This window comes from Panthera uncia (assembly GCF_023721935.1).
Source record: "Panthera uncia isolate 11264 chromosome A3 unlocalized genomic scaffold, Puncia_PCG_1.0 HiC_scaffold_11, whole genome shotgun sequence".
NCBI classification, from domain to species: Eukaryota; Metazoa; Chordata; class Mammalia; order Carnivora; family Felidae; genus Panthera; species Panthera uncia.
The window spans coordinates 54,397,099-54,515,885 of record NW_026057578.1 but is presented as its reverse complement, the minus strand read 5'-3'; the positions used below and the strand labels follow the sequence as shown (position 1 = coordinate 54,515,885).

General features: G+C 44.9%; 2 long non-coding RNA genes across 2 annotated transcripts; both read right to left on the bottom strand.

Moving 5' to 3' along the window:
- Positions 1 to 8,846: 8,846 nt before the first annotated feature.
- On the bottom strand, positions 8,847 to 12,275 carry LOC125936316 (uncharacterized). The gene is made up of 3 exons (XR_007461999.1): positions 12,174 to 12,275; positions 10,400 to 10,566; positions 8,847 to 9,327 (listed from the first exon to the last, which is right to left on the bottom strand). It is a non-coding gene; the product is annotated as an uncharacterized LOC125936316 (long non-coding RNA).
- A 4,615-nt stretch (positions 12,276 to 16,890) lies between these two features.
- LOC125936894 (uncharacterized) lies at positions 16,891 to 70,666 on the bottom strand. Its single transcript, XR_007462167.1, has 6 exons — positions 70,341 to 70,666; positions 68,490 to 68,577; positions 66,336 to 66,470; positions 31,312 to 31,457; positions 18,322 to 18,428; positions 16,891 to 17,254 (listed from the first exon to the last, which is right to left on the bottom strand). It is a non-coding gene; the product is annotated as an uncharacterized LOC125936894 (long non-coding RNA).
- Positions 70,667 to 118,787: the final 48,121 nt, after the last annotated feature.

Genomic DNA, 118,787 nt, shown 5'->3' with positions numbered 1-118,787 from the left:
TATATGTATATATATGTATATGTATATATACACATATATATGTATATATGTATGTATGTACATGTACATATATATACACATATATATGTATATATGTATATATGTATATATATGTATGTATGTACATATATATGTATATATGTGTGTATATATATATATATATATATATAAAATGGGATATTAGTCAGCCTTAAAAAAGAAGGAGATCCTGCCATTTGCAACAACATGGGTGAACCTGGAAACCATAATGCTAATTGAAATACACCAGAAACAGAAAGGAAAGAAACCACATGATCTCATTTATTGGTGGAATCTAAAAAAGTCGAAAACGTAGAGACAGAGAGTAGAACAGTGGCTACCAGGGGCAAGAAGGTGGGGGAAATGGGGAGACATTGGCCAAAAAGTGCAAATCTGCAGTTATGTAGGATGAACACGTCTAGAGATCTAATGGACAGTGTGGTGGCTATTGTTACTAATGCTTTATTGAATTCTGGAAATTCGCTACAAGAGTAGATTTCAGGTGACCTCACACACACACACACACATAATGATCACTGTGTAAGAAGATAATATGTTAATTAGCTTAATTCCAGTATTCATTTCACTAGGGTATATGTATATCAAATCATCACGTCGTACACCTTAAATATATATAATCTTTATTTTAGGAAATGCACATATATATTTAAAAAGAAATGACTGCTGAATTTAACCGAAGCGAATATAATGATACAAATTACTTTTATTGGTTTCACTGCATACCTCACAATTAAAGACAGACATAGCCTTAACTGGAGATAAAGGTAATCTTCAGTAGACAGAAAATCAGCAATGACCGAGTGGTAAGTTAACAATATTTGCTTCTTCTTAAGTGTTTGTTTTTAAATTCTCTTACCTTTATGTCTATATATTTCTGGGCTTTTTGATTTAGGTGTTTTGATTCACCAATAATTAGAAAAATTCTGAAACGTTATTCACAAAGCACAAATATGTCTTCAACTTAACTGAAAAGTATCTGAAATGCATTAACTGTTGATTTCCTAAAAACTGTTTGGGCTGTGACTAAGCATGGAAATTTCAGTTAAGTGGCCGAATTTTTTAAAAGTTACCAATAAGTGAAAACAGGAGTTCTGCGGCATATTACTTTAAATTTTAAATATTAACCGAGCTCGAGCTGTTCTAAAAATTACCCTAGGTACCAAAAGGGCAAGTATCACTGAAAACCCAACTCTAATTAAGCTGTATGAGGGGGAAAAAAAAAAAAAAGGACAGAGACAACAGGCAGTGCTGTGATTGGCCAGAATTAGAATTAATAATTAGAACAATAATTGGAATTAAGATCCGTATTCCCCAAAGTACCAAAAAATTGTGCCGTTTCCATAGAGCGACCACACAAAGACAGTGATAAAGAGCTAGTGGTGTTATCGCTCGTTATAGCCTGAGTGATTTGTGATCTAAATTGTTCCGTAGTGACAACATTACGTGTGATGGGAGTTCTCTGACTTTGTTTTATTGGGGTGTGGTCGCTGTATATTTTTTATCCATTCTCCACCCTCCCTCCTCCTTCCTCGTTGTACGGCTATTATGTTCTCTCACTCCTTACCCTCTCTCTTATTAATTATTGAAGTGGGGGTCCCGGCAGGATCAGGAGAATCCAGTTAGATGGAGAAGAGCGTTTGCAGGGCTCAGTGACCCCAGGTGGCCATGTGTCTACACTGGTCCTAACTCACCATCATTCCAAGACAGCCCTGGGCCATGAAATCACCATGCATCCTGGTGCTCGAAGCTGCACGTCTATCTATCATTCACATAGTAACATGTGTTGATCATCTACTTTTTCCCAGGTGATGGACTCTACCCTCAAGGGTACACTGGGGAGAAAGACACATAACAGATCAGTATTGTAATTCAAGGTGCTGTGACATATGCCAATTAGCGCAGAGGCACGAAGCAGGTTCATGAGGCATCTTGGAGGGTCCCCAAAAGATTCCTGACAGGTGACATCTAAGTCGAGACCCGGAGGATGAGGAGGAGTTAGCAAGGTTAGGAGGGTTTGGGAGCAGAGGAAGATAAGGATGGGAGACAGGAAGGAGACAACCAGCAAAAATCAAAGAAATGAGATGGGAAACATTGATGGGGATGAATTATGAACTCCTAAGGTGTGTGGAGAGGTTCAGACTTCATCATTCATTGAAGGATGACATGCAGGGACGTGGCATGCTTAGAGGTGCTTTAAAATGTTGTGCAAGATGATACGTAGATATAAGAGCAAGGCCAAAGACGGAGAGTGTGATCAGGCTATAGCAAGAAGCTAGACTGATTCAATTATTCATTCAACAAATACCAAATGTGAACTAAGCTCCTACCATGCGCTAAGTAACCAGACAATGAGAACCAAAACGGGTCCAGTCCCTGCGCTCGTGGAGCTTGCATTTACAGACAGAGACGAGCATCATGCATCGTCACTCAAGTAGACGATCGCAAACCGAGGTAAATGCTACGAAGGAAAAGCATGAGCAGGGGGATTGCAAGGATCCGGCAGCAGGAGGAAATGGGAAATTTGAAGGAAAAGCCGGGTGGGAAACGACGGCGACCTGGAATAAAGGGATGCCCGGGAACATGGAGATTTGACTGCCATGTGATGGGGTGATGTGTTGATTGTGGAGAGGAGTTGAGGGAAGGGGAATCTTGGGCAACTAGATAGAGAGGGAGAGCCAGGGCAGACAGAAGGTTAGAAGGAAGATGTGAAGACGAAGTGATAAAGTCAAATGCAGCCATTTTGAATTTGAAGGGCCGTGAGACGGTCAAACGGGCATGTTAATAATTGAACCTGAAAATGGATCTGAAGTTCAGTAGAAAGCTCTGCACCGGAGGGGGCAGGTATGGAGTAAAAATGAAATGGAAACCATAGGGATGGACGAGATTTCCCAGGACAGGAGTCAAGTGAAAACATTGCGATGATCCATAAGATGCTGTGAAGAAACCCCCACTTAAGAGACCAAGAGCCCCAGAAGGGGCAGTTGGAGATGTAGGAGGAAAACAGAGAGATGTCATCTTCAAAAGGCCCGTGGTATTCTTTTTTTTATTGAAGTGTAACTAACATACAGCAATATATTAGTTTCAGGTGCACAACACAGGGATTCGACAATTCTAGACATTACTCAGGGCTCACCGTAAGTGTAGTCACCATCTGTCACCATACAATGTTATTACAATACCATTGCCTGTATTTCCTTTTTTTTCGAGCTCGTTACCATACAGTGGCGTCTTGGCTTCAGGAGTAGAACAGTGACTCATCTCTTACATGTGACACCCAGTGCTCGTCACAAAACATGCTCTCCTTACGGTCCATCCTCCCAAACCTCAGTTTGTTCCCTGTATTTAAGAGTCTCTTATGCTTTGCCTCCTTCTCTGTTTTTAACTTACTTTTCTTTCCCTTCCCCTATGTTTAGCCAAATTATGCAAAGAGCCCAAATGTCCATCTACTGATGAATGGATAAAAAAGATGTAGTGCACACACACACACACACACACACACACACACACACACTGGAATACTACTCAGCAATGAAAAAGAATGAAACCTTGCCATTTGCAACAACGTGGATGGATCTAGATGGTATGATGCTAAGCAAGATAAGTCAGCCAGAGAAAGGCACATATACGATTTCACTTATAGGTGGAATTTGAGAAACACAACAGATCTTGTCTGTATTTTTTATGCTCTACTTCCCATCTCCGTGACTTATTTATTTTGTAACTGGAAGTTTGTACCTCTTCCTCAGAAAGGCTATATAGAGTGGCCTCACCTGGAATGATAACAGTAACCCACCAGTCTACACCTCTCTCGCATGCCTGTTCTTCCTTGCAGCCCAGTGACAGCATGTGCAAGATGTCTGGTCAGGTGTTGGGTACAGGTGTTGGGTACAGGGCCAAAGAACCCAACTGTTCCACAGACGGTAGACCTACAACGTTTGCCTTAGTCTTATCAATGAATAAATCAGTCACTGATTGTACAGTGTGACCTTATAGGTTTATAAATCCATATGTGTTTGTTTCTGTACTCAGACCTTGTGGCGCTCAGTTGCTATTTAATATTCTAAATATTTAATATATATTACTCAAGTGACTGGTAAAAAGTGGCAATTTGGATTCTCTGAAACACTGCTTCGACCATCTACTTTATTTTCTGTATACAAACACAACGATTTCACATATAAATTCACGAGAACAATCAGCCACAGAAGTAGGAGTATCTACATACGACCAACAACCCGGGCCCTGCTGTTCATTCATATTGTTCAACTCTTTAATGAACCGATCACTGTAGTAAATCAATCACGAACTTTCCTACCTTGATCATTTCACGGCCAAAATCAATCACTGAGCTCACTTTGTTCTGAGGATGCTCGTTGCAGCCATAACTAAATCTTCTCAATCAACAGATTTTCTACAAGCAAGCACACCTGACATCATTCCAGGCCAAACGTGTGATTGCCGGATTCTCAGGCGGGCTGGAGGCTGTCACAGAAAGCCACTCCTAACGCAGCTTTACAACAGACGGAAGCCTGGTCATGAAGATTTGTCTTCAGAATCAAAGTACGTGGAAGACTGAATAGAAATTGCATCACGGCCCTCACTGTCTTTACATCAGAGCTCACACTGTTGTTTGTTACTATTTGTTTGTTACTATTTGTTTGTTACCAACACGTGGTAAACGTGTTGCATAAAGCCGTCCTCTGTACCATCTGATTAAACTATACAATGCAAAAAAAAAAAAAAAGGAACATGGCATCTGTCCACAAAACACCCAGACAATGCTTTTGGTTTTTTTAATACTCAATACCATTGTAAACATCACACAAGCCCTACTGAAAGTCCCACTGAACGATGTGTACGTGTATTCAAACATTGCCTCAGATTACACTCTGTCAACCAAATACGACGCATCGAGTCAAATACAAATCCTGAAACACTACGATAAATGCTTTTCATTTTTAAAAACATCTTAATTTGGAAGGGGGGGCGCCTGGGTGGCTCAGTTGGTTAGGCAACCGACTCCGGCTCAGGTCATGATCTCACAGTTTGTGGTTTCGAGCCCCACGTCTGGCTCTGTGCTGACACCTCAGAACCTAGAGCCTGCTTCGGATTCTGTGTCTCCCCCTCTCTCTACCCCTCCCCGGCTCACGCTCTGGGTCTCTCTGTCTCTCAATAATAAATGTTAGAAATATTTTTTTAATTAAAAAAAAAAATCTTAATTTTTTTTGAGATCTCTAAAAAAGGCTTGGTGCATCTTGAAATCTTAAATCAGAAGGAAGCAAAGCTGGAAGTCTAGCCCCTCTGTGTTCACTCTCATAGAAACATGGATCTCTGTCCTTGTCTCCACACCCCGTACCAGGTAACCGCCAGCAGCAGTGGGAGGCTGTGAGGAGTTGCCCTCGACCTCAGAACATTGTTTATTGAACACTTGCCATGGGTCCGATACCATAAGAGATACCTACCAAACCTAAAAGTGAACGAGCTGGGTCGTTTAGGGAGTTGAGGTTAAGTCGGGTAAACTCATAGATGGAGGTCCTGCCGGATTTCACCTGGCGAAGCCCAGGAGCTGCCCACCAAAGCCTGCCCCTGGGGAGGTGATCTACGGAGAGAAAGCTACCCGACTCTCTTCCCTAAGGAAAATCTTGGGCACTTTGCACTGCATTCTCACGTCTGCACACGGTCACTAAAAAGATGCTGTGAAGCAACATTCACCCCGTCATTAACTCGATTTTTTAAAATTGCATGAGTAGGGGCACTTGGGTGGCTCAGTTAAGTGTTTGACTTTAGCTCAGGTCATGATCTCACAGTTCGTGGGTTTAAGCCCCGCGTCGGGCTCTGTGCTGACAGCTCAGAGCCTGGAGCTTCGGATTCTGGGTCTCCCTCTCTCTCTGCCCCTTCCCTGCTTGCACTCTGTCTCTCTCTCAAAAATAAACAAACATTAAAAAGGTGAAGAAGAAAAATGAGTTCCTATGTTGAATAAAGAATTCTTCTAACTCTAAATACTGTCAGGGTAAATAACCAGACTGGCTACTTTTTCCCAAATGGATCTATTCATTTTTTGTCCAGAAAATCTATTTCCTGTTGAATTCATGTCCCCACAGCCTAAGAATCTCTCTTGGTTCTATGTAGAAAAGGAATTCTTTTCCTTTAATTAAGATGCATGAACCCCAAGGTCTACACATAATTTTAAGGTAAAAGCTAATTTTAAGGACAAAGAAGATTTAATTTTTTTTATTTTTAAAGAATTTATTTATTGTGAAAGAGACAGAGACAGCACAAGTAGCAGAGGGAGGGGGACAGGGCAGAAAGAGAGGGAGAGAGAGAAAATCCCAATCAGGCTCCACGCTGCCAGCACAGAGCCCAATGAGGGGCTTGAACTCACAAAGCTACAAGATCATGACCTGAGCCAAAACCAAGAGTCGGATGCTTAATCGACTGAGCCACCCAGGCCCCTGGACAAAGAAGCTTTTTATCTCCTAATCCAGCAGTAGGATGGGTCAGCAGGTGACTCTTATCCTTGCAGACATTAGAAGACTTCGGTTCTTTCCATTCTGCTTCTCCATCATTGCCCAGGATGTTGCTATCATCTGCATTCAAAGCTGGTTTTAGAATATTCTATATTTTAGTACCAACCAAGGGGAAGGCTATGTATTAGGATATAGGCCTTGAAATGTCTCCTATCCTTACTTCTCACATTTCATCAACACACACCTACAACTGAGGCTTCAAAGATAGTCCCTAGCTGAGAGGCCACATGGCCAGCTACAACTAGCTTATTACCTCGAAAGAATGGGGGAAAAGATTTGGGGGTCAGCCAGCCATCTTGAAGCTGGGCTATGTCCATAATCCTTGGGTACGTGTGCAGCAGAAATAGAAGTCCACACTACACAAAAGAAACAAGGAATCAAGGAAAAAAGAAGCCCTAATGAATTTCAGTAGACAATAAACAAAATACTTTGTCACCCAATACAAGACTGTGAACTTGATTTTGCCAGGTATTTGCTTCAATTCTGTGTTTTCCTTAGAATGATCTTTTGAGAATGAAAGGCCACAACACCTATCTAAGCATATGGAAATGGGAATCATCGAAGAAGAAGAAGAAAAGAAGAAGAAGAAGAAGAAGAAGAAGAAGAAGAAGAAGAAGAAGAAGGGAAAACAAAAATGTTGCCACATGACACAGAGGGTCAAGGACATACCCAGATGCCTCCAAATCTGAAAATGATGCGGAGTTGGAAATCAAAACAAAATCTAAGACTCTCCAAGCCCTAACATATGGGCCTTAGACACACATATGGTTTCCATCTCTAGCTGAAAGAGTTGGATCTAAATGGAGTTTCAAAGCACATATGCAGTTTCATAAATAGAATTAGGTAGATCAGGATACCTTCCAACCCAGAAGTTTAGCAATGTCCTTTGCACAACTAAAGATCTGCTGTTCTAAAATTTAGTCTTTGTTAAAATTTCCTGGCTGGTCTCGGATCCTCATAAAGTTTGGTTTTTACACGTGTTGGGGAAGCTTTAAAGGTTTGCTTTGGGAGAAGGCTAATGAGAATCCCAGAATTTTCATTTTGGGGTAAAAGGATATGAACTAAACCACCCACAGTTTGAACCTCTGAAAAGTATACCTCAAGAACGTGCATTGGGGGGATTGACCTAATGTATATCCCATCCAAAGAGCTTGACCAATGAGACAGCTCTCAAAGTTAAAACTAAGGCATTTCTTTTTTTTAATTTTTTTAATGTTTATTTATTTTTGAGAGAGAGAGGGAGACAGAGCATGAGTGGAGGAGGAGCAGAGCAAGAGGGAGACACAGAATCCAAATCAGGGTCCAGGCTCTGAGCTGTCATCACAGAGCCCGATGTGGGGCTTGAACCCACAAACCGTGCGATCATGACCTGAGCTGAAGTCAGGCACTTAACAGACTGAGCCACCCAGGCGCCCCGAAAACTAAGGCGTTTCTATGATCAAGAAGTATTTACAGAATCTAGAATTGTAGCTCTTTCAGATTCCACTGTCAAAATGTAGTATTCAGCCTCCTCCAAGGACCATAAACATAAAAATATAAATGAAAACTCCAAAATAATGGCTATGCAGTGAATGAAGAAGATGAGGGTATACCCTGAGGACCTAATTGTCACTATTTGCTTTAAATTCATAGAGCCACTGGTCAACTCCCAATCTTATCAGGGTAATGGCAATATATGTAGGAAAAGTCCTTGTTGCGGGATTGAGGATATGGAAATTTTATATCCTGTCTATTTCATTTCATAAGCTTTCCTCTATTTATACATTGCTTCCCAATAGGCTTCTGTCTGGGAGAGGATTTTAATGGTTTGCTTTTCCACTACTTTTGGGCTGATTGGGTTTGGCTATATTTGTCCAATATCATCATATAATTTCTCTAAATGCTATGGTTTCTAGAAAGAGGGGGGGGGGAAACCTAGAATGGTGCTGTCCTTTCCATTGGTAAATTGACCCAAACTTTATAACATTAATAGATTTCTACCCAGCCAGCACTATCTAACTCTAATAGCAACCGAAATAATGAAAGTGTTCCATACGAGGTCTTGCAAATTAACCCTATCATCTGTACAACCATCAGATTTCTCAGAGAATCTCCAACCTTGCCCCTTCACTCTGTGGTGACTCTAATTGTCACCACAGTAATTGTCTGGATTAATTCATCTACTTTGTTAGGGAAAGGATGGAAGTCAGCCAGGGTACGAGTTTTATGGTTAAGCTGTGGAACCTGTGTCCTTCCATATGAAATTAAGCTAATGTTATTACTGGGTGAATTCAGAACTCTCTCAAACCGGTCTGCAAACGCATGGCGGAAGAGTGAATAAATCCACATTTGCCAATGTGTGTTTTCTCCTCTGGAGCACAGTTCTTAGGACTTCTAGGATTTGGTAGTAAGAAGACTTTAACCCACCCTCTTGTTGACAAGACTGAGGTTCAGAGAGATGAAGTACCCCGCCCCAGTTTACAACACCTTTGGACTCCCATCCCAGGCCTCCTTCCTCATCATACAACATGCCAACAAACTCTTCTCAATATTCATAACGAGGAAAACTAGTTGTGAGAATCCTAAGACCACATAATCAAGGCTAGAATAACTTGAGTTTCTAAATCAACCATTTGAAAAGCTAACAGGAAGTCGAAGAAAGGGAACGCACGGCCACCAAAAGGTATTGTGGAAGGAAGAGCAAAGTCTTGAGGGTAACGGGTTCACACACAGGCTGTTACTCTTCTGAGGTAGGCTAACCGGAATGTTCCTGGAGAGCATCCTGGAAAGAAAAAATCAGAAAGGTTTCACCTGCTCAGCCCCTCCTTTCCCGACAAGACAAGTGAATGTTGGCATCCCACCCACCTAGAGAGTAGGAGCTCTTGAGAATTCACCATCAGAGACAAGGTCACCAAACACATGGACAGTGTCCAAAGCTCCTCATTGAGGGGGTCAAGACAAATCTTTCTCTCTCTGAGAGCTATTAGACTCAAGAGACCTTTTTCCACCTTCTAAGGTGAAACCCCAAAAGTCAGATTGGAAAGGAAGTGTTTAGTGAGCCAGAACCTCACCTCTGGCTCTGTCTGGGAGTTAGAAGCAGGTTTCCTTTATAGCGCAGTACATCCTCTTGCAGCCCTGCATTAGTTCAGCACCTCCTTCTACCAAAAGGGGTTTTCTAGAAGCTGCACAGCTAGTACACATGAGCAGAACTGCTCGCAAGCCCTTATGCCAACAGTTTGGTTTCCATACTAGACGGAAGGATTGCTGATATTGCCAGCTGTGACTGTGCGGCTGGAGTGTCCCTGTCCCCAGGAATAGCATCAGAGAATAGAGGGCGGAGAGTTAAACTTGGCTTATCACAGGGAGTCACGCACACCGTACGTAGGTTGAGCTGTGCCAGTCCTTTCTCTGTGCTGGAGAAGATAATATGGACAAGGAGTCACATGGTATTTCTGCACAGCAGAATGCGTTTTTCAACAATCTCTACTACTAATTAACACAGTCATTCTCCACTGAGAGTCACCACCGAGTGAATGAACACTCGCTTTGTGCCGTACCGGGCACCATATCCGGCACTCCAGGAGTTGACTGTGCAAATTCTCTGCTACCTTAATCATCTTCGGGGGTGTCTTCCCCTCGAGCCGCTGGTGCCACTAGGCCAATATGCACAACGGGTTTCGGACTTGAATGGAACGGACACGGAGCGCCCTCCTGGGGTTTTCTCATCTGGTGTGATAGGGGTTTAATCGTGATGCTGGGTGATTACTAATGGAGACAGAGCCTGGATTCTCAGCTGCTGTGAAAGGGGGGATGGCAACAGATGGATTCGGCATCACGTCCTCCTTTGTACTAACCTGCGGGAGCACCGCGTCAGGCAGAACTGTTCCGGAACAGCATACCGATGAAGCAAAGCAGGGTTTTTAGGAAGCGTCCTACCAAGTGCTCCTCTCCAATTCTGTCTGTTGGCGTTTCCATTCAGCACCTGCCACCTTCTCACCCGGTCTCTTTGAGATGATGGCCACTTAAGGGAAGGGGAAAAAAACAAAAACCCAGAAATAATAAGGAATGCAGAAAAATCCTTCCTTTCTTCTAATCCTGAAACATCCCCTGATCATCAAAACTTTGGAATCTATTAGACGTCCAGGAATATCTCAGTGGTAGGGTGGAGTGCAGTCTATAGAAAGTCCATATTACCTGTGTTGGGGACGTACCATGCCATGCTATGGTGACAAAGGCCAAAAGAGCAGGAGCTTTTCTCTCTGTTGGTGTTTCTCTCAAGACTCATCACCTGAGAGAAGTTTATATCTGGTGCATGCCAGGTCCAAGGATGGTCAGGAGGGCCCTCATCCACCTACTGTCTCAGGCATCCAGGCTCCTCCCATCTGGCCAGGCTATCATTTCAACACATGGCTCCCAGGGAAGAGAGAGTATGGAAAACTCTTAACTGGCTCAGCCCGAAAATGACACGTCGCTTCACTCAGAACGAGCCCGTTGGGCAGCTGTAGTCCTACGGTCTCCAGCCACTTTCAGGGCAGCAGAGCCTTCCCGTGTGCACAGGGTTGAAGGAAGACTAGATATGGAAAGCACCAGGCATCTCTGGTCGCTTCCACCAGTGGCCAAACCCATCCACTAAGGAGCAGATGTTTTCATGACAATCATCCTCAAAATTGTCAGTGGCCGCCACCTCTGAAGACTGCAGCAAGTCCCACTGCTTTGGGGACAATGAACTCCCCATGATCTGAAGCCCTGCCTTCCAAGCTGCCATGATGGGCCAAGGCTCTTTCATCACCACCATCCAGGAGCACTGGGTCACCTACTTCTTACCTGAAGATACGGACTAATTCCTGCTGTATCAATCTAGCCACCAAAACACCAAGAGCAACAAGAGAAGGAGACTTGAATTCTCCAGAATCTCTCGTAGCATAAGGAATCAGCTTTTGGTGAGGAACATACTTGAGTCAGCGATTGGATATCAACTCACAAAGGCCAGGGAATCATGTGTCCCACAAATAAAACTGAAGTTGTTCCGGAGGCGGGAGAGAGAAGGCAGGAGGAGATGCCAGAGAAGATCCCAACCCAGAATAACATCTGTCTAGAAATCTAGAGAGGAGGACTGGGTGTTGTATGTAAGTGATGAATCACTGAATTCTACTGCGGAGACCAATACTGCACTGTATATTAACCAACTAACATTCAAATTAAAAAAAAAGGGGGGGGGGAGAGAGAATAATCTGTTTCTAGAAATCCTTCTAGTCTCTGAAAAATCTACCAAACTCAGGAACAGTGCGTGTAAGAGTGACCTTTGATGAAAAAAACACTTGGAATAAGGATTCCAGTCAAGTCTGACCAGATCCCCAAGGGCAGGAGCCCCACTGACAGCTGGCTCACACAGGGACATGACCTTAACTGTGCTGGAATGTGTGCTGGTGAGGGCCTCCAGCTACTCCATAGGGGAAGGAAATGCAGGGGAGTAAAGCAATTAACTCGTTTTATAGCGTCCCTGCTAGGGCCTTAGCGTTACGTCTCCTGAATACCTACAGCAAAAGTACACCTGCTTTCACCTCTTAGGGAACTTTCCAAACGGCCTTACATTCATTTGGGTATTTCGCGTGGCTTCCCCCACCTCACCTCCACTCCTTGCACGTGCACACTCAGAGCCAGGACCCAGAAAAATGTGCCTCTTCTGCTAGAATCGACACAGTGCCGGGGTCTACCTGGAAATCAGACAGGATAAAGGAGAAGCCATGTGGCATCACGGTTAGCACCAGGGCTAAGTGGTACAATTGTGCCCGTAGTGGGTATCCTGGCTTTAAGTCCACACTTCTATTAAGAGCCCTTATCTAGCTGGTAGTTAAATGAGCAAAAGATTCTCTAACCGTGAGTGTAAGAGCCGGAAGGGTGTAAGCCTCAGTGAGCATTGGCTGCTGTAATCGCTACTGCCCTCTATGAATACGGACACAGCAGAAAAACACGGTATTATCACGACACCAGCTCAGCTGGGCTGGGGGATTGCTGGGGGACGGGGCGGGGGGGGGGGGAAGGAAGGAACTAGCGCCGGGAACTCTACAAATGACCTGGAAGTCACAGCGTAAGAAAGTCCACTTTGTTTTAATGAAAGACTCAATGCTGTTGAGAAACTTGAGGCATCAGCTAAGTGGAAGGGAAGGCAAAGGTCACCTTCCGGAAGCTTTGAAATTACATGATTGGCAGAGACCATGAGTGCCCCCCAGCCCCCCTTATGTTCTCCACTTCTTCCATAGCACCTGGTCTTTGCAATGGGACAGAGATAGTTAGGTGTGGCCATGAGACTATGGCTGGGCAGGGGGATGTAGGTGAAGGTGTTACGTCGGAGCTTCTGGGAAACTTCCACAGGTAACAGCAGGCGTCTGCCCCTTGCCACACCTTCCCCATCCCTCTTTCTTGCTGGCAGGAAAGCAGGTGTGATGGAGCAGCTCTGGAGCAGTTATCTTGGACCAAAAGATGTCCTTGGGAACGGAAGCCCATGCAAGCCCAAGAAAGAAGCAGCAAGGGGCGGCAATAGGCATCGCTGAAGGGTAGCGTGTTAGACAAGCGAAGCAATCGTCACTCCAGAGGAGAGACACAAAGCAGAGGAGGGCAAGGCTAGCAGAACCCTTGACCATCTACGTGCAGACTTCCGTGCAAAAGAAAAGTAAACTCTATCCTGCCGAAGCTACAGTCACACCGGATCCCATTTTGCACGCAGTCCAACTTCATCCTCAGTGGTGGTGACTTTCGCTACCTATGCGGCCACTGATGACATTTCCACGTAACCCACCTTGGCCATTCATTCTATTTCTCTTCAATGGTCAGGGATGTTAGCACTGATGATGCCTTTAATCCTATTTTACCAGTGTTATCATCTCACACCCATCTAAATGCTCTTCAAAGTGAAGCTGGAGTGTCAGTCTGACTATTGTCCATCGTGCCTGGACGTTGTCACAATTTTCACAGAGACTTCATTAACACAACAACGACAACAACAACGATGGGAACCATGACAAAGCTTTGCAATTTTGCCTAGAGGTGGCCCGAGGAAGCATGGGAGCCATGGGAGGCTATAGGAAAACGATTATTGTTCCAAAAGGGCTTCTGGCCTCCCTCCATACAGAAGTGTCATCCCAATCATGAATTCGGCATCCTCTAGGACTCCCCCAGCGTACGGCCGTATTCACATTGAGTGGTCGCGGAATGTAGGTAGGCAGCACCCAGCCCGCACATTCCGGCGACTTCTCCGCAACAGACGCCACGTCCTGGAGACACCAGCTGCTGGCCCGGTGAACGGTGATGCCAACTGGGGCCAGAAGGGGAGAACGGAAGTGGCAGGAAGCAGCTCCAGCCAGGTGCACCAGGCACCCTGGACATCCCACACACCACTGTCCTCCATGACTGATGGGAAGTCACGTGACCAGGTCAAGCCGCCACCCTGCCTCCTTGACTACCACTGCCAGGCACGCAGAGTTTGGCCCTGGGGTCCCAACGCACCCGTTATTCAGTTGGCAGGGATTTTTTTTTTTTAAACCCCTGAGTATTTGTGCTGTTTTGCTCTTGTATTAACATCATTGGGTATTATTCCACTTAATCCTGGTAACAAATTTTGCTACGTAGGCATGGGCAACCCCGATCTTGGTATCTCGAATCGAGGAAACAAGGCCCTGAGAGTTGCCAACCGCCCCTATGCACCCCAAGACCCGCCATGGAGCAGGGAGATTCCAGCTACCTCTGAGACCCGTCCAGGGCGGGGGTTGAGGGGACCATCCAGGAGGGTGGGCTTTGGGTACTGCCATGAATACAGGGAGGGAAGGGGCTGGAGAAAGGCTTCCCCAGGCTGCACCCTCCACTCTGCCTTCCTCCCACCTAGGTCCCTGCTGACTTCCCCCCAGGAGCTTGGAGCTTCTCCCCAGCAGGCAGCCACTCAACCCTATGCAAGACAGAGACAGAGGCTTTGACGCACCAACCCCCTGTGGGAGCCGGGACATTACTTGAGAACCAAGTGAGGTCTGTCTTCCACGATTTGTCACTTTTTCACTGAAGATGGGAAATGGATGCATTTTGTTGTTGCTGCTGTTCTTTACTGCAGTCGGAGTGCTAACAGGACCCGGTTCTCTCTCTCTCTCTCTCTCTCTCTCTCTCTCTCTCTTTCTGTCTCTTTTGGAGGAAGGGGACATTTGAACTGAAACACGAAGTGTGGAGTTTAGAACTGATGAGTCAAGGGGGTGCCAAAGGAGCCTGACGAGAAAAGGGGAAGTCAAGATTTTAATGTTCTCAAGCACAAGCCTCTCCATCAAGCAGTCCAGTGTGCGCGCGGCTAACGAACGGGCGTACTAGATCGGTCGCTCTCAGATTGATCGGGGGCTGTATAAACCCTGCGGCAGGAAGGGCGTGGGTGTCCAGGGCATCTTCGCCCTTCTTTTCACACGGGCGGAAATGAGCAATGTGCATCGAGCTGCGCGTTCTGTGTTGTGATTTCCCCACTGAAGCGCCGGGGGTTAGGCTGTGATGAAATTAACACAGCAGAGTGACCTGTGATAGGGGTTAACCCGCAGGGGCAGCGGCAGCCAGAAATCCGCATCCTGGCGTCCCGTGCTCGCCAGCAGAAGGGAAGCGTGCAAGGGCGCTGCGAGTCAGCCAAATGACACAGCACTACTCTATCTAGACAGTGTTTTCTTTTCTGGAAACTAGAAAGGTCTCAGAGACAGATGGACTTTTGGTTTCCGAAAACTGTAAAACAGGGAGACGAGACACAATATGCACCGAGAATTGATGTCAGTTGTATTTATGCTTTTTTTTTTTTTGCCAAAAAAAAAAAAAAAAAACAGTAGATTCGGTTTTATTATGTGGTGAAGGATGTGCTCTGTTTTGTGTAAAGTCTAGTGATCCTTTTGGTGACAAAATAGAAAAATCCGAACTTTCCTTCTTTTTCTTGAGAGATGATCAGAGCTCGTTTATGAACCGACATTAATTTATCAGGGTTAAGAAAGCAAAATCAGGGGTGGCTCCGTCGGTTAAGCACCTGACTCTTGATGTCGTCTCAGGTCATGATCTCACAGTTCGTCAGTTCAAGCCCCGGGTCGGGTTCCATGCTGGCAGCACAGAGCCTGCTTGGGATTCTCTGTGTCCCTCTCTCTCTCTGCCCCACCTCCAACTTGCCTGTGCACACATGCTGTGTCTCTCTCTCTGTCTCAAATAAGTAAATAAACTTAAAAAAAATGAAAGAAAGCAAAATCATCAGTTGGATGCTTACTGTGTGCTGAGTGTTTACATCTTTAGCGTTGCATTTTTTCACAGTGTCCCCTCTAAGGTAGGTTGAATTTGGGACCATTCTGCAGATGATGAAGGTGAGGTTGGGGAAGATTAAATCATTTTTCCAACATCACACAACTAACAAGTGTTAGAACCGGAATTCAAAAGTCCGGAGAACAGACCCCAGGTTTCCAACTCCGAGAACAGGTTGTTTTGCAATGCGGTTCTCCCACTACCGGATGTTGGTATGGGTAAGAATTTTGCCTGGGGTAAAGGCAACCCCACAATAAACTGCCTAACTGTTCTTGAAGGTTGATTCCGTGCCAACCATTTTATTTGCACTGTTTGAGAAGGTCAAGATTAAACCCTTAGGGCACCATCTCCCTCACGGTCCACACTCAAGGTGCATTCTCAGTGTCCGTCTGTGCATTCCTCTTAACCCCCCTGCCACTTCTGTATCTCTTCACACCCATTGTAGAGGTAAAGAAAGTGAGACCCAGACAGATGACCTAACTTACCAGGTGTCCCATACAAATAAGCAGGTAAGTGCCAGAGCCAGGGGAGACACCCCAAATTCTCTTGGGTTCTAAAGCCCATGTCCCTCTATTACTTCTCATAGATTCCATCACCATTTAAAAATAGTGGAGACCTTGAGACGGCGCACTCCAAATCCCTGTATTGACTTATTAAAAACTGGAGCTCCCACAAAGGGGAATTGATCAAGGTCAGGAGTAGGCAGAGAGGGGGAGCCCCACAGGCGAATCTGCCCCCTTCGCCGAATATCCAGGTATACCGCCACAAAGAAGAGGCACCAATACATGGGTGCCGGGGGCTCAAAAGGAATATGTAGCATTTCATTTCGAAAACTACACAAGGATTCAGGGAAAGAAGATTTGGATAAAAAAGGAATGGACCTTTTACGTGAAATGGGAGCTCAGAAATGCTCACAAGTGACCAGAGTCACTAAATAATTAATCAAGAGCAGGCGGGAGGTGGTTTGAAATGTAAATGGACGGATGAAGGTGCGATGCTGTCATCCAGGAGAGGGTGATGTGACCAGAATTGTGAACCAGCCTCACCTGCCCCCACTAAGGGCACAGCCACAGAGGAAGAGAGGCTATCAGACCAAACCACCCCAGAACCCCGAACTCCTGACTTTGACCTGCCGTTCACTTTCATGTCCTGCGCCCCAAAGAGATGTTTAAAAAATGATGAAGAGCCAGCTGGGCACGAGGGAGGGGAAGAGAAGCCATCTAAAGAAATGTTACCTCACAAGGCTGCAGGCGACACACTTGAGAACAGCTTCTTTTCCTTACGTCTTCCGGCTTCTCGGAAAACAACGCACCTTTTGTCTCTCCTTCCCAGCCACCCCCCCCCCCCCCCCCACTTCCCAAATTCTCTACAGCTCTTCCTGCAAGTGGTTCGCGTGACTCAAAGACAGACAACAGCTGCAAGCAAAGGAACAAAAAAGATTGACAATGAGGAAGGAGGCAGACAGAGAAACTCCTTTACCTTATCACGCCAGATGAAAAACAAACCAACAAAGTCTGCGGAAGACAGGCTGTCTCTCCTCTAACTAAACACAGATCAAAAGTCTCTGTTCTAGAAAAATGCGACAGCTGGGCGCTCGAGTCACAGCATCTTCGATCGGGACATGTATCCACGCCTAGCATGGCCCCTGGTACACAGTAGGTACTAAATGTGTGCCAGTTCTCTCTCTATCTTTCTCTCTCTCTCTCTCTCTCTCTCTCTGTCTCTCTCCTTATCTACTACATTGTTCCAAAAAGGCAAGAGGACCCTGACTCTGTGAACCTCTCTAAGCTTCAGTTTCTTTCCCTGGAAAACGGATACAATCCCAGTGCCCACCTCAGAGGGAGAAAGGCTAGTGCCTGCCTGGCGCTCGCATGAGCTCCTATAGTGCTGGTCGTTTCTTGGTTGGCCTGGGGGACCCGCCACTACTCCCAGGTGGCAGGACCACCGGGTTCAAAGTCAGGTGGTGGGAGAGACAGCGGACGAGGGGGGCGCAGGCCAGAAGCATGAATGTTTGGAGCACTGCTGTGCCCCGGAGGGGCTGTTGGGTCTCAGGGAAAGGGGCCAGACATGGAATGCAGCCAGATGGAGGCAAGGCCAGCGAGGTCCTGAGCTGGTCCGGTCCAGGCGGGAATGGAAAGAGAACAGCTCCAGAAGCTGTTAAGGACACAGGGAAGTGGAGCTTCCCTGGGTGACCCCAACACCGCCCCCGGTGGCCAGGAGGAGAGCGAGGTGTCAGCATGGGGGTGGGGGCCCGAGTCGACAGCTGGTTCAGGGGCTGAATCCAATGAGCAAGTTCTTAGCAGCCCTGAGGCTGCTGCGCCTTGAGATGTCACTGTTACTTTCTGCTTCTCTTCCCAGAAACTGACAGCTGTGTGCCCGCCTCTCCCTGCACTTCCCCAGGCACCTTCCCTTCCCCTCTGCTCCTCCCCCTTCTCTCCACTGCACTTCACCTTCCTGCTCTCCTTCTCTTTATCATTCTTACCTCCTGTCCTTTGCGGCAAAAGCAGGAGCGATCCCCTCCCCCACAAGAATTCCGCACCCACCGTGGGTCTTCAGGGTTTCCTCTCGCTTCTGCGTTTTGCTGGGGGGCTGTGATCGTAAAGGACAGTGTCAGGAGTGGAAAGGAGGGAAGGCAAGGTCTTGTTTCCTTCCTGAGACTCCCACTGCCTTCCCGGCACCTCTCTTCACCCCCCGCCCATCCCGCACCCATTGCTTCCGGCATGGTCCAAGGGGAAGCCAACTCTTTACCTACACAGTCCTGGTTCCTCAACCCATAATGGAAATAAAAATAGAGCAGAGCCAAGCACTGAGGCTTATCCTCTGATACAGCACAAGCTGCTATGGTGCATACATTTTTCCAAATTTAAAAACCTACTTCCTGATGCCTTAAGATTCAGGGAGACAATATTACACACACCCTTAAGTTCATGGACACTTTCTTTTCAAGAGTTTATTATTTACGACATGGTTTTCCATAGAAGACTTCTCGTCTGTATTTTCAAAAAGTTTATTGGCGGGGTGCCTGGGTGGCTCAGTCGGTTAAGCACCCAGCTCTTAATTTGGGTTCAGGTCATGATCTCAGGGTTCTGGAGATCAATCCCCACATCGAGCTCTGGGCTGACAGCACAGAGCCTGCTTGGGATTCTCTCTCGCCTCTCTCTGACCCTCCCCTGCTCATGCACACGCATTCTCTCTCTCTCTCTCTCTCTCTCTCAAAATAAATAAACTCAAGAAAGAAAAAGTTAATTGGCAAGACTTCTAAAACTCCACAACTTAAGGATCCACTCTTTTCCTGTAAAATATATGTAAAGAAATGACATCAGCTAGGCAATCCTATTTTTGAGAAATTGAAAGTTAATTTATATCTCATCTGGGAAATATTTTCCAGAGGGGGAAAAAATAATCCTAAAGGTAGAAATCTGAGCTTTTGGGGGTATGTGTGTGTGTGTGTGTGTGTGTGTGTGTGTTCATTTCTCCAAGAACTGTGGATTTACACACAGAAGATTGTAACCAGCTGTCCCTCACCCCCCATCTAGTAGGGAACAAGAAGCTCGTGGCTTGGACTTGAGTGAGAAGCATTTAAGCTCAATAGGAAGAAAGGATCCCTGACAATGACGATTGTTAAGACATCCATCCTAGGCTTCAGGTGAGGGCAAAAGTAGGAATGAAAATGGAGCCAAGGGTGGAGCCTCCTGCGAGTGTTGGCCCTTACAAGATGCCGCAATGGGGCATGTAGACTGAAGGTCTGATCCCTGACCCCGAGGGGGTGATAACCTGCAGAGGGGCTAATATTAAAGTGTCCAGGTCTTTGAGTCTAAATTACAGTTTTTCCCACATACAGGAAATGTGCTACCTCGTACAAATAAGCAATGCAGAGGCCAAAGCACCACACAAGCCCGTTGTGAGTGACCATGAGTCATGGCAATTCCCTCAGCCCATGCTCTTATTAAGGAAAGGCCACGGCGTCCATTTGAGCAGTGACCCCCAATCAGCCATAGACTCGGGGTCTGTCATGCAAGAAGCCAAGGACCCTGGAGTGTCGTTCACCCTACCCACATCAATGAGCTGCACTTGCCCAACCCCCCGGGTTGAATGCCTCAGCAGCATTTCTTCAAGAAGAAAGCCACGCACACAGTGAAAACAGTATCTGGCTGTCTCTCATCATCTTTGACTTGCCTTTGAATTTGACTTGACAATATCAGGCCTGTATAATTAACCTAAGGTTGCCAGAAATGGTAGAAAGTGGCAGGGGTTTGTTCTCCAACAGTAATTTTCAGGATATAATCTTAGAGCGAAGATTGTATCTAGAAGAGGTACTGATGAAGGGGGGTGAAGAAACCTGCTTCTGCCCTCTTGGGGATGGAACCAAGGAAGAAGCCTGTCCCACCACCAGGGACCCACCCCCCCAACTGGTGCCTTCCAACCACACGAAGTCAGGACCCTGAGATGACAAAGAACCTCCTCCCATTGGCAAGAGGCGCGGGACACACCCCCAAACTTTGGGTGGAGGGAGAAGCCCTCCCAAAACCTCCTAAGCCCGTGGACATAGGCAGGTGTTGGTTTCTGGAATCCACGTGCAACCTACCAACTTCTGCAGGAACCGATGACCACTTGAAGTGACTTTCTTCACCAGTAGCTCTTCTTACACCTGTGCTCTTTGCATGAAATACAATTCGGAGGCAGGGAGGGACCATGGACAGTCTCCATATATTTGTGAATTACATATATAAATACACACCTATCAAATACTTCTCAGTGTGTACAAATATGCCCAAGCTTCACACGCTCCTTTACCATTGCCCCATTCCTGAAGGACGTGTGGGCTGCTTTGCTGGGGGAGGGGATGGCAGGCCAGAGGACAGGAAACTTGGTTCAAAGGAGCGCGAAATGCAGAATCTGAACATTTTTGTGCACTGGAAACTGGTAAAGAAGGAGCAGAGACAGGAGGACTTGAGAGAAGAATGCCCTCTCGCTCAATCACCATTGAGGGACAAACAAGTCCGAGAGAAATAACCACTAAAGTCCAACCCCAGAGCAGGAACACAAGACAGAGATCCACGGTTGACTTCTGGTTGCTAGGGAAGTGGAGGAGACACAACGGACCTGTCCTTTGGGTGAGGATTTAAGAGCATCCCAAGAAACCTTCACAGCACAGGGAAGGAAAACCAACAATGTTTTTTCTAGCCGGGATCCCCTCCTCCACTACTTCTCAAACAGCGAAAAGGGAACGAAATCGCTGGACCCTTCCGCGAGGATGTGTGTGGGAAGGAGAGAAGTCTGTGTGTGTCTCTTGACTCTTTCCTGGGGCACTGGCTGCAGGTGCGAGGCCTCAGGTGTCACAGTGCTGGGGTGAGCCTCTGTCTACAGCTGCCAGGGTCGGCCACAGCTGGAGGGCCAGCTCACCCCGGAATGAGCGCGTGTGCGTTCAATAGGGCTCAACAACCCGAACGCAAGTTTTCGTGCCCGAAATTACTAGATCAAGGGTTGTCTTGCTGAAGCTTGAGGACTGCGTGCCACTCATCACTGTTTTTTAGAGGAACGATAATCCAGGTGCAGGGCACGTGGAGAATGCTACTTGAAGGCGAGAAGAGGGCTCATTTGATTAACAAATAGCCCGTGAAGTTAGCACTAGCCTCTCCCTCCCCCCAGGACCTCTTCCTTGAACTTCCCCCCTCCCACCCCGAAGTCTGCTGAAGCGCCCAAGGAGAGCGGAAAATGAAATCATTGCAAATCAAGAAATATGGAAGAGGCGATAGGCGATAATACAATGAGTTCTGTTCTCAGACTCCAGAGATCACAGTTCAAAAGTCACCTCCAGCCGTGACCAGCCGTGTGACCGGGAACCAGTTATTTAACCTCTCTGAACTCCAGTGGCCCCTGCCTAGACCACAGAGACTCTCAAACACAGCTGAGCCTTGAACCGTGCCAGGGTGAGGGCCACCGACCCCCAAGGAGTGGAAAATCCGTGTGTGAACTCTGACTCCCCCAAACCTTAACTACTAAAAGCCTACTGTTGCCAGGAAGCCTTACTGATCATATAACGAGTCGATTGGCACAGATTTTGTGTATCACGTGCTGCGTTCTTACAATAATAACACCTTTTTCTCTCTTTCCTGCTTTCTTTATTTATTTCTTTATTTATTTCTAGCCGTATTTCTAGGCTACACGGTTTGTCTGTGAGTTTTTTCAAATTGTTGCGGGTCTCCAGAAGATTTCCAATCCATGTATTTGAAAAAAACCCACGTGCCAGGTCAAACCCGTGTTATTCAAGGGTCCACCTGTCCTCCCGCCCTCACAGGCCTTGGCGGTGGAGCTTAGATGAGATGTGGTGCACTTGACTGACAGCCCGGGCCCTGCCCCCGCACAGAGTGCTCTGTGAGTGTTTTTGGAAAAAGCACTGGAGAACATCGGCTAAGGCCACACCAGTCATTATGGAAATCGTTGGTTTAGGGGCGCCTGGGTGGCTCAGTCAGTTGAGCATCTGACCCTTGATTTCGGCTCAGGTCATGATCTCAAGGTTCGTGAGTCAAAGCCCGGTGTAGGGCTCTGAGCTGACAGCACTGAGCCTGCTTGGGATTCTCTTTCTCTCTCTCTCCCTCTCTGCCCCTCCCTGCACCACCCCCCCCCCCCCCGCCCCGCCACACACACACACACACACACACGCATACTCACTCTAAATAAATAAATAAACTTAAAAAGAAAAGGAAATCGTTGGTTTAGACTGCTAAAGAGTCTGCACCAGTCTGCAGAAGAAAAGGCAATATCCTCATTTCTTCTTTGAGGCCACCCTCTTCGCATTTCCCCAGGAACATGTTTTTTGTGGGAGAACCCGGAGCTGCTCCCCTAAAAACAGCTCTGTGGGGCCTTTGAAGCCAAGGCCCAAGGGAAGCGCTAGCAGAAGGCAGAGCAGCTGTGGTTTCAAAGCGGGAGGATGAGCCCCTTGTTTTCCAATCACAACCTGCCTGGAATTTCTCTAGCCAGAGATCCAACCCGGCGGGCCACGGGTGGCAAAAAGGATTGGAGCACCAAACTCCTCTCCCGGCTGGAGGCGCAGAGAGGACGGGGACCCTGTCTGCCTGGATCACCGTGGGGTCCTGGACTGAGCCCGCCCGGCAGGAGGAGGCGCTCCTTGGGGTGCTGATGAATGTGTGAACGTGTGAACGTGGTGACGCCTGCAAGCCCCGAAGCAGGTGCGTTGGGGGGGGGGGGGGGGTGGTGGAAGGGGGCACATGGAGCCTGAGGATGCGGCTGTGCCCAAACAGACCTGCAGTCTGAATGCCTGGAGAAGCACCTGCTTCTCAGCTCTGATCCCCTGACTCAGTTCAGCCCCAAACCACACAGCGTTCCTCCTCGGCTCCACGGATGGCAGCGTGCTCTCACCCTCCGGAGCCTCGCCCCGATCTGGGCACACAGCTGGGGCACAAGCTGAAAATACATGAACAGGCACACGGGCACCCCCCCGGCAGTGACTTTCTGGACTGGGGGTAAGCCGAGTGCCTTCCACCCACTCGGGCACCATCAGGGGGCAGTTTCTGCTCTGGATGAAAGGGTGGCTCTCCTCCCCACACCCTTTCTACTCAGTTCCTCCCTGCTGTACTCTTGTTCTTTTTTTTTTTTAATTTTTATGTATTTATTATTTTTTAGATGTTTTTATTTATTTTTGAGAGAGAGAGAGAGACAGTGTGAGTGGGGGAGGGGCAGAGAAAGAGCAGAGGAGCCACAGCGGGCTCTGTGCTGACAGCAGAGAACCCATAGCGGGGCTCTAACTCATGAACCAAGAGATCACCACCTGAGCCGAAGTCAGACACTTAACCGACTGAGCCACCCAGGCGCCCCTAAGTTTTCTTTATTTTTTAAGGAATCTGTACACCCAACATGGACTCAAACTCATAACCCCAAGAGATCAAGAGTGGCCTGCTCTACCGACCGAGCCAGCCAGGCACCCCCTCCCTGCTGTATTCTTAGCCTCAGTCGGTGTCGTGAACCCCAACTCCATCACGAAAATCCCCCCATGTCCCCCTTGCTGTCTCTCTCTCTCTCTCCATTTCTTTCTCTGTCTCGCTTTCCCCACCTCTCTCCCTGTGTTTCTCTATCTCTCGGACTCTGACTCTGTCCCTGTACCTGTCTCTTTCTTGGCCCCCCTCCCGTACCACCCCCCATTTTCCCATCTCCTTTCCTCTCTCCTTCTTTCTCTCTGTCTCCCCCTCTGTTTCTCTATCTCTCTATGTCTCTCTGTATATCTCTGTATATCTCTCTGTATATCTCTGTATATCTCTCTGGATATCTCTCTGGATATCTCTCTGGATATCTCTGTATATCTCTCCTTCTCTCTCTGTCTCCCCCTCTGTTTCTCTATCTCTCTATATCTCTCTGTATATCTCTGTATATCTCTCTGTATATGTCTCTGTCTCTGTCTCTCTCATTCCCCCCACCCCCGACCGCCTCCTCCCATCTCTCCCTCTCTGTCTCATTCCTCTGTCCCTCCTATTTTACTTTCCAAGTAGTCCCCAGTCGGGTCCTCTCCTCCCCCCACCCCACCAGGAGGGGCTTTCACAAAGCCTCTCCACCCTCCATACTGATCTTTGGGGCACAGCTCAACACCCTCCACCCTTCCCTTTCCTAACCCACGCACCAAAATGTCTTCAAAGCATTCCTCACGAAACACACTGCTAAGAGCATCTTCCCTGAAGTCACCCAGAGGGACCCCCACCCCTCTCCAAACCCGGCTCCCACACCCCCAGCTACACAGTGCTACCACCATTGAGCACTCCCTACCGCCAGGGTCCTGCAAAGCTCTCTCCATACAACTCCTCACTGAAGCCTCATTACGTCTCGGAGGCAGGAGGCTTTGCTTCTCTGTCTTGTGAGTGAGGAAGCCAAGGTTTGGGGATATCCATCGGGCGTAGGTGGCTAGGAAGCAGCCGAGCAGGACTCTCAGCCCAATGGGCCGACCCCAGCGGCCCTGCCCTCCCCACCTGCCTTCAGCAATCGGGGTCACACAGAAGGCTTAGTCCCTCCCAGCCCCACCCCCAGGGCCAAGGGGAAGGGGTTTCCCACCCGCTTCAAGTATCCTCATAACTGAAGCCTGAATTAGTCGGTAGCTTTCTTGTGAGTTGCTGCCCTTCTCACGGGAGTGGATACCCTGCAGATCAAGAGTTGGCACTCACAGAGGCTTAACTGAATCAGGTCATGGGCACATCGGTGAGGGAGCGGGTGAACGAACGCCATGCTCTCAGGGGGTCATATTTCTCCGTCTCTCCTATAACAGAACTCAATTTCTTTGCCGGGCCATGTTAGACATTTTGGAAGGAACCACGCTGCTTATAGAATAACAGCAGAAAGAGTCTACATTCCCATCGCTGAAGGATAGAGTCGCCATTACAATAAAAGCGTCGGTGTGTTTCTTACCATTGTTCTTGGCCATCGTTGTTTACTGTGGGAGGTCCCCCTGCCTGAATTTTAAGCAGATGGGCCTGGGCTCCATTCACAATTTCCCTGATTTAGGAAGAATCATTTTCACAGACAGGGACGGTGGCACCTGCCAACCGCCAGAGCCCAACAGCAGCTTTGGTCGTGGTGCACCTGGATGTGGTTTTTCTTCACCGGCGACGTCTCCACAGGCTGCCTGTGCTGTTGGTCCCGATGACAACGGGGCCGAGGATGAGGCCGGGGCTCACCCTTCTTGGGGCGGCGGGGCGGGGGGGGACACTGAGATTCCTGGGCATCGTACCAACTCAGCCATATGTCACCACAGAAAGTAACTGCTTTTTCCATATATGATCATAACTAATGTTGCAAAGCCTGTTTTGCCTGGATCCTTTTACAGGACCTATGTAAAATATGCTGTGAGCTTTCACTCCAGATTTCCTCCTTAGGATGAATGGCTCTGCACACACACGGGAACAAGTTCTTACTCTGTTCATCAGGAGTGATAATTATTCCATAGGCTAATTCCCCAAGTGTTAGTTATACGGGGTGAAGTTCTGGCTCGTAAACAGGAGCTGATGGAAACGGGGATCCTAATGGCCAAATACATCCTAATGTTGTTCTCCTTTTAATTCTTTCTTTTTTTTTTCTGCCTTTACCTTTTAGAAAATGTTAATGTATTCCTGATGAATTCAGCGTGAAAAAAAATATGTTTATCAGCTCGGGTTTAAAATTTTTATTCATAATAAGAATATAGTAGCACCGCCAACCCTTTCCAGAGTCAATCCTGGAAACTTTGCCAGCTTTCCGGGGCATCCTCAACAAGATGACCACACAGAAGAGTTACAAGTCAGGACTGCGGATGTCAGAGTGAGACGCAAGTGTATCTTAATCAGGTATCGGCGCTTTGTTCTTGCCAGGCGTGGTGTCTAGGAAAGCGTGCTCTGGTGGCAGATAACCCTGCAAGATGTCATTTGGTAATTGCATAAGTTGTGCCTTTAGCCAGGGCCAAATGGATGATAAGGTTGTCACTGTTAACAGGTGCTCGCTGTTTGGAGCAGACCAGACTTCCTCTTGCGAAACCAGGCTAGTGAATTTCTTGATCACATCTCCCCGCCTATCAGTGGCAGTGAGGGACGGTGAGCCCTGTGGCCCTTCCCTGCTCAGCCTCTGATCCTCCGTACCTGGATATCCATCAGGCCCTGGGTTTCCTCCGAGGGCCCAGTTCCACTCGGATGTCCCCCTCCCACATGGGCCGGCTGGCACTGTATTGGACATGGAGCCCACCTTAGCAGCGGAACTGCTCTCCCCATCAACGACTGCATGCAGAACCCTGCGGCTTCCAGGGATGTATCCAGCGCCACAGCTGGGTTCTTTAGTTTGTTGTGAAAAGAATTCCAGTATGATACAGCTCCTCTCAGCACAAAGAAGTGCTGGAACACCAGGAAAAAAAAAAAAAAAAAAAAAAGGAAAGAAAAAAAAAATAATAATGCCCCTGAAGGCAACACGGCCCTGGTCTGCTCCTCTCCACGGTAAACAGACCGTGCGGGAACCACGGGGCCCAGAACGCAGGTCCTGGCCACAGGGGCGCCTCGCACGCCTCCCGGGCGTCTGGAGCAAACAGTGCCACTCGCTCTGTGGTCGGATCGGGGACAGCCAGTCCTCCCGTTGTTTGATTTCTAAACTTGCCTCCACCTCCCGGAGGCCTCTGAGAGCTCAGGGCTTGCAAATCAACACAACATTTAATTAACTGCACATTAAAGTTTCCATCTTTCAAGGAAGGGAATTAGGGACAGTACACTTTCTGAAGCATTCATTAATGAAAATATAAATTCTAAAGCCTCCCCGAGTTCCGGGTGGTCCCTCCCCCACTCCCCCCGACCCTAGGTGGTTGCCCTCCCTAATTCTCAGGGCTGGGGTTGGGCCGGTCCCTCCACATAAGCTGCCGGTGTCTGGGGTCGCCTTCTAGGGGGGCATTGTTAACCCTCTGAGATCCAGCCTTGGTTCCGCCACACCCCAGAGGCCTCTGAATTATCCCCAAGAGTTCTCAGGAAATACTCAAAACTGTCTCTATTGATACTGAATGGTGAGCGCTTTCTCATTAAAATGAAAGGTGCAGAGAAGCACTGTTAAGAGATGCCTGGATAATATGATTAAATATTGTCTGCCGCCCACGGAATGGGTGTAAGTTACCGGCACCCCCTGAGGGTGACAGAGACACCTGGACCACCCCAGAGGAGGGACAGGGGAGACAGCGATGGAAGTACAATGAGACAAACCAGAAGGTATCTAGGGCAAGTCCCCTTGGACAGGCTGGACCCTCCATGACACCAAAACTACCTGATGATTCAGGCTGAGGACACAGACATGCACACGCGCACACACACGCTGACCGGAGGTCAAAATTCACCGTGAGCGCAAAGCGCATTGGTCAGGAGCCAGGGGATGCCGGTCGCGTTCCTACCACAAACCCACTCTGCCCCGCTCCCGCTCCTCAGCCGAAGACCTCACACCATTGCCAAGATCACCGGCAGCGCTTTCTATCAGAGTTCATTGCCGTGTCTCTCTAAAAAGGGACTGTCTTGCAAGGCCTTGTTTTGTTACTTCTCTGGGTCTGTGTCTCCTCCCGATATCGCAAAGCCTTTGAGAAAAAGGAGTGGATCGTATTTAGTTTCATACTACACGTTCTGTGCATTTACTTAGTCATGCTCATCTGTCATTTCCAAGACGTGCCAGCGGCGGGGCGTCAGGATCTAGATGCTGGCCTTGCCCTCCTCGAGGAGGCAGACAAACAGCTAAACAGGTACGCGGACTAATTATAAATTCTAATCCTCGTTGGGCAGGGGAAACAACCAGGGCCTAAGGTAGGAAATGATGGAGAAGTGCAACGTCGAACTGGGTGTTTAAGGACGGCTTCTGCGGAGGGGACGTTCAAGGTGAGTCACAGAAGGAAGGGAAGGAGTTAGCTCTGTAGCCAGCGGTCGCTTGCACACCGCAGACACGCAACCAGAGATTCCTGATTTCTTGATCACTGTTTATCCACTAGATCCAAAACATTCAAATTAGGAAGAAAACCTGGTCGAAATATACTTGTGCAGAGGCAAAGCAACCAGGAAGTGAGTTCTCCACTCTCCCGGAGGAGGCAGGGCGTGGTGTGGCCCACGGGCTCCTGTTCCCTCGCGGGCTCATCCAAGCCAGCGAAGCACACTCTGGGCTCGGCCCTTGCTCATCCTCTGCCTCTACCTCTTATTTCAGATCTTGGGTCCGTACCGGGACAGCAACCAATCCACCAGAGAATTCTAGGTTCTCACCCACAGTGCCTTTACGCCCGTCACTTCTCTCTGGTCTTTGGATTTGCTCACTGATGTGGCATCATGCAGAAGACAGCATCTCAGTGCCTTGGGTTCTGGTCCTTGAAGTCTCTCGTGGCATCATCCCCTATCACAAGATGGCGAGGGAGGCGCCTGTAGTCATCAGACCCCACAGCTGGTGCGGCAGGCTCTGGGTCACCGAAGTGAGTCACATCTTGTGATGGAAGAGTGATCTGGACCCCCCCCAGACGGCCCAGCCACTTGGCCCTCGCCGTGCCTGTCACCGAGCCCCCGCTCTTCTTTCTCTGCGTTATGGCTGTGAGGCTGGGACACATTCTCTTGCCCCCTCTAGGCTCTGTCCAAAGGAAAACTTACTGAGCGAGGCAGATTCTCCTGACTGGACCGTGACTGATACGCTCATCCCAGGGATAAGTGCTTTCTCTGATTATTTAATCAACAATTACTGCCCACGGGCCCAGGGACCTGTGAGGTACACCTAGTGGGGGGAGGAGACGAGGCGAAAACATCTGTATCTCTGTGGCCTGATGGGCACCAACAACATCTGGCTGCAAGATGTGCCTCCCCACTCCTTGAATCTGTCTGATGCTACTGACTGCCTTCCTCCCTTCTTTCCTCTCTCCTGCCTTTCACCTTCCGGGGGGGGGGGGGGGCAACCCTGCATTACACCATTAGGGCCACACATATGATGATAAATCCAGTCCTTACTCTCAAAATCCCAGTCTAGTGGAGATCTGTGAGCAGACAGTGCCATGGCAGGGACAGAGTGGTCACTGCAATGATCAAAATAGAGGAGGGAGCTTCGTAAACACCAGGAAAGTTTAGGAGATGCTACGTCAAGAAGCACATTACTGAGCGGAGAGTCATTTTGCGGGTCCGTGTGTGGGCGAAACGGCTTCCGATGAGTGAGCCAAAGTCAAGGAAGGCCCTCACCTCCATTCTGAGAGTCTAATCAGCAGGTTTGCGTCACGGGTCCAGAATCCACTTGTCTCCTCTAATAGGGTATGTAGGAGGCACCCAATTATTTCATTCTGCTAGCATCTCTTCAAGAATCAGGGAACTACCGTGCCCCATTAAAACCATCAGCAGGGATCAGCCACTCCAATGGGAATGCCCTCCAGGGCATTCGGACCCAGGAGTAATACAACGGAACCCCAGTGGTTGGCCAAATGCTTTCTGCTGCAAAATTTTGATGGCTGGTGCTTCTTTAGCCTGGCCCAAGATTTAATTTGTGTTGCGACAGAACACTTCCAATTGTCACCGACAAAAGGCAATATTTCCAATATTCCTTGAGAATAGGCTTCAAAGGTTTCAGCTCTTTTTTAAAAAAGCTTTTCAGCTTTATTTTGACGTGGCAGAAAAGTTTTGCATGCATCCTCGCATCCACTGTTGTGACAGCTGCATTTAATGAGTGCAAAATGATCAGAAAAACATCCTTTGCTGTGGGTTGCCAGTTGGTGACAGGGGAGAGGTGATGCTGTAATCAGAGCAGTGAAGTCACGCACACATCTGCTGAGGCAGAATCTCTGCCTGTCTGGTCTATACCAGGCAGCTCAGTGCATGGTCTCGAAGCCAAATGAGACTTGCACACCGATATCCAACGGACCCCCTTCTTCAAACAGCAGGGCAAGACTCACTTGGGTCACATCCGGCCACTGTTGCTGGAGGTTCATTCACATCTCTTTCTGAATCTTCCATATAGTTATCTTTCTGAGAGGTCTTTCTGGCTAATCTAACATATTTTTAATTAACAAACTCATGGGGGGGGGGGGCGGGGAAAGGCAAACTTTAAATAATTCATGTGTGAAGGCCCAAATCAGACAATGAAGGTCTTCCCTTAAATACAGAGAGATATAGTAGATTAAACTATTGTTCGGCATATGTTCATTTCCCTGCCCCCCCACACACACACACGCACACACATGCACACACTGACCTCCATGGGAAGAATTTACTCTATCGCACCGATGTGGAGCTTGACAGTGGGACTTCCTTTGGCCAATGAAAGGTGGGCAGACACGACCATAAGCCAGTTTGGAGTCTAGGTGGCAAGGCACTGCATGTTTACGCTCACTCCCCTGAGAGCTTCCCCTTCTACCTTGAAAAGATCAGGAGCCGGATAATTTCCGGATGACCCTTACAGAAGGAGAGTCCGGTGAGACAGAACTGAATTGGACCTGAAGCATGGAACAATCGTCGCGACTGGCCCGTGCACCTGCAGAGCACAGTGGAGGGGAGCTGCCTACCCGAACCCAGCCTAGTCCAGCCAAGCCACAGATGACCCACAGCCCTGGAAGCGTGGGCAAAAATGGCGGTTGATGGAAGTCGCCGAGACTTGGAGCTGTTTGTTATTCAACATCATTGTGTTGTTTCATAAGCTTTTCAGAGAGATCACCAACAATGTATGCCTGATTGTGTGAGAGAAAAAATATTCCAGCTGTGCTAGATGCCTATAGCTCCACTGACATGGTGTAAGGGAAAGCAGATGGAGCAGATACTCAAGCCAATCAATCCTATTTATGCAAGGCACGATGAATGACAACGCCACGCTTAACTGCATTTTTCACCTTTTGGTTTCATGTTGGGGTCATGGAGTTGCACTTAATGTGGACGGAGGAGCAGCTTCAGTAAGGTTTCCAAAGCGTATCTTTGGCCCCAACATTCTTTCTCGCTTGTTACCTTCTCACACCTTACAGGGGAAAATTAAAATGACCTACCTGTGTCTGTCTCTTCACCTGGAGTCCCGGTTTCATTTCCACGCGGCCCCATTTCCAATCTTCTCTCTTTTCTCCATCGTGGAAAGACAGCAAAAATAAACCGTCATGGGGAGCCCTTATGACAATTTACTCTTGAGGGGAGAATCCTGTGGGTGTCCAAAAGCTTACTGTAAGTTATATTTGCTTAATTTATGCTTCTACTGACAAATAATTAGGGCAGCAATTAATTTGAAAATGCAAATGTGCAATGGATCTCACTGTTTTCTTTTGTTTTGTTTTAAGGAGTCTTGGTCCTCGGTTCTACTTGTGTTAGGGTCTTAATGGATTTAGTTTAGCAAAGGAATGAAATTATTTTTTCTAATGCTTTATTTACCTGATTGAATCGGACTTTTTATCAAATATTGACTATAAATGTTTGCTCAAGATCATATGCCATACAATTTAATAGAAATAAAAACCTGTGGTACAGACCATCATTTTTTACGTGTCTTGCGTGTAATCTATCTGAATGCCTACCACAGGGGAGGCCCTCACTAAATAAATATCTGGGGGGTGTTGTAAGAAGAAAAAGTGATATTTTGGAACCACGAGGAGGAGGACACGGGACCCCAAAGGAGAGATGCCTTTCTCAGCGTACAATATGGTAGGAAGGTGGATTGCTCAGAAAGGTATCGAGGAGGAAGTAAGGATGGAAACAGGGGCTTTCCAAGAGAAGATAGGCAGGAGGTTGCCCAAAGGGCAAAGTTAGGAGTACACGGCAGGTGTAAACGAGTCACGGAGGAAGAAGTGATCTGGACAGCTTGGGGAACACCAAGATTTCCCGGGAACATGGGATCCCCTGGGAAGTAGCAGGGACTGGGGCGAGACAGGAAGGGAGGCCCCAAGCAGATGTCATGCTACGCCCAGATGAGGAACCTTCAGCTTTCTCTGCAATCAGTGTTGATTGCTGATTGATTGAAACTTTTAGGTGCCAAATTACTAATTAGTGTGAGTCGTCCACCCTGGGCAGAAAGCTGAGCCCTCTTTGATGACAAATCTGTAAGGCTTCTCCACTGTTATGCGACGTGGCTCAAGGATACAGCCAAGACCTAATCAACTAACTCAAAAAGAGTAGTTGGTCACTAACCACACAAGGCAGATGTAGCTACATTTTTCTTCCATTATCTAAATGTTTAAAGGGAAATCAGCACTTTGGTCTGAATCACCTAGTAATCCCACAATGCTTTTGGTACACATTCAAGGTAAACTTAAAAATGAATATCTTTTTTTTTTTAACGTTATATTTATTTCTGAGAGAGAGAGAGAGAGAGAGAGAGAGAGAGAGAGAGAAAGCATGAGGAGGGGAAGGGCACAGAGAGAGGGAGACACAGAATCCAAAGCAGGCTCCAGACTCTGAGCTGTCAGCAGAGAGCCTGATGCGGGGCTCAAACCCATGGACAGTGAGATCATGGCCTGAGCTGAAGTCAGACGCTCAACCGATGGAGCCACCCAGGTGCCCCCAAAATAAATATCTTCAAGACTAAACCTTATTCAAGTAAAAAGTCTATCTTATAACAACGTTAAAGTTGTTTGCCTCTCTTTTTACCCGTATAAGAAAATATTTCATGCACCAAAAACTAGTGAAAGACTATCACACAGGCTGGTTTTCTGAATTGCGTTCTTTTGTTTCATGGACTTTTCTGTTTTATTAGGGGAAAACCCATTAAACGGAGCCCGTATGCAGGCACAATCACTTGCCTTCTGCCTGCGTAGGTTGAGGTCATCAGTAAGTGGTAGCAGGCCACTTCTAATCTAATTGTGAATTCCTGTCATGTATACAGACTTCAGCCCAGGGATGACAAGGATTTTTGAACAAAAAAAAAAAAAAAAAAAAAAAAGGAGGAATCACAATAAATATTTCATTGTCTAGTCAACCCAATTTGCTAAGCCTGATTATCTCGTTCAGCCTCCAGAGATTGCCACAGGAAGCTCCCCAGATGTTCTCCTTCTAGCCAAAATTACCACTGTGTGTCAAAAAGGTGGCCCCACATCTGCATTCTGGAAGCCCAGCTGTCAGGGAAAGAGAGAGGAGAGAGAAGGTCGCACCCACTGTGGGAGATGCCTGGACGTCACTTGCCACCCTGCCAGGCCACTTAACCGGTTCCTGAATTGGGTTAATTGACCAATGATTGATCAAGCCTTTTTTCTCAGGCTTATACTCTGTTCCAAATTGTGATGGTCAGAGAACACGTGGACGGAGAGTTCCTGAAGCAGCAGGGAGCTAATTACCCCCACTTCCCTAAGTCAACAGAAATCCTGAAAGGACGGTGCTGAGTGAACAAAAATTGGGCAAGAGCCTGACGAGCTCTTGGGGGGTCCTTTCTGTGGGCCAAGACTCTCCCCTTTCTCTTTCTGAGCAACACAGCCCAGTGGTTTTCAGTAACAAGGGGACCCAACATACTTGTGTTATTTGTTGTCAAAATAATCTTTTAAATTCATATGACTTATGATAATTCTTCAGATACTGGCACTTGTAGTAGGACAAAATTAGGACTTTACTTTGTCCTTTTTCCTACCACTGTTAAACCCCATCCGTTTCTTGGAGGTGATCACCGTGGCTGTACCCACACAAAATCTGTTCCCAGCAAAGAGCTTGGATGTAACAGGAAATAAGACAGAACCTAACACCCTTACAAGAGATTATCCCGCCACAGACCAGCCCCTGGGAGTTGGACCAGCCAAGCAAAAATTCTTGAAGGAGCTCTTCCCGAAGAATTCTTGTTTGGGGTTTGGGGAAGCCACAAAGCCAGGTTTTGAAGGTAAATTCAACACTCCTGTAGCTCGGCTGCATTCAATGAGTACAATCACCCCATGACAAAGAGCATCATGCTTGCGGCAACCCCATCGGAGGGGCAGAAAACCCGAGTTCACACCGGAGATTAGAACGAGTTCAACCTAACACCTCGGAGAACTCAGGCGATTCCCACTTGCTTGGCAATTTCAGGAAAGAATTCTGAATTTGGGGTTCCCTGCCTGTTTCAGTTTTCCAGCCCAGGTTTCAAGGGATGAAGAGTTTCTAGTGCTGTAGGCAATGATAAATCATCTACTGCAAGCTGACTGGGATGTCTGTATGGGTTTCTCATAGGAAATTCTATGTAGGCCCTATAACTGAATTATTGACACCAGAATTTTATAATAGTGGTATAAAGACTGAACTATTTTACCCATAAAATAACAGGGTTAGGCAGGCACCTATTTCTTTGACATCAATGAGAGAGGAAAGGCTTTTGGTCTTTAAAAACAACACACAAAACTCTCAAAAAGGTGAAATGAGACCCAACTGCCAATTACCTAATTAAAAAATGTCCTAGCTGAAGTTATGAAAATTTTTTTAGCTGGCTTTCATGGGCCTCCGATAGAAAACTTGATGTAAACTGTCCCGTTTAGATATGCCATTTTCATCAGTATCGCTGTGATCGACTAGCAGGTAAGTGTGATTATAACAGTATTTAGAAAATAATTATAAGACGGCATTTTGGGAATGAGCTTGTGCTACTCCCCTTCTGTTTTACCCTCATCGCTACCTACTTCCAGCCTCTCAAAGCACACAAGCAAACAAAAAGCACATACACACACGCCCCCCCCAACACACACACACACACACACACACACACACACACAGAGCTTGGGGATCACAAATATCAGTGAGGACAAGACAGTTCTCCTGATTCATGTTCTTATATTATGTTCCATGCTCTTCTTCCTCCATGCATGACCTAATTCTCTAGGCATGTCTTTCTGAATGGAACGGATTACATCTATAAATAAAGCATGGATAAAGTGATCTTAAGTTTGAAAGTATAGTCTGATTTTAAAAATAAAATTCCCATCTTACCAAATATCTGCTAGGTCCATGTATTATCCTTTTGTTTTATTGTTTGTTTGTTTTCTTTTGCACCAGTCACCAGAGATGTGCTTAACACCTGCATTTAAGCTGCATAGACTCAGAAAATACCCAAAATAAGAAGGTAGTATTGGCATCCAGGGGAATGTCAAGTTCCAGTTACTACTGTTTTAATATTATCTCAGTGATGAGTCACCGTACTGAGCAGTTTCACAAAAAAGGAAAAGATTTCAGAATGATATTTTGAGGGGATACATAGGAGGTTACTTAGGGAACTGAGAAGAGATGAAAGGTAGTGAAGAATCCAAAGAAAAATCAGAGAGAAATTTTGTAAATAGAGGGCTGGGTGATCATTTCTGAACAGAGTCACGCTCTCTTAAACAAAACTCAGAATAGTGAGTGCTAGAGGAATCAAATATGTCTTTAAAATTACTGTATCACAACATATAACATTGACAAAAATCTTTACCCACGGTGTTATTGAAGATTTGGAGTATTGTCAGAGAGCTGAAGATTGAGAAGAGATATTTAACAGGATCCAGAACTACGTTAAGAAGGGCATAAATACACCACATTAACAAAATAAAGGACAAAAATTACATGATATTATCAATTGATGCAGAGAAAGCATTTGAAAAAAAAATCAACATCCTTTCACGATCAAAAAATTAAATAAAGTAGGAAAGAAGGAAACTGCCTCAACATGGTAAAGACTGTCTATGAAAAGCTCACATCTCTCAATGGTTAAAGACCGAAAGCATTTCATCTAAAATCAAGAACAAGAGAAGGATACCCCATCTTACCACTTCTATTCACATAGTACTGGAAGTGCCAGCCAGAGCAATCAGACAAGAAAAAAATTAAAAGCATATAAATTAGAAAGGGAACAGTAAAATTATCTCTGTTCACAGATGATATGATCTCATATGTGGAAAACCTTAAAGACTGCATACACACACACACACACACACACACACACAGACTGTTAGAGCTGATGAACAAAATTCAGCAAAGTAGTGGGATACAAAATCAATGCACAAAAATCAGTTGTGTTTCTATACACTAACAATGAAGAACCAAAAAGTAAATTAAGAAGACAACCCCCTTTATAATAGCATCAGAAAGAATAAAATACTTAGAAATTAGACCAACCAAGGAGGTGAAAGACTCGTACACTGAAAACTACAAAACATTCCTGAAAGAAATTAAGGACACACAAAAAAAATGGAAAAACATCCCATGTTCATGAATTGGAGGATAACATTGGTAAGAGGTCAATATTATTCAAAACAACCTACCAATTCAACCCAATTCCTACCTAATCCCAAAGGCAGTATATAAAAAATGTTTTGAAATCCTAAAATCCAGATGGAAACTTAATGGATCTCAAATAGCCAAAACCATTTTGAAAAAGAACAGAGCTGGTGGGTTGAGACTTCCTAATTTCATAACTATTACAAAAGCTATTACAAACTATTACAAAGCTACAGTAATAGTGTGATTCTGGCATAAAGACAGACATATAGACAAATGGAATGGAATAAAAAGCCCAGAAATAAACTCTGTGTACACGGTCAAATGATTTTTGACAAGGGTGCCAAGATCACTCAGTGCAGAAAAGAGTTTCTTCAATAAATTGTGATGAGAAAACTAAATATCCATATGCAAAATTACAAAGTCAGACCCTTGTTTTACAGCATATACAAAAATTAGCTCAAGACGGATCACAGACCTCAATTTAAGACCTCAAACCATAAACCTACCAGAAGAAAACATAGAGGATAAACTTTACAACATGGAATTTGGCAATGATTTCTTGGCATGACTCTAAAAACACACGTAACAAAAACAAAAATAGACAATTGGGACTACATTAAACATTGGGACGACATCAAACTTTATTGTTTTTAAAGTTTTTTTTTTAACGTTTATTTATTTTTGAGACAGAGAGAGACAGAGCATGAACAGGGGAGGGGCAGAGAGAGAGAGGGAAACACAGAATCTGAAACAAGCTCCAGGCTCTGAGCGGTCAGCACAGAGCCCGATGCGGGGCTCGAACTCACGGACCATGAGATCATGACCTGAGCGGAAGTCAGACGCTTAACCGACCGAGCCACCCAGGCGCCCCATGGGACTACATCAAACTTTAAAACTTCTGCACATTAAAGGAAACAATCGACAGAGTGAAAAGGAAATCTACAGAATAGAAAAAAATATTCATTAATCATATATCTGATAAGGGGTTAATAGGCGAAATACGTAAAGAACTCCTACAACTCTACTGCACATCTGAAATTAATATTGCACTGTAAGTTAACTAACTGGATTTTAAATAAAAACTCTTTTAAATTGTTTTAAAAATTAAAAAAATAAATAACCCAAGTAAAAAGTGAACAAAGGACTTGGATAAGCATTTCTCCAAAGAAGACAAGCAAATGGCCTATAAGCATATGAAAAGGTGCTCAACATCACAAATCATCAGAGTAATGTGAACCAAAACCACAATGGGATATCTCACCTCATGCCCCTTAGGATGGCTACCATCAAGACAAAACAACAAAATCAAAAGAAAAACAAATACAGAAAACAGCAAGGATTGGTGAGGATGTGGAGAAGTTGAAACCCTTGTACACTCTTAGTGGGATTGTAGAACAGAGCGATCACTGTGGAGAACAGTATGGAGGTGCCACAAAAAATGAAAAATACGATGAGCTATCCCCTCACACCCATCAGGCAGGCTACTATCAAAAAAAGAGAAAATAACAAATGTTAGCAAAGAACACTCTTTTTTTTTTTTAATTTTTTTGTTTAACGTTTTTATTTATTTTTGAGACAGAGAGAGACAGAGCATGAATGGGGAGGGGCAGGGAGAGAGGGAGACACAGAATCGGAAGCAGGCTCCAGGCTCTGAGCCATCAGCCCAGAGCCCGACGCGGGGCTCGAACTCACGGACCACGAGATCGTGACCTGAGCCGAAGTCGGACGCTTAACCGACTGAGCCACCCAGGCGCCCCTAGCAAAGAACACTCTTGTGCTCTTGGTGGGACTGTAAAATGGGCCAGACATGACAGAAGAAAACAACATGGAAGTTCCTCAAAAAATTAAAAACCGAACTACCATATGATCTAACAATCAATCCCACTTCTAGGTATAAATTCGAAAGGCTGTAAACAGGGTCTCAAAGAAATACATGCACACCCGTGTTCACGGCACCATTATTCACAATAGCCAAGAGGTGGAAGAAACCCAAATGTCTATTGAAAGATGGATGGATAAAGGAAATATCATTTGTACATACAATGAAGTATTATTATTCAACCTTAAAAAAGGAAAAAAATCCTGTCACAGGCTACAACAGAGATAAACCTGAGGACACGACTCTAAGTGAAATAAGCCAGTCACAAAAATACAGATACTGTATGATTCCACTTACATGAGGTACCTAAAATAATCAAATTCATGGACCCAGAAATTAAAATGGCAGTTACCAAGGATTGGGTAAGGGGAAAGTGGAGTTATCATTTCATGGGTATAGAGTTTCAGATTTGCAAGTTCTGGAAGTCTGTTTCACAACGATGTAAATTTACTTAAAGCTACCGAGATATATGATTACAAATGGTTAAGATGGTAAATTTCACGTTACATTTTCCACCACAATAAAAAGTACTTGGGGTGCCTGGGTAGCTCAGTTAAGTAAGTGTCCAACTCTTGGTTTCTGCTCAGGTCATGATCTCGCAGTGGTGAGTTTGAACCCCATATCGGGCTCTGCGCTGACAGCGTGGAGCCTGCTTAGGATTCTGTCTCCCATTTTCTCTCTGCCCCTCCCCCATTTGCTCTCTATCTCTCTCAAAATAAATTAAAAAAAATAAACTTTAAAAACCTTACTTAAGTTTTAATTCCTTTAGAATGAGGAGGGGGGTGCAATAGAAAGGAAGCCCAGAGCAAAAGTTCATCTGTGACAGGGGGTGGGGGGCAGAATAAGGGGGGAGCTAAGAGATTTTTGAGGCAGAGGGGCACAAGTCAGCAGGGAAAAAAATGTGTCCAGAGATACAAGGGGAAAAAGCATAATGATGAAATCAAGTCTCAGAGGAAGCAAGGAGTCTCAATGGGGACTAGCACAGCTGGATACAGAAACTGCTGGAAATGACATTAAAGCCTTTCTTACCCAATAGTCTAGTTGCCTACTCGATTACACCCAAAAGCTGAACCTTGGCTTCCCTGCATCCCTTTTCCGAGTCTGGAAGAAGAACAACCTGCGTGCGAATTGAGCTGTTTTTTCAGACCCCAAACTGAAGCAACCAATGGAAGAGCTTTCCTGATTGGTACCACTCCAGGATAAAAATGTGTATCATTTATTCACTCAACGAGGCTTTCCTCTGTGCCGGGCACTGCTCTAGCTGCTAAGGATAGAGGACTTTCAGGAAAACTCTCTGCTCCCATGGGACTTGCATCTCAGAGGCACCCATCAGTTGGCTCCGTTCTGTCACACAGGTCCAGCCCATGTTGTACGTCTCTGCATCCTTGCTTTTCAAACTCCTCAAGACCTTGGACCAGTTCTGTAAGACCATCCACCCATAGCAACATCGAGCCAGCGTTGGTACAGATGGAGGTAAACAAGTCCCAGTTCGAGAAGGCTGAGGAAGCAAGGTACTTCCAAATAGGGGCTCTGCCCACGAGGCAGAGGAGGGCAGGGCTGGAATTGCCTGCTTGGCTTAGGAGTGGGTTGGCCAAGTATGAGTTAACCGAGAAACCGAGCACACGAAAGAGAATACAGTGTGGCTTAAAGAGCAGGGGAAAACCTGCAAGGGGGGGGGGGGGGGGGGGGGGGGGGGGCAGAGCATGAAAGAAACTCCGAGAGACAAAATCGTTCAAGTCACTTGCAACAGCACCTTGTGTCCTGTGCTCTGCAGCAGCCCAGTGGGCAGCTTAGACCAGGCAGATCACTAGGGAAGGAAGCCTCGCCCTGGATGAGAGGCCAAGAGTTTGCAGTGCCCTTGAGGCCCCTAAAGTTAGACTTGCAAAGCCATTTCCCCCTCGGGTCTACTGGTCACGGGACATAGCGAGAAAATATCAGAACGTCTATACTTTATTAATGGCATCGTTTTGAATTTTCACTCTTATGTATATTTTGTAGTGTATACAATCTATGAGGACAATAGTAGAGGTGCACAATCAATCAATCAATCAATAGGCATGTATTAGAAGTTTACGCTCAAAATATTTTAGTGATAAGGATGAGCAACTGGAAAGATTGGCGGTCACTGCTCTCAAGCAACCTCTCCTGGGTCTGTAAGTAGGACCGAGAACCCCACGCAGCTGGAAATACCGTTGCCTTTTACACCAGACCGACTGGATGGAAGGAGCAGGGAGACAAAATGGAGAGTGATGTAGTCACCAGGTGGAATTCCAAAGGACCGGAAGAGGTGGCCAAGACCCCAGAAGAACTCAAAAAGGAAGGCAAGAATTTTCCAAGGACTGAGTGACGATTACGGACCTTCATGCCAAATGGCAAATTTTATCAGACTCATCTGTGCTTTCCCTTGGCTTGCACATCCCATGCTGCTCCACTCAGCAGATAAAAGAGTCCTACAGGTAGAAAGGTTCGATCCTCAGAGAGACAGCTGATGTTTTTACTTGGTTTATTAATGCCCTAAATCTGTCTTCAAAAGGAACACAACTTCTCCAGGTAGCTGGGGTGTGGCAGCATCCTCAGCTAGGCGACAGGCTATCCAAGGACTGGACACTCATAGGCACAAAGACATGCATGCACACATGTACCTGCGTACAAACATACATGTCTGTGCACACACAGGTGTGAACACACACACACAAACTTAAGTCCATGGTTCGAAACCATGGAGTTATATGTTTCAGGTCTTCTATGTTAGATGTAATATCTCTGGTAAAAATAAATAAGTACAACTTGTAAAGGCACGGAACAGCCATCATTTGTACAAGGCTGGCAGTGAGGTGAGTTATCGTGCACCTTCACGGAGCTAGGAGATGGGTTTGTTAATAAAAGAGGAAAACAAACATAATTACAAGCTTGCTTAAAAAAAAACAAAGCACTTAGAATCTATATCAATGTTGAAAACTCTACCTCTCTTGCAATGGCTCCTTGGAAAACCATCATATGGATACATCACAACTTATTTTATCAAGTCCTACTGGGGGAGGGGTGCGGGGGGGGGTGGGGAACGGGGAGGTGATGGTTAAGCGTGCAAAGTTTCAGTTTCTCAAGATACATAAATTCTGGAGATCTACTGTATAAGACAGTACCTATAGCTAACAATTCTTTTTTTTATACATAATTTGTTGTCAAATTGGCTTTCATACAACACCCAGTGCTCATCCCAACAGGTGCCCTCCTCAATGCCCATCACCCACCCTCCCCTCCCTCCCACCCCCCATCAACCCTCAGTTTGCTGTCTGTATTTAAGAGTCTCTTATGGTTTGCCTCCCTCCCTCTCTGTTTGTAACTTTTTTTTACCCCTTCCCTTCCCCCATGGTCTTCTGTTAAGCTCCTCAAGATCCACATGAGTGAAAACATATGGTATCTGTCTTTCTCTGCCTGACTCGTTTCACTTAGCATAATACCCTCCAGTTCCATCCACATTGCTGCAAACGGCGGGATTTCATTCTTTCTCATTGCCAAGTAGTATTCCATTGTATATATAAACCACAATTTCTTTATCCATTCATCAGTTGATGGACATGTAGGCTCTTTCCAGAATTTGGCTATTATACACTGAAAACTTGCTAAGAGGGTAGATATCGTGCTAAGTGATCTTACCACAAAAAAAATAAAATAATAGTGGTAATAATGCAGGAAGAAACTTTGGGAGGTGGTGGCTGTGGCTATGATCCTGTCAGTGATGGTCTCATGGGTCTACATTTATCCTCAAACTCACCAAGTTGTATACATTAAATATGCACAGATTTTACGTGTCAACTTCCATAAAATGGGCTAAAAAAACCTACTTGATAAGCACAGGATGATGTATGGAAGTGTTGAATCACTATATTGTGCACCTGAAGCTAGTATTACTCGATATGTTAACTGAGTGGAATTAATATAAAAATCTTTAAAAATTTTTAATAAAATAAATAAAATTAAAACCTGCTGATGAGAACTGAGACGGTTTCCAGCTCTTCACTGCAGTGGGGACCATCTTTTTTTTTTTCTATTTCTGTTGTTTACGGCGCTAATTTTTACTCATGGGGTCCACAAGGAACATCTTTATGTTGGTTTTCTATAAACTAAATGCCCAAGATGTCAGGTTGATGACAGTATTTACAAAAGGTATTTGCATCTATAAATGTGATCTGTACCACCAGCTTCCCTCCAAAAATACTGAACCCAAGAATGTATTGCAAAGCCTTTTTCCCCCATACCCTTACCATCACGGTGGAATCTTGATTTTTTTTCATCTCCGTCAATGAAAGAAACAACAAAAAAGATATCTTATTTAAACTAACATTGCATTGACATTAATCATTTGCAAAGGTGAATAGTATCATGCTCACTGGCCATTTGCATTCACTACATTATTACTAGTTTGTATATTTCCCCCTTATTTATTTTGTCCTTTTCAGCTTCTCATCCATTTTTTTAGCTTAGAGATATTAACCATTTGTCTATAACAAAAAGTACTTTTCTGAGGTTAATTCCGGTCTATCTTTAAAGCTTTTCTTGCATTACTTTTCTAGTATAAAAATTTTACATTTTAGCCAAGTTAATCAATTTTTTGCTTTCTATTGCCTCTTTTCTGTTAAGCTTAGAAGAAGTGTTCTACTACACACTTACTAAGGTAGTCACCAATGTGTTTTTTTTCTGATACTTTTCTATTTTTTCTATACATTTAAATATTTTATTCCTCTGGAATGTATTTCAAAGGAGTAGAAGGAGATCCAGCTTCATGATTTCTTTTTTTAATGTTTATTTTTGATAGAGAGAGAGAGACACCAAGTACGAGTGGGGGTGAGACTGAGAGAGAGGGAGACACAGAATTCGAAGCAGGCTCCAGGCTCTGAGCTGTCAACACAGAACCCGACACGGGTCTCGAACTCACAAGCGGTGAGATCATGACCTGAGCCGAAGTCGGACGCTCAACCAACTGAGCCACCCAGGTGCCCCCAGCTTCCTGATTTCTACACGGCCAGTCTCAATGAAATGTGTCTAACGCCTTCTGCGGACGAATCTATCTCCTCCTGAGCGGCCTGAAATGCCACCTCGATCTCAACTTCTGGTCTTTTCCATTGACCTGCTTATATTTCTGCACCCACACCACATCCTTTAGTTAATACAGCTCCATGACATATGTACTATCTCCCTCACTAGGGGAAAGGCAAGTGTCCCCTCACTACTCTTATGTTTCCAAATTTTCATAGCTTTTCCATCCTATGCGTTCATCTAGCTGAACTTATAAGTTACGTCATGAAAAAAATAATAATAAACTATGTTGAAACTTCAGAATTTCCATACAAGAGGTTGTAACAAAGATTCCCCAAAATATCGTGAGTGTTTTAGTCCTTGCAGGCTTTTGGTTCTGTCATGACGACTCTCGGCGTTAGAATGCCAAAGCAGGCATAGATACTAGGTAAATCAACTAAAGTGGCTGTGCCCGTGAAAACTTACCACGTCATGTGAATTTCACCCTAATTCAGCAGCACACTGTATACTAAGAAAAGTCCCTCTCCTAGGTCAGTAGGTGGTTGTCTACAGGAGAGGAAGAAATGCTACACGCTTAGGCAGAGGCTCCTCCTGCTTGGTGCTAACGGGGTCCGCTGCTAGGAAGTCCCTGTGAAGCTGGTACAGAACTCCCCAGCAGATTTCGGGGTGCTTCAAGACCACGGGGGAAAGGCAGCCTATCCTCAGTAGCAGCGAAGCTGAAGGCCTGGGCCACATGGCTCATCACCAAAACTTGCATCCACATAGAATCTGGGCTCTGCTGCACAGGGGGATCACCCGGGATCTTTAAAACATCCTGATGCCAGGCTCCCACCCCCAGACATTCTGACTTGATTGGTATAAAGTGTGACCTAGGCATCAGGAGTTTCAAAAGGTGCCTGCACGGTTCTAATGTGTGGTCACGTCAGGGAATCACTGGCCTACAAACGAGGTGATGGGCTCCCCCAACTTCTTCCTTGGGCTATGTGAGTCAGTCAGAAATGGAGCCAGAGCTTCTGAACCCAGACTTCACCTGGGAATGCCCTGGGGGGATATTAAACATTACTGATGCAGGGTCCTATCCCCAGCCTTTCTGATCTGGAGTGTCACCCAGACATCAGGACTTTTCCCAGGTGACCCAAAATGCAGCCACACCAGGAACCTTGCACCAAACACTCTTTCCTAAACCTCTCTGAAAATAAGAACCAATTGGAAGTCTTTGAAAAGACAGAGAAAAGGAGAACAGGACGGGAGGATTGATTCTCACTGCCCCTGCCCCCTCCGGGACCTGCTGACTCGGGGAAACTGCCTGGAAATGGTGGAGTTTCTCAAGAGCCCAAGTTGATTCTTATCAGTAAAGTTCGGGGAATTTGTGTGCTCAGAATAGATTACATGCAAAAAACAAACATTTCCAGGGCGCCTGGGTGGCTCAGTCAGTTAAGCATCTGACTTTGGCTCAGATCATGATCTCACGGTCCGTGAGATCGAGCCCCACATCAGGCTCTGCACTGACAGTGCAGAGTCCACTTGGGATTCTCTTTCTTCTTTCTCTCTGTCCCTCCCCCACTCATGACCTCTCTCTCTCTCAAAATAAATCAATAAACTTAAAAAAAAAAAAAAAGCAGAAAGAGAGGGAGGGAGGCAGGGAGGGAGACAGAAAGGGAAGCGGGAGAGAACTTGCTTCTCTAAGTTCATACCCAAGAGAGGCCAGGGTGGCAAGAGAAGCCTGGGGCAGGATCTCTGGCCCCCAGAGAGGACTACCCCTGGGACAGCAGAGTAAAAACTCAAACTCACATTAACCTACATGTGGAGTAAGACCTTCACAAACATTATGTCCTGTGAACAGTTAGGCTGGAAGGGTCCTTCCTACTTCAGATCTCAGGGCATTTGATGGATCCTCATTCACTGCCCTAGTCAGTGGGCCAGCCAGAATATCACCCATATATTTTGCCTCCCAGCCCAGCGCTCCCTCCACAAAACGGTGATGTTTTGAGCCACAGTCACGCTGTGCAGAACCCTGCACTCCCTCTAAATAATTGGCTGTGGTTGAAATGGACATGAAAGAGGAACCAACAGGGGGAGGAAAGAAAGCATGAAAGAGTATGTGCTTGAGAGCTATGGTCTCCAAATGATGAATCAGGAGCCAGACGTGAAGCAGAGATACCTGCTTCTTCCCACCCCGTGCCTGCCCTAAGTCTCTGCCTCCCTCCTGCTTCCTGGCTGGCTCAGTGTAGAGCGTGCGACTCTTGATCTCAGGGTTGTGAGTTCGACCCCCGCGCTGGATGTAGAGACTGCTTAAAAACAAAAAAAATCTTTAAAAAGAAAAAAAAAGGACAAAAATGAAGTAATATGGGAGATGGTGACGATGAGACCTGAGCACAGGATCAGCTGTCCATGGCTTACCCTGCTCTCCAGTGCTCCCCCACCCATCCCGGCATGAATTTGTTCAAACACCAAACAGCAATGCACTCGGGCTGCGTGGACACCCAGCGCTGAGGAAACACCAACCCTGGGGCTCCACTTAGCCTACTGCCCGAGGCCTTACTGTTCCAAGTTGCTACCTCATCTGACAGCTGTCAGAAAAGCAAATGTCTCAGCCCCTGCCTCAGACTTACTGAACCAGAGTCTCCATTGTAAATGTGATTCCAGGCCACCTGATGGCCATGTCCATGCATGAGACCCCAGACCAAGGACTCCAAAGAAAGGCAGCATGGGCTCTCTTCCCTTGGCTTCCACGGGCGTTGGTACCGGAGAAAATAGTTCTTCAGCTGTTATATCCCCAAGGGATGTTAGAGTCCACCTAGTCCGACCCCCTCTTTCTGCAGGTGATGAAATCGAAACCCAGAAAGGTCACACGTCTTCTAAACGAGCCGCCAGGACCGGAACCTTGCTCTCAGGTCATATTTGACAGTCTCAGGGCTGCAGAAAGCCAGGCAACTGTGTCTGTAGGAGGAAGGGTGGTAAAAATGACACAGGGAGGGTGGGGAACCACATCACGGCAGATTCCGAGGGGTCCCTCAAAACAGTTGGGGGGTAGATCGCTTCCGCCGCCCATTTTCAAGTCTGCTCTTTCTCTCTCAACACTGATCCAAATAAAGAAACGCTGATCTCTGGCTTCCCGGCACAGATGCACTTTTATTTTAAGGGTGATGTTCTGGTCCGTGACACCTACCAAGGCACAGGAAGATGGCCATCAGATGTCACCCTGTCTGCATGCTTCCAGCAGGGCTCGATTGGTGAAGCCCCGGACTCTAAGTCACCCTCATAACGCCTGCACCGAGGTCCTCAAAACTTCTGGCTAGATTGCTAGAAACGAAGCCATATACTCTCTGTCAGGATGCGTGTAAATGACAGCACCCGACATGGAGACACGCTACCCCAACAAGCTTACCCACCAGAAGTCCCTCTTTATATCTAAGCAATTGAACAAAGATCGTTAAGGAAGCTGACACCTCTCTACTCCCCACCCCACCCCTACTCCATTGGAAGCATCCAACCCTGGACCACTCTGAAAGTCAAACTTAAATCAACCTGAAAGACTCCCCGCCTAAGAACCAGCGCATTTTGTCAAAAACTAGACTAAAAACATAGACTAGAAACGAACTCACATGGACACCACACTTCAAGTATCAGCGCGGTTTTCTGAGCTGAGGGAGCTGGAGACTGGCAGATCTGAGCCAGGGGCGTGTGACGGTCCTGTGGCTTCCTTTTCTTCCCACCCCAGCAATAAAGAATGATTCAAGAGAGTTGATACAAAGGGACAAGAATGAAAAGTGGCCCTGACACATTTATGAGGATTTTTCCTGGGCTTCTTATGTACAGTTCCTCGAGGTTTTTTTCAGCCATATTAAAAGTAGAAGGGAACACCTGTTTCCGGTTACCCGGCCACAGCCCGATGTAGGATGGGGTGAATCACACACTCAGGAGAAGCAACAACAACAAAAAGTATATCATGGGAGAGAATGGCTTGACAAATTAACAAAAATTTCATATCATGTCCAATTGAGGAAGAGAAAGAGAAAGAGAAGGAGAAAGAGAAAGAAAGAGAAATAAAAAGAAAGAGAAAGAGAAAGAGAAGAAAGAAAGAGAAAGAGAAAGAGAGAGAAAGAGAAAGAAAGAGACAGACACCAAATGATAGGAGGATAGAAACACTTTGCTTCTAGTTGAATTCTCAGCAAAAGGCAGTTTTTGACATTGGAACAGAAAGTACCTCTGGGATGGATTTTTTAACCCTTTCCCTGAAAGGTGAGACCTTTCGGATTCACAACAGACCCCGTGCGTGTCAATCGTGACCACGTAAGTAGAAATAGTATTTGCTGGTTCCATGAGCTAGTGCTTCCACTGAAGCAAATGGAGTTGAGGTTTGTGATTTGATCTAATGGCAATGGCTTTCCAATAGACATGCACGGAATCATTGATCAGCGTGCCCTCTCCTTGTTTGCACTGGAACACCGTTCAATTTACACCAATTAAAGAATGCTTGGTTTGGGTATTGAAGAATAATTAAGCGATGCAAATCCCCAAGGGCTTCTAAAGATGACATCTGACCAGAATGTTGATTACGGCATGAAGGCGGCGTTAGTATTTGAATAGTTTGACTGATATACAAAATCATTACAACGTCTCCCTAGGAAGAGTGACATTAGGTCAATGTATGTACTTGCCTGGTCACCCTAAACAAATTTGACAAGTCTAATTTTAAGTAATTGCTCAGAGTTGAGTGGCCGCCTCTGTCCCCACAAGGGCAGCTGTCTGGACCACATCTTGTAATTGAGATGTGTCTTTAAGCTCTATGTGTCAACCCAACATGCAAATGTGCTCTCACAAAAGGTTAGGGGTTGGTGACGCTCCGGTGAATCCTTTTCCGGTCAAATTTCAACATGAAAGCTTTACTGCAGCTCTTAGGCAACTCCTCGACTAATTCTACCCCGTTCCCTATAGGAAAGATTAAATTTCTCAGCTGCATCAGACTCTAGAGTTCACCTGGAGACCAGCTCAGAATGTGATCCTTGGACCAGAAGCATCAACATCGCCAGGCAACTTGTTAGTAATCCAAAGTCTTGGGCCCACTCCCAGGCCGGCTGAATCAGAGACGGTGGGGGGTGAGGTCCCATCACGAATGCTTTAATAAGACCCTGGTGATCTAAAGCTCACTCAGGTTGGAGAACCAGAGATCAAACCCACCCATTCACTTTATCAGTGATGGAATGGAGGGCGGCCTGGTAAGTTAGGTAATCTGCCTGAGGTCACACAGCTCAAAGGACAGTAGAGGCTAGGGCTAATCATATTGTGGTCAAAACGTGTGCCATTCGGTTTTTTGCCATTCGGTTAAAGTTTTGAAAATGGCTTGCTGTCCTTCTTTGTTTTTCTTTCTTGCTTTCTTTCTTGCTTTCTTTCTTGCTTTCTTTTATGCAGCCCTCTGCTTATTCCCAAGAACGTGTTCTGGCAGATGGCTGGTTCTCCACCTTCTCCTGCACCCCAGCGAGGGAGCCTCCTGGCCCCAGCAACAGGGTGCAGCCATTGGACTTAGTTGTCAGGGAAAGCACCATCTGGGTCAGACGTTTAATTGCCGGTGTGAGAGCCTTGAGAGGTACCTTCTTCTGTCCACGGAGATCATGGATGCACAAGCAGAGACTGACCCTCTATTGCACCACATGCCTGAACAGCCGTGATGACCAGAGCTCCCTGCTGCCCCCTGCTGGATGTGTACAGAGATCAACAAAACTAATGTGGTAAGCTACTGTGGTATTCGGCGGATGTTTGTTACTAATTTATAACCCAGCCTATCACGGGACCCTTTGGGACTTTTGAGCAGCCCTCTTGCACTTAAAAGGAAGTGATGCGGGTGCGGGGGCTGGGTGGCTCAGTCAGTGAAACGTCCGGACTTTGGCTCAGGTCGTGATCTCACAGTTCATGGGTTCGAGCCCCGTGTCTGTGCTGACAGCTCAGAGCCTGGAGCCTGCTTTGGATTCTGTGTCTCCCTCTCTCTCTGCCCCTCCCTGCTCGTGCTCTGTCTCCCTCTGTCTCTCAAACATAAACGTTGGGAAAAATTTTTTTAAAAAAGTAAGTGATGCAGGGCACCTAGGTGGTTCAGTCCATTAAGCATCAGACTCTTGATCTCAGCTCAGGTCGTGATCTCGCAGCGGTCACTCAGAGCAGAAAGCGCAGGGACTGCTTGGGATTCTCTCTCACCCTCTCCCTCTGCCCACCCCCCTCAAAATAAATAAAAATAAACTTTAAAAAAAAATCTCCTTAAAAAAGCTAGTGATGTGTAGGACAGAGAAGTAAAAAAGAAGCATCTTCCCTATTTAGAATATAATTGAAAACCAATTATATTTCCAAGAGGACACGAGGATGGCAACCACATCTGAGTCACTCCCCAAACAACAAATTTCAGATGTAATGGTCTGCTTTACAAACCATTGTATCGTTTGTCATTTTATTCCAGTCCGACCACACCCGAGCTCCAGGGAGCTCATGTATGTAACTGCAGGTACGTTAACCGATTCAAAACTGAAAATTAAGGGCGGGGTTTCATTCGCAGGCTATGCGGCGCCCCCATTCCTGGTGCCCGTGCCGCACCCAAGCAGCTCAGCCCTTCAGCTCAAGTGTAAGCAAGGAAAGGTTTTTTCCAAGGTGCTCAGCCTCCCGGCAGGCAGAGGATAAAGCCCGTGCACGTTGCGTTGCGCGCTCCCCCTCCCTCCCCCTCCCCCACCCAGCTCCCTGTCCTTTTTCTTGACACCCTAACCACCCAGGTGAGTCTCTGCACCCAGCACCCCACCCACCGGCTCCTTCCCCGCCCCCACCCCTGGCCTCTCGGGCCTCGGTCCCTCTCTCCACAGCAGCAATGCTGAGCCTTTCAGCCACTTGTCCCCGGACTCCCCTTGCGGGGCAGGGGGTAAAGGTACCTCTGAACGGGGAGGAGCAGACAGGGCGGATTCATGGCAGCAGCAGAAGAGTGATACAGCCCAAGCAGAACAAAACGAGGGCAACCCGGACAAAACAAAGCGTCACAATAGATCATTTCTGAAAAGTCATCCGGGCAGCTTTGAAACCCCGGGCTGTGTGTTGGCAGGGCAGTTTCACATCCACGGGCTTTCAAGACACATGAATGGAAAAGGAACAGTAACTCTTTTTCATACCTCTTTTTAGGGGTCTTGTCGCCACAGAAGGATTTACCATTCAATTCCCATACTTTTATGTGGGAAATTAGGAATTTGCCCCTTAAAAAGAAATTGCCTTTTAAACTCTCATAAATTGTGGGGACTTTATAGATTTACCAAAATTTCTTCCTCCTTCTCCGCCTTTCGCTTCTAGTTCGTGTTTAAAAATACTCATAAACACACACACACACACACACACACACACACACACAAACATTTCCATCTTCTCCACCTTTCTCGGGAACATTTTATTCAGAAAATCTCCAACCACAGAGAGAGTTCCTCTTTCTGCCCCATACAGGGTTTGGGGTTTGTCCTTGACTCTTTCTTCGTTTTACCACATTTCATCACAGACCCAACGGCTCTTCTGAATAAAAGGACCTATCCTAGAAAATAATCACTGTATATTTGGAAAGGTGGCCAGGGATGGGCCAAGTTGGTGAAAAGGTCAGAAGCGAAATACAATAAAATAAGGCACTCACTCATGCGTGGACCCAGCAGGCATTTACTGAGTAGCCACTGGTGTGACTAGCCCTGAATACACGCTACTTTTGAATTGTCTGATAAAAACAATCAAGTTTTACTAGAGGAGAGTCCAGTAAAATGTCCCCAAGAAGAATGGCCCCGCCAGTATTTTCCGCAGCGGCCGGCGCGTATCTGGCTCCTTCTCAGAAGCCTACAGTGTTTGGCCATGTTAATCTCATTAACCTTCCCTATCAGTTTCAACGGGACAGAAATGAAGACTTGAGAACGTGGAGTCCCTGGTCGGAGACTCAGGCTGGGACAAGTCAAGCTTTGGCTCTGGGCCAGTACATTTGATCTGACTCCCCAGGCCTCTTCCAGGGGCTTTTTTTTTTTTTTTTTTTTTTTTTTTTTGGAGCAGAGGAAGAAAGAGCATGCAAGGAAGCCTGGCCATAGGAAATCCAGCTATGTTTGACCCCGCTTCCCTCCTCCTGCCCCCAGGAGAGCCCTGTTCCAAGGCTGATTCCCGGGAGCAGCTGTACAGAGGGCGGCCATTCTCCAGGGGCAGTCAAGCGTACCCCGGTTCCCTCGGAGAATCCTTTGGGGTAAGAGATGGAAAGAGATGGGGGGAAGGGAAGAGAAAGGTTTTCCTCCCCAGCAGGTCTGTAAGGCGAGACTGGGCCACACTAACCATTTCCTGATGTGCAGAAGCTGAAACTTGGACTTCTTTTCTTGTTAGATTTCTTAGATATGCAAAAAAAAAAAAAAAATCACCAACAAATTAGCATCTCACAATATCCTTAATTTGGTCTACCTCAGACCCTGATATCACTCATCTGTCCAAAAAAAAAAAAAAAAAGATAAACAACAATGTCCTATTTCTGAAGACAACGGTTAAAAAATTAGAAATGTGCAATATGTAAGTGTGTCTAATCCAGGCCCTGGACACCTGAATTTATACAACGTTAGATGTCAGTTACATCTCAGCAAGGCTGGGGAAACACAAAACCTTAGAAAGAACACCCCAATAATAACTGCATTGACATCTGCAAGTCTGGGAACTGTATCATTTCCTTCCTGAAAGAACTTGCCTGTGAATAGCTATTTCAAAAGGAGTCAGGATATTGCTCTTTAAGAGGCAAAATCTCACTCAGAAAAATTAATACTTGAAGGAAACGATGGTTCTTAAATACAGCCCTCACTTGCTTGAGAAAAAAACAGGTAGCTTTAATAGTCTGAGAAGTTTTATAAATGAAAATGTGCCCATTTCCTTCTTCACTGTCTCCAAACCAGGAGTAGAAATTCCAAAGGCCAGGGCCCTGAGAAGCTTCCAGAAGCCCCACCACGGCAACAACCCCTACAAGCCCCAGAAATGGCAGTGCACAGTGTCTCTGGGGAGACCCCTTTTTCAACAACCTCAGCCACACCCCTAAACTACACATGTCAACAAGATGCCGACACCTCTAAAGTCTGAACCAGCATTTCACAGCCTGTGTGAAATTGACAACACGTTGCTTACAAAACCCTCTTCCAAATTCCTGTTTAAAACTACCGGCTTGTACTTACTTTGTTTTTTAAACAGGCTCCACACCTAACGTGGGGCTGCAACTCATGACCCCGAAATCAAGACGCACATGCTCTACCGGCTGAGCCAGCCAGGCGCCCCTGTATTTATTTTAACTGAATTCAAATATTATATGGATAGAGAAAATCTGTGATTTTTAAAATATCCCCTATGCTGCATTTTTCATCTACGTGAATGTAACATTTTTTTTAAGTTTATTTATTTTGAGAGAGAGAGAGGGAGAGAGTAGGGGAGGGGCAGAGAGAGGGGGAAAGAGAGAATCCCAAGCAGGCTTTACACTGTCAGCACAGAGCCCTATGCGGGGCTTGAACCCGCGAACTGGGAGATCGTGACCTGAGCCGAAACCAAAAGTTGGACATTTAACTGACTGATCCTCCCAGGTGCCCCTGCGACTTTTATGACCCATCTCATCCTTCACTGCTAGCACCACTAGAGGTTATGCCAGCTGCAGAAATTCTTACCTTTCCACAGTACTTTGTCTATAAAGTAGTAAAAGCGATCTTAATAACAGAGTGAGTGCACTCTCTCTCTCCCGCAACACACTCTTGTTGAAACCCTTCAAAAGCCACTGGTATACCAGCCCCCAGCCATATTGCCAGTTGGAATGTGTCTCTCTCCACTCTTCATTCCTGTCTCCAGTTCCCTGTGCTCAATAAGTTCTTCCTCGTGTGGGGCCTTGGCACATGCTCTCTTCCGCTTGGAAGGGTTGTCCCCACTTTCTGCACACCTATCTCTTGTCTTCCTTTGGGGCTAGGCTGAAACATCACCTCCTCGTGGAGGCTTCCTCTGACCATGCTGGCTACAGCGGCTTTCTCTCGCCCATGCATCTGGACATTTATGTTCTTCGCAACGTTCTACCGACGTTCCAGTCGTTAGGTGCTTTAATTTCATGTCTGTCTACTTGCTGTGTCTCTCTTCCCTGCTAGAAGGGAGGCGCCGGCAGGATAGGAACATGACTCTTTTGTTACTTTAGCATGGCTGGTACAGAGTTGGTGCTCGGTAATATTTTTGGGATGAAGGAAAGAAGGAAAAAAAATGAGGGAAGACAAGATAATGACCTGAAATCAATTCTCTGCTTCCCAGCCCAGAAATGTTCTGCATTATTCAGGGTAAAAACCTCAGCTCTTCTGTGAAACAGACAACAAAACACAGTGGCTCCCAGGATCGAATTGCTTTCCCTTTCACACTCTCGAGTTGGACAGTGCAGGCTGGCGGAATGTTCTGTTTCACACAGTGATGGAGAGATCCAGATCCTTCCCTCTTGTTGCCCCCCATCCTGCAGGGCACTGTGCTTGGTTTAATGGGGTGGCCAGCACATCCGGGTTCCAGCCCACCGGAAGGGAGGAAGAAAGGAAGCCTAGGAAGAATGAGTTCCAATTAGGAGCTGAAAACAGAAGTTGCACACATCACTTCTGTTCACATTTCATAGGCAACAACTTCGTCTTACGTCCAGAAAGGGAGGGTGGGAAGTAGGGTCTCTAGCTGAATGACTTCACGTCCAGGGAGAAAAGGAGGACAGATTTAGGGAAAATTTGCCATCTGCCACATGTTTTTCAACTCCTTTCCGAGTAGAAAACTTTCTGAGGCCTGTCCCAGGGCAGCAGAACCTATGTGCAGACTCTGTCTTTGAGTGGAGGAAGAAGACCTCCCTCCTCCCCACCCCCAGCTCCCCCACTACATGGGAGCTGTTGGGGGGGGTGGGTCGCATGATGTCCAGGGTGGCCACCACTGCAGCTACCTCCAGCCTGCGCAATCCTCCCCCTTCCTCTTGGGCTCCGAAGCTCAGCAAACATCCAGATGTGTTTTGTTTTCACCCCTAAGTTTTCCCATCCATGTCTTCACTCGTTGTGCCAGGACGTGCAAAACGCAATTGACCAGAGTGCCTCCTGCTCTAATCTGAAGCCAGGGAAATAGACAGGCAGACCTCTTTGCTGTACCCAAGACAATCCTAGGTTAGCAGCTTCCTTCAAGGTGATCTTGAGCAAATTTTTTAGTATCTTTAAAAGTCATCCTGGGGCGCCTGGGTGGCTCAGTCGGTTGAGCGCCGACTTCGGCTCAGGTCACGATCTCGCGGTCCGTGAGTTTGAGCCCCACATCGGGCCCCTGTGCTGACAGCTCAGAGCCCGGAGCCTGTTTCAGATTCTGTGTCTCCCTCTCTCTGACCCTCCCCCATTCATGCTCTGTCTCTCTCTGTCTCAAAAATAAATAAAAACGTTAAAAAAAAATTAAAAAAAAAAAGTCATCCTGCTCATGCCCAAAATCGGGGCTAAAATACCTTGTCTTGCGGTTATTATTAGAATTAGCTCGTGAACGTTAAGATCTTAGTTCTTTTTAAGAAATACCTGGCATGTGGATGTTCAATTTATTTTTCTTGCAAGCAGTGGCTTTTCTCTTGCTAAATCCCAGCCCAATAAACCATCTCTCCCCCTCAACCTATACAAATCCCTCCAGCCTATCCCCTGTGGCCTCCAGCCTTCCGGAAACAGTCTAGTCCACTCTGTCTCACTCTCTCCTCTCGATTCCTGTCCCATACTTGTTCACACTTTTTATTTAATGCCTTGTGCTACCCACTGATTGTTTCATAAGAATTGTCTGGTCTCGCCGGCTGGGTTGCAAGCTCCCCCAGAAGCAGCAGATATCACGTCAAGTCCCAGCTCACAACGTCTAACACAACAGGACTTTGTCACATCCACTCAATGGATACTCTACCGATTTGCCGAAGTAAAGACACCAGCAGATTGAAGCCTGATCTACATGACCTTAGAAAAATAAATTAATTCAGCCATATTAGTCCCAAACGCTGGTTGATTTCGGATTTCTTTTTCAAATAGTAAAACATTCTGCTTATGCGAACTGAATGACTAACTTAACTATCCCCTCTGTAGAAGAAGCTGAAAATGTTGCCTAAAATTATATTGCACGCTGGAACTTCTGGTAACTCAGGATTGCTGCCTTCTGGGTGGTGTTTATTCTATGCCACAAACACCTGAATTACTGAAATTGAAATGAATCCAGATTCTGTGTTTGGGGTTCCAGCATTTTGTGGACTGGTACATGTGCCTGACAAAAATCTGGGGAATGCTTGGGCTTTGGTCCCTCTGAGAATTATGCCATTTTCCAAGAAAAGCTAAATAGCTCATTCATGTTTCACCCTCTGTTCTTCCAGGCTGGTTTCCTGAGGATATTTTTTAGCCAGACTGCTGCGTGTGTGTGTGTGTGTGTGTGTGTGTATGTGTGTGTGTGTGTATTGAATAGGCTGCTGGAAACTGGGAATTTTAAACTAAAACTTATATTGAATGATTCTTGAGTGCACTATCCTATTTCAGACTAAAAACAAAACAAAACAAAACAAAAACGGAACATATGAATGGCATTCAGTCAGTGGCTTGAGTTGACAAATTCCCCCAGAGTATAACTTTTAAATCCACATGAAATCTGTCAGTACTCTTTCTGAGGAAAGCTAATAAGTGCCATCAGGTAACAAAGCTGTTACGCTTTTCGTCTTTCCACCTCACTTTTATCAAGAGAAATGGGGAACTTCAGGTTTCAAGGGCGTTTTGCACAGGAAGCCCTAATGTGGCCTTAACACACACTGAAGTCTCTAGCCGGGGGGGAGGTTACAGAGGAGCAAAAGCTCCTTGACCGGACAGCATCCTTCAGGGGTTTCCAGAAGGAAGGTGATAAGTATATAAACCACCCACAAGCGTGGGGAGCGCTCCAGGCCATCTGAAACCTTGGACCCTGTTTTGAAGAAGAAGGGGATGCCATGAACTACCAAGCACGGAGCCTGGATTCGCTCCCCAAACCTAAGCAATAAGCTTCAATGCAGACAAGGAAAATACTTAGTTTGGCTTAAGTGGGCAGTTCAGGCCAGCGTGAACCGGGCAGGCAAAAGAGTCCAAGAATCTATAAAAGTTTTTAGAAAACAAGAAGGCGTCGGTCAACAGGGATGGCCTGGCAACGGATAAGTGTGTTCCCCTCAAAGCTAGAGTTGGAGCCTCTTGAATATATCCAAAACGTCTGTGGTACCTACACGTGATAGGAAGATGAATTTTTCTAACTTGTATTTTATGTTCTCTATGGTCAGCATGAAACTTTTTCATAATTAGGAAATTTAATTAAATTACAACTTTTAAATATCTATCTATCTATCTATCTATCATCTATCTGTCTAACCTATCTATCATCTCCCTTTCCGTAAAATGATGAAACCAGCAAATCATCTCCCTTTCCGTAAAATGATGAAACCAGCAAAGTCTTCTTTTTTTTTTTTCAACGTTTTTTTTTTGGGGGGGGGGGGGGGGACAGAGAGAGACAGAGCATGAACGGGGGGGGGGCAGAGAGAGAGGGAGACACAGAATCGGAAACAGGCTCCAGGCTCCGAGCCATCAGCCCAGAGCCTGACGCGGGGCTCGAACTCACAGACCGCGAGATCATGACCTGGCTGAAGTCGGACGCTTAACCGAATGCGCCACCCAGGCGCCCCACCAGCAAAGTCTTCTAAGAGGACTCCTGAATCGGGTCTCTATCACAGAGGAATAAAAGTACATGGTGAGCTAGAAATGCACGAGTTGCCCCCACAGGCACAGAGCAGGGGGTAGGGCTGTGGGGGCAGGAAGCAAGGCTGGGAAGGGTCTCGAAGACCACATCTCAGGCACCCGCACTTTCCTGTTGGTTAGCGGGGGCTTGCTGAACCCGTCTAGGAATGAGCAAGTCTGTGTGGCCCCCTCACACTTCACGAGGTGCTGAGGGCTGGCCAAGGGTCGCAGAACACAATCGCCATCTTCAGAGCCTGTAGAGGAGGTGCCCTTGTTTTGCAACGTATAATGAGGACGAATCACGTGGCCTCCATCGATGAGAAACTGAGTCCTAGGGGAGCACTGCAGCCTGAAGTCGGATGACATTTAGTCCAAAAGTGTGCACAGGACAGCAAGCGATGTAGCTGACGAACAGGGTCGGGGGAAGGGGGGGGAACGCCTGGGAGAAATGGCATTGTTCCATGGCATTGCCTTTTAACCTACTGTGCCAGTCAGGGTCCCGGTGAGAAACAGAGGGCTCATTCAAATGGGTGACTCAGGAGAGGCCAGCAAAGGGTCTGTTTACAGAGGCGTCACTGGGGTTAAGAAAACCAAAACTGTGGCGACCAGATATCACCCCTAGGCTTGAAGCAGCACTGGGGAGGGGGTGACTCCTGCCACACAGAAAAGCAATTGTGTCCCCTTAGGGCCAGCGGGAGGGACTAACCGGTCAGCAGCACCCTGACCTCACTCTCCTGTGCCTCAGTTTCCAGCTCCTGATCCAGCCAGACCCTATTGGCAAAGAAGCCATTGATGTCACCCCTAGGGACCTACTTTCCCAGGATTCTCCACAGAGCAGGGTGGAAAAGGGGAAAGAGGGGGTCTGGAGGGACAAACGGAAAATGTCCAGCCCACATACTGCGTACTGTACTTTTAAACACTCAGTTCCTATTCTCTGCCTTTCTCCACTGGAACATTAGCTCCCAGAGGACGGGGATTTCACCAGTCTGTTCTCCGCTGTATTCCAAGTACCTGCACCCAACAGGCATGCAGAGAATATCAGTTAGATGGTAGAACCGAAGCAAAGAAGAAAACCATTTGCCCAGTATTTAGTAGCAAGTAAGTAATAAGACAAGCAGCATTTTCTATAAGGTAAAAATAGTTCTTAACAGGGTGTTTCCCTACGGTAAACTGGGTCTTATTTTGGCCATTCCGCCCAAAGCAAAATATAGCCAACATACATAAGAAGGAAAATACGGTGGGGTATAAGATTTGCTGAAAAGATTATATTTATGCTTTGCTTGGAGTGAAGAAAAGTTTTGGGAAGCGGACCGAAGAATTTTAAATCGCCTTAAAGAAACACAAGAAATACATCTTTCCCCTAACTCTCAGACCTGTGGTCTAGGAAAGAGGGGACAGTTGCCAGGATTCTTAAAGCAACTCAGTGTTAAATAGTGAAAAGATGTCAGGTTGTGGGTTTGTGTGCCACGGGAGGTTTGAGAGACCAACATTGTCTGGATTTGATGACAGGTAATGACATTAACTAATTACAAAACTAATCACATTTGGAGCGGTGGAAGCTGAGATCATGATAAGCATAATCAAATCCCTGACTTCAGGGCTTCGGGAATCGGAGGATAAGTTTTCTCCCCTCGCAAAGCTTGACCAGATGCCTTTTGGAGTTCTTTGTCTGAATATTTTGGAAGATACCAAAGAGAGTCAGAACAGCATTCTGAATTGCAAAGCCCAGTGGCAGGACTGGCACTAAGTGAGGGCACTATAGGGACACCGTGTGGGTCCCTAGTGGCTGACGATGAGCCTTGTCTACCCCGGCATCGGGAGCTCCATCAAGGTAAGTGCCTGGGCCTTGACCCCCTACCTCTTCCCCTAAAAGCCGAAAGACCTGAGTCCCCCTCGCTGGTTGGGTCATCTTGGACAAATTCCAATCCACTGGAGTCTCAGTGTCTTCCTGCACAAAGTAGAGATTAAAATACCAGTTGTGTTTGCCTCCCCAAATGGGCATGCGAATCCAGCGAAGGAGTTTACTTTGCAGATTATCAGCTGCTTTAAATATAACACGTATTGCTGGCATTAAGCCAAATCACAGGCCTGAATCCCTATGATATGAATACCTCACTCATCAGAAAGGTGGAGAATCTTTAGAATAAAGAAGCTGACCTCCTTCTGGTGGTAGGAAGTCCTCCACTGCTCTCTTTTGCCCCTCATGCTCTCTCTGGCCCCGTGGGAGGAAAGGGAAGAGGCCGGTCTCCTTCAAAGCATTTCCAGCCCTTGAAGGAGACAACGGAGCAGCGGCCCTGGTCATTCTTCGCATCTGGTAACATTCCTTAGGCCCCAGTGTAAAACTTGAAAGGAAAGGAAATCCTAAATGCAAACACTATCTTTCAGTCTCTTGGAAAATTTTCTACCTCCACTTTCTCTCTCCTACCAATTCACTCATCTGCAATTAAAGCCATCTTTTGACTTAAACCTCACTTTTCAGAAGGCAAGCCATCACTTAGGAAAGAGAAAAACATTAAGAGATCCGGATTTCAATTAACTTTGCCGTCGATTTTTGCGTAATTCTGGGGGAAGCGTTATTCTTTTGGTAAAGTGGGGGGCACAGAACTCAAAGATGAACGGAGGTTTTGATGATGCCGGTGGGCAAGGACTAAACTATACTCAGTCCTGATCCCCAGGCCCTGCTGAACAGCAAAAACATTTGGAAAACGGCCTAGAAGAGAGACCTGCCGAATTGCCCATAACAATGGGTCACTCCATTACTGCCACTTGGGTAAAAAGCCTTTGGTAAATAGTGTTTCCTTGTACTTTTTCATTTTAATGTAATTTTTATATTTGGTGTTTACACAACTGTGCGATTTTTCTAGCCAATCAATAAAAAATATAACCCAATCTTGCTTTTTTCAAAGCGGCAACTGTTTCAGAATTGTCCGATACATTCCACTCGGAACAGGGGACCCCTGGGTTAGCGCCGCTCGCTTCTATCCAAGCACATGCGCACAGGCCACAGTCACGACAACAGAGGAAACCACTGATACAGATATAATTTTTAATGTGTTGTGTCGCTGAATGTCCATCAGAGGGGAAAAGTCTGTGAGAATAGATTTAAAACAACAGGCATTTTCATCAGATAAGTACAAGGCATTCATCTCTGTCCTCTAGAAATATGATTTCAGCATAACGAATGAAGGGAAGGAGCTCATTGGAATACAGCCCTTCCGAGCAACAGAGTGAAACCAACTTTCATGGAGAACCCTCTCCCCCGGTGGGGGCGGGGAGGGGTGCTTCTGCGATGAGGAATCAGGGATCGTCATCCAAACTCGAGCAACCATTAGGATCGAGCAAAGGAAAGAAGATGTAACCATAAATGATGCAAGCAGGGATTTCATTTTAAAAGATTTATTCCGACCATACTTGACTTCCTGATGGGAAGTTCAACCCCGCGATAGAACCGGGCAATCTTCGGAAGCCCCTACGGGGGTGGAGCAGAAGGGTCCCTTCGGTGATCAAGCCACCACCTTTCCAGGAAGCACAAGGGAGCAAATTGAAGCCAATGACTTCCTCTCCAACAAAACGCAAAAAGCAATGCTACTCAGTAGACACCTAGGCAAAGCTATAAACGTGAACTTGTAGCTCGCCGCTCTTGTCGGAAGGCAAGCATTAGACTTGCACCGAATGATGTAGCTTTTTCATAGTGATGCCAGTGCCCCCTGTCGCCTAGGGAATGATGGGGCTTCAGGTGAGGGAGCCTGAGCCCGATGAGTAGCCCACAGCATGCTCTGTGTGCTGCGTGTCAGTCCCGTTCCCAGGGCTTTACCCCTCACCCAACCCTGTGAGGGGGTCCAGTCGTCCACTCCGTTTTACAGATGACATGGCGACACATGAAAGTGACTTGCCCCAGGTCACACGGTTACTAGGGGCTGGAAAAGCGCCCACAGCCAGACAGACAGCCAACTCTGAGAGGACCAAATAACCCCAGTGCTGTGGCTGAACCGAACTGAACGGAAAGTTGGAAAAGTGGTAGCCTTGAAAGAAGGCAGGAAACGATTTGGCTTAATTATAATCATCTCCAAAATCAAAACCAATTTGCTGAATTCTCCCCCCTTTCACCTCAGCAGTCTTGAGCAACGTTTCTGTGAGGACAGAGAGACAAACATCCTCTCTCGGCCCACCCTCCCTGAACCTCCATCCTGAATCTCTGAATCTACCCGCTGAACGGAAACAAGTCCTGACACTGAGGAGCACCTCAGGGATCGCAAGAGAGAACAAGGAGCCCGTCACAGAGGTCAGCTCGAGACCCCCAAAACACTCGGAACCCCAGCAGCCCCGTGCCACCGCTCAGGGGTATGGTGTCACACCCCCCCCCCCCCCCCCCCCCCCCCCCGGGGGCCGGGGCCCCCCCCCCCCCCCCCCCCCGCGCAGGAGTGGAGGCAGGCAGACCCCTGGGTTCATCCAGTGTGACTCATCCATTTCGACCTTGCGAAGAGGGTTTCTACGTGTTCTGCCCATTCTAACACAGAGCCGGTGCTAATCTCAGTCCTCAGCTCAGGTATTAAAAATATGTAAGTTCTGGGGGCGCCTGAGTGGCTCAGTCGGTTAAGCATCCAACTCTTGATTTCAACTCAGGTCATGATCTCACGGTCATGAAATTGAGCCCATGCTCAGCATGGAGCCTGCTTGGAATTCTCTCTCTACATCTCCCTCAGCCCCTCCCCTGTGTTCGCTCATGCTCCCTCTCTCTGTCTCTCAAAATAAATATTATATATATCAGAATTGGGGCCTCCCTTGTGCCTAAGCCATGGCCAAGTTCTGGGGATTCTTTAGCTCTAAGACACGGTAAGGGAGAGGCCATCAGTGTTTGATGTCATGTGTCTATTCAGGCAACCTTTGATATGTCACTGAGTCCTCCCCCCCACCGCCCTTGGTCCTCACAAGCCTTCTGCCCAAGCTTCTGGACACCCTTGTGCTCCACCCTTACAGCTCCTACCAGATGTCAAGAGACCAAGGATAGATCTCCTTCTCCCTGCCCTTTCCCCCACCATCAAGACTGTGAAATGTACCCACAGACTTCGTAATCTCCACTCTTTAGCTGGGCCCTAAAGGCTTTCTGTTCCCCCAAGAATGTAACAAAACAGTAAGGCTTGCGTCTGGAAGGATATCACAGAAACCCAACAACAGAGGCTTGACCAAATAGAAATTTAATGTGAGACACAAAAAAGTCGGGCACGGGGGCACCTGGGTGGCTCATTCAGTTAAGCATCCAACTCTTGGTTTCGGTTTCGGCTCAGGTCATGATCTCACGGTTCGTGGGTCCAAGCCCCGTGTTGGGCTCTGCGCTGACAGCACGGAACCTGCTTGGGATTCTCTCTCTTTCCCTCTCTCCCTGTCCCCCACTCTCAAAAATAAATAAAATAAAACTTTTTAAAAAAATTGGGCACAGGGCGAAACAAAGACGCAGTCAAAGAACCAGGCTCTTCCTAGCCTCCAGCCTGTTTAGTGCTGTTTAACAATGGCAGCTGTCCCCTGGGCATCCCATATCATGTGAGCAGGACAAAGCTGGCTGGGAAAGAAGTGGCTACGATGGACCATGGCCTACGTTTCCCGCCAGCACTGGAGGCATCCGCCTACTCCAATCTGAAGGGTGGTGGGAAGGTGAGCTGTTGGTTTTCTAACCTCTGTTACAGGAAATAGCCAGTAGGGAGGGGATTGAGAGTGTCAACCTAAAGAATCTGCCACCACCAGGGAAGACGTATTTTTCACTGTCACTTCCCTCCCTGAAAAAAAAATGGGCACTGGCCTAGTTGCTTGAATGAGGTAAAAGTGAAAAGAAAACACTAGAGGTAAAAGGTTGGATAATGCTTCACACAATATTATCCAACCTCATGGGTTCAAGAACACCTCGGTCTGGGTAGATGCCCAGAGGAAGTTCTAATGTTACTGGCTTCTCTGCAGGATTGGAATCAATGACCTAGACAGTTGAGACCTTCATCCAAACTCCTGCACTCTCAGCCTGCATGACCTAAACCAAGGGCCCCTGTTCTTCCGTCCCTATCTTGGCTTGGTGCAAAAGACCCAGAAGGCACTTAGCGAATGGGTGTTGGGCCAAAGAAAGTCCCGAATTTGTGAACGGTGGAGGTTGGGCCAGAATGTGGCGGAGATGTTTCCTAACGTGTATGACACTAGAAGACCCAGTCACTGAGGGAGAACTTACAAAGACTAGCCATTTAATGCCAACCGTGTTCTACCCAGCTCCTTTGGGGAGGCCTGGAAGGGTCAGCTCAAGGCTCAGTGCACCTACAGAGATCCAAAGACCCCCCCACCCTTCCCTCTCCTACAGCTTCAAAATCATTTTAGCCACCACACGGTGTAGCAGAAAGACTGACCCACCTGAATCCCAACCCTAGGTCTGCTATGCTCAAACCTTGGGAAAGTTCCTTTGAACTGAGCCTTAATTTCTCTATCTGTAACCTGAAGACTGCAATATCTACCTTGCAGGGTTACTGTGAACATGGCAGATAATGGATGTAGAACACCTGTCCACTGGCTTTCTTAGTCCATTGTAATCTTCCTGCAAGAAGGTGCTGGGGTCTTGGATTAGACCACGAGTAGAATGCTGCCTGTTCTGTCAGGGTAGATTTCCTCCCTCTCCAGAACTGGATTTGGTTGGTTGGCTCCTTGTTCTGAGGAGGGAGGCCGGTAACAGGGCAGGTTGGCTGAGAGAGCCCTTCAATCTCACCTGGCCAATTGGTGCTGACCTGTAGGGATCCCCAACTGACTGACCTCAACGCTGCACAAAACTGTGCCTGTTTATATGCCTTGACGTGGGGTGGCACTCTGATCTCCACGATTTGATCATACAGTAACACCACTTGCAAAGTGATTCATTCTTTGGAGCCCTTGGGGCACCTTTGGTACTAACCTACACTTCCAGGGTCATCCGTACACAAACAAGTGTCAGAAGCGCTGTGATCAACACTATGCTCAGTACAACCAAAAAAAAAAAAACCGTCGTGCTTGGCAAAAAAATGAAATAACAAGAATCTCTGGCTACATTAAACGATGTAAGAACCAAGGAGGGAAGAACCCCATATGCCCGAGAAGACCATACCTGAAGTTCTGGGGCATTCTGTGAGCTTCCCTAAGGGGGCACAAACTGAAACCTGGCCCGAGGAGGGGTGGGCGTGGCCACCAGCCACAAAGAGAAAGCTCCTCCCCTATGCCCGAGTTGAAGAAGTGGGGCGAGCTCTGCGTGGTAGGGGGGAAAAGGATAAAAAACTGTCTTCAAATATTTGCAGAGAGCTATCACGTGCAGAGGCTCATTCATAAGAATGAGCCTTATTTTAATGTGCATCAAGAAGTAAATCTAGAGCCACTCGTGGAGTAGTCCGCAAAGGCGGCTTTTGACCCAACTGACGGAAAGGACTTCCGTGACCGCATCTGAAGGTGACACGTGCAGCCCTGAGTGACAGTGAGCTCCAGAAGCTAATGCTATTCAAGACCGGAGAATGAGTGCATGCTGACGAGATCATACCACCCGTGCCTCGTGCGCCTGTGAGGAGGGCCAAGGAGAACACTGCTTCAAATCCCCTTGTGTGCCACCTTTCAGGTGGCGACTTGCCCACACTGCTCTGGACTGTCAGCTGTTTGCTTCCCCCTGCCTCCACTCCACAGACTTCGTCATGTGCAACCCAATGGAGCCTCTTCTTCTGTCCCCTTGGCTGGCCTCTGCCCTCCCTTCCCGGAGCTTCCCTATCACCCATGAAGCATGAGACACTCCAGCGAAACTCCGCTCCCAGCCATGCTCAGCCCAGAGGTGAGAGGGGGTAGTAACGGGGTGTTAATGTCCCACGAGGAAAACCGTTCACCAATCGGTGGTTGGCACTAGCCAACAAATTCTTTTGCCATCTTCCTTCTATTAGTCCATCCTGAGACCTAATGGTTTATGCTCTGGGAGGACAGTGCCTGTATTGGGTTCCCGTGGCTGCTATAACAAATTGCCACAAATGTGATGGCTCAGAACAACAGACGTGGATTATTGCAGAAGTCTGCGGTCAGTACTGCCGAGGGGCCAGTAGGGGCTGTGCTGCTTCCAGAGGCCCCACCGGAGGGTCCCTTCCTCATGGATTCCAGCTTCCAGTGACCGCCCACATGCGATCGTTTGGGACTCCATCACTCTAACTCCTGCCTCCCTGATCACACTGCCCTCTCCTCTGTGTGTCAGATCTACCTCTGCCTGTGCCGCCATCTTATAAAGACATTTACAATCGGATTTAGGACCTACCCAGATAACCCAAGGTGATCGCTCCACCTCAGGACCCTTAGTCACATCTGCAAAGCCTTTGGCACGGTCGGTAACATTCACAGGTTCTAGGAATTAGGATACAAGACATTTCTCTGGAGGCCGATATTTAGCCTACCACCTTCCCAAGGACTGAGCAATCAGTTATGCCACACACCAAGTTGGGACCACATCAATTACACACCCTTGTATTTGCTCCTTTCATCTCAGCCTCATCACCACTCTCCCAAACCCGTCCCATTCTGGGACTGACCTCTCCACTAAAGAGACAGCACGTGAAATTCTTCCTCAAGTTCTCCTTCCTGGGGAACTCAAAGTAATACATGTAAACCATCAGGAACATGGCACACATTAGTGGTAGTGACGGCGGCTACAGTAATATGAGAACGGTTCCTATGGTTTTCAAGGAAATGTGACTTTTTTCCAGAGTATTGTTTAATGACTTAAAAATAGGCTATACAGAGGAAACGGAGGTCATCTATTCTGGTGGGATTTTACACTGTGTTGAAAGATTTATTTCCCCTCTACAAAACATTTCCACCCTAATGACAATTATTCAGGAGAACACCTGCTAAAAGATTAGAATTAGAAAAGGAAGGGCTTTCCCACCACAAATGGAAGAAAATTCACTCAATTACAGGGAAGTTAAATAAATTAGTTAATGCTTACAAATTTCTCACAGTTATCTGAAAAGTGTCACTTGTATCACTACTAAGACCTGCTATGAATATGTTTTTTGTGTGCTGAACCAAATTACGTTTCTTAAAAGGGCAGCAGCCTGGGTCCTGGGACCATCTGAGAAGTAACATGGTTTCGTTAATGAATTACAGAAGCAAATACCACCCCTCCCCAAACTCAGTTGTCAGGGCTGTGACTGACTTATGCGATGGGAGGGGGAGGAGAATAAGGCAGAATTTTCTACTGTACCTCTCAGAGGTCTTTGCAGGTGACAATTCTCCAATGGAAGATTCTGGAAGGTTTTTTTTTGTTTTTTTTTTTTATGAAGCAACTTCACTGGCACCTTCGCTTCAGAGAACCATAGACTTAGGCTCGCAGATCAACCTGGAAAAAAAAAAACAAAATACAAGTAGCCCACAACACTGGATATTAAGAAAATATTGGCAAATTTCCCTGTTAAAATAGCAAGTATCAAAAACAGAAACTTTCAAGAATTTCACTTCTCTGACCATGACAAGGCAAACTTAGTATTTTGGTGGAAGCTGCTTCCTCTGGGCACGTTTGATAATCATCATTTCAAAAATTACAGGACACATCATTGAATGAATACAATCTGAATGAAGGCTGTATTTAAACAGTGTGGTAAAATAAGTCCACATCTGGCATGTTTAATTTATGTCACTTAATTGGACAATTCGTATTTGAAAATTCCTCTGATCTGGAGGCCCTTGGACTTTATATACAAAATCTTAACTTGCAAATCTTCCAAACCTAGATGGTCTGCATCCTTTAGTTGCTGGTACAATCTGCTATCAACATTTCAGCATCTCTCTCTTTGCTTTCATGGTATATACACACACATAAATAGTACACACACACGCACACACGCACACACACCATAAAAGAACATGTCAGGCTGTTGAATGACAGGATTGCTCTTCCTTTTCCAACCCATCTACTCTTTTGTTCTCCATATCACAACTAAGGGCCAGCCCGTTGGGCAGGACAGAGGAAATCGAGAGAAGAATCTGTATCCTTCTGGAGGATTCTCATCACAACGATTTAGGAACAAAATCATTCTAAGAGTCTTCCAACTTTTCTTTACATAGTCCTCACTCTCCCTGAAAAATTCAGCTCCTTTTCCATTCATAGCAGGCTTTTAAATAATATTCAGTAGTGAGTGAATGAATGAATGAATGAATGAACAAAAGAACTGAGCCTTTCTGAAGCCATGAAAAGAAACATGCTGTAAAGAAGCATATGGTAGGGGCGTCTGGGAGGCTCAGTCAGTTAAGCGTCCAACTTCGGCTCAGGTCATGATCTCACAGTTCGTGGGTTCAAGCTCTGAGTTGGGCTCCGCACTGATTTGAGGAACCTGCCTGGGGTTCTCTCTCTCTCTCCCTCTCTCTCCACCCCTCCCCGACTTGCACTTTCTCCGTCTCTCAAATAAAGTAAACTTTTTAAAAATAGCATATGGTATGCTGTAAAGAACGGTGACTTAAATCAGGAAACCTAGCTTCCAGCTCCTCTAATGGCTTAGCACTTGACCTGGGGTAGGCTATCTGTCTTGTGTCTTCACAAGCCAAACAGAAATAACACTTACCCTGATGTTTTCATATGTCATAAATACAGCATCTTACGGTTTAGAGACTCACATTCTCTCACTTGACCCACTCAATGACCCATTAGTGGCAAAGGGTGCCCAACTTTTGGCCTGGAGGCAGACCTCCATAATGTTGACCTCCATAAGGTCTTGAAGTAGTTAATAAAAGTGAACTCCAAGCCAGAAGTTTCAGCACCTTCTCCTCCATGTAGCAGACAAAGGAAGAGCCCAGCCGTGATCAGTGACTTGCCACTGAGACAATAATGACAGAGTCTTTTCTCAACCATGACTTCCGGCCCCGAATCTGTGTCACTTCCTGCTGTCCATACGCCCAGTACTGAACACCCATTACATCAGCACATTCCCAAAGGCCCTCAGCATTTCATCAGACGAGAGCTGCTATCCGAATGCCTATGAATACATTTGTCAGCATGGAGTAGCTATTTAGAAGATACTCAGCGAATTGGATAGACTACATCAAGAGCCAGCACCCTTTTTCTGTAAAGAACCACAGTCAATCCTTTCGGTTCTGTAGGCCATGTGGTCACTGTCGCTACTACTCCGTGTTCTAGTGCAAAAGCAGCAGCAGGCAATCCGTCAACAAATGGGCGTGCCTGTGTTTCAATAAATCTTTATTTACAAAAAACAGGCAACACGTCAGCTTTAGCCCGCAGGCCTCCTTCCTTCGTTTGCCAAACTGTTGGACGACATCAACTTCCAGAGCCATCTCGATGTCAAAAACGTTATTTTAAAACCTCCTTTTAGAAACAGGGTCCTGACAACCCTTGATGAACACATACATCCAGGCCACCTTTGTCCCTCTTCTTCCAGTGTCCTCTGAACAAACACCAACTGGCATGGAGCATTTATCCTTCAATTGCAGCTACTCTGTAAGACAAAGCAGGGGCAGAGATTAAAACCAGACCCCCAGTCTTTGTGCCATACCCGGCATATCAAGTGCCCCTCTTCAAATTGTACTGAGTTCACTGTCTACCTAATAGAGAAAATAGAAGCATTCTTTCACTTAATAGTCTTTTAGTAAGGGTCTGGGGGGGTGGGGGACAAGGTTTACTAAAGGCCCTTATAAGATGCCGGCTGAAAGGAATAATACTCCTTGGCACCACAGAATCTTTTTCATGTGAAGCTACATGATCACTTTTCATTTTGTTTCTCAAGCACCCCATGGCACCCATCCATGTATTAGGCTAATAACTGCATGAATCTAGTTAAAAGGAACCAAGCAATTATTTTAATTAGAAGAGAACAAAAATAACACTCCTGGATTCTGTTTTAAGGGGCAAGAAGGAAGTAGTCAGGGTTCAAAAAGATCCTACAAAATATTTTTGTGAAAGGAAAAATAATTAAGGCCAAATTTAGAATGTACTTGCAATAAATGGGCCAAATAAAATGAATGGCCCCACTGTGCAACTAAAACCCATTCATATATAAGAGCCCCAGAAAGTCCATTTTTACGTGATACCATTTTGAGGGTATAGCCAATTTTACAAAGTGAAAGTGAATGTCTAGTAGAGACTTTAATGATCCTTGTGAATCTCTTACACAATTTCTTATAGAGTTTCTGTGTAAACTCTTTTATTAATAAGAGAAAAGGGGAAGGACATTGGTCAATTTGCCTTTCAAGTAAGATTTTTTTTTTTTCATTTAAATTCTTGGAGGAAAGTGTTCAAATTTGTTTCTCTGGAAAAATCTATCTTTATAGAAAATCCTTGTTACCAATCCATTCTAGAAAAAGCGAATTCCATCATAAGAGTCTCAATCAGATGAACCGCAATCAGTCGTTCAGGAAGAGATTGATATCTGCAGATTTTCCATAACCTTTGCCTTCCTGCCTCCCTTCTACTCATGGCATTTGGACCATTTCATTCCATCTGGGGCTTCCAAAAAAAAAAGAAGAAATGAAACTCAAACCAGTCAACTAGTAAGTGTTGTTCCTCCTGTTTAAGTCTATATGTGTTTATTGAACACCTGCTATCATCCAACACATAGTGAGTTATAGATGTAGGAATAACTAAAATCTGGACCCAGGCTTCAGGAAGTTCAGAGTCTAATCAGAGACAGAGGCATGGATGAAAAGGAGACCATGCAGCTCCAGCTGGGTGGGATCCCTAGGGTCTCTGGCTTGGGTTGATTGTTAAAGAATGGACTGCCTGGGCAAAAGACACGGACAGTCCATCCCCTGGGGCAAGATCAGCATACACAAAAGCTGGGACACAAAGAACCCTGGGGAAACACTGGGAACTGCAGCAGACAGAGCTGCCGGAGTGTGAGGCAAAGACTGAAGAGGAGAAGAGAGCTGCTGGAGAGGCAAGCAAGAGCCAGGTCATAGGAGAAGTCGTGTGCCATGTTCATGAGCCTAGACTTCCCCTCATAGAGCAATGGAAAGCCACGGAGCAGTTTTCAACATGGACTTAGAGGCCAGCTGCCCATTTTAGAGTGAGCACTTGGACGGCTGGAAAGGGGATGAAATGGACACTAGGTGCCCCACAAGTGCCATAGTCCAAGCAAGAGGTGATAAGGCCTTGAACTTGGACAATAGCAAGTATGAATGGAGAGATGGGGTCAGGTATGAGATATACAGTTTTGAAGGAGATTAAAATTTAAAAAAAAAAAAACCCTCCATGGAACAGTACCTGAAGGGGCCAAAAGCAGATGAAATTGGCTTTGAAGGTTCTTGGTGGGAGCAGGTGTTTTATCTGAATGTTGGTCATATGTCCAAAAAGCTTCTCATCTCATAGGCCCTCCTTTAAACCCAGGATGAGCTGTGATCGTGGGTTCTAAGATTGAGATGGAATAACAGATTTTGGCCCTGGGCACACGAGCAGGTTGTCAGTGCCCACGGAAAACTCCCAGAAGACAGTGGAACCTCCATTTTCTTCCCCAGGCAAACTCACACAAAACCAGTCTCCTGCCGCAAGTCTAAGTTAACATCTACAGAAGCCTGGAATGAAAGAACATTGTGGTGAATACTTACTGTGCTGGTTATTTTTATGCATCAACTTGACATGGCTAAGAGATGCCCAGATACCTGGTAAAACATTACTTCTGGATGTGTCTGTGAGGATGTTTCTGGAAGAGACCAGCGTTTCAACCAGTAGATGAGTAAAGAAGGTCACCCTCACCAGTAGGCATCATCCAATCCACTGAGGGCCTGAATAGAACAGAAAGGCAGAGGAAGGGTGAATTTTCTCCTTGCCTCAGCTGGGACATCCACCTTCTCCTGCCCTTGGGCATCAGAGCTTCTGGTTCTTAAGCCTTCAGAATCCAACTAGAACTTACACAATTGCCCTCCACACACATCCCTGTGATTCTCAGGCCTTCAGACTTGGGCTGAGTTACATGATCAGCTTTCCTGGTTCTCCAGCTTGCAGACAGTAGATTGTGGGACTTCTTGGCCTCTGTAACTGTGCTGTCAATTCCTATAATAAACACACACACACACACACACACACACACACGCACACACTCACTGGCTCTGTTTCTCTGGAGAACCTAATGATATACTTAAGACAAACTACATATATTGTAAATAACTATATTAGATTAGACTTATTTATGTTTTAATTTTTTTAAAGAATATACAGAGGACGCCTCTCCAACTCGTTTTATGAGCCCGCTAAACCTCGATAATGCACCTGACAAGGGTATTACAGTAAAGGAAAATTACAGGTAAATTTCAGCCATACTCATTGTTGGAAAAATTATCAAAACATGCTGCAATACTTCAAATAAATAATATATCATAAGTACATTGGGTTTAGTCCAGAAATGCAAAATGGGATTAACATTCAAAAATTTATTAAATAATTCACATTCTAAAAGAATAAAGGGGGGAGGAGGAAGTCATATGATCATTCTATAAATAAGTGAGTACTTAATTTATGACAAACAGATTGCTTCAGAGTACCGGGCAACGAAGTCTTTTTCATTAATGGTACAGAGTAAGTAGATATCATGGAGGAAAAAACAAATTTGATCCCAACCTCACACCATAGGCAAAAATCAATGCCATGTGGATTATAAATCTAAACGTGGAAGGTAAAACAATAAAGCTTCCAGAAGACAATATAAAAGGATATTTTCATGGCCTTCAGATAAACAAAACTCTCTTAAATAAGACATAGACAGCACTAACTATAAAGGAAAATATTGCAAAAATTAAACTACATTAAAATTAAAATCTTCTATCCATCCAAAGATACCATAAAAAGAGTGAAAAATCAAACTCAGGGTGGTATAAGATATTTGCAATATATATGAATAAAAAAGGATCACATCCAGAATATATAAGTATCTCCTACAAAACAGTAAGAAAAGATGAAAAACACAGGACACGTGGGTGGCTCAGTCGGTTAAGTGTCTGACTTTGGCTCAGGTTATTATCTTTTGGTTCATGAGTTCTAGCCCAGCGTCTCTGGCTCTGTGCTGACAGCTCGGAGTCTGGAGTCTGCTTCAGATTCTGTGTTTCCCTCTCTCCCTGCACCCCCCCACAACTCACACTCTGTGTCTCTCTCTCAAAAATAAACACTGAAAAAAAAAAGAAAAGATGAACATTGCAATGGAAAAATTACCAAGACCCTTGAAAAGCCCATTCACAAAATATCCAAATGGCCAGTGTACATGAAAAGATACTCAACTTATTAATAATCTGGGAAATCAAATTAAAACCATAATGAGATTCAAGTACATACCACCAGAATGACCAAAATCAAAAAGAGGAAGAATACCAAATGTTAATAAGGATTAGAGCAGCGGATCTCTCGCCCACCGCTGGTGGGAGTGGAAACTGATACAACCTCTTTGGAAAACGGACATCATTAAAGCTGAGCACAGTCATGCCCTACTACTTAGTAACTTCCCCCTTGGTCTCTCTACCCAAAGAAAACGCACGCACACCCATCAAAGACGTGCATGAAGAAGCTTACAGTAGCACTCTCTGAGAGAGCCAAAAACGGAAAACAACCAAAATGATCATCAAGGCTGAAATGGGTATTGATACAATCGAAGGGAATGAAACAAGGAAAATAGGATTGCACCCAGCAACACAGATACAGCCCATAAATACACCTGAAGTTGAAAAACAAAACACAAATCTGTGGTGTTAGACATCAGAAGAGTGGTTATCTTTAAGGAGGAAAGGGGAGTCCCATCCTAGGGGCCATCGGACACGGTGGCTATATATTCTCTTTCTTGTCCTGCAAGGTGATTACGGGATGTGTTCTCTCCAGGATAGCATATTGGGTCCCATGTTCCTGCTCTGTGTAATCTTCCATACATGGAACCCCAAGAAAACTTCCCCAAAACATTTCAAATATTGATTTCCATTCCTTCGGTGAAGTAAATGGAAGCCCTAAATATTATCGAACATCTTTATTAAAATCAATCAGTGGCTTGTTCTTACCTATGGTCAGTGTATTCTCCAGATGTCAGTTACAGAGCAGAAAATAAGAATCACACCTAGCCGGACTAGGAAGGAGAGAATGCCTTCTCCTTGAGGGAAAATGAATAAAACTGGGTCCCTTTGCAGTTTAGCTAAGAGGTAAGTGATGTGTAAGAAGAAAAAGAAAAAAAAAGTTAAAGGTCCAACGTAGAAAATAAAGACTTAATGAAGGTGCTCCTGGAGGCTCATACAATTCTAGCCTTATATAAAGCGGGATTAAAAGGTAACAAATTTAGGCTGGCTACAAGGAAATGTGTTCTTATGAAATGTGTAATTAACCTGCAGCCAATGGTTTTAAGAAAATCCCACTCCTCCTTCAAAAAAAAAGAAAAAAAAAACGCAAAGATTAGCTATTTATAGCAGCCAAACCAGCATCCGCAGTTACACTGCCTAATATTGTATTACAAAGACTCCCCTGCTTCCAGGCAAAAAACGATAGCCAGCTGAGGTCAGGAAGAAAATTTCCCCTTTGGTGTAGTATTTCACAGCTCTGTTATCGAATATTGGACAATTCGCGGGCCTGCGAAGGTATTCACACCCCCGTTTGGGGCGCCTGGCCCTGGGATCCACGATACTGCATGGAAACAGCCTATTGTTTTAATTCTGGATGGCAACACCTGTAGAGCTGTATTTAGGCAACACCTTGTGTTTCCAAAAGGTAAACACAATGAACATAATCAAAATTGGCCCAACACTACTGTTTTCACATCAACAATCTATAAATATATGGAAGAACTCAATATACGTGTGAAATAAACAGAACAGGCATACCTACACCGAGGTAATTCAGAAGACAGCTCTATAATTTAGCAGCTTGGATTTCAATTGTTGCATTTTTAAGTACGAAAAACACAGATATTATTCATCAAAGTGATTGTCCTGCGCACTTGTATACCTTATATAATTTATTTTTTCAGGGCTTTTTACTTCAAAGAAATCACTAGCTAATGACATTTCAGACTTAAGAAATTTTTCTGATAGCATGTTGGAATTCCCTCAGGGACAGGATTGTGAATAAGTGGATTTTTTTAAAGATCATTAACAGATATTACAAACCAATTCAAACGGAGCATTTTCTTTGCAAATTACCTTTAACTTTTAAAGCCATTGGAAAAAAAAAAGACAGTGAGTGATTTAATTTACTTAACCTGTCTGCGAATTGCAGCTTGGTGCTGTACCGGCGACTGCATTTGCAACCAAAAAATATCTCTAACTATCTCTAATAGAGATATTTTTCTAAATTATCGCACTCGATGAGTGATATCTCAAAAGACGGTAATGTTTATTTTTTTTTCATTTAGCAAGTTTCCCTGGAATTGGGAATTTTATTTTATTGATATGCCTAAAGTAAAAACAGAGCCCTGCACTGTCTATATCTGTTGCTTAATTAAAACTCTCTGGTAATTAGCAGGTTTATCGTTTCCTGAGTGAGTGGATGGTGGTGCTTTGGTGGTAGATTGTGGGTTTTGGCGGGGAGGGGGTGGCCTTTTTATTTAATGATCAAACCATAGTTTCTGGGCTAAAGAGCTAATATTTGGGGTGAGAAGCACCTTTATTCTCCACGTATATCAGGTCTGATGCTTACTTGCATCAACACCCCGTTGTGTATGTTTTCCATTCAAAGAGCTCCCGGGGACTTCAAAGGGAGTTGCCTGCAAGGACGGTCTACGTGGGAGTCCTGAAAGGCTCCAGAACAGGCCAAGAGCAGGGAGAAACCTTGCCAAGACTAGCTCACGCTGGAGCCCCCAAACCATGTCACAAAATTAAAGGATCTCCCCTGCCTACGCCATCCCACAGCGCACATGGGAAATGTCCCCAGGCTTGCCAAGCACTGTGCTGGCTTCTCGGGCTACTACTTATAAATATTTGATGAGCAGCGCTCCATTTATAAGAAAGTATGTTAATAAGAATATTCTTTGAAATTGGAGTCCAATGCAGGCTTTAAAAAGGCTCATTGTTGGAGGTACTACAGATTTCCTTCTTTTCCCTTTTAAAGTGCAAAGTCAGCTTACCACAAACCAAACAAACAAACAAGAAAAAAAAAAAACCCTCACATCCTTTGGGATGTCCCATCAACGACAACAAAAAATGGGTAAGACTCTAAAGGATGTTCTATTTGGGGAAGGCTTGGTCAAATGTGGGGGGATGAAGGAACATAGAAACCAGTATTTCTTGAGTGTCTTTTGTGTGCCAGATGTTTAAATTCTCCCCTTTGAGTCCACACCGCTATATTAGGAGGTAAATGGTATTATGCCCATTTTAAAGATGGAAAATGGGCCTCACAGAGAACCTACAGGGTGTCTGTTCCAAAGCCCCACATCGGTAAGTGCAGAGCTGGTCTGGAAACCAGATCTACCTGACCTCAAAGCCCGTGTTTGTTCTCTCCCTCCTGCTAGCTCCCAGGTGCCTGCTGGTTTCACAGGGATATGGCCCCATCTTTTCTCACTTCGCTGGGATGGTTTCCTCATCTGGAGGAAATAAATCTAAATGGGAGTGATTTTTCATGTAACAGAAGTCAAAACCATAGCTTAAAAATAAAATAAAATAGAAAAAAAATAGAATATAAAATAGAATAGAATAGAATAGAATAGAATAGAATAGAATAGAAAAAATAAAAATAAAATAAAATAAAATAAAATAAAGTAAAAGACATTTTCTGACCCTGGAGCATCAATCCATTTATTTATTTTGCAGTCACTCAGCAAATCTTTACACATGCCGAGTTGAAACTTAATGCTGCATTATTATGTCAGATTTCCAAGCACGCTTGACCTTGCCTTTGTACTGAGGATAAAATCAAACATCCAGATATGGCCCACATATAGGACCAGGCGTGACCCGATACCTGCTGGCCTCTCAAACCTCATCCTGACCAGCTCCCCACACTTGCTGCTCTCCAGACACACAGCCAACAGGCTGAGCTGGAGTCCCACCTCCTGGATCCCCCTTCTGTGAGCTACTACTCACCTGCGGGCCCCTTCTCTTCATTCCCGACTCGGTTTAAAGCATCCTTTCCTCAGGAAGACGTCCCATTACCTCCGGATCCAAAACAGGCCAGTCCTGATCTTCCCACCCTTTTTGGTTTCCTTCAGAGCAATCTTTCTCTCTGTTCGGTCCATGGTGTACCATCCGTCCATCTCCCCAACTCCAGTGTAGCTCCAGAAAGTCCGAGATCAGCTCAATCTTGTTCCCCTACTCTGTCCCCAGATCACAGGACAGTGGAACATGAAAGACCTAGGAAACAGGATTGCCTTAAAGCAGCTTTCCCTGATGTAAAAACAAAAAGTCCCAGTCAGATATTTCATTTCATGGCGGCAGTGGCAGCCCTTGAACTCAAGTTCTCATTTTTCCTCCTGCCCCAAGCTCAAGTTCTTTCTCCTGCAACGAATCCGTGCCTCCTCCCTGCCAGGTGGCGATGCTCACCTGATCTGGAAAGGCGGCCTATGTTTACTCCCAGCCTGGAAAGGTCTTACCTGTTGGCTAGAGTCCTGCCTGCCAAGAAGGCACGGCTACCCCTGTCATCTAAGTGTGACGTGCCAATGAGCCCAGCACTCTGCGGGGCCCAGGTGTGACGGTCAGGGACTTCCAGGGGTTCCTCTGTCCGAGTTAGCAGGGACTCCGGTGACAGCCCGCTCCGCTGCCTAACAAATCCCCACCCATGCTGCAGTGACAGGGCCAGGCCACACACACAGCAGACGTCTTTTTAGTCTCAACAATTTTTTTTCTTTACTCGATCATTTACAGATTAGAGAATTAATACGTATTTGTTGGAACAAGTGAAGCAACACCTAAAAACGTGAATAAAAGCAAAGATAATTCATCCTCCCTGTCTCCCCTCATTACTACTCTCTGGAGATGACCATGGGCATGCATGTATATGCCTATAACTATGTATTTTATATATGCGGTAAAATATACATATATCATACGTATAGTAATATGCATACTATATGTATAGTATATGTATTGCATATTACTCTATACACACACACACTATATATAGTTATACATACCAGGTATATAACATATTAACATATTTATAATTATATATATGATATATTTATTTTAATTAATTTATTGTTTAGTGTTTTATTTATTCTTGAGAGAGAGAGAGAGACAGAGCATGAGCGAGGGAGGGGCAGAGAGAGAGCGGGACACAGAATCCGAAGCAGGCTCCAGGCTCTGAGCTGTCAGCACAGAGTCCGACGCGGGGCTGGAACTCACAAACGGTGAGATCATGACCTGAGCAGACGTCGGTCGCCCAACCGACTGAGCCACCCAGGCACCCCATAGGACATATATTTATATATATTATTTTACATAACTGGGGTAATATACATGCTGGGCAATTTTAGTGCAGTATTTTACCTTTAACTAATTACCACTTATTTCTGTCGTTCCCTTTCCCAGATGTGGTTACTCCCGGGACTTACAGGAAAGCACAGGTGTGCACCTGCCAGAAGATCACACCTGTGGGCAGTGGCACTGGCTGCCCTTTGTGTTCTAAACACACCTGGCCTGGTCACACTGGACTGGAGATGAGCCTTCAGAAAAGTGTCACTGCTGATGTTTTCTCTCTTCCGTGGCTGGTTTAGGGACATCTGAGGAGATGCCTGCACCCCAGCCCCCAGGGAGACGGCGGAGCACCCCCGGGGCACGATCTCTATCGTCTCCTATAGCTCCCGGGCCCATCTTGCTCCCTTTTGTTTCTAATTGGCTCCCATGTGGAGCTGCCAGTCCCTGTCTTATCTCTGACCTTGTCTATTCCCAGTGACCTTCTCAAGGTAACAGATCTTCAGGCCAGGTCTTCTTTCCCTTTCTTCACAGGTGTCCCTCCCTGCCCTCTCCTCTGGCAGAGCTCACGCAGGCCTTCACTGGTACCCATTTACTCAGCCCATTTGTCGGCAGGTACCATTCCCTCTGACCCTCACCCTTCCGGGTCACAAACCTGATCAACATATCTCTGTATCGCTTTGTAGGTTTTAAGCTTATTCGAATAGATTGCTTCAACTAATTCTTCTCAACAATAACCCGATGAAACAGAGAGCAGTAAGTCCACTGGCCCCCAAAATACATAGCTCTTCAAAGATGTCAACAGTCAACTTGCAAAGCAGGCATTAAAATGGCCACATGAAAAAATACTCGGTTCCACTACTAATAAAGGAGATGCCAAGTATACGAACATGGATATCTTTTGCCTGTGAATCAGCAAATATATAAAAGAAAGATAATACCGTTCAAGTTCAAGGGAGCAAAGTGGCTGTTCTCTAGATTGTTGCAGGCGGGAGTTCATATCAGTGCTACCTCTCTGACCCATAACTTGCCAACACATAGTGAATTAGAAAACCACGGAACCGTGCAATTCCTCCTGTAGGAATTCGTCCCAAGGAAATAAACAAAACTGTGTAGAAAGTTTAAGCGACAAGGAGATTTTAATATGTGACTGATTAAGCTGAAGTCCAGTCATGCAATAAAGTGCTCCAAAAAAAATTAAAGATAACAAGCGGAAGAGTGTATAATATCAATATATAATATCATGCAAAGATTTTTATAGGAGTAAAAACAAGATTACACAATAATATGTATTGTCTGAGTCCCGTATAGATGATAGGTATACATACAGATGTAAATATCATGTACCCCAAAATGTCAAGAAAGGCTACTGATATTTATTCTCTGTTTTCTAATTTCTTTCCCGTCAGCACGTATAATTTTGTAAAGAGAAAAATAAAATGATAACATTTAAGAAACTGCCCCTGTTCAAGTGGAACCCATTGCATAACTGAATATTCAACAAATATTTATTGAACTTCTAAATACAAAGCAATCTGCTAGGTGATAAGAGTGCAGTGGTTAAAAATCTTTTTTAATTAAAAAGAAAAAAAAAAAAAGGAGGTGGTCCCTTGCCTAGAGAAGCATATTCTTGGAAAATGGGAGAAAGCCAGTAAAGCCTGCTGGTTTCAACCGGGGAATGCCACCAGGCACAGCTGGAGCTCATTACTCGTTATTCTTCCCTAAACCCAAGAAATGGCCTCGGAGGATATCAATGCACCCAGTCAGGCTTGGGAGAGATTTAGCCTTGGAAATGGACCTGGATCTGAAAAAGTGGTTTCTGGGAGTGGAAAATGGAGAGAAAGCAAGAGAGTGAGAGCCACCCCTGCTCTTCAAGCTCTTAGCTACTGTGTCTCCTGCCAGCCTGAGACAAAAGGTTAGAGTGGCCTGGCTGTGGAAGAAATGGTCCCATGGGTTGCATGACTACAGACCTTAATGGGGAGGCCCAGAATGATCCGTCTTTTAAAGAAATGATTAGTGAAAACTCAACAAAATTCCCCTCAAGTGTCCCTCGAAGTCTGCTCCTCTCAGTCTGTCCCCACAGACGCCCCTTGGCATCCAGCTTCCTACTGTTCCTAGATGACACTCCCCCTTTAACTTTGTAGGATTGGAGCCACCTACACATACCAAACCTGTTTCCCAGCCCGAAAGCCTTCCATAGTCTGCAAAAAATCTTTGCAGCCTCTAGGGTGCCATTTTGTTACCCCATGGGATCACTGTCATACTCAAGGCATCTGCTTTGAGTTGTTGTTTTTCCCACAAATGATGAAAAATCTGTGTTGATTCTTCCCCAGAAGGCCACTTGTAAGCAGTGTTCATTTAGAGACCTGGCTGGGGTTCAGAGGGGGACCATGGTGAAGAGAACCAGCCCTCCTGAGGACTAAACTCGTGATCTCATTAGCACAGGGTTCTAATCAACCGAGCCACTAGGCACATACCTCATTGAAGGCAGTAATTTGCTAAATGTTAATTCTTAGATTAACTACAGATGAGTAGAGTTCCATGGGGGGAAAAATGAGAGAGAATTTGTTAATTCGTGAAAGGAAATTTGGGTCATCAGTAAATGATTCCTTTGGTTAGTTTTAAGATACAATCCCAACGTCAGAAGATGGTACTCATTGGGATCTACACCGCCATGATTTTTTTTTTATCAATATCTTGATCAGGAGAACTTCAAGGAAAAAGCAAATGGAGTCACTTCTGCACTTGCAAAAAAACGCACACTGCGATTTCCACATAGATCTCTCCATTGTTCCTTTTTCAAACTCAGGCACAAATGTTAGGTGGAAACATGAAGGAAAGGTTTCCATATATCCGAGGCAGAGATCGTCCTCCTGGAAAGGCTGGAACCCACTACCTTTGCCCCCCTAGAACTCTAATTCCTGTGGAGAAAAGACCCTCCCTCTGTGGGGAAGAGAGCCCCCAACCCAACCCACAGCCCTGTGTCAAGGCATGCTGTAATCCACCCCATTTTGCCCTCTCATCCCCCAGCCTCCTCCCTGAGGAGCCAGTTTTACAAATAGCAAATATGGTTTGGAACAAAGTTTTGACACTGACTCGGTATCCTGTGCTCATATTACATTTCTATGAATATTCCACCGACTTTTCAACTCTGAAGAACAAAGTTTCCGCTCTCAGGCTACATTTAGCATTCAGGCCATTTCAACTTCAGCTGCTCCCACCCTGACAGCGATCTTTGAAACTGATATGGCCCTGAAAGAAGCCAGAATAACTTTTAAAAATTATTAATAATAATAGGCTAGGTTCCCAGTCTTTGTAATCTTGTGGAAGAACCTCTGTGAGAAAGCACAGTGGGAATTGAATTGAATGTGTGCCCACGCTAGCTTTTCCATGGAAAAGCCTGCTTGCAAATGCATGGTTGTTTTGCAGGAGAATTTCTATGAACTGGAAGGGGATGGGAAAAACGCAGCCCGGCTTTTGCATTTATCACCTTTTGCCCCAGGAGCTTTAGGACCATCTTTAAACACCCGGGTCTCTGTCATTGTAAGAGAAGCCCCACAACGTCTGGTGGAGAAAGCAAGCCGGCACGTACCAGGAGAACCCCACCTCTGCCTCATGCCAGCTAGGGGCTGGTGGGAAAGTTAGGTATCCGCTCTGAGAGGTCAATTTCCTCACCTGTAAAATGATGATAATTATGGTTACTACAAAACGGTAACTGTCTCCACAAGAAATAAGGGACATAAAATTCTTTAGTCTATTGCCTGGAACACAGTAACTACTGATGGAAGCTTACCTATTGCAGCTACTATCTTGCCTCTTGAGCAAACATGACTATCTCAATGTGATATGTCTGCATTCCAGATACCCCTTCCCTTATAAATCCAAAGTAAAAAGTACTACGGTTGTCCATCCATGAAGAAGACACTGATGACTGAAACGACCACAACGAAGCTTGAATAGCAAACGCTCAGATCCAATAGCTAAGAGGGAGCAGCCCAAAATGAAAGCAGAGAGCCCCGATTCCTAAATAACGCCTTCAAAAATGTTTTTCTTTGAAAGCCATTATAAAATGGCATCAGAAACTTTCCCGACTAGCACGATCATGAAATCATAATTCTCTACGCCACAGCAAAATTTTAGTCAAACTTAAGAGTCCCAGGAATTTCAAAGTCTGTGCGTATTAAAAAAAAAAAATTCACCAGCTCAAAGAAAATCAAACTCCACATATTTTTATCCGAAAATATAATCAGAGATGACCCCATTTTATATACAAGGAACACACCTATAAGCACTTAAGATGTTTATAATTGAAAACTTCCACTCAAGTTCAAGTTGACAGCTAGGAACTAAGTAAATAGAAACTAAATGGCCGAATAGCATCCACCTTACAGTTGTGGGCTCCATTTGCTACTTTAATCTCCACCTGGGAATATTAGTTCAATAAAATAAATATTTTTAATTTCCTCTATGCATTTCCTCAAACCATGCCAATGCACTTATCTATGGCTCACTTGAAAGATTTGTTAAGCAACTCCCCACTTCCTTAAAAGAGGATGTTTGATTTTCTTATGAAAATGAAGGAATGGACGTGAGTGCTCATTGTTTTAATGCTCTGAGCCCTTAATCACTTCCAGCTCTGATTCATCAGAAAAAATAGTGCTCTTGAGGGATTTTTTTTTTTTGGTCACTAAATATTGTTTTTCATTTTGAGATATTTATTCCTTACCAGAAAATGATACCGTATTTTCCCCCTAATGATGAAGGATGAAAGATGGAGAGAATTCCATTTGGTGATTATTGGACCACGAAGAAGTAAACTGACTCAGAAAACAAATCCCCAAAAGAAAAATAAAACGTATTATGGGAGGGGGAAGCGTGGAATTCTTGGCAAACATTCAATTGCACCCAGGATTGGTAATGTGATAACGTCCTTGTTTTGTTAATATTTGGGGGGGGGGGAGTGAGGGAGGAGTAAAGCTCTAGGGTGTTAGCTTTGGGCCAGAATCTCTACTCTCCATCATTAGTTCAGCCAGCAAGAGTATTTACAGACACAAATGCCCAGAGGCCTCACAGAAGGTTGTAACACTACCCAGGCCACACGCAAGGGTCTAAGATGCCATCCTTTCCTGCAAGGAGGAAGACGGAACCTTGATCTCCACAGTTCAGTGGTCAATGGGAATCACCTCCAAAAAAAGTCCACTCTGAACACCATCCGCACGGGCCTGGAGCATCACATCCAAATCAGAGCAGACAGGTGAATTCGCGAAGTGAGACCTGCCGATTGATTCTGCCAGATCCCCCTGATTCACTGGGCAATTGTCCCACTTCACTTCGGACTGGTGCTTCCCGTTTCCCAGTGCTGGTGTCTAAGCAGACTTTGACAGGAAAAACGTAGCCCCAACTTTGGAAATCGTGGCCACATCTGCATTCTTCAAAGGGCTATACCTAAGTGGTGTATGTGATAAAAGAGTTCAAGTCAATGCTACAGTAATACACCACCCCTTTCTAGAACCTGAAAGTCAGGGAGTATGGAATTTTTTAGCGCCAGTTCTCTTTTGAGTTTAAAGGAGGAGAAAAAGTACCCCAGGAGGAAAATTGAAAGGGAAACAAACCAAAAAAAAAGACAAACTGAAGGGGAGGAAAGATAAGTTTAGTCCAAACCCGGCCCCCAAGGCAGTTTTGAGTCTCTAATTCTCTTACGTGACCTTTTTTTAATCCCTAGATTGTGAAATATATAGGAAAAAAAAAACTCAATTGCTCAAAATCTTACCTAATTCTGAAAAGTCTCCTCTATCTTCTCGGAGCCTTATCTTCCCTCCCCATCAAATGTTGATTAAGTTGATCATGAAGATGTTGTCTTTTGATTACGACTTGCAAGGCACTTTCAAAGGGAAGAAATAGAGCTAAAGCACAGCTTAAGGGGTGCAGTTCTCTCTGTGGGTACGTTTCCATTCTTCACTATTATTTTCATCATAATCATTGTCACTGAAATGTTTCAAGGTATCAATAGTCCTTGAAGCTGCTGTACTATAAGCTCCCAAGGATGCAGAACATTCGCTTCCTGGGGACTACTGTGGAACATACGCGACACTTTTTTACCAATGCTCAGAAATGTCTGGGGCGGAGAAATTAGCCCTGGCAGTGCTAATTAGCAGAAACACAGACGAATTCCTTCCCTGTGTGATTACGCTCAGTGGATGATGAGGTGGTCATAGGCAGTTTGTTAATTTCTCTCCTCTTCCTAGGCTCAGAGTAGGGTTGGACGTCCCTTCCAGGGCTTTGAAGTTCGGCATGGTCATGTGACTTTTTTGGCCCCTGACACGTGAGAAATGGCAGGTGTCACCTCGGGCTGAAGCTCCAGCCAGGGCGATCTTCCCCATGTCCCCTTCCTCCTGGTGCGGTTGAGTGCAGAAACAGGTGCAGAGAGGAGCTGCCATCATTCTGAGACCCTAATTGTCTACAGCTGGTGGACACCTCTCCTTGACCCATGCTGGACACTCAATGGGATCAAGAAGTAAACTTCCAGGCAGGTGGGGGGATGGGTGAAGTAGGTAATGGGGGTTAAGGGGTATATGGGCCACCTGGGTGGCCCAGACAAGCTGAGCTTCTGACTCTTGACCTCAGCTCAGGTCATGATCCCAGAGTCATGGGATCAAGCCCCGCCTTGGGCTCCACATTGAGTGTGGAGCCTGCTTAAGATATTCTCTCTCTCTCTCAATTAAAAAAGTATATAAATAAATTTTTTAAAAAGAGTACATGCGATGAGCACCAAGTAATGTATAGAAGTGTCAGATCACTACACTGTACACCTGAAACTGTGAGTTCATGAGAACTGAACTGTAGTTCATGAGATTGAGCCCCTCATCAGGCTCCACACTGACAGCACATGGAGCCCACTTGGGATTCTGTCTCTCCCTCTCTGTCTACACCCCTACACTGCTCATGCTCACCCTCTCTCAAAATAAATAAATAAACTTTAAAAAAAAAACTTAAAAAAGAAAAAAAAAAAAGAAGAAATACACTCTCGTAGTTTTAAGCCACTGAGGTTTTGATGGGTATTTTCTACTATCAGGTAACCTTCGCTATCCTAACCAACATCGATGGCAAATAGCCAAACCTGGAGAGTTTAAAGTTACTGGTGGTCACATCAGAAAGAAGGAATGTAGGTCTTTCTGAGCATCAACCAAACTCTCCAGGTTTTCTGTTATTGAATCACTAACTCGGAGACATTCAATCGTCCCCCTAGTGAAGATCCAATTGAGACAGAAAGTGCTAGGAAAAAAGGCATGACATGCCCTGTAAGCAACCGAAAGTCACCAGTCTAGTCCACACAAATTGCAACATAATTTGGAGCTCTCATCCGACCGACTGAGTTCTGTTTCAAACAATGCACCACCTTCTTACCGCTGTCCGGGCAGACAGGCGCGGATTCCTGATCATTTTCGGAACTGTTCATTTAAAGACTACACTGCTCCAGATAGAAGCCTGCTTCAAGAGCGCTTACTTTTAAGAAAACCAAATCTCACAAAATTAGTACATTTACACATTCAAAGTGAGGTGGCAAATGTGAAAAACCCATCTGTGCCCACCCTCCCCTCCACCCCACAAGTTCTACCACCACCCAGAGCTGTAGCTATGCATGAAAAATCTCACACATGCAAAGTATAGAGGCTCTTTGAAAAGTTGGCCCAGCATGTCTTATATGTGAGTTGCAGTCTTACAGAGTCTTGCCAGCAACAACAAAGAGGAAAAGAAAAGGAAAGGTTTTCTTTTCTCTGAACTTGGGAATGAAACATAAAACTCCTCTTTTCTACAAGGCTGAATGGCTCCAATTTTCCACCCCCAGGATGATCTCTTACTGGCCATTACCTTCCTGATATCCACGTGGCTTTTTCGGGGGCATTTCTTCCCTCCCAAATTAATCACACAGCGGCGGCAGTGCCCTAAAGAGACGCTCCAGTTCCCTGCTGAGGGGCCAGGGGTCATCACCGGACCTCAGGGTCATTGTAAAGATTAAGTGAAATGGACAACACGCCTGCTCTGAAATGTTCAAAGTGCCATGGCGATGGCATTATTTCTACCACCCCCAGCTTCTGTCACGTCCACCGTGTCTGCCGTGTCTAACGGTTGTAAGTTTTCTGACGTCTCGACCACAGGTAAGTACAGAGGGAATTAAAACCTGCTGGAAACGCTCCAAGTACAAAATGCACACTGAAACCCTGCGAATTGGGTGTTATTGTCTCCAAGAATGCAGAAGGGTGCACAGAACTCAGCGGCTGACACAGGGGAACACACACAGTGTAAGCGGAGAGCCCCTGTCAGAACCCTGTCTGTCTGTCGGTTGACTCAACATGCACACGGTGCCGCCTCCCATCTAAGGGGTCTTTTTCCTTCCAGACAAGTCTCTTCCCGAAAGGATGGGTGTGGAAGTGCCACCTGGATAGCTGATGAGAAGAATGCATAAAATGCCTGCTTATTGTACACCTGAAACTAATATAACATTCTATGTTAACTGGAATTAAAACAAAAACTTAAAACAAAAGAGTGATCTAAAAAATAAAATAAAATAAAATACCCATGTTAAGTTGGCTAGGCAGAATTCTCAGCCTAAAGTTTCTTAGATGCAACCAAAGCCGGCCAGACATAGGAGGGTCCAAACATGCAAGTAAAAAAGACAGGGCGCAGGGTTTGCGCCCATTACGAAGACAGAGGGCAAGGCTGAGCGACTGTGGACAAGAAATTAGAGGGGCACCTAAGTGGCTCAGTCAGTTAAGCATCTGACTCTTGGTTTCCACTCAGGTCCTGATCTCACGGTTCGTGAGTTTGAGCCTCGTATGGGGCTCTGTGCAGGGCGCTGAGCCTGCTTGGGATTCTCTCCCTGTCTCCCTCTCTCTCTGCCCCTCCACCTTCCCCAGCTTGTGTATGCCCTCTCATCTCTCTCTCTCTCTCTCTCTCTCTCTCTCTCTCTCTGTCTCCCAAACATAAATAAATAAACATTTAAAAAAGGAAATTAGGGAGGAAGGTCGATTAGAAATTCAATGAAAACTGCATGAAAAATTAGTTGTCCATCAACATATATTGGTTTGAAATTTCCACTAGCTTGGCAAATCCCCATAGAAAGGAGACAGCATGGCTATCTCTATAAAAGAAAACAAAAAAGGGAAAGATAAGGATACTATAGCTAAAGAATTGTCAATAGATGCATAAAAGAAAATTGAAACTCGATGGTGGGACAGAGAAGAAATCCCAGCAATATCACTGGGAGAGAAGTGACCCACAGCGGGAAGCAAAACAAAAACAAAAACAAATATGAGAATGGGAGACTAATTTTATTTTTTTTAATTTTTTTAATGTCTATTTATTTTTGAGAGAGAGTCAGAGGGTAAGCGGGGGAGGGTCAGAGAGCGAGGGAGACACACAGAACCCGAAGCAGGCTCCAGGCTCCGAGACGTCAGTGCAGAGCCCGATGCGGGGCTTGAACTCACAAACCCGCGAAATCATGACCTGAACGGAACCCGGACACAACCAACTGAGCCACCCAGGTGCCCCTGGGAGACTAATTTTAAACTTTTAAGAGGGGCAGGGGAGGCAAAAGAGAAGAAAATCCAAGAAACAAAACGAAAAATACTAAAACTCAGGAGTTTGAAAGGCTCCAAATTTATTTCTACAAAAAGTGAATACATACTGTCTCCTTAGAAAACAAGCTGAAAAAGGTATCAGAGGCACTAGAAAAATCACCAGGGGCCAAATCATCCGATCCAGGTTAAGAATGCCGATTAATCTGGGGTGAGTGGGTGGCATAGTCTGTGAAGTGTCCAACTCTTTTTTTTTTTTTAATGTTTATTTATTTAGAGAGATAGACAGACAGAGTGTGAGCAGGGGAAGGGCAGAGAGAGAGGGAGACACAGAATCAGAAGCAGGCTCCAGGCTCTGAGCTGTCAGCACAGAGCCAGTCGCGGGGATGAAACTCACAGACTGTGAGATCATGACCTGAGCCAGAGTCCGACGCTCAACCAGCTGAGCCACCCAGGCGCCCCAAGTGTCCAACTCTTGATCTCCACTCAGGTCATGATCTCACAATTCGTGGGTTCGAGCCCCTCATTGGGCTCTGCACTGATGGTGCAGAGCCTGCTTGGGATTCTGTCTCTACTTCTCTCTGACCCTCCCCTTCTTGTGCTCTCTCTCTCTCTTTCTCAAAATAAATAAACTTTAAAAAACATTAAAAACAAAAAGAATGCTGATAAATCCATTAGCTATTTGAGAAGGCATAACAAAAATAAGAGAAAGGAAAATCTTGTAATACTCAAAACACAGGCAGATTTTTAAAAAATAAACAAAAGCATCTTAATTAAAAAATATATATGAAGGGGTGGTGGTGCCTGGGTGGCTCAGTCAGTTGGGCGTCCAACTTCAGCTCCAGTCATGATCTCATAGCTTGTGGGTTCGAGCCCCACATTGGGCTCTGTGCTGACAGCTCAGAGCCTGGAGCCTGCTTCAGATTCTGTGTCTCCCTCTCTCTCTGCCCCTTCTCCAGCTCACGCTCTGTCTCTCTCCTTCAAAAATAAACATTAAAAAATATATTTTGTTGTTGTTGTAAACCTCCAGATTTTTATTCAAGTACTTTTCTCCACTTATTTTCCTACTTTACATACCCAAAAAGTTACACATTCATCTCAAATAATTTAAAAATACGTAATCTCTTGCTTCATTTCTTTGGGAGTGGTAGCACAAGAAATTTCTCATTTTGGAGGAAATGAGAATATTCCTTTATGGTATTCTCTAATTTTGATCTATCTATTTTAATCATCCAATCTATTTTTTTTTAATTTAGCCCACTTAATTTGTTTACTGAGTTAACTGGTTCACCAACTTAACTGGAATTTATAGCGAAATTATCACTCATTTCAGTCCAAACAGGCCAGCCATTTAAGGATATAGACACATGATGTGCTTTCCTCAATTTTAATGAATTTACACTGCTTCCTCACAGCAGATTATTTGCAAAATGGCTTTTTAAACAATTCTGGATCTACAATATGAACATTCAGTATTGCAGAGTGAATGTTCACTCATAAATTCCTAACATTGAAGGGATAATTTAATAGCCCATGCTACTTTATTTGGATAATTTAGTAGTCTATGCCTTTTCTTATGGAGAATTATACCTCGAAAAAGCACATTTCCTGATCTCTTTTAGCAATCTTTTGCATCAGAAAAATCTTCCTGGTTGATAATATAAGAGTGAGGGGAAAGTTAAGACACTGTATAGTATTCTTAAAACAAATAGTAAAAAAAAAAAAAAAAAAACGCTTCTATACTTAAAATGATAATGCTTTCCAGCCTAGAGCATAAAAATATAGTTTACAAAACTGTCCTGGGTCATTTCTGCAATGTCATGGTCATATTTTCTACATAACGTCTATGAAAGAATCATTTAGATTTCTGGTTTCAGTGCTTTCACTGGGGACAACAGGACATCTATCAGTGTGCTGCTTTTTTTTTTTTTTTCACTCAGATGCCTATTTCATATTTACTTAGCAAAATGGCCCTGGCAAAGCCAACTGTTTGCAGTGACCCTGTTCGGTCAGGAAATTTGGGGTGCAGGCTGGCTTGAGTTGAAACAATAATGAGCTTTAAAGGCGTTAGGGTGCTGCTCCTGCTGCCCCGGGGAAGAGAATCCAATCTGTGGCCCCACTCATCACTGAATACAACCTCCAACCAAGGAGCCTAACCAGAACCAACCAGAAGCCTCAGAGCCCGTGCAACACCCCTACCAAAAGTATCACTTGAACAGAAAGCACAGTCTTGGCCTCCCCTCTCAGCAGAGCAAAACTGGTGGTCTCCTCTTCCCAGGGAATCCAGAGAACACTCTAACCTGCTTTGGATGCCCAATCAATGAATTAGACAGGCTCTGGGTCTGGTCCTGCTTCCCTGCCAGTGCAGGGCTATGAATCAGCCTCAACAGTTGCCTCACCCAAAAACAGACCATAATTAGCATGCCCCACCTTCCCAAGGACATTACAAGCACACACACCCAAAAAGCCATCCTGAGCTGATTGGTGAAGAACCATCTGTGCCAAAACCTGTAAACTCCGAAAGAAGAGCACAATTACTCAAATGTGAAAATACCAACATAAGGATCAAGGACTATGAGGAATCACATAAATAATCCCACCAAAGAAAACTAATAAAGTTCCAATAACGGACCCTAAAGAAATGGAGATCTACGAACCACCAGACAAAGAATTCAGAATAATCCTCTTAAAGAAGTTTAGTGGACCACAATAAACCACAGACATAGTTAAACTAAGTTAGGAACACAAAGCATGAACAAAATAAGTAGTTCCTAAGGAAAAGGCAGCTATCAAAAGGGAGTGAGAGAGAGAAAGAAATCCTAGAGTTGAAAGAAATAATAACTGAACTAAAGAATTTAATAGAGAGTTTCAAAAGTAGATCTGACTTTGCAGAAGAAAGAATCAGTGATCTGGAGGATAGAACATTGGGTAGCATCCATGAGAGAGAAAAAAGATAAAAGAATAAAAAAAGAATGAAGAAAGCCTACATGAACTATGGAACATAATGAAAAAAACAAACAAACAAACAAACAATAGTCCCATTGTGGGAATTCCAGAAGGATTAGTGAAAGAGAAAGGGAAAGAATGAATAATTTAGCCAATAATGGTTAAAAGCTTCCTAAACCTGGGCAAAGAAATGGACATCCAGATCCATGAGGCCCAAAGAATCCCAAGTAGGTTGAACCTAAATAGGATTACACCAAGACACATTATAAGTAAATTGTCAAAATCAAAGATGAACAATGAATTTTAGGAACAATAAAGAAGAGAGAGAAAGAGGTTACATACAAGGAAACTCCCAGTAGTTTCTCACCAGAAATTTTTTGGACCAGGACAGAATGGGATGACATATCCAACATACTGAAATAAAGTAATTGTCAACCAAGAATTCTATGCCAGGCAAAGCCATCAAAACAAAAGAGAGAAAAAGCCTTTTCCAAACAAACAAAAGCTGAAGGGATTCATCACCGCCAAACCTCCCTTAAAATAAATACTAAAGGGAGTTCTTTGGGTGGAAGTAAAAGAACACTAATTAACAACATAAAATCATAAAATGGTATTGTAAATATCATGGTAATGGGATATATATATATATATATAGTCATAGATTCTGCAATATGGTAATAATGGTCATTATTCACTGACACATTCACTTCCAACTGCAGTTTAAAAGTTAAAAAAAAAATGTAGTAAAAGTTACCATAACTACAATAATCCGTTATTGCTATACAATATGAAAAAACATGTAGATTTTATGCACCCAACATGGGAGCAAAAACGAACAGAAATAAAGGTAAAGATAAACAGTAATACAATAATAGTTGGGGACTTTCATACCCCATTCTCAACAATAGATAGAACATCTAGACAGAGAATCAATAAGGAAACAGAGGATTTGAACAATGCTATAGACCAGATGGACCTAACAAACATGTACAGAATATTCTATCCAACAACAACAGCACAATACCCATTTTTTCTCAACCTCACGTGAAACATTTTCTAGAATAGACCATGTGTTAGGCCACAAAACAAGTCTTAGTAAATGTGTAAAGACTGAAATCATACAAAGTATCTCCTCTGACCACAATGGCATGAAACTAGAAACCAAGAACAAGAGGTGAACTAGAAAATACATGAACAGATGGACATTAAACAACACCCCTTGATAGGCCAATGGATCAAAAAAAGAATTAAAGGGGAAATAAAAAAGCTGCTTGAGGCAAATGAAAATGGAATCACAACATATCAGAACAGGGATGCAGCAAAAGCAATTCTAAGAGGGAAATTCATAGCAATAAACGCCTACAGTGAGAAACAAGAAAAACCCCAAATACGTAACCTAACTCTATGCCTTAAGGAACTAGAAAAAGAAAAACAAACTGAAACCAAAGTTAGCAGAAGACAGGAAATAATAAAGATTATAGCAGAAATAAATAACATAGAGAATGGGAAAATAATAGAAAAGATTAACCAAACTAAGACTTTGTTCTTTGAAAAGATAAGCAAAATTGGCAAGTCCTTAGCTAAATTAACCAAAAAAAGAACGAGAGAGAAAAGATCCAAATCAACAAAATCATAAATGAAAAAGGAGACAACACAATTGATACCACAGAAATTCAAAGGATCATAAAAGGCTGCTATGAACAATTATATGCCAACAAACTTGACAACATAGAAGAAATGGAAAAGGTCTTAGAAACGCATAACTTACCAAGATTGAATCAAAAGAAATAGGAAATCTGAATAGACCCATTACTAGTAATGAGAATGAATCAGTAATCAAAAATATCCCAGGACCAAGACCAGGTCGGGGCTTCACTGGTGAATTTTACCAAACATTTAAAGAAGAATTAACACCAATATTTCTCAGTCTTTTCCCAAAAAATCAAAAAGGATGGAACACTCCCAAAGTCATTTTATAGGCCAGTATGATCCTAATTCCAAAACCAGAAAAGGACACTACTACAAAAGAAAATTAGTGGTCAATATTCCTGATGCATATAAATGCAAAATTCTCAGTAAAATACTAGGAAACAGAATTCACCAGCACATTCACTATGATCAAGTAGAATTTATCCCTTGGGTGCAAGGATAACTCAACATCCACAAATCAATTAATGCAACCCATCACATTAATAAAATGAAAGAAAAGAATCATATCATCATCTGAATAGGTGCAAAAAAAAAACAGTTGACGAAATTCAACATCCATTCATGATAAAAAAAAAAAAAAAAAAAAAACCTCTTAACAAATTCAGTATGAAAGAAATATCTCTCAAGTACCAAAGGCCATATATGGCAAGCCCACAGTTAATATCATACTCAATGGTGAAACATTGAAAGCTGTTCCTCTAAGATGAGAAACAACACAAGAATGCCCATTCCCTCCACTCCTATTCAAGTGCCTAGAGCACTTATGCAAGAAAAAGAAATAAAAGGTATATCGTAATTGGAAAGGAAGAAGTAAACTTGCCTGTATTTACAGATGACATAATTTTATAGAGAGAAAATCCTAGAGTCAGGGAAAAAACTGTTAGGTTGAATCAATGAATTCAGTAAAGTTGCAGGATATAAAATTAACATACAAAAATCTGTAGTGTTTCTATACACTAGCAATGAATTTTCTGAAAGAGAAATAAAGAAACCAATCCCGTTTACGTTAACATTGAAAACAACAAAATACTTCAGAGTAAATTTAACTGACAAGGTGAAATATTTCTACTCTGAAAACTCTAAAGACATTGAGGAAAGAAATCAAAGACACAAATAAATAAAACGCGTATCTCTTTTTTAAATTTTTTTAATGTTTATTTATTTTTGAGACAATGCGAAGAGACAGAGTGCAAGCAGTGGAGGGGAAGAGAGAGGGAGACACAGAATCCGAAGCAGGCTTCAGGCTCTGAGCTGTCAGCACAAAGCCCGACACAGGGCTCGAACTCCCGAGCTGTGAGATCATGACCTGAGCCAAAGTCGGATGCTTAACCAACTGAGCCACTCAGGCACCCCAAATAAAAAGCATATCTTATATTCATGGATTGGAAGAATTAATATTGTTAAAATGTCACTAATATCAAAAGCCATCTATGAATTCAATGCAATCTCTATCAAGATACTAATGGCATTTTTTACAGAAGTAGAAAAAATACTCCTAAAATCTATATGGAACCATGAATGATCCCAGATAGCAAATAAAATTCTGAGAAAGAAAAACAAAGCAGGAGGCATAACACTTCCTGATTTCAAGCTATACTATAGAGCTATAGTCATCAAAACAGTATGATCCTGGCATAAAACCAAATAGACCAATAGAACAGAATCGAGAGCCCAGAAATAAACCCAAGCATATACAGTCAACTAAAATTTGACAAGCAAGCCAAGAATGCTCAATGGGAACAAAAAAAGACAGTCTCTTCAATAAATGGGGCCAGAGAAGTGAATATTCACATGTAATGAAACTGGACCCATATTTTACACCACCCACAAAAATTTACTCAAAATGGGTTAAAAACATAAATTTAAGTCCTGAAATTCCTAAGAGAAAACATAGGAATAAAGCTCCTTGACTTGGGTCTTGGTAATGACTTAGGGGATAAAACACCAAAAGCACAAGCAAAAAATCAAAAATAAACAAGTGGGACTACATCCAACTAAAAAGCATCTGCACAGCAAAAGAAACTATAACAAAGCAAAAAGACAAATTATGGAATAGGAAAAAATATTGATAAACCATATATCTGATAAAAGGTTAATATCCACAATATGTAAAGAACTCATACAACTCAATAGCAAAAAAAAGAAAAACAAAAACAAAACCAATTATTAAAACGGGCAAAGGACTATTTTCAGATCTTCTCCCAACAAGATATATAAAAGCCCAACAAGTACATTAAAAATGTTCAATATTGGGGCGCCTGGGTGGCTCAGTCGGTTAAGCGTCCGACTTCAACTCAGGTCACGATCTCACTGTCCGTGAGTTCGAGCCCCGCGTCGGGCTCTGGGCTGATGGCTCAGAGCCTGGAGCCTGCTTCCGATTCTGTGTCTCCCTCTCTCTCTGCCCCTCCCCCGTTCATGCTCTGTCTCTCTCCGTCTCAAAAATAAATAAACGTTAAAAAAAATTAAAAAAAAATAATAAAAATGTTCAATATCACTAGTCATGACAGAAATGCAAATTAAAACCACAATGAGATATCACCTCATACTCACAGAATGGCCATCACCTAAAAGACACAAGATGACAAATGCTAGCATTGATGTGGAAAAAAGGAAACCCCTGTGCACTGCTGGTGTGATTATAAATTGGTGCAGCCACGACGGAAGACAGTATGGAGCCTCCTCCAAAAGTTAAAAACAGAACTACCGTATGATCCAGCAATTTCACTTCCGAGAATATATCCAAAGTAAACAAAAACACTAACTCTAAAAGATACCTGCACCCCCATGTTCATAGCAGCATTATTTACAATAGTCAAGACACGGACACAAACTAGGTCCATTGAGGGATGAATGGATAAAGAAGTCCTGGGATATATATAGCAATGGAATATTATTCAGCCATAAAAATCGAGGAAATCCTACCACTTGTGACAACAAGGATGGACCCTGGGGACATTATGCTAAGTGAAGTAGGTCAGAGAAAGACAAATACTCTAAGATCTCAATTAAGTGTGAAATCTAAAAGGAAAAGAAAAAATGCCCTCATAGAAAAAGAGATCGGACTTGTGGTTACTGGAGGTGGGGACCAGGGGAAGGGAGAATTGCAGGAAGATGGTTAAAGGGCACCAACTTTCACCGGGGGTCCAATGCACAACATGATAACTGTATGATGTATAAAAAAGTTGTTGGGGTGCCTGGGTGGCTCAGTCGATTAAGCATTCCACTCGGTATCAGTTCAGGTCATGATCTCAGAGTTCATGAGACTGAACCCCCTCATCGGGCTCTCCGCTGACAGTGCAGAGCCTACTTTACAATCTCTCTCTCACTCTCTCTGCCTCTCCCCTGCTCACACTCTCGTGCTCTCTCTCAAAAATAAATAAACTTTAAAAAAAAAAAAAAAAAGGTTGTTAAGGGAGTAGATCCTAAGAGTTCTCATTGCACGGAGGAAGAAACATATTTTTTTTTCCTTTTCTCTCTTCTTTCTTTTCTTTTTACTGTATCTATATGATAAGACGGATGTTAGCTGAATCTATGTGGTAATCATTTTACAATATACGTAAATCAAACCATCATGCTATACGCCTTAAACTTAGAGAAGGATGCATGTCAATTATTTCTTAATAAAACCAAGGAGGAGGGGAGAAGAAAAACACTGTCCTGTGATTCACATAAATAAATAATTACATGAATATAAAAATTCAAAAGACATAAGAAAATATTCTCTAGGTAGACACCAGTCTAAGAAATCTGAGTTGAAGGATTTCAATTCTCACCTCTGCAAACCATAAGCTCTCCAAGATGAAATTCCATCCCCCTGAAAATGCTATCCAACTGAAAAAAAAATTATCATGATAAACCAATCGTGTTTCCAAATCAAAATAATGTATGTTAATTACAGCAGGAATACTGGGACCTCAGGGAAGGGACTTGAAAGAGTCCGTGGCAAAAGAGTGCCAGAGTTCTCTTTTTTTGTTTGTTTCTCTGTCACTTTCCATTTCATGGGATGTCTTATGACCTCCCGCTGCACAGCAACACTGAATCACGGTGAAGGTAACAGTACTTTCGACCTGTAAGGCATCTTTTTTCCTTAGGTACTTCTGACACACTTTATTTCATCTTCCAAGGTCCTTACGATACTGAAGTAAAATACCATTTACCCCGTGTATATGCAGGGGAATAAACACATACATTGTTGACTGAATGGGCTACAGTTAAACCTAAAACAGCTAATGTTACCAATGGCATGTCATTCAATCTTATTGTGGTAGCTTTACCAATATGCTCAAAGAGGTTCCCGGGAGAACATTCCTAGGTAGAAAGCTCAAGGGTCAAAGCGCAGAATTGCTGCTGCATGGGGCTAGGGGTGGGTGGGGCAGGGGAGGACTCGGGAAAAGCAGAGCAGACAGAACACAGAGTTCTCACAGGACAGCTTCGGTCATTCAGATCTCTTCCAGTAGAGACAAAATGGCATCGATAGTAAGCATCGGTCTTTTATTTCCCTTCATTCCAAAGATGAAAATGCCACATCATTAGCCAAATTTACTCTGACCTCCTTCCCACCTCCTGGGGTGGCCTCGTACTCAGATGGAATCAACGCACCTTTCCACAAAGGTAAATAAATAACCGTAAGCGGTAGATCAATGACTTAACTGCTTAAGGAAACATTCAGTGCAGGATGTATTTCTGGTTTTGACAAGTTTCGGGGCATTAGAGTTATGGTCTTTTGGGAAAAAAGCATATTTCCGTTTCCTTCCCCATCAAAATTTGGTCTGTGATATTTCAATCCTTAACTGTGCCCTTTTTTGTCATTCCAGTTGGTCGTGAAAAGTTCTGTCACCCATTAGAAATATGAATTAACAATAAATAAATCTCAGGTTTCCTAGTGTCATCAGGATACATCATCACGTATCGTATATGAGCCAAGTCAGACTTCCTATGAACTTCACGACAGCCTCCATCTCGGCTCTACTGGACCCCTTCAAAGCCATCCTCCCGGAAAAATAGTCTCCGTGGGGCTTTGAACTCAGAAAAAGTTACCACTTCTTACTCTAGTGGAAGAGTTTTAACAGATCTACGACAGAGAAAACTATCTGGGGAGAGAGAGAAGGAAAGGTGGGAGCAAGCACTTGCCTGAGGTTGGAATCTGGTTTGTAGCTTGCGTGGAGTTAGCCCCTACACCCAGCTGCCACGCTGACATGATTGATCTTATGGGCTCAAAAAAAAGTAGCAATAATAATAATAATGTGGGAGAATCTGTCCAGTCAATACCTCTCAAATTAAGAAATTCTGCGTAACAGATCAGATCCGCTTTGGAGGTTTTGTCTGTCAAACACCAGAAAAACGAAAATTTTAGAAAGCCTTCTAGATGTTGGAGGTCCACTGAGTCAACTATGTGAAAATGTAGAGGGCCTGCTGAGGCGCTCTTCTCCCAAGGGCGCCAACAGCAGATTCCCAGCCACATTTGCTACTCTTCACCGGCCCACTCCACGCATTCTCTCTGACCTCTGGGGTTGAAATATCAAGCCGAACCTTTTGGAATGTATCATCAGGCTGGCATCTGTGCTCAGCAGTAGAGCCTCTGAATTCAAAACAGGACTGTTTCCTGGCTCAGTACTCCAGCTCCAAATTCCTTAGGCTCAAAACTGATGGGAAAACAGATCTTCAGCATTCTTCTGATTTAGAAATCATTCAAACTGACAACAGATAAGAAATTGACAAGGAGATACGAAATCCTTAATTTACATAGCTGTCTCTTTTTCCCTTCTACATAGTAAAGAACAGAGCGTCCTTAACCTTGATTTTCTCACTTCTCTCCGTTTAAAGCACAGCCCATAACATTAATTAAAGTGTGTGTGAGCTGCAGGGTACAAGTTATATTTCATATGCTGTACCACATGGCACTCTAGAAAAGCTGTACAATTTAGGTGTTCTTTTTTCCCAACTCAATATGTATGCAGCCCTGCACGCTATTCAGCATAACTCACCTTTACTCCACTCAGAAACTGCACAGTAACAACCTAAAAATAAATGCACAGGATACGGCAAATGCTGACGGCACTGGTGGCCTGAGGATTTAGGTGAATGGAGGTGAATTTCCCACCTGGAACTTCGGAATGTGGTTGCTGAAAAGGGCATCTGAGATGATCCGGCACGACCCTTTTATTTCACAGATAAGACCTGTAGCAGACAAGTGGCTACAGAAGGTAGGTTAAACCAGTAGTAGGCAGTAACCCCAAGTATTTTTTATCATTTAAAGTCTTTCCACTACACCACAGTCATAAAGCTCTTTGAGATACTGTGGTAAGTTAGGCTTTTACCAGGAAAAAAAAAAAAAATCATGTGCATATACACACACACAAATGTTTGTGTATAAACTCGGGAGTTTCAGAGAGCCTTTGAAGTTGATCTTTGGATGTTGAACTTGTCCATGATCCCCAGATTAGGAACTCTGGTGCCAGAAGAAGCAACTTTTCTAAGTAGAAAGTGCTACTTTTAACCCCTTTCAAAACTTATCTCCTCTAGAATGTAAACTAGATTTAATGATGTGGTCTACAATATTCAAGGGAAATGCAGTTCCAACAATTCAAATAGATGAATTAAGCCCTAATCAATATTTCCATATTTTTAGCATGCGTCAAGTAAAAAAAAATGCATAAGAGAAATTTAAACCTATATGTATTTTACTACTGATTTCACATATGGACGGAATATCTTTTCTCCTAATATGGAGATAGCTCAGCAGTATTTAAATGATTCCTTATTCCAAGTCATATAAATATGCACCAGATGTATCTTTTGTAAATGTTATGTTTTTCAACTTCTCAGCATTTGCAAGTAGTTGAAAGCTATGTCAAGCATGCTTTAATGGGGCATAAAAGTGTATTGTATTCAAAGACGGCACAGCTCTGTAACAGGTGAAAATACAAACGTTGTCAATGGATACATTTTCATTTTATTGATTTACACGGCATAATAGAATGTCCTGTATTCTTCTTGACATGCAGGTTCTATAGCAATTGAAATATAACTTGATATTTAAAAAATCATGCTTACACTAATGGGTTCTCTAGATGACAAAAAATTCAAAACAACAGAATTTTATGACGAGAAGGCAGCCAGAGACCAACTAAATCCCTCACCCTAGTTTAACAGATGAAAAATCAGAAAGCAAGAGTTACATGAGGCAACCAAATCTCTAAACTAGTTGTGGCTTAGTGCATGAATTTATATACCCCTAAATCTAAGGAACTTCACTGAGCTCTTTATACTGTCTGCCTCTTGACTATCTAAACAAACAACAACAAAAAAAAAAAACAGAAAAAAATGTAAAACATATTATCATTTATTGATTTCCTGAGACTCACTGGAAAGAAGTTGATATGATCTATATTTTGCAAACTGTCAAATTATCTTATGGGAAGTAAATATAGAAGTAAAATGCCAATTGCCAACATTAAAAATTGCCAAAGAGTACCATAGTGCTATTTCTTCAATATAAATTTTGAATGGACTCAAGATGTGCTTTTTTTGTTTTGAATACAAAAGCTATCGTAGTAAATTCCTTTCGGAACATTTTCTTTGAGGTGAAATATATCAAAGTTGTTTAGGAAATATATTCTAGTCATATGTAATTGATAGTTCATCTTGAAAGCAGTGTCTCTTCAAATAAAAGTTAACATAGATTGATAGCTTATTGTAAAACTTTTTTCATTTTTCTTTTTTTTTTTTTTTTTTTTTGCGCTATGGAAAAAGTAAACCTTATCTCGTGTCATTTTATGTGACTTTTCTAGCATCTCTAAGCAGAGCACAGCATTTGAAGGTATACATTAGTTTATGCTGACTTTCCCCTGGCTCATTTTTCCAACTTTAGTTCCCTCCTGTCACGTGTTTTTATAAATCGCATCAAATTCCTTCTTGGAATGAGGTAGAATATTAACTAATTAATAGCTAATTAATTAATTGGTGAAAGTCATTTTCCAGAAGCCAAGTAACCTTTTCACTTTGACCTTTACAAATAGCATTTTACCCTTTGGGGGGCCAGTGGCAGAAATGAAGATTTCATTTAGAATGCAATTATTATTGAGGGTTTTTTTCCAACCTTTATGTCACTGTTACTGTGAGTAGAGCACCAGTGTTTCTCCAAGTTCCACAGCTAACTGTATTTCCTCTTAGACCCCGAATGAAAGCACTCATTTCCCTCCAGCCAGGAAACGGCATTTGCACACTCTGATCCCTAGTCAGCGTAATGAGGAGCAGTGCCCAGATTCACAGCTCTCCCTTGAGGGGGGCACGGAGTCCAGTCTCACTGATTTATCCGGGGCTCCCTGAAACAGCTCCACTGTCTCCCAAACGATGCCAAGGGTAGTGAGCAGGCTTAAGACAGAAGCTCTGCCTGTGGCTTCGAGGCATACACTCAGTCCCTGCGAAGGTGTTCCTGAGCTGTGCACAATGAGAAAAAGACCAGCCCAAACAGCCCATGGGCTCTTCCATCAGCCTGGAAGCAGGGGTAATCTCCAAAGTCTTAGTCAACATCGTGTTTGGGTACAGGGCTTCCCATCAATGGGTTATTTTCTTCCCGGGGGTGCTCACACACAGAGAAACTGACACATTGCTCTATGTGTTATCTAGCTCAGGAATTTACAGATGCACACACATGCACTTTCTGAGATCCTTACGACTTGCTGTACTGCAGTGTAAATGGACCATCCAAACCAAATTGTGATAATCATTCCAGGTTAATATCTTGAGCCGTATTCTGGGCCCATACCACGCAGGGCTGGGAGACGTGGCTGATGGCCGGTCGCAGTGTTGTGCAAGGAGGCCCTGGAGGCTTCACCAGCCTTGTTTTAACATGAGCCTGCCGTTGGGGGGGGGGGGGGGGGGCTGCATTCACAAATGTCACAGGACTGCTTTGCCAGCGGGGACATCTGGGGAACTCTGAGAAGGGGAGAAAGCAGCAAGGTCTCCCCAGAATTTGGAAAGCAGTAAAGCACTGCTGTTAAAAACACATTGTCTCTGAGATATAGGTCCAAAACCAGGTACCACCAGCACTTGACTTTGGGCAGGTGATTCAGCCCCTAGGTGCCTCTGCGAGCTCATCTGTCAAACCCCGAATACAAGCAGTATTTCAAAGGGCCTTTAGAGCCTTAAATGGAACAATGCACATTCGGTGAGTGTTAAGTCCTTACTAAAATGTGCTCGTTATTATTATTGCTGTCACTGTTGTTGTTGCTGTGGAAAATCTCTTTTGAGTCATTATGCTTGGAAATGAGAACAAATTTGCTTGGAGGAGCTCATCTTTTCTCATCTCCCTTTACTCGGAAATTGAGCACAGGCTGCTGAATTCTTGTGGACCATTCGCCCTCCAGCCCATTTAGAGGAGCTGAAGATAGAAGAGAGAGGACACAGTGCCCAGCCCCTCCTGTCAGCTTTGGAGTCCAGCTCAGTGCATCCCTGAGCGTGGCGACTTTGCTCCCACGACAAAAGTCCAGGAGGCTAAGGTTGGCAAGAACATTCTCAGTAGGAGGCAGAGGAAAATCTCATAGGTTGACACTCTCCCTGGTTCCCCAAGCCAGTTTATTGTAAGGACAGAGGAATCCCTTCAGTTTCCTGAGGGCATGAGGGGAAAATCCCACCAAACAGGAAGTGATGATAAAGAAGTGTCTGTTGGGAGGCTGAGGGAGAGGAGAGTCCATACAAAACAATCTCACTCACCTCCAGCCGGTTAGCGCCCCATCCCACTATACAGTCTCAATAAATAACATGCTCACAGCAATGGTGGCCAACAGCAATGGCGGCCAAACATGTTGCTTCTTCACAACATCACCCGCCCCACAGCCACTCCACTCTCCTCAAAGTTTCTCCAGTACCGTGGGAAAACAGTTCAGTGCTTTCTCAACCCCTGCTGTACAGACCTATGGCATCTTTAAAGCATAGGGCATGGCACAGGAACACTTAAAAATAGACAATAAATCTGTATTCAATCCTTAATGCACCTACCCCTTAGGAAAATGTATATGGAACTTTTTTTCCCTTCTCCCCAAAAACCAATTTAGCTGTTACCCAGTGTCATTGGATTTAGTAAGACTGCAAGCTGAAATCAGCTCGTTGGCACAGCTAAAGCTGGTCCTGCATGGGCTTCTAGGACCCAGAGTGCAGAATGAATGTATGGCAAGGGGCCTGTGTGGAGTTTTCTGTGAGCGTGAGAAATTTGCTTTCACTTGTACTGCTGCAGCTCCCCCCCACCCCCACCCAACACACACACACACACACACACACACACACACACACAGAGCAGAGTGCTGGAGCTAGGCCTGGTACGCTGGTCCCATTTAACACAGAAGAGTGAGGGAACGAGCTCTGTGTAACCTGAGGAAGGGAAAAAAGAGAACCATGGCTATGCCTGTGTGCTTTGATGGCTTGTTCGTGTCGCTGCAATTTATTTTTTGTTGGCCACTGATTTTACTTCAAGGGCACCTCATCACGCGGGGTCTAGAGCCGCACAAATGAGACCTTTACTTCCGGCTAACACAATGGTTGCTAATGCACCCCATTCACCAGAGTCGGTATTGGAAAACAGCATTATTTTCAAGATGCGTTTATATTCATTATAAAAGGGCATTTAAAAAAAATCATGACAAAACTGTTTGGATGTCTTGAGGTTTTTTGGGTTTTTGTTTTTTGGGTTTTTTTTTTTTTTTCCTTATTTAAGGACTCTGCATTTTGGGCTAAGGGCCGTTAATAGTAGCCAGTCCTGATTGGCCAACATCTGTTTCTTTATAGGAACCTTTCTTGCCAAGTAGCTGGACAGCAAAACCCATTTGGTATTCATGGGAAGTACTTGCTGAACAATAATGACAATAATTGCCTCTGATTCTTGTGTTTACAACACTGCCAAAGTATCATTAGGGCCTTATTTATAGATAATAATGCTTATTAATCACAAGTATTTGAATTTTGGAATGTATTAGATTAATATTCTTTTGTACCTCAGTTCTGTACTAATGCTGTGAAAGACATTTACTGAATGCAACTCATTGGGAATGCTTATTTTGAGCTGCAAAATAATGTGTGTAATTTGCAGGTGAAAGATAAAGAAATTACATGGCTACCTCACAACAACCTCCACCGTGATCCACGGCCAACATGGAGAACTGGGCCCCAGCTCCAAAATGGGAGAGGAAAGCAGCCAAGGAAATGGCCCTAGAGGTGCTAGTCCCAAAAAATCTTGTAAATTCTCATGACAGGAGAGCTCCCTAAGAATAAGTTCATTATTCTGTTTGGCCATAAATCTTTGGTGGATAGCATCACGTTTTGGAAAAGGGTCTGAGGTGAGGAATAATTAGTGATTCTGCAATAATTTCACATGATATAAGTTCTTGGAGGCTCAAGGGAACAAAATAGGGCCAGACGACTCAGGGCTATAAACAACTAAAGTACAATCTTAGGTCCAACGGCCCAGCTATGCAACGTCATTCATTTACTCACTGAATCTTTCTATAGGTTTAATTTCTGTGCAAGTGAACACGAAAGCTATTGAGCGAGTCCCTACCTTTAGGGGCATTTAGAAATAAGAATCATTAAAAATTTCAGAAGATGATTTCACTTTCCTAAGATTAAGACAAAGGATATCGTTTCAGGGTAATACAACTTTATAAATAAATACAAAGCATTACTGGCTCCTAATTTTTACCTGGCCACTCCCTCCCCGAGGTAATGCAAATATGAAATCAGCAATATTTTCCTTTTATCCAGTCTACATTTTTATTTGTTCTTGGAGTCTTCATGCTTTATGTGTTAGAACAATACTTCAGCGTGTTTAATTACACAAATGCAAAATGTAGTGACATAATTTTCCAGAAATTTTTGAGAAAGCAAACCTTATTAATAGAGATCCTTACTTGCTATTTTTAAAATAATATTTTTTTAAATTACCAGTAATTAATGTTTATTAATGTCCTTTAGATTAAACCCAAATCAAGCTCTATCTCAGCCCACTGTACCAAAGACTACTTTAAAATAGACTGTGGGCCTGATTACCACCTACAATACATAACACTGCCCTCTCGTATTTTCTCGATTTTTGCTCCCCTCCACCCTCCAAGAAAGTAAAGGAAGAAAGTAAAAGGAGATCCCCTTTCAAATTGCACTGAGAAAATCGCCCTCCCCAAAAGACCCTCGAAAATGCGTTCAGCAAATGTTTCCAAGTCAGAGCAGACAAGGAGACTAAGATTCTAGTTCATTAAATGTATAATGCTAACATTTTAATCCATTGCTAGATGTAAATAACTTGAGCGATCCCAGTTGGACTATTTAACGTTAATTTAAAATATTTTATAAGATGTGTGTGTGTCTCCTCTCATGGGGCTCAGTAGAAAGGTGAACAATTATCCAATCAATGTACTCAGCCAAACCTGGCAAGTCAGGCCCCTCAACACTTTTTATTTAAATCTGGTAAATACCTCAACCAGAGGGGTGCCCATTCAGGTGTGTGTGTGCTATCTCTCATTACCTTGGTAGACTGAAGGCACAAGCAGTATCTCATAGAATTAGTTGCGATCTTACAAATTTAATCACTACAGAGAGCCAATCTAGACCGTAGACTGTTGAAATTTCGCTATGTCTTCTCTCCTTTTTTTTTTTTTTTTCCTTAATAGCTAGGCAGAAGGGAGAGCAGCCTGAATTCTCCAGATAATTAATTCAATTCTCTGATTTATTTTGCCTTCAGTAGACCTCGCTTGGTTCTCTCTTTAAAAGACTCTGGTAGTTGGGTGAGGAAAGAAAATAAATGTTTTGAGAGAGCACAGATACATCTCCCCACGATGTGTGTCATTGGTAGGGGCTAAACATTGGGGCTGGCTACCTGAAATCCCTCTCTGAACCTTCACTAAATTAGCCTCACCCAACTGCTTGCTTACAGACTTGAAAAGGAGAAAGAGAGAAGGAAAGGAGGGAGGCAGAGAGAAAATGGTTAGGCTATGAAGTCGGTGTTTAAATGTGAGGGTATTGAAAAGGTAATTCACTATGAAAAATGGTTTGAAAAATTGAATCTTGGATGCCTGTATTCTGGGGAGTTTCATTTGCTATATTACAGTTCTGTCTGCTGTTAGGCCACAGAATGCCAAAGTATTTATTCTTACAAATCTTCCTATATGTGTAACTTGAGCCTACTAAAATAGTCCTTCACCCACTTCATTAATTACATCGACAGAAAAGATTCTTTTACATTTTTGTAGTGAATGACTCTTGGTCCAAATTTTTGAATGAACGTTGTGCATTTTAAAATCATTACGTAGCCTGTGTCTACTTATATCACACCACGCCATCACATAGAAAACTTTCTAAAATAAAAGGCTAATTTATTTTTGCAGTTGATTTCAAAACCCCATCTAGAGTAAAATGTTTTTACCTCTTTCCGAGCAATATTCCTCTTTTAAAATTTTCACTTGTGGTATTTCCATCATTTTAACGTCAAACTTTTCAAGAGATTAAGAAACAAACCTGAAAAAGCAGTTTGCTAAACTGATTTTTGTTTTCACAGGTTCACCACTAATATTTAGATACCACCAATGAGTTACCAGTCTTTGAAATAGTCTCTCTGAAATCAATAAGTGATAAATTACATGTGGAAATACCACCATAAATATTTTTATGTTTTTCAGTAAAAAAATATGCATTTATACAGAGAAGCCAAAATAATATTTTATAATGTCAGTAGAAGCAACTCTCATTATGTGAGAAAGTTCTTCCTATCATAGTCTTCAAGAAAGTTTTAAAACTTTATCATTTTGATTCCTTTATCGACTGCGACAAACAGCTTTTAAAGTATAACATCTGGGTATAACATTTCTTTACGTTTGCTCGGCAAAAAAGTGTATTTGGATTCTTGCCAGTGTATTCATTCTAACTGTAATTCTTACTTTTACCAAAAAAAAAAAAAAAAAGCCTTTGAAAATGCCAAGATTCAGAATACTATCTAACAAGAAGCAAATAGGTAACATGTTATACAAATCATTTCAAGTATAAATTTATGCTTCAAATTTCCTGTTTATACTCTGAATTGTCAGTAGACAACTGAAAGTCTTTTAATGGTATAAAGGCCTATAAAATTAAAATTACTTAAAAATGTTTTCTTTACGGTAGAATGGAAAATAACATTAATGCTCTTTTTCATTGCATATTGAATTTAATTTCTGTTCTAAAATAACAGTATTTAATTTGTGGGGGGAAAAATACCCGAATTTAGAGAGAATATTTATATTTTACATGTGCATTCTAAACTATGATGCCCTTTTTATTTTACGTAAAACAAGTTATTGAAGTTCATAGTACTTTTAAACCGGGTGTGTGCTTAAAATATTAATACTACGCATGTATTATTTACTGATTTCTGTGGTGTCATCTACGGTTAGCACAATTCAGATTTCAAAATAAATTTTGAACTTTTCTTCAACAGGAAAATGCTTTACTCACTCTCCCAGCTATTTTAAGACTATCTGTTGTAGAATGTATTGTTAATCGTAGAAGTTTGCTATATTACACATGGACATGTTATATGCAAATGTATTCAGTTGGGGTATGTATATATGTTGTTATGTTATGTACATAAACATCTACCCATGTGCATATGTATATTTACATCATGTATAAATATGTGTATATTACCAAAGGGTACTATACTGAAGGAGGAGGAGGAGCTTCTAAGGATTGCCAAACAATATTTTAGTTAACTGTTAACTGAGTGCTGTTTTCTATGGAAGTAATTAGGTTTTCCTTTTTTTTTTTTTTCACAGTCCCAAAGGTGGGTGTTTATAGACATGGTTTAGTTATTTACTGTTTTCCAAAAGGCTAGTTGTATAATCGTATGTCAACATAAGCTTTAAGTAAATTAGTGATACCCTCCCCTGCACCTTCCTCTCCTCTTAGGAAAGCCTATGGGCAAGCAGCTTGATAAATAATTCAAAGAAAAGCGAAATTCTGATCTTCCAAAAACAAAAACTCATCGCGTTGAACATTAACATCTCACCATTAGCATTCTTTATTAAAATTTAGCTGCCTATAAATTATCCTATGAAAAGGAGTAACTGAAATTATATCAAGATACTAGCTGGTTCAGTCTCTTGGGTGAACGTGTGTAAATTTCACTTACAGCCTTTCTCCAGGACAGGAGGTCTTATAAAGAATTGTGGCTAATAGTAAAAACATCTAATATTAATAAATCCAAGAAATAAAAAAAAATATGTACCTCTGGTAGCTCCAAATTACTGAAAAGTCTCAGATGCAAAGATGAGGACAAAAAGAGGACAACTGAAAGTATTTATAAAGTTTCTTTTTAGGGTCCTCTGACTCTCACGTCACTAAAAATACAGTTTGGCATTTGGGTTCATATTCTCAGTAATGGCGTGAATATTTAGCCTTTTTCTGAATTCTCTCTGCCCTGCCTTCCCTTTTAGAGTTGAACAATCTGGATGGGACCGGTTAATGTTTTAGGAAGAAGGTTCTACATCTGGCCCAAGTTTTCTTCTGCTAGTCTGCTTTTCTCTTCTCAAATGAGAGATAAGTGACAGCCAGCCCTGTTTTGTATGAAATTATGGAAATCACAGACTGGAGGAAAGGGGAGTCATTATTTCAGAACTGAAAAGGTGTGGGTGTCTTCACTTCCCCCCAAAATTGCCCATCAGTGGAAAGGAGCCAGTAAACTGGAAAGGGGCTGAGGACAGTGGCACACAACAGGAGCACAGCTATTCAGCTAAACAGACAGCCAGAAAGTGATTTTCAATGGATTGCTACCTCCTACCTAAGCGTCCAAAAATAAAAACAACCTCCAAGCAATTTTTAAGGCCAAGACAGAGAGGAAGCAGATACACAAGCCGCTGAACCGTGGGTTCCCGGGGGGTGAAATCCAGTTTAAAGAGCAGGCTGGATGAAGGAAATGCTCCCGGTGGCATTACTCAGCGAACATTGTCCCTTTCAGCCTTACCCTCGCTCACGTGAGTCAGGGTGTCCATGAATATCCCCAGACCACAAGAGGGATCTCTTTGGGAATCAGACGGGGACGAAGGCAAAAGTAGGAGACGCACGTGTAGAGAAGTGGAGGAATGGGGGGTGGGGATGGATGAGCTCCAGGCTTGCAGATTTAGATCTCAAGGCTGAAAAGGTTACGCTTGCACCGGAGCATCCCGTACCGCCTCCTGCCCTGCCCTGCGCGCGCACCGCAACTCACACGCACACCCTCACACACGCACACCCTCGCACACGCACACCGATCCCAGCCGCTCCGCTCGCCACACTGCAGAGGAGGCAGCCCCTCCGAGGCGCGCTCGCCGGAGGTGAGGCGGCACAGCCCCCGCGAGCTCACCGCCCGGCTCTCGGGGATCCAGAGCCCTTAGGGCCGGGAACGAGGCGCGCGGCCGCGGGCGAGAGCGGGGGCTGCCCGGCGCGGACCGGAGAAGGGGGCGGGAGCAGGACGGGAAGGGGGTGACGCCGGCTCCCTCCCTCCCCGCGCCTCCCTGCGTGCCCTCGCTACCTCCTCCCGCCCCGCCCCGCAGCGCCGCTCCTCCGCGGCGGGGAGCCGGCGTTCGAAGGAGGCGTTGGCGCCGCGTGTGGGTGTGCGCGCGCGGGTGGGCGTGGCCGTGGGTAGCGCGGGGGAACCCACGCGGCCCCGGCGCCCCTGCGAGCGGCGCGCTGGCTCCTCCCGGCGCTAGCCTGCAGGGGGCGCCGCGCGTTGGTGCCCGGGGGGTGGGGGTGGGGGTGGGGGTGGGGGGGCGCGGGGGGCCCAGCCGCCAGCCTCCCGACGCGGAGGAGGGAGCCGGCGGACCCCGACTTGTAGCGGGTTTCCCCCGCGCCTCGCCGATAAGGGTCGGGCGGAGTCCTGAGGCCCGGGCACACCCGCCGCCGGACTGGGTCAGGGTTTGCACGCTGATCACCAACGAGAGGCCGCGGGGCGTCGCAGCCCGCTCTCCGGTCTCGGAGGCTGGAGGAGGCCTCGAGCTGGCAGGGGGAGTTTGCCACCTGGCCGGTTGGCTTGGTTTGACTTCATCCTCACTCTGGGGGTAGGAGGGGGAGCCTTTCTTTTCTCTCCGCGCACAGCCGCGCAAAGCGTCGCAAAGTTTCCTACCACTCGGGGGACGAAGGCGGATCGAGTTCGAGCCTCGCTTCCTGGTTGGGACGACCCGAAAGTACCAGAAGTCAGGCCGGCGAGATGAGCCCTCGGCATCCCCAGCAGTCACCCTCAAACGCTTGCCCCTTCCCCGGCCGAGGGCGGATTCGGCGAGTCCTGGGCTGGGGGAATCGGGAGACCCGGGAATCTGCTGCCGGCGCCGCGCCCGCCCCTACCCAGCTCGCGGGTCGCGCAAGCCTTCCCCCCACCTCCGGGGACTTGCCCACCCCACAGCATCGCTGGAGGCGGAGAGTGGGGGCCACGCTCCCAGAGGAACAGAGTTAGAGTTGGCCACCGAGGGGGACTTGATCCGTCCCAGGGACTCTACACATACCGCAACGGGGGCGCCCAGGGCCAAAAGTGACTTTGGAGTAGACCTGACTTTGTGAAACCTTGAACCCTGGGGTGTCCACGTCCCTTTCTCATTGCAGAAGTTCATCTGAGCTTTGGGTAGTGACTGTCCCCCCGTCCCGATCAGGACCCAGCAGCCAAGCAAAGGCCAGAGGTGTGCGGATTTTTTTTTTTTTTAAGACCCACATCTTATAAATGTGAGATTTTTATCAGGCAGTACAGATTACTTAAAGCGTACCGTTTCTCCGCGATCCAATTTTATTAGGATTTACTCTCATTTGTGCTCCACTTCTCTGGGGAAATAATGCTTTGATTAATGTAATCCTGGCCCGGGATCCGCCACATGCCCCTCGCCCCTCTCCCAAGAGAAAGGCCTGTTTGACAAACAATAACAGAGCAGTAACTCTTACAATCTGCCCACACCTTTGGGGGTGGCTGGGGAGAGGGTGACACACGTTCAAACGCCGTCTGCTAAATGTAATGGTAAGAGAAAGGAGCGGGCTCTGCAAGGAGCGAACTTTCCAGACTTAGCCCTGAGCTCCGAGGTTCGGGGAGCTCTCAGGGAGGGACTTCAGATGGGGTGCGCGCGTGGGTGCATGTGCGCGCCTGCCCTCTGCTTGCTCCCAGTGTCTGCCTCTTTGTCCCCAGCCACAGGCCTCCGCCACAGGGATCTGCGCGCTCTCCGTGGGCAGTCCCCGGACCCAGGGCGCGTCTACAGCGCCCACCCGCGGCCCCAAAGCACCTCAAGAACAGATCTTAGGAGATAACCAGGCACCGATCCGTGGTGCCCTGCAGCTGCCAAAACCTCGGCTATAAACCTAGAACGTGGGACCAAATTAAACGGTTCTCCTCATGCATACATGCATGCGTCTATCCATCCATGCATACATGCATACAATACAAATCTTCCGACGCAGGCAAGGAGAGCAGCACCTCGCCCTTGCTTCGGGTTGAGAACGCGCGCCCCCCTTCCCGCTCTCCCTCCTCCCGCGCAGCCCTGGCCCCCCTCCGAAGGGAGAACAACAGCTCAATTACGAAAAGAAGCGAAGGAAAGAAATCCCAGGCTCGGAGGCGCCCGCTGATGCTCCTCTGGTCCCCTTCCCTTACGCCCTGTCCCCACCCCCACCGTCCCCAACTCGGGGAGGGCGGGGACGCGGCAGTGCGAAGGGGTCCTGCCCTGCTCCGCCAGAACAAAGCCCACCGCGGGAGCCCGCGGCCGCGCACGGAGCCGGTGACAAAGGCGGGCGGGCGGCGCCGAGCTCCAAGTCTGCTCTCCTACCGCGGAGCGGGAAGGAGGCCTGGAAGGTGGGGGGGATTTGCACCCTGTTTTTTCTGGGCTGCACCCTCTGGCTCCTGTGTACCCCGTGACCTGTTAGGGTGACTCAGCAGCGTTCACCTCTTCGCTGTCCGGCACCCCTCTCTCCCTCTCTCTTGTCCTCTTCTGTCCCCAATCTCCCAGCTTTTTTCTCCACCTTACTCCTTTTACCTTTTCTCCTTCTCCCTTTGCCTTTTTTTTTTTTTTTAGTCTCTTTCCATTTTTCTTTGCCTTAGAAAAGCAGTGCTAATTTGACTTCCGAAGGCCGCTGTGCGCGCTCAGACCACAGTTTGAAAGACCTTACAGGGCAGTGCTTAGGGAGAATGGGAGTAATGGGATCGTCTTGCTTTTATTACGCAAACTGTGATCTAAATAAAATAAAATCCAGTCTAAGGAAGCGGAGCTTGGCCCTGGGACCCCCACAAGTTGCCACCTATTAGGGAGAAGTGGCTTCTGACAGCCACAAATTGGGGGGGGGGGGGGCTGGGGGTTGGTGAGACCTCGTTGCGGTGGAATGGTTGGAGACCTTGAGCGTTGATGTCCCCCAGGGCAAACGTTGTTTCTAGGGGAAGCTCCAGTCTGACTTTATAACCCTGGCAAGGAATCGCCCGCCAGACCCCTGCAATGAAATCGCAGTGTTTTCAAACTTAAGGTACTTCCAACAGTCAGCGTTTTTTCCAAGTGAAGTTTTACTTGTTTGTTTTTGAGGTGTGAATTAAAAATAAAAGGAACCCCCTCGGCCATTTGGGCAATACATGCTGTGACTTATGGGGATTTTTGCACCCTGATAGAACCCTAAATTAAGATTTGAGGGCTGTCAAGCATCACTGTAAGTCTGGGATCCTCCCCCTTGGGCTTTATTGAGTAAGCAGGCTCCCTACAGAAAATTGGAGAGGAGGGAAGCCTTCGAAGCAACAGAGGACACACAACTTCTAACTTGAGACTAACAAACCCCAGTTACATGAAGCTACAATGAGCAAGGTCACTTAGATCTACTATCAAAGTCTCTTTGCCAGATATTTTAGCGCTGAAATTATGTTGCTGCAAAACATGTAGCAGTTGAAGTATCAAATATCAATAAACATTGGTAATCTATTTTAAAGGTGAACAAAATAGCCACACTTTCTTGAAGACCCCCCTGTGGCTGACGGGTCCAGGGTGGGCCTACGGAGTTAGCCAGACGTCAAGTGGGAATTTCCACATTCACAGAAGAGACACCACGTAAGCACCGTTTGGGGGAAATATCCAAAAAGAGCAGCCTTCAGCCTGATAAGCTGAAATCTGCACCCAGCCCCTCAGACAATAGCAAAGTTCAAATGCCAAAACACAAAAAAAAAAAAAAAAAAAAAAACTAATAATAAAAAACAGAGACACCAAAGTGAAAGGATTGTTTCCTAATGTGCCACAATGACTCTTCCCCATCACAAAACTACCCAGTTCCAAGCCAGAAAGGAGACATTTATAATGTATAGGGGACATTTTGGATGGAGAGTGTCCCCAAAGGAGAAAGGAGCTCACTTCTGTTTGAACCACGAGCTCGAAAAATCCAACCACCCCTCTGGCAAAGCTGAGTTAATATTTCTGGGTTTTGTTTTTAAAAACACAGACACAAATACATACACACGCCTGTGCGCGCACGCGCACGCACCCTCTCACACACACACCCAAGTTGACCTTGGAATATTATTCTAGCTAGGACACATCCACATGTTTTGGTTAATAAATCATCATCATCACTCTGGTCAATCAGCTGGGTTCTGTGTTACCTAGCCCTGTGAATTTAAATTCAAAGAAGACCATTGTGTTGGGGGGTGCAGTGGGGAGGTGAGGGGGGCAGGCAAGAATAGTCCATCACATTGTGTCAGCCACGGCTTCCTTAGCGATTGGTAGCTTTCATTACCGGACTTGTCAGGTGCATACACACAGCTAGAGTGGGCAAACTGTTGGAAATGGGTGGTTTTAAAAGCATGCACTCCATAACCAACTTAATCGTGCCTTTTTCATTTACGTTCGACAATCTGAAATGGCCTGTAGTTTAAAGCGCTCCTATGAGCATCAGAAGTAAAGCCTCTTATGATTTAGGGTGAGAAATCATAGTGTCTGAATTTATAATTGCTCCTCCAAACCCATCTTTAAAAAGTAAATGCTTGCTCCTTTCCTACAGATCAGATAAATCAGTTATCACAGTGATACAAAGAACAAGGCTGGGGGGGGGGTACCCACAGGCTTCAAAAAACTTAGCAAGACCAAGAAACAACTCATCCACTGCCAAGACAACAAATACTGATTTCCACCCAAAAGCTGCTGTTGAAGAGCCCTTTCCTTTGTATATGGCACACAGTATGGGTTGTGAGTGTGCTTAACATTTTAATTTATAAATGTTAATGGCAAATGTGCTTCTACGCCACTAAGGTATCAGAGCACCTCATCATTCTCAAATGGAAGCAAATGAGTAAATACCCATTTTGTGTTTGATGCGTCTGACCCAGGTAATGTTCTTCATTCTCTCTTTTGGCAAAAGCAATTTCACCATCCCCAACGATTAAAAGTCTGTAGCTTTGCCCAGCACTTTGGATCTTAATTCGTACCCAGCTTGATCGGTTCCCACCTCCAAATCATTATAGACTCCTAACACAATTTCTCTAATATGTCAGTTCTCAAATTGACTTGTTGCTTTACCCAGAATTATTATTTTCTTTTTCTTTTACTTTAGGTAACCTAAGACTATAGATATTATGAAGAGCAAGCATTCTTTTTCATTCGTGTGTGTGTGTGTCTTTAAGTACCTTTGCAAGAAAGGAAAGTAAGTAGCAGTCAAGATAGTAACAATCACAGATCTCCTTAAAAAGTGATACCAAAAAATTATGCACTAAATATGTACAATCTTTGCTTAACTAGTCCTTTTTCAAACTATCTGGCTAAATAGAAAAAGTTTCCTTTCTTCTTAATAATTTTTAAATGAATTTAGCAACCCCGGGCGCATAAAGTAAACTAGGGCTTGGAGTCATTTGTCCAGTTCATGTGAATCTCACCCAGAAGTCTTTTGTCTGAAAAGTCCGGAGAGCTGAAGAAAACGCAATGTTTGGACTCAGATTACACAGTTTCCTCAAATTTCCACCTTGTTTTATTAGCACAAACCTGACAGTACATTTCCTGACTCTAAATGTGAGAGCTCATGGGTGAAAATCCTGGACTTAAAATGTTGTTCAGAGTATCTGCTTCGCTTATATTACTCCCATAATCTCTCAACTCTCCTGGAATGAAATACCATTTATAAATCCAAACCTTGACTTTTTAAAGTGAGTTGCAGAGAAAAATTTCTCATGGCTGGAACCTGGTTGACTTGGAGTTGAATTAGGAAGAATGAGGTACCTTTTCTCCCCCGTCTTCCAGAGGGGCATTAGAGCTTTCATGAAATGTGTCCCCTTCCTAACAGGCGCTGTGACACATTCGCAGGTGCGTTGAACTAGTGAACCGTGGAAGCCAGCTTCTCACTTCCAGTCACTCATGGCTTCCCTAAATCTCCTTGGGAAAATTGTTAGTGACAAACCGACTAATTCCTCAGAACTGGTCAGGATTTGCCCTCCACTATTTGAGGAAGTTTCCCACACATCTTTGTCATCCTTTTGCCACAATAAAGTTCAGTCTTCTTTGGCGGTATCTAAAAATCTCTGAGGGGGAGAGCTTGTGCTCTGTTACAACTTTTCTCCAACTGTGTCAAGTAAAATGGCCCTAAAAAGTTTCAATCCCACAGTTACCTCTCACCGATGGCTACTTTGTATTTTCTTTTCCCTAACAAGGCTTTCAAGGGTAAATTCAAAATCTACTATAGGAGGTACCCAGAATTGAAGTAGCCATTAAATATCAAATGGAGTAAAAGAGACCTTGGAAGCCTTGACTAAATCTCCAAGAGCTTGAGTTTTATTTGGAAGTCAAAGCATGTATCAAGTTGAAGAATGTTCATTATTTAACAGATAATACCTTAGAAGGCATTTTTGCTCTCTTGACTGCTTCCAAAAAAAATACAACCTGAAATGTAGCTTCTTAACTTATTCTTTTACCCTTAATAATTAAAAAAAAAATTTTTTGCCTTCACATCCCACTTCTTTTTTTCCAGCCTTATATACACTTCACTGAGAGAAATGGACAAATGCTTTTTTTTTTTTTTTTAACTGTATTTCCTCCCCCAGGGCCATTTCACAGAGGAGGGTGAGTGGGAGAAGAAGAGGTCATTGTCCCCACATTTAAAACCCTGTGTTATGCAATGAATTCACTACCCATTGTGGATATGCATAGAAAGGTAGGGGTGTTTGCTCCTTTGGCAAGTTTGGAGGAGCAGATTTGCTTTTGAAACAGCTACATTTTACTCAGTACCTGCTAAGACGAGTCAGTGCGCCCCCTGCTGACAAGTCAATAGTGCGACTCCTGAGCACTTCCAAAGTTTATTTTGTTCAGTAAACCGTGTCATATAAAATTAACAACAACCAATAAAATTAGCTTATATGTTTCAACTGTAAAAGTCCAAAACAAAATAAAGCTAGTTTTAGTGGCGCTAGAAATCTCTAGTTTGGCTTCTTCTCTTTGGCTGAACCAAGGTCCTTTTATCTAAAGCCCAGTGCACAAACATATAGCTTAATGTGACTAGTGTTCTTGCTTTTATTTCTTTCTCTATGGCAACCAATATGCTCTGCTCAGAAATGTTCCCCATCAAGGAAACAAATGATCTTCAGGGAGCAGCTCTATATGGCATCTGGTCCAATGGAGCACAGAGAGTTAACCCCAGTCAAAAGCGAGGCTGCCAAGCACGTAAACAAGGAGTGGAAAACTGGCGATCTTTACCCCCCTCCCCAACTGAAATCTCTGCCTCCCTCCTCACAAGCCATTTCACTGATTTGGCATCAACTGTTTCCAAAGAAATTACAGATTTTAAATTGTAAGGTGTTCTGGATGCACAAGTGCAATGAAATTCCAGCCATTTCGATTCTACCCCCTCGTCACACCAGACGCGTCTTCCTTTAAAAAGAACAAAACCAAGAAGCTTTTACAATCCTCTCCAGCCTATTTCACTAAGGTAAGGTGCCCGCACAGGCGTGGCCTTGGCCTAGCTATTTCCTCCAGCCATATTTATCTAATTAACTGCACCTAGCAAGTAACTTCCCCCTCGATTTTTACAAAACCCAGGGACAGTGGCAAGGAGAGGGGCAAGGCCGGCTGTCAAAATGGAAAACAAAGTAAAATCGAGTTTTCGATGCTAAAGCTCCAGCTTCCTTTGGGAATAAAGTGTAGGATGTCCTGGTTAGTTTTGATTGATCACCCTCTTTTCAGATGGACTTTCACTACCGAGCTGGGAGGCAGCAACTAAGACTGTTCCCCAGAATCCGCATTAACCAGGGGTGTACTGACTTCCTGCCTCTTCTTCCTCCCCTGCTTCCTCCCACCGCAGCTCTGGACCCTCCCTTTGCCAAGCCCCCCCCTCCATCCCCCTGTTCCCAGCAGGAATCCTCCCCCCTCCCCAACAATCCCAGTCGTGCACACACAGGTCACCACTTCAGCTCTGGCTACAGAAAGGGGGTACCTTCCCCTCTAGTCCTGATTCTCTAGGAAAAACAAAACAAGAAATATGTATAATACTGAGTGCTTTATAATCGCATTTCTAGAGGTTTTCCCCCCTCACAATCAACAATTAAAATTAATAGGACTCTCCTCCCCCACCCCCCAAAAAGTGAAATGCCTCACTGTGGGGAGCTTTGGAATGAGTCCATCTTTTTATGTAATATTTTAGCAGGGTTGGGTTTTTTTTTACTCTCCCCGAAGACACTTTTCCTTCCTTCCTTCAAAACAGTTGCTCTGTGAACCCTCTCTTGTCCCAAGCAATGAAAATAAGCTCCCAAACCTATAAGAGCATAAATAAACCGGAAAAGATGGGGAGAAAAAGAGAAAGCCGGTAAAGAAAATGAAAAACACTTACCCAGCAAACTTCCAGGGTTAGATTTTAAAATAAAAGAAGATGTTTTATTATTTTTTTAAAGGTGCCTGTGGGGGGAAAGGCATATTCTCAACTCCCCAGAACCGATGCATCCTTAGTCTTCCCTTTACACTGACTCCTCTAAACCCAGCTCTCCACCAGTCTATTATTTTCACCAAAATATATGAAAATGTATGCAAATGAAAATCAGCACTAACTGTTCTCCCCTTGTTATATACTTTGGATTTTTTTTCCAGACAAAACAATCACACTCGGCAAAGGGAGGGGGCGGACGGGGTGGGGCCGGGTGGGGGGAAGCTGGGGAGCGACTAGAGAACTAAGTACGCGGAAAGGTGGGGGGGGACGAAGGGGACAGACCTCGGAACAGAAGTGTATTTCTGTTATCGAGGAGCACAACGTTTTGGGGGGCTTCCCATACGCACACACACCCTCCTTGAAAAGAAAGAAAGTGGATCTGTTTGCAGAGGCGCTATCACGTTTCATCAGGCCACCTGAGACTGCTTTTGAAAGCGTGTACTGTGAAATTCATAGCAGTAATTTAGACAAAATCCTCACTGTATATTAATGAAAGGCGGCCCCATGGCTCTGTTCCTATCCTCCCCATTCAGTGTAAACAAAACCACGAGACTCTCTCGGTTTTTGAGCCGGATCCAAGCAAAATCGGCAGGAAAGGAAAACACGGGGTGCTGGCACCGACTATTCAGACGTCTGCACCTGGAGATCTCAGATTTATTCAATGAAATCTGTGTTCCATCTTTTATATATACATATACACATACATAAATATAAAAAGGAACCTTAGGGGGACGTAGAGGGGGGAAAAATCCGTTCTGTTTGGGGCTTGGTTACCGATGCCTGTCAGATCTATACCTTAGCAATCATGGCTTTGCTAAAACCTACCTACGACGGTATCTCTCACCCGGCAAGCAGGAGCTGGACGAGATCCTACATAAATCCTACGCGTCTACTGTTAATCTTGAGATCACGCAAAGGCTGCGTAGCTGCGGCTGGGCTGGAGAGCTCTGGCTTTAACTGAGTTCACCTAAGTGCGTTCAGCCGGAGGAATTATTCATCGGGAGAGGGCAGCCCCGCTCACGTTTTAGTCGGAGCACACCGGTGGCTCCGCATCTACCTCCAGGGCCGCCGCTCGGCGGCGGGCGCCGCTGGAACTCGGGACTGCCGGCTGCAGGAGCAGGCTGGGGGCCGCGAGCGCAGGGAAGGCGCACCCACAGCTAGGGGTGCGGGGTGCACGCCCACGCACACTCATTAGGAACGATGTATTTATTGAATGTCCGAGTTGGGTTAGTTCATTGGAAATCCCCGAGGAGGGTTCAATTTGCCCTTGTTTTCGTTGCCACTTTCTCTTTTTTCTTGGTTCGCTGAGGTTCCTCTGTGCAGCGTTTCCGCTTGGCCGCGTCCCCCCACCCCCGCTTCTCCCGCCTACCCTGCGCGCGCCCCCTCCCGTCCCCCTTAACTCTTTCAGCCGGGCTGGGGCTGAGAAAGCGTTTGTCGCCGCCAACCCATTCACTACGCAAGCCCATCTGAGACAGAAGAGAAAGAAAAAGCACCAATGTGTCTAAGAATAGCGAGCAAGCAGAACACCACTAATAACCAGAGTGGAAAAAAAATACATATATATGCACACACACGCACAATGTAAGCGGTGGAGGGCGCGGCTAGTGGATCCTGGTTCTTTAGGCCGGCTCCTGCTGCAGTGGGAATTCCTAGAGCCTTTGGGGTGGAATACACTTACGCTGGATCTATAGGGAAAGGTCGACTGATTGCTTTTCAAATACATCGCTGGGCTCTGCTGACCGGCACCCTCCAAACACACAAGGACACGCACGCTACTTGCTAGAATCCCAGAGGAGGGGGGGGGAGGGAAGAAGGGAGGGAGAGCAGAGAGGCAGAGAGGGGGTGGGGGAGCGAGCGAGCAGCGGCAGCGAGCGGTCCGTCTCGCACGCGCGGGCACCGCGCTGGTCCTGGGCTGCAGGTTTCCCAGATGATGGCATCCGAGAACTTAAACAAAGGGGGACGCCGCCGGCGCAAAGCGGCTGCGGAAAGTTGCGGTGGCGGATTTCCAAGGAGCGTGGCCACGACCCGAGCCCTTGGCGATGCGAGCTCTCCCTTTCCACCCCCGCCGAGACAGAAATGGGGGCCTGCTGGTGAAAGAAAAAGGAAACTTTGAAACCACTGGGGATACAGCTGCCTATAGGTATTAGCGTGAATGGTGCATTCTTGCCGCGCGCTTTACAAATCTGTGGCATGGGGGTGGGGAGCGGGGAGGGCGGCAACACAACGCAGTA